Source organism: Muscardinus avellanarius (assembly GCF_963383645.1).
Source record: "Muscardinus avellanarius genome assembly, chromosome: 7".
Classification (NCBI taxonomy): Eukaryota; Metazoa; Chordata; class Mammalia; order Rodentia; family Gliridae; genus Muscardinus; species Muscardinus avellanarius.
This window is the reverse complement of record NC_137793.1, coordinates 33,682,575-33,826,753: the sequence shown is the minus strand read 5'-3', so window position 1 is coordinate 33,826,753 and position 144,179 is coordinate 33,682,575.

Genomic DNA, 144,179 nt, shown 5'->3' with positions numbered 1-144,179 from the left:
AACTTTGGATCAGATAAGGTCACAGAGCGATGTTAAATGTCCTGAAACTTATAATTGTACTATGGCCATCTAAGCAATTATTCTTGTTTTTAGGAAACACACATTGAAATACTGAAAAGTAAATGGTTATGATAGCTGGAATTATTCTCATCTGTTACAGAAAAGCATAAGTAATATTTATAGAAGTGTGTGCATATTGTACACATGTGTTTGCGAATGTATGTGTGAGAGAGGCTGAAGCTTTTCTGTAAGTTTGAATTGTGTCTCTAGTCCACCTTTGCAGGCTGCCCCAAATGGGGACTCAAGTTTTGATTATACTGGAAGAGATATAGTTTATGTTGTAAAATAAACAACCCTCTCTGTGCTGCGCTGGTCACTTGCTCTCATCAGAATAGCTGTGGCCTCCTCCTGGTTCTTACACACTCTGCCCCTCCCGCCCTCTATTTGTCCACCTTTATTCTTGGAGTGTTGAGGCTATATGCTCAATGTAGGTTATTAAATATTAACCGATGTCTTTGTTTACTTTTCTTCACTCCTCTAAACTACTCAGGAATAAAGAGCCTGCTGCAAGCTCTCTTTATTTCTAAAAGAAAAATGAGAAGTTATACTCTGGGGGACAATCAGAAACAGGCTCTGTGCCCACAAAGGAGTATTAAGATGGGAGACAGTGTGAAGGATCGAGGCTTTGAGACTTTCGGTGAAGGAAAAGGGAATGGCCTAATTCTGGAGGTCATTTTTGTCAGGAAGGAAAGGAGATGGAATTACACATTTCTGAAGGTTGTAGAGTCGGGTAAGCAAGCAAGAAAGAAGGTACCGGAAGGAGCATTGTTCAACCTTGCTAAGAGAAGCAATGCCTAGCTGAAGATTAAAAAAAAATAAGCAAAACAGGACAAGAATAGCGTGCCACAAGAGTAGCTGCACTAGCTGTGGTGATAGTAAATGACAACAATAACGACAGCTAACATGTGCAGACCTTAGGGTGTGCTAGCTGTGCGCCCTTTAGTCATTTAGTTCTGACGGCTCTGTGACCTATTCATTTCCCAGATGAGGAAACTGAGACAGTGAATGATGAACCGACTTGCCAGTCACACGGGTAATCAGTGTCGGTGATTAATACTTGACACATGGTTCACTCTGGCTCCATAGCCCAATCTCTTAACCACTACTTTCCCAGGGACAGGAGATATGCTGGGAGTGGCTGTCACAAACCAAGGACGAAACCCTTTCTTCTCCTTCAGATAAGCCTTGGGCACTTGTACGGCCCAACGGAGGAAGATAGGAATCTGTAATGTGTGACAGTGAATTTCTCGCCATCATGTGATGGCAACACAAAGTCAGGTTCTACTTTATTTAGAAGAATAGATGCACCATTGTTTTACCTCTCAAAAGCCACTGAGAAATTCAGGCCTGTTGTAAATATCTCTTTACTCAAAATCAACCATTTCTTATATTATAGAATGTCCTCTTTTCTCTGTTTATCAGACATCCCACACACACTTCTCTCTCCTCCTTCTCCTCCTCCTCTTTCTCCTTTTCCTTCTTCTTTTTTGGCAGTACTGGGAATTGAACCCAGTGCCTCTCAAGCCCAAACCCCACTTATTGAATGTGGAGAGAATCCTAGAAGAGGACCTCAACAGAGGAGAAAAAGCCAAGTGTTGGAAAGAACCACAAATACATGCATAAATATTAATGTGAAGAGTCTTGATTTGGGGGAACTGGAAGAAAAACTTTAGCAGTCCATATTTCTCTGAGATACTAAAGGAAAAAATGGGAACAGTGATATCTATTGTTAAAATTATCTTAAAGTAAAAAAAAAATGAACAAGCAATAATACAACCACTAACTGTAGAATTTCCAAGAGTTATATATAGATACAGAATAAAATTTGACTAATAAAGAATTAGATATGACCAATGCATTCTGTTTGCATGCATGGAAATATCACACTGAATCTCATTAATATGTGTTATTTTTTAAAAAATTAAAATGTTTTAAAATATATTTTATTGGTACATTTTAATCATACATCATAATGAACTTCAGAGTAACAGAGATATACATGCACATAGCAATTAAAATATTTTTGAGAGCTAAAAAACAAGTGAAATTTTGTATAACCTTAAATCGAGGAAGAATATTTTAAACATTATATCAAATGAAAAACACAACAAAAAAAATTTTTAAAAAACTGCATCTGTATTATTGTCAAGACATCTGTATAGCAAAAGATTATAAACAAATGTAAAAAAATGAAACTAAAAAATGTTCATAATATATAATGGACAAAGAATATCTTTAATGTAAAAGGAACTCTTAACATTAACAAGAAATAGCTTGGCACTGCTAAAGAAAATTGGGAAAAAGACATAAATAGGAAAGTAACAAAAAAATTTTAAATATGTATGAGCAAGCTATAGATACATGAAAAACTTTTCAGCATATCTGACAGCAAGGAGAGTTACACATAAAGCAGTAAGATAACATTTCTAAATTTGTCAAATTGGCATAATGTTTTAATGTGATGTGATCCAGGGTTAGTGACAGTGCAATAGGATAGGCTCCCAGCAAAAATGTCAAATGGTATATATTTCCTGAGAGAAAATTCGGAAATATGAATCAAGAACCTTAACATTTTTGTGCCATCTGAACTAGACATGTAAAAATTAAATGTTAATATATGAATTGCACCTCCATTCTCTATGGCAGGAAAATATGAGAAACAGCTGAGGTGCAAAAGAATGTGAGAATTCATACATTTAAAAATGAAACACCGTAGATTATCAGACTACAAAGTTTTAAAAATAATTTTGAAGAGTTTGTTTTATGATATAGAAAAATGTGTGTGCATAGTGTAGAATGTAAAGGACATTGTGAAGGTATTGAATAAGGTATAGTCATCCCAACTAGAAGAGGACAGTGTATGGAATAGGAATGAACAAAATTTGAGGGGAGAAAGATGGTAGAGAGAGCATACTAGGCTGAACAAACAGCTCAGCACAGTGATGTGACAATGTGAAGGGCCTATTCAGAGAACTGTAGGAAGACCACTGCAGCCCAAACACAGTGATGAAAGAGAAGGCATTTGGGGCTTTGTTCTGCAGGCAGTGGGAATTCCATCAAAGATGGCCAGCTAAGCACACTTTAATCTCTCCTCCCTCCTGAGAGTCCATAAAGAGCACAAAGCAACCTTAATGGTAAACTGGAGGGAGCTGATCACTGAACAGAAAATTGTAACAGATTTCTAGGAAGCTTGAAAGCAAATGGAAGAGTATTTGTTTAATATTAGAAGAGAAGAGAGAAATCTGCCATCCTGAATAAACCTGAGCAGAGAGTCGGTGGAGGTTTCAGGCTCAAAGGCTGCATGACTGTGGTATGTGAGAAGGAAGAGGAGTGACTTTTTTTTCTATATTATGTGTATGTGTTGCTTAAGAGGAGCAGAAAAATCGAGCACGGGTATTGGTGCACATATTTAGGCATGTGGAGGTCCTCAGTGCCCGACAACATCAGAGTGCGGCCAGTTGGCAAGCCTAAGCTTTGCCCATTTATCCACAAGATTCAGACAACCTTCCCTTATTCAAGAGGCAGCACAAATCTCAGAAAAGCCTGAAAAACAAAAGAAAACAACAAAAACAGGTCAAACCAGTGGCAGAGAAAACAAAAATGTAGGTAACATGCAAAAATTTAGATTTTTTATAAGATTGGTATAGAATAAGATAAATTTTTACTCATCCATAAAGAACAACATGATTATGTCATTTATAGGGAAATGGATGGAGCTGAAGAACCTTATGCTAAGAAAGATTAGTCAGTCACAAAAAATAAGAAATCGGATGGTATCCTTAATATTCTGAAGCTAGGGAGGAAATGGGTCATAGGAGAAATCCTAGAAGAAGAAGGAGATACTATATATGAGCAAATAAGGCAATCTAACAGGGCGATGGGAGGAAAGAAGAGGGAAACTTCCTAATGTACATGATGCACATTAACAAACATATCAAAGTCAATCACTAAGCCAAACATGAGAAGGAAGGAAGGAGAAGGAATGGGGTGGGAATTGGGTAAGGGATAATTGGGTGATGTGTACATGTATGTCTCTACCATCTTGTACTCCATTAAGATGTATGACTACAAGCATCAGTAAAAAAATTTAAAAAAAAGAATCAGCCATGGTGGCACACGCTTGTAATCCCAGCATTGGGGAGGCTGAGACAGGAAGATCATGGTTTGCAGACAGCCTCAACCACTTAGTGAGGCCTTTGGCAACTCAATGAGACCCTGTTTCAAATTTTAAAAAGACTAGGGCCAGGCGTGGTGGCACACATTTGTAATCCCCGCGCTTGGGAGGCAGAGACAGGAGGATCACGCAGGTTCGAAGCCAGCAGTGCTGGCTTACCAGACCCTGTTTCAAAATATAAAAAAATAGGTCTGGGAGTGTAGCCCGGAGGTAGATGGGCTTCCAGGAACCCCAGTACCACCAAAAAAAAAAAAAATTAAAAAGACTAAAAATAGGGCTGGGGGTGTAGCTTGGAGGTACAAGGCTAGGTTCCCTCCCCAGTACCACAAAATAAATAAATAAATAAATTAATTAATTAAATGGATAACCACTACTAGAAAAAAGGGAACGAATAAAAATAGATAATATTTATTGGTTAGAATGAACAATTTCCAAAATGAAAAATCTATAGAAAATAGTGATGATTAAGTGAAAGATATTTCTCAACATGCACGTGAAGAAAATTTTTGAAAGAAGCAAAACTATAGAGAAATCTAGCATCATGAGAAATAAATCATGTCTCCAATATTCAACCTTTAGAAAGTCCAAAAGCAAGAAACAAACAAACAAACAAACAACAACAACAACAAATATATATATAAATATATATATTTATATATAATATAATATATAATATAATATATATAATATATATTATATATTATATATTATATTAATGTAATATAATATATAATATAAATATATATATATAAATATATATATATATATATATAATGAAGGGAATTATCAAGCAAGAAATATAAGAAAATATTACAAAATCAAAATATTTACTTTGGAGGGTTCCATTAAATAATGTCATAAAGCAATGAGTATCAGATTAGTATCAGTACCTAAAATATAGTAAGTACATAATTAATATCTGTTAAGAGGGGAGCAAAAATAGGTACCAAAAATAATGGAGTAATACCTTCAAAATCTGACATAAAAATCTATAAATTTTTTTTTTTTTTTGGTGGTACTGGAGGTAGAACTCAGAGGCTTTCTACCTACGGGCTATACTCCCAGACCTTTTTTATATTTTATTTGGAAACAGGGTCTCACTAAGTTGCTGAGAGCCTCACTAAGTAGCTGAGGCTGGCTTCGAACCTGTGCAGTCCTCCTGTCTCAGCCTCCCAAGGGCGGGGATTACAAGCATGTGCCACCACGCCCGACATAAAATCTCTAATTTTATATCTAGCCCAACTATCAATGAAGTTTGTGTTTAATGAGTTTATTTTCAGAAATGCAAGAACTCAAATTTTGTTTTCCATTTTTTAATAAAGAAAAGACATGAGAGTTATTTACTCCATGTAAATACGCCTTTGAGATGAAATAATGGCACTAACCCAGAAGACCAAAAAAAAAGAGATTGGTTGTAATATTTTATTATATGTTCTGTGTGTGTGTGTGTGTGTGTGTGTGTGTGTGTGTGTGTGTGTGTGTGTGTGTGGTACTGGGGGTCCTGGAAGCCCTTCTACCTCCGAGCTACACTCCCAGACCTATTTTTATACTTTTTTATTTGGAAACAGGGTCTCTTAAGCCAGCGAGGCTGGCTTTGAACCTGCGCGATCCTCCTGTCTCTGCCTCCAGAGCATGGGAATTACAAGCGTGCGCCAACATGCCCGGCTCAATAACAATTTTAAGCAAGAATTATGATACTAACAGCATAAAGAATGAAATGTTTGAAGCAAAAATGAAATAACTTAGCCTAAATTGCAGAAAGCATTATTAAGAACGTTATACTGCCTCTCTGGTCTAACTGGCAGATGTTTCTCAGATGTTATAATGGACAGAAGAACCATTATCAATAGTCATCACAAAATTCTATGACAATTCTTGGTTAATTCATTTATATATAAACTTATTATACTAATTAATTATATTAATTACAGATGCTATCATATTTCCCTTCTGATACAGAAATATATTTCTGTTTTAAAAACAGGTACAGTTATACTAGTATGTACTCGTTGAAAACCAGCCCTGAATGAGTATAAGCAGTAAAAGAAAGTGAAGTTTGTAAAAGAACATTTTCAAAAAGAATGAAATCAAGTCACATAGTTGAAAACCAAGAAAGAAGCTGAAAGACATTTGGGAAACAATAAACTTGCTCCTCTCAATTAGGAAACAGAAATGAAAATAAGTCATGTTCCAAAAGTGAATCAAGCTACAAAGGTATATTTTAAATGAATAGACTCTATTTCATTTTATGCCAGGAACAGGCTATTTGAGGAGCACAAGAACGATGCTATCAGATCACAGAAAAAATAATGTAATTGAAGCATACTGCCAATTTAAAAGTGAGACAACGGTATAAGTAGTGCTTATCTCTTAGACTGAATCTTTGCCTATAGCATTTGTCTCAGTGAATCATAATGGTTACAAAGGAGAATATGAACTTTATCCTCCATAAGCAGACTCACTGAGGTGCACACAGAGTACTAAGGTGCAGTAAGAAAAGAGATAATGACCTCCCAAAATGCATGTGTAAGGGGAAGTGTTTCCAGGCTAAGTAAGCATCACCGCATGTGTGTCTTCCACTCCTGGAAATGGACTCCTCTCACCCCTTCTCTGGAGCACAACTCCTGTGCCCCATGCCACTTCCTTTTTTTTTTTTTTTTTTTGCGGGTCTGGGGGTGGAACCCAGGGGCCCAGGGGCATTCTACCTTTGAGCTACACCCCCTGCCCTATTTTTGAATTCTTTATTTTGAAACCGGGTCTCACTGAGTTGTAGAGGGCCTATGTAGCTGAGGCTGTCCACAAACCGCAATCCTCTGGTCTCAGCGTTCCGAATGCTGGGATTATAAGTGTGAGCCACCACACCCGGCCCCATGCCACTTCTGATCCTGGGCAAAGGCTCTTTCATAATCAACCCTTTCTCTGGAAAACAGCTCCATTTGTCACAGCCTTCTTTCATTACTTATGTCCCCACTTCCTAAATAAATCTCTTATATTCCCCTCTTCGCCTTTTCCGTTTGAAATTTTTTAGGAAGCAAGGACCGAGGAAGATAGACCATTGCCCAATAACCAAAAACGATTACTACTCTATAATATTAATTTCTAGAGAAATCACCACCCAATAACTATACCAGATCTGAGGCATGAAAAGTTCAAAGTAAGCCTATAATATTGTGTTGTTGTTGTTTTTTTTCCTTTCAGAAACTAGAGAAATGCTTAAAAGCTGATGTGGAAGCTGGGCATAGTGGTGCACACTTGTAATTCCAGTACTTGGGAAGCTGAGACAGGAAGATTGCAGGTTCACAGCCAGCCTCAGCTACTTAGTGAGGCCCTCCAGAACTTAGTGAGACCCCGCTTTAAAATAAAAAATAAAATAGGGCTTAGGCTATAGCTTGGAGATAGAATGATAAAATGCCTTGGGTTCAATCCTCATTAACACACACAGGCACGCACGCACGCAATGTGGAGATTTTAAAAAGACACAATAACTTGCTTGCAAGAACTCTCAGTGGACAAAAAAAAATTGAGTAATAGATTATGATTCCCTGAATAAAAAATATCCTTTTGTTATTTTACCATGCATCAGAATGCTCACATGAAAAGGAATGGAAACTCTGGATCAGTTTAGTCAGTGGCAACTGTATATCAGGTCATTTCTTAAGAAAGTTGGGGGCTGGAGAGAAAGATGATGGCAGCGTTTGGGGATAGGGAGAAAATGAGAGAAGAGAGGGAGTCTAGACAGCAATGATGGAAGCAGTGTAGATGAGCTATTCACTGTGCTCTGCTGTCCCAAGGTCCCTCCTGTGTGTATAAATCCCTAAAGAGACGGCAGAAAGCCAGGTGTGGTGGCACACGCTTGTAAACCCAGCACTCGGGAGGCTGAGACAGGAGGATCGCAGTTCCAAGACAGCCTCATCTACTTAGTGAGGCCCTTTGCAACTTAGTGAGACCCTATTTCAAAACTAAAGAATAAAAAAATAGGGTTGGGGTGTCGCTCGGAGGTAGAATGTCCCTGGGTTCCATCCCCAGTACCGAAAGAAAAAAAAAAAAAAAATGATGGCAGAAGCAGCAAAGTCAAGCCATTGTGCATGCTCTCCTGTCCGAAGGCCCTTTCCATGCACACAGAACCCTTGAGAGACGCTTGAGAAAAGGCCACGCTGAGCAAGAAGTTTGCCTTTTAACCTGCGGAAACTGAAGAAAGAAAAAAAGCAGATTGTTTTTATTTTTTATTCCATATGGTGCCAGTCTAGGACTAGTCAAAACTGTTTAAAGACTGTTAGAAATAAACTCCACCTGTCACAATTTTAAGGCACTTAACAGCACAAATGAACAAGATAGATCCGGGTTAAAAATATCTTCAAGTGAATTTTGTCACTTGCAGAAAAAAATGGATGAAACTGGAAGACATGAAGTGAAATGAGCCAGACACAGAAAGACAAATACTGTGTCTTCTCTTTCATATGTAGAAGCTAAAAAAAAAAAAAAAAAAGTAAGCAGGTTCTGTAGCAACACTAGAAGGGGATACTGAAAGGGCATAGTATGGGTTCTGGTGAGTCATCTCAAATGACCACAGGAATCAGTACAGCTTTGAAAAGCATATCATCATAATGAGCCATTCTCCTCTGATGCTTCACAACCCTGGGCTGATATCATAAATGATCTCTTGTTAGATTTCTCTGGGCAGATGTGATTCCAGAGCCCTCATCAGATATGCCAACAACTTACACTCTGAAAATGTCAGAAACTCCACTGGCTCCTCTGTTAGAAATTATCTCATTCTGTGTGGGTAGCTTGGCTTAAAGATTAGAAATCTAGTTCATTCAATGTCCCCCTGGCCTGGTGGATGTGATTGATCCCCCAGAAAGGCAGCCCAGAAATGGGGAGCAGTAGGATGAAGGCGCTGTTGGGAGAAGCAGGTGGACCCGGGTGACAGCATTACACCCTTTCCACCTCTCAGGCTTCTGAATGGGTCAGAAAATTCTGGAAGTCTTTCATCTGAAAGCCGGGGAGGGGGTTGGCTACAGAAAGCTCATTTCCATGAGCCAGGGAGTCAGGGAATTCAACATGGAATTAAATTTGCACATTGGGGCTAATGTTAGTGCACAATCCAGACAAAAGCAGTAGAAGAGAGAGTTCAGGTTCTTCTTCACTTAGTTGAACTTTATTTGTTTCAGCTATTGACATGGGCTGTGTCCCACAGTCGCCATTTTGAATCCTCCCTCTTCTTCACTCACGTACTTACTAGAAGGCTCCTAGCCGGGCGTGGTGGCATACTCTTGTTATCCCAGCATTTGGGAGGCTGAGACCGGGGATCACGGTTTGAGGACAGCCTCAGCTACTTAGTGAGCCCCTCCCCAATCAATGAGACCCTGTTTCAAAATAAAGAATAAAAAAATTGGGCAGGGGGTGTAGCTCGGAGGTCAAATGCCTCTGGGCTCCATCCCCAGATCTGCAAAAAAAAAAATGGCTCCTTTTATTTTATTATTATTATTATTAGTAGTAGTAGTAGTAGTAGTAGTAGTAGTAGTAGCAGTAGTAGTAGTATTTTTGGTGATACTGGGGATGGAACTCTTTTACCTCTGGGCTACACTCCTAGACCTATTTTGTATTTTATTTGGAAACAGGGTCTCTTAAGCCTGCAAGGCTGGCTTCGAACCTGCATGATCCTCTTGTCTCCCCCTCCCAAGCACCGGGATTACAAGCGTGTGCCACCATGCCTGGCTAGAAGGCTCCTTTTAAAAGACCCATTAGCAAAGAATGGAGGAAAAATTCTCAGGATCTTTAGAACTTATTATAATGTTGTCACTTAGAGAGGTACTAGTACCTGCAAAGTTTTGATCCAGTTACCCTCCCTATCCCCTTTTACATCTTTTTTTTTTTTGTAAATGTGCTTCCATTTTTCACCAGCCTTTTAGTTTTATAATTTCATCTCAAATACACATTTGGCACAAGTTCTGTTCTTTTAAATAGATGATATATTAAGTAATAGATTCTGAGCTTTATTGGAGACTCATTAAGATTTTAATGCTCCCATTCATATAATATTCCTGTCACAAAATTCTCTGAATCAGAGAATATCACTCTTTCTTAATGCTCTCCATCAACTAATAAAATTGCATTTTCTTCTTGAGAGAAGAATGTATATAAGGAAATGTAAATCATGTGATCTTCTCTATTAGTGTAAGAGAAAAATAAAAGACTAAGAAAAGCAATCATTAGGGTTACAGGTTAGGATGGTAGATTAAAAGCAAATATCAAATCCACTCTTTCCTTTCAGAAAACGAGATGTAATCTTTAAACATGTACATACACATACAGGCGTGTGCACGTGTGCGCGCGCACACACACACAATGGAAAAAAGTTACTAATTTTTTGATAAAAAGAAACAGATAAGTGAATGGCTTACTTATTAACCATATTTAGTGCAAAATACTCCTAAGCTTGCAGTACAAAAGGCTAGAAATACCTGATTTACACTGAAGCATCCTCAAAGGATATTATTCTACTATTTTCTGAAATGAGAGTGAAGGAGACACTGGATGGGTAAGAAAATTCAATAAAGAGAATATGGTGAAAGTTGCTGGAAAACCATTTCAATTTTAATGCCCTCCCAGTTATCACTGCATAAAGTATATGACTCTCTGAACCCAACAAGAATATGTGAGATTATTCTTTGGGTAAATTTACAAAAGGAACTCTAGACTGGGATTGCTCAGTGTAGCTGTGATCATGGGAAACTTCCCAAAACCATGGTACTGGATTATAGTGAGTGTTGGATGCCGGGAACACCAGCTCTCTCCACTGACTCTTCCCAGAACTCCAGCAGCCAAATTTCTATCCCTTAGGCTGAGGACTAGGAGACTTTTCTCGGGCATGAGAAAGAACACAAAGATACCAACATCTGGAGTTTGGCAGGGAAGGGTCTGTCTAGACGACTCCACTGTGAAATTCAATTTGAAACTTCATTCCCATGCTCAGAGCAGCCGATCCACTGTTAAGCCTTCCCTTTTTGAGCAGAAAAGATCTACATAAATCTGGGGAAAATCTCTTATCTGAAGAAATAATAGCAATCAACACTAATAAAAAGGAAAAATCCATTTGGAGGACAGAGACTCTGCAGGGAGAAGAAAACTTTATCAACTGTTACTGATACCATCTCAGACATGAAACAAGACATAATATTTATGATCAAGTATTCAGGAAAACAATAAGAAAGGAATATATTCAAAGAATAAAAGTTCAGTCTTGGAAATCATAATACTATGACAGAAATGAAAAATCCAACAGATGAATCACAAGTTTAATTTGAGGAAGTTCCATAGAAGACAGAGAAGAAAAAAAGAGAGAGAGAAAGAAAAAGCTAAGAAATTTGCAGTAGCAATGCTGGGTGTAGTGGTTGCACACTTATAATCCCAGTTATATCCCAGTTATATCCCAGGCTGAGACAGGAAGATTGTGGTTGGCTGACAACCTCAGCTGCTACTTAGTGAGGCCCTGTATAACTCAATAAAACCTGTTTCAAAATAAAGAATAAAAAATAGGGCTGGAGGTGTAGCTCAGAGGTAGAATGCCCCTGGGTTCCATCCCTGGTACTGCAAGAAAAGAAGAAAAGAAAAGAAAAGAAAAGAAAAGAAAAGAAAAGAAAAGAAAAGAAAAGAAAAGAAAAGAAAAGAAAAGGAGAGAAAGAAAGACATTTGCAGTAGCAACCAGGAAGTATAATATATCCCCCCAAAAAAACAAAAAAAAGCAAAACAGCAATAATAACAAAACAAAAAACAGCAATTCAAAGGGAAATAACTGAGAAAATAGGAGAAAAACAATTCACCAAGTAATTAAAGAAAGTTTTCCAGCATTAAAGACTCTTTTGAAAGGGTCCCCAACTGAATGTCAAACAACAGATGACAAAAATCCCACACTAAGATATGACATGGAGAACTTTCAGAACCTCACCTTCATGAAGACCCTAGAACCTTCAGGAGAAAAAAAGGCACATAAATCAAAACAATTTTTTTCTAGAATAACAAAGAAAATGTAGCAGCTTCAAAACCCTGAATGAAATTTGTTTTCCAAATGGAATTCCATGCCTAAACAAACCATGCCACGGGAGGGTCAAAGAAGGATGTTTAAAAACATTAACAAAAACAATAAAATTATGTCCTAGGTGCTCTTTTGTGCTCCACCAAAATGAGGAAGTAGACCAAGAGAGAAGTTTACAGAGGCCACAACAGAATACAAAGGTATCCCAGGCTGGAGATTTCCCACTTAAGGTATAATAGGATAAACTATGAAACAAACTGGTCTTCTAAATTCAGTGGCTTAGAGAGGGCCGAAATTTATTTCCCTCTCATGTAACACCCCTCAAATTGAACAATCCAGATTGGTGGAACATTTGTGTTTCACAAAATCATTCAGGAACTCAAGTTCCTTCTGCTTGTTACTCATCAGATTGTATTTTTCTGAATGCTCAAAGTCTGAGGGTAAATCTATGCTCTAGTTTGCCAAAATAGGATGAGCAGAAAGTCAGAGTAAGCAATTAGAGTGAAGCTTTACACACTTAACTTCCCCTCCTGTACCATCAGTGGTAACTCAGTCACGTGATCTCCCCTACAAAAAGAGACATCATGAAAGATAATCTCAACTAGACAACCAAATACCTAGCCCGAATTCTATTATGAGAAGAGTAGAGTTTGTGACATAGTTTCTGCTGTAGCAAGCAATCTATTCAAATTGGATCGTGCTAAGAATAAGAATAGCACCCACGAATATACCTCCTCTCCAAGTTGAATAGAAAGGCACAATGAAAATCAATAAAAATGCAGCCTTTTATAATGGGATCCGCAGTAATTATGATGTATGGCAGATGCTGAATGATGAAACAGTGTAGAGGTGTGCACCCAATGTGAATGCTAACAGAATAACCATGTCTTTGCTTCTTGCTTGCAAAGCGCCCTTTGGACTCCAAATTGTAATGCAAAAGAAAATACACTCTCAAATAAGAGAATTTCCTCACTCTATGAACATTTGTGCTTGCAAAAAAATAGCTCTGTAAGGATGAAAGATGTTAACAATGGTTGCTAATCAAAAGAATCAATTCTGTTCACTCTTCACCTTTTTGTTTGTCTTTTAAGTTATAAACGTTATGCATTTATATCCCATTTAAGAAAGGCAAAACTGCATTTTCTTTAAAAAAAAAAAAGGCAAGCATATATCCTCTAACTTCACAATTTCAGTCCTAGGAATCTATCCTACAGATAAATCTTATGATAATTTTATAGTTAAAAAGAAGGAAACAATTGAAGTATTCAATAATAAAAGATTGATGAGATTAAGGAGACACATATTTGCTATGGAAAACAATCCAGCCTCAAAAAATAATGAAAATTTTAGAAATAGATTAAAATAAAAGAAAATCTTATTAGTAACTAAATGAGTAGATAAAAATACAGGTTTTGGCTCTCATCATAAATTGATTTCAAAAAGATTAAATAGAACTTTGAGGAAGAAAATGATTATAAGACTGAATGTATGCTGGCATGACATTAAACTGAAGTGATACATGAATGTGTAGTTGTTTGCCTTTATTTCTGAATCAAAATCTGCTCAAAATCTCACTTTTGTTTAAAAAAAAACAGTGGCAATCATATTGACTCAGAAATCTATTATGGTAAGTCAGACAAAACATCAGATTTGCGTTAATGCTTAGCTCTTTTTATCTATTTTCTTGCAGCCAATGCTATTAATAAAGACACAGAGTCCAAAATGTGGTGTTCAGTAAGGTTGTGCTGGAATCACATCACGATGAGACAAACACCTCAGTCATGAGGATAAGTCTACACATCATGGAAATTTACTGTGAAAAAGTCGGAAGTGGTAGAAACAGCCGAACATCGGGATCCAGAGTTGGAGAAGATGTGTGATGATAAACCCGAAGGAATTCTTAAGAATTGGAGCCTCTGGGCAGAGACTTTCCTACAAGTCTCTGGACACAGGCAGGCCAGTCTTTGTCAGCAAGATGTCTACCAGGCACTGCTAGTGTCTCTATGATGTTTGCACAGGCACTCAATCTCTAGGAGTCTAGTTTCTCTTCTCTAAGATCTATAAATAACAAGAAGTAAATGGAAATGATTGTGAAAAGCTATCCTTACAAATGGAAGATGATATTATCATATTTACTACAACTGTTCAGACTGTTCAGGGCAACTGTATGGGACGGGAGCAGCATCGCACCCCTTCAGCATGTCTCAGCCTGTCTCCACACGCACACTGCACCATGAAGTCCAATTTGCAGCTGATTTCCAGCATTTCCCTACAGTGTCTTATATCCTAACACTCTGCAGCATGGTGTCCTGAGATCTTTTATAACCTCTGTCCTGTGTTGAGAGTCCTCTGGAGCTTAATCCCACAAGAATGCCATGGCTTGTCATTTAACTCTGCTGTCCTAAGCCATTAACTTCACAAGACGAATCTAGAGAATGGGTGATAGATGAGACATTCTAGGATTCTCTCACAGAAAGTCTTGGACAGTTAGAGGTAAAGGATGGTTCTTCATAATTGTCTGCGGTAGGTCCAACCATAAAATTATTCCACGATTTAGAAAATCAATAGTCCGTTGCGTCATGCTCAGCCTGCATTGTACCAATGCATGTGGGAGCCTTCAGCATTCATAATATCTATTTGTTAAATAACCACAGACTGCTTCTTTTTGTTCCTAGCAATATGTAAATAATCTTAAATAAATCCACACAACTAAGTGTGCTGTAGAGTTTTTTTTTTTAAAAAAAACTCAAGTCTAAATAACTGTTTTTTGATTAACATCTCTTGCAGATGTCTAACTTGGCAAGAAATGCCTCTGCTAGACAAGTATATAGCACCTTAGGGCATGTGGCCATATGAATTGTTATGATCTAAAAGAAGGAACATGTTGAATTGATAGAAATTAAGGTCAGTAAAATGCAAGCATTTTATAGTGCCATAAATTCAGGGGCAAAACACAGAGCTTTGTCGTTGTAGCAGAGATGGTTAATTGCTTCCCAATTCCCATTCTCCCTCTCTGCCCATTTTTATCCAGGCAGTTTGCCACTCAGCTAAAAGTCAAAATTCCCCAGTCTCCCTTGCTGTGTGTCAATGTCTTCTTTCAACTCCATCATAAAATGTAATGGAGGATGAATAAATACATATGAAAAAAAATCATTTATAAACTTCTTTGTTATACCAGCCGGGGAGGGTGGTAAATCTTACAGTTTAGTTAACAGTCTCCCAAACATGACCTTAGAAGTAAAAAGTGAGGTAAGCTGGAGATATAGTTTGTTTAACCTGAACATAAATGTACATTTTCATTTCTTATCACTAACCCCAGCCAAAAAGATGAAAATGGATGAATAAATCTAAGACCAGGTATGCAACTCTCATGAAGGCCTTCCGCTGCTACAATGTATGTATAAGGCAAAAACACCCATGCTCTTCTGAGACCAGATAGAAGGAATTAATAAAACTTCTCAGTTGACAAAGGGTCAGATTCAAAATTCAGAAAATTGTGTTTCCTCCTGCTAATTCAGATCTCAGGGCTTCTTGTAGACATTAAAGTGCTTCTGATAATCCTGGCTCCCCACATATTTGTTCAGTATCTATCCTTGGCCCCATCTTACAACTTCCCCCCCAAGACCCACAATTCTTGGTTCAGGACTCCTGTAGCTTGAAAAAGATCTAACTGACTATGAAACTGTACAAAGTGATGAATTTGGATGTCCTTAAATAAGTGATTTTTTTAATTCATAGAACTATACATTTTACTCATAAAATCTGGATCTACATATAAAGCATAAACCCCAGATTTACATATATCAAATTTTCTCTTATTTTTTATTTTCTATTTATTTATGTATTTATTCATTTATTTATTCTAGGTAATGAATCTGAAGGTATTTTATCCTAAGCTATACCTTCAGCCCTATTTAGTTTTATTTTGGAACCAGATCTTGCTAGGTTGCTGAGTGTGTCACTAAGTTGCTGAGGCTGGCCTCTATCCTGCAATCTCGTATCTCAGCCTCCCAATTGCAGGTGTATGCCACCACACCTGACTTATTTTTCTCATTTCCATAAATGATGTAACCAAAGCACTGAAAGGCTAAAGGACTTGTCAATCAAACATCATGTTCCTTCTTACTCAAGAAAAGACCAGAACCCAAGTCTCTTGCCTCCTAAAAAGTTCTCTTCTCTAATTTATAAAAGAATATTGGGTAAATCTTTTACAAAAAAATACATTGCATAAATGTCTTCAATACTTATCAGCAATGTTAGGCATGGATGTATCATGTTAGATATTGCCACACTAATGCTGTATAACAAACTACCCAAAATTCATTGACTTATAACAAGGCTTGTTTATTCTCAGAAATCTACAAGTCAGGTGGAATAACTGAGCTTCAGGCTCTGGTAACAGGGATAGGATTGGGGGCAGGAGAGTCAGCTCTTCCCCATTATTTTCCCAGGACCACTGGACTAACTGGAGAATGGTCTTCTCGTCATGATGGTAGACGCATAATACAGCAAGTAGAAACATATGATGCTTTTTAATACATTGCTGTTGGCCAAAATAAGTTACATGGTCAATTCCAACATCACTAGGATAGGAAAATATACTCTGGTCCATGTAATCAGTGGAAGGGAGCATTGAAATACTATAGCAAGCCAGACATGTTGGCACACCCTTGTAATCCCAGTACTTGGGAGGCTGAGACAGAAGAATCACAAGTTTGTGGCCAGCCTCAGCTACTTAGACCCTCCAAAACTTAGACCCTGTTTCAAAATAAAGACTAAGCCGGGCGTGGTGGCGCACGCTTGTAATCCCCGCGCTTGGGAGGCAGAGACAGGAGGATCGCGCAGGTTCGAAGCCAGCCGCGCGCTGGCTTATGAGACCCTGTTTCCAAAAAAAAAAAGTATAAAAAATAGGTCTGGGAGTGTAGCCCGGAGGTAGAAGGGCTTCCAGGAACCCCAGTACCACCAAAATAAAAAAATAAAAAAAATAAAGACTAAAAAATCGGGCTGGAGTTGTAGCTCAGAGGTAGAAGCCCCTGAGTTCAATCCCCAGTACCACAAAAGAAAAAGAAAGAATGAAAGAAAGAAAGAAAGAAAGAAAGAAAGAAAGAAAGAAAGAAAGGAAGGCTGTAGCAAAGAATGTAGATATACATATTCTTAGAAAATGACAGTGGGGTAGTATCAGGTAAAGAACTAGAATAATGTTCTTCTATAATGAATTGGAAGAAATTTAAATTTTAAAAACGTTTATTATTTTCAATCGATGACTGTCATGAATGAGGTTCACAGCAAATTGTTCCGTGCTCTTTAAAATTCTCTTGTGATTACATTTTCTAGAGAAGCCAAATATAATTCCAGCCACAAATGTCTTTTAGGAGAGAACTGGAAAAGAAGGCAAAGAATTTGATTGATGAAAATTGATTATCAGCAATGTTTTTAAAAGGAACTCATTTAAAGAAGCAGATAAATGTTTCATACTTTAAAAGATTAAATGGATGAAACTGGATACAAACCAAAGAGTTTTAGAGTGTCTCCTAAGCAGAACTACCATGAATAAAATGTGTTCATCACTAAGCAATATATGCATTTGTATGTACATGCACTTTCCAAATAATTGTTAAAAGATAAAAGACTCAAAAATCACTCTTTCATGGTACTTGTAGTCAATGCAATGTGAAAATAGCAGGGCTAGGGTGTAGACCACTTGCCTAGCACACATGATGCCTTAGGTTCAAACACTGAAAAATATATATACATATGTTATTTAATTTTTTTTAAGATATACATTTTTTTGCAGTACTGGGGATGGAACCCAGGGGCATTCTACCTCTGAACTACACCCTCAACCCTTTTTATTATTCTTTATTTTGAGACAGGGTCTCACTGAGTTGCAAAGGGCCTCACTAAGTAGCTGAAGCTGGCTGCGAACCACCATCCTTCTGTCTCAGCCTCCCAAATGCTGGGATTACAAACATGCACCACCACGCCTGGCTTAAGATACACTTTTACCAGTGTATTGTGAGGATACATCATAGTAATGTTCAACGTGATACAAGCATACATGCACACAGCACTTGGTGTGATCTCCTGCACAGCCCTTTTAGTGAGAATGGTAGTGATACCTTTATGTATGGACATAATGTTATTTGAACTGTTTTCTTTATCAGTTCTTCTTCCTCTCTTCCATTTCTCTCCCAGTTCCCTTCCACAATTCTTCTGATCTCTTTCTTCAATCATCTGAGTCCCTTTTGCTTCCTATCTTCTCTCTAGCTTCCACCTATGAAAGAAAACATACAACCTTTGACTTTCTGGTACTGGCTGGTCTCACTGAGCATAATATTCTCTGGTACCATTCACCTTCCTGCAAATGACATGATTCTGTTCTGTATGGCTGAGTGAAATCCCATCGTCTGTATGTACCACATTTTCTTTATTCATTCACCTATTGACAGACTCCTAGGTTGGTTTCATACTTTGACTATTTTGAATTGTGCTACAATAAACATGAAAAAGGTAGCATCTCACGAAAAGAGAAAGGTGACCAGGGACAGATAGAACATCAGGGGGAGGAATGAGGAGGTGACAGGGGTGGGTGAGGGAGCATTACTGGGGAATGAAACTGACCAAGCTGCTATGTGCATACACAGATACGTCTAAATGAATTTCACTATTACACATAATTACTATGCACCAACCAAAAATTTTACTTAAAAAGCCAGTACGTGAAGTTGTGCTTTATGCATATAGCTATCAAAAATACATACAAGTTTAAATTGCAATTATCTTCAATAATGTAGTTGTTGACAGATAAAGAAATGAAGAAATAGTAAAGCCCAAAATTAGGAAAATAATGTTATAAGACCTTAGTCACTTTGATAGAAATTTAATCATCTTTAAGATTGAATGGATATCTTTTTTTTTTTTGCAGTACTTGGAATGGAACCCAGGGGCATTGTGCCTCATAGATACACCTCCAGCCCTATATTTTAGTCTTTTTATTTTTGAAACAGGGTCTCACTGAGTTACAAAGGGCCTTGCTAAGTAGCTGAGGCTGTCTGTGAATCACAATCCTCCTGTTTCCTCCTCCCAAATGCTGGGATTACAAGCATACACCACCACGCCCAGCTATAATTTTCTTAAATATGTATTTTTTGTGATTTCTATTCTCATTCTAAACAAAGATTCATCTTTATACTTTATTTTGTATTTGTAATTTCCTTTATACTTTTAAATATATATATGGCTCCTTAAGAGTTTGTTCGGAGGTTCTAGCAGGGAAGCACAACTACTCATATATCCTTGATTGAAGACAAATCCTTCTCTATTCCGAGAAGGTCATCCTCTTCGACTGAGCACACAGCTTTCAGAAAGACACACATGGAGTTGTGAGGGAGGGAGGGGACACCTGCATAGCCAGCCAGAACAGCCGAATCAACCATGGCGATCAATGGGGTGACAGATGTCACAGCCAGATGCATGTGTATCTATGTTCATAGCTGCACAATTCACAATTGCCAAACTATGGAACCAGCCAAGATGTCCATCAACAGATGAACTGATCACAAAACTATGGGATATGTACACAATGGCATTTTACTCGGCCATAAAGAAAAACACAATTACGTCATTTACAGGGAAATAGATGGAACTGGAGAATATTATGCTGAGATTAGTCACTCACAAAAAACAAGAAATCAGATGCGCTCCTTAATATGTGAAAGTTAGGGAGAAAATGGGTCATAGGAGGAACTCTAGATGAAGAAGGAGATACTATAGATGAGCAAATAAGGTGACCTAACTGAAAGGATGGGAGGGGGAAAGAGGGAAATTCTCTAATGTTCATGATGTACATTAAAAATATATCAGTCAATCACTAAGCCAAACATGAGAAGGAGGGAGAGGGAGGGAAAGGGGAGGGAATTGAGGAAGGGCTAATTGGGTGATGTGTGCTGTATGTCTCCACTATCTTGGACTCCATTAAGATGTATGACTACAATGCACCAACATAAAATTTTAAAAATATGGCTTCTGAAATTGTGTAATCTTCAGGCAGTTCTTGCAATCCACTTCTCAAAGGGCTCCTTCTCCTGGCCCATATGCCCACATTCTTCTGGGAATATCGGCTCTTCTGTGTGAATGGCACAGTCCCAGGTCAACTATCTCCAGCTGCACAGAATCCTTGGTGAATTTTTGGCTGAACCACTATTTGGCAAAATTCTAACAGGGTCTCTTTAAAACCTTCAGTGAATCACAGATGGTGGTGTGATTGTGCTCCCCAAACTGTAAGCAGTGGGCTTTAGTGGAGAAATAAATGTTGGAGATGAGTTGTTGAGTCTACACCTTTTGGCATCTCCTCACAAAGCAGGACTCTGTACTATTGTAATAATACACCCACTACTGGCAATAGCATGGTCCCTCTGGGTCAGCTGGGGTAGAGGTAGATGTCTGTAGTAAAGCTTGCAGGCCACATTTGTCGCAGGCAATGGAAGGCAAGTAGAAACTTAAAAATCCATCCTTATTTCAGACTTGAGCAAGTATAAGAATAACTAGGAAGGAGGGCTTGTTTAAATGTATTACTGGGCACTACTCTGAATTTAGTTATTTATTTACTTATTTATTTATTTATTTGCTTATTTGGGGTACTGGGATAGAACCTAGCTACACCTCCAACCCTATTTTATTTTTTGTTTGAAATAGGGTCTCACTAAATTGCTAAGGCTCGCTTCAAACTTGTTATCTTCCTTAGCCTCCCAAATACTGGGATTACAGGTGTGTGCCACCACACCAAGCCTGAGCTTCTTATTCAGTGAGCTTGAAACGAACCAATCGCTGACATTTGTCCCAGGTGATTCTGATGCTACTGGTCTGAGGACCACATCTGAGAACTGCTGTGTAACCCGTTCTCCCATTTGCTGTCTCTGGCTCTTGTGGCCCATGCTACTACAGCAGCTATGCTGTGGAAAGCAGCTCTTATCTCATCTCGTAGAGGGTTTCTACATGGTCAGTTCCCTAAGTCCTTAATTCCCTTTTGCTTTTATTATTTCTCCAGTGTCAATTTGAGGACATTAAATCTGAATTTTGTATTATTTCACCATCTTAGCAAAACAAGAATCCACACCTCCTTAAACTTCCTTCTATCTCCTTAGTTTAATATTTGCCTAAAATCTCAGTGATGAGTAATCCTGGTTTTTCCAGACTCAAGTGAAATAGTGTAGAAAATACTTTGTTAACTATGCTTCCTCGGTTATGTAACAGCATCAAGCGCACCAATACTGGGAATTTGTCATCTGAAATCATGTCCAACAGTAGATTGCCTCTATTTGAGTAAATTCCCTCTGGAAAATCCATTAAAATAAAAGGTCAGTTTGATGTAGAAAGAAGTGGTAAAAGATGGTGAAAATAAAGCAGAGCAGTATAAAAAGTTTCTAAAACCAGGGATCATGATCCCAAAACTATAGTTATACAAATTCTAGACTGAGAATCTTTAACTGCTCAACATTTCCCTTATGTTGGAAAAGTCTTCAGAATACTGATTATGCAGCAGTTATTTTAATTATACATGTGCAATTTTAAAATCCATTGCCATTGATATAAATAGCACATATGATAACTCCTAATAAAATAAAATAATAGCTTAGAGCCAATGACTCATTTTCTTCTCCTCTGATTTAATTTTCCTCAAAGGGGAAAATTAAACATTTTTAAATAAAGGAAAACAAAGGGGAATAATAAAAGAAAGAAAAAATTATATATTAAGTAAATCCACTGTGAGATTAGGATCTTGTCAAAGGTAAATCATTCCTTTTTAACTAGAGAAAAATAACTTGTGCATTTCTTATCTGTAACTATCTATATTTTCTTTGCTTTCACATGGGGATTCATTGATTGCCCTGAGCATGTCTGCCAACGATGAAAATGAAATTGTAGATTTAAAGTAAAAGAAAGGAATTTGAGAAGTGATTTTAGCTAACAGAATAAATGCACTCATTTCGTATACATGTAATTTCTTGTGTTATTAATCTTCTGGGACCCTTTCTCCTTTCTTCTCCTAACCCATCACTTCAACATATTGAAGAACACAGCACACTCTGGAAAGCCCCATATGAAAGATCTGAATTCAGAAAAGCATTCTCTCTCTCTCTCTCTCTCTCTCTCTCTCTCTCTCTCTCTCTCTCTCGTGGTACTGGGGTTCCTGGAAACCCTTCTACCTCTGGGCTACACTCCCAAACCTATTTTATATATTTTATTTTTATTTGGAAACAGGGTCTCTTAAGCCAGCACGTTTGGCTTCGAACCTGCACAATCCTCCTGTCTCTGCCTCCCAAGTGCGAGGATTACAAGTGTACGCCACCATGCCCGGCCAAAGCTTTTTCTCTTTATATTAGGAAGAGCTAAGGATCATTTCACAGCTTTTGGGAGACAGCTGTCAAGACAGATACTAATACAAAGCTCAGTGCTCGAGCCTCGTTGCCTCCAAAGGAAGCGAAAGGTCCCGTGTGCATGGCCCTGTTCTCCCTGAAAAGTGGTTATGAAAGATAAATTACAGTAATTTGGACTATTTAATAACCTTGATAGCATAAAATAATTCACATACCTCTGCAGAATAGAGTGAGGTTAATGATTCAATTGCATTTTTATTATAAAGAAATCTTGTTCTGCTGGAATCGACCAGAAATTTAAGGAGTATGTTGTTTGTGCGGTGTCATTAGTGCTCATTGTGTAAGTTGGTCCTTTCCTCACTGAATAAATTATTTCATCTCAGTGGCTCAAGAAAAATAAGCATGAGATGCTAAATTGCAGATTCCTTGATGGAAATTAAGTGAAAGTTGAACCTCTCGCTAGTCGTCTTCACTGTGATAAAAGTTTCCTTTGTATATATCAGAATCGTTTTTCAAGACACTTCATTGATCAGGAAATGCCTGTGTCTATCTGAAACCCCTAATGAAAGAGTCTCAAATCCACAGTGAGCAGTTCTTTTTCTGACAGTATCAGTTTTTATTAAGTATATGGCTACAATAGGGGGGAAAATGTCAACTCTGGAGATGCAGAAAAGTTTGCAAAGCATCAGGGTACCTGAGAAAAATCACTGGTGTATGTCACTTGCCTCACAAATTTCTGTGTCCATCTTCAAATTACAGGGCCCTATGTCCTTGGAGGAATGTATTCTTTGAGGACTGATTTTAGAGTTTTTTCTAAATTCAAGTGCTCTAGTTCACTATGGAATTCAGAAACTAAATAAGCTGAACCTTCAACCTGCATAGTTGCTAAGAACAACAAACCCTCTTAAGCATAAAAAAACACCAAACAGTGCCATATCTGGAGGTAAGATGTTACCATTCTCTGAAGTATGGTGTTCTGAATGTCCGAAAACAGTTTCCTAACATAAATAACCTGATCACTGAGAAACCAACTGTTGATATATATTTTTCACCAAAGTGAAGGGGGTTAGAGTTGGCCCAGAACACTTCTCTGATCTTTTCTCTTAAACAGTAGAGAAGAAAGAAATCTTTGGATGGAAACACGAGCCTGGAGAAAAAGAATAACTACTGTGTTATACCCTCTGGGCAACATATACATGTGTTAGTGGAGGTTTTTCTGAACACGGTACCTTTATCCAAAAGGGTTTGACTGTCAGATGTAGTGTGAGAAATCAGTGGGGAAGATAATTTGTGGAAGGGAACAGAGAGGAGAGTCGAGATTTTGCCATCAAAACTATTGGGGCTATAATTCTACCAAAAATGACATTCCTGAGTTAGTTCCTTCCATTCTCTAAAAATTATGTTCCCTCTCTGTGAAATGGAGATTGACAAAATTCTAAGATCCATTTAAATTCGGACATGGTATTTTAGGACTCTTCCTCTAACAAAGGCTTACAGTGAAGATCACTGCAATCATGCATGATGTTATTTTGTTTTCTACCTTTGGTTTTAGGAGGTATAATTGAGGTAGCATTTTGGTTACCAGATCAGACTTTAAAAGTCAGACATACCTGTATTTGTTTTTTTTTTAAGTTTATTTTTTATTGGTGCACTGTATTCATACATCATAATGGGATACAAAAAACTTTTGTAGACATACATGCACACATCGCCCAGTCAGCCCCCACCCGATCCCCACCCCATTCCCTCCCCATCCCTCCTTCCCATGCTTGGCTTAGTGGTTGACATCTAGTATTATAGCAATTTATCCAAAATTAAAAATGATAATCTCACATAACAGTTTCATTTGTCTGATACCAAGCTTTTGATAACTTAAAGATAACATTTTAATATTTCTTTTTGCTTTCTTTCTTATCAGAGAATATTTTTTTCTTTTTTTTTAGGTGAAACTATCATATATTTATATATTTATTTTTCAGGAAAAAATCTATCGTAATATGTAATATGGACTTATAGAACTCCCTTTAGACAGGATCGGAGAAGAGGATCCCCACGCCACATAATTGTCAAAATGACCAATGTGGAATCCAAGCAGAGAATCTTAAAGGCAACCAAAACAAAGGGCCAAGTGACATTCAGAGGCAAACCAATTAGAATCACTCCAGACTTCCCAAACCAAGTCATGAGAGCCAGAAGGACATACCTGTATTTGAATACTAGAACTTCCCCTACGAGCTGCATGACCCAAGGAAAGTTGTCTAACAAGTGTAAGCCTTTTTAGAAAAATAGAAGAATAAAGGAAAATAAAACACTACAGACCAGGACAGGCACTTTAGTTGAAGTGGAGCCTGCAAGAGAGACTGACTCAGAGAGAGAGAGGGAGAGAGAGAAAGTCCACAAAAGCCTGGAGCCCCCTTCCTTACATACTACGGGCTTTTTATGGGGAATTAGGAGTGAGGGAGACTGAAGCTGTCATGTATTTCTCTGATTGATGGTTTAACAGCAGACCACAACAGGGATATTTTATGGGGCTGGGGGTAGGGGGACAATTAGGGACATTTTCTCACTTTGCCTGAAGTCCTTTGTTTTCAATCTCCTCCAGCCAGGCCTCACAACCAGACCTCACAGTGCCCACAAACCTCAGCTTTCCCTCCTGAAAATAAGCAGAAGGATTAATCAATCTGTTAAGTTGCTGTGAAGAATAAATGTGTGTTGATACACATAATGACCTGCAAAGTACCATGATCATGTGAATGTTCATACAAAATATACCACAACCCATTATTTTTTTTTACCAGTACATTTTGCTCATGAAATGCATTTGCTCCCCTGTGGTCCAAAGACAGAGGCCCAGTCACTTTCTCTTTCATCTCTCAGCATCATTTCATTCTTTTAGATCCTTTCAGAAGCCTGTAAAACTACACATTTACATGATTGTCAGGAATAACAATCTGTTCTAGTTCATGAACATTTTTCTCCTATTTATTTGTTAGAATTTTTGTTTTCATCGCCTTCACATTCAGATAAGATGAAAAATATTTCTGACTTTACTTATTTTGGTGAAACCAAAAAGATATTTGCTTTATCCAGCATACTCCATTTTTAAAACAATTATTATTCACCAAAATTTAATTATCCTCTGTTTTCTTTTTTTTTTTAAGGATTTTAAGTTTCTTCATGTGCTTCCCATTCTTTTAGAGAATGGTTTGAGCCATGTGTAGTGGCGCACGCTTGTAATCCCCGTGCTTGGGAGGCGGAGACAGACAGGAGGATCCCTGCAGGTTTGAAGGCAGCTCGCTGGTTTGAGAGACCCTGTTTCAAAAAAAAAAAAAAAAAAAAAGAATGGTTTGAGAAAAAAGAGAAAAAAGAGGAGAACATTTTCTATAAAAAGTTTTCTAAACAAGGAGTAGTGGGACATACCTTTAATCCTAGTACTTGGAAGGGTGAGACAGGATTACAGGTTTGAAGTCAGACTTGGCATTTTAACAAGAACCTGTTTCAAAATAAAAAAAATAAAATATGGCTGGGAGTGTTGCTCAGTGGTAGAATGACCTTGGGGTTTAATCTCCAGTAACACACAGACACACACACATGCACACACACACACACACACATGCGCGTGCGCACACACACACATGTGCACACACATAGTGTTTTGACCAAGAAAAGGTGGAGTAGAAATATGTTGATGACGGTGGGGGGGATAAAAGAATGAAAAGGCTGAGAGCAGGATGTCTGTCCAGAGCATCTGTGAGCAAGTGAGAAGAAGCTGGAAAGATAATTATGGTGAGAGAGAAGGAAAAGAGATTGCGAGACTGACTGGTTTAAAAGGGAATCAACTAAACAAAAGTTGATGACTTAAAAGGGAATGAGCTTTTAAAAGAGAAAGTCTGGTTAAGAGTAAAGAAAGGAAAGAAGAGTTTGCAGCAGTTCATGTATGTGACAAATTTAACCCATTTTGAATAGAAATGCAGAGATTTCAAAAACATCAAAGAAGGACCTAATTAAAGATTCTCGTTACCCACAAAAAAATAGAGATTATTTTTTCCTAACCTCTATTTTATTTACTTCATTTTTTTGATAAAGCACATTTACTCCCAATTTTGTAAGGCTTATTTCCTCCTATTCCATTTTTATTACTTTTATAATTATCCTTTAAGCTAAATAATTCACTGAAATACAAATATGTTCTGTTCTTGAATATTTTTCTCTTCCATCCCAAGAAATAGCTCATCCATTATTGAAGCCATCTATAAAAAGTCCAAAGTATTACACTAAGAAAATACGCTTAGTCTCTAGGTCTATCAGCATGAAATTCAACATCTTCTAGACGTCATATTCACTCAAAACAAATATAAATTCTAGAAAATACATATTTGTCCACAAAAATTTTTCCCTAGCTGTTGAGAAGCTAAGCAATAACCAAGCCAAAAAAATGAAGCAAAAAAGGGAATTTATAGAGATAACTAGCTGCTCATCAACAATTTTCACCTGGTAACATCTGCTGACTCTTGATGACCTTGAACTTGTGTTTGAATGCTTTAGTAGGAATAGTTGTTCTTTTTTAAATTGCATCTTCATTTATTTCATCTCTGTCATTCTTCTTTTATGTACATTTAACTGAGGGTTTAAAAAAATTTTATTGGTGCATTGTAGTCATACATCTTAGTAGGATAAAAGATGGTGGAGACATACATGAACACATCACCCAATTAGCCCTCACCCAGTTCCCGTCCCCCTCCCTCCTACCCAGGCTTGGCTTAGTGATTGACTTTGATATGTTTTTTTTAAGTACATCATGTGCTTTAGAGTTTCCCTCTTCTGCTCTCCCATCCTCTCAGTTAGGTCACCTTATTTGCTCCTCTATAGGATCTCCTTCTTCATCTAGAGTTCCTCCCATTACCCATTTCTTCCTAGCTTTCTCATATTAGGAAAAGCATCCAATTTCTTTTTGGTAACTGACTAATCTCACTTAGCATAATGTCCTCCAGTTCCATTCTTTTTCCTGTAAATGACATAATTGTGTTTTTCTTTATGGCTGAGTAAAATTTCATTTTGTATATATCCCATAGTTTTGTAATCCATTCATCTGTTGATGGGCATCTCGGCTGGTTCCATAGTTTGGCAATGATGAATTGTGTAGCTATGAACATAGGTACACATGCATTAGTTTGGTAGCTTGGTTTCCTTCCTTTTGGGTAGATACCCAGAAGTCGTATTCCTAGATCAAATGGTAAGTTCATTCCTATTCTTCTGAGGATCCTCCATACTGTTTTGCAAAGTGGTTGCACTAATTTGCAACCCCACCAACACCGAAGACTAACCCTAGAGCCAGGCATTGTGGTATACTCCTGTAATCCCAGTAGAAAGATGACAGGATTTGTGGCCAGCCTCAGCAGCTTAGTGAGGACCCTCAGCAACTTAGCAAGACTCTGTTTCCAAATAAAAATAAAATAAGACTGGGAGTATAGCTTGGAGATAGTGTGACTGGGCAGAAGACCTGGGAACAGGAAAGGTTCAAAAAGACCATTTGTATAAAGAACAGAAACAGATAAGGCTAATAGATAAAGGGATAACAGTACAAGTTATTGAAGGAAAACAGATGAGGGAGCAGACAAGTGGCACCAGAATAAAGATAAATAGATATTCAAATTAAAGATTAAAACTGGGACAAGACAGTGGGTCCCCAAGATCCAATTCTGACCAATCACAAAAGAGCAGATAGGGAGCACAATGAAGAATAAAAGCTAAAAGTAAATAAAGTAAAAAAGTCACCGAAAGCTAAGGTTCATTTATTATTGGAAATGAAAAGCTTTTAAAATGTATTTTAAAAAAAGAATAAAATTTCACTGCCCAGGAACTTCAACGATCAGAGATCTGAGTTCAGAGACCCCAGCCCCACCCCCATGTGTGGGAGATGTTTTTGTCTTCTATCTTTTCTTGGATTAAAATAAAATTTTATGCTCCTATACTGACCCTTCTATAGTCTGTTGACTTTTGGTTTAATAGACAAGAACCCAGTAAAAGAAAAATCTGTATCCTTTTGGGCAGTAAAAGATTAATTCAGTTACAGTAGAATGCCTTTGGGTTATAAGAAGAAAGAAAGAAAGAAAGAAAGAAAGAAAGAAAGAAAGAAAGAAAGAAAGAAAGAAAGAAAGAAAGGCTAATTCTACTTCTTACAAGATAGGAAATTGAAGAGGACCCCCTACCTGAAATTGGGATTCCAGAGATCTATATCCTTAAAGGTTGAACCATGCCAAAAAGTATACCACAGAGCACTGCCTGACTTTATGAACATACAGAACAATAATAAATACCCCCTTGATAATGAGAACAAAATGCCCATTGGAGAGGCTTATAACACAGGTGCTAAAGACAACTTTGGTCATTAACCAAAGTTTTTAAACACTCTATCTTGATAGAATAAAGAGACCTAAGTCAAGATTGAAGAAAAGGCAGGACTATGGAAAGAAGATGTGTTCCTTTTATTGAAATTGGAATTCCGAGACTAAATTCAGCAGCAGGTTAGTTACTGTTTATATTTGCATGTGGAGAAAACCAAAAGACATATTCAGGAAATGTGCATTTTCTGAGGCCCCCAAAATAATTTCATGAATAGCCTCACAAGGGCACAGATTGCAGTTTCTTACTCAAGGCCAAATAGAAACAGGGCTCATTGAAGGAGCAGCTCATTCAGTTCAGAGAGAAAAGGGGGGAAAATTCATCCTTCCATACTTGCTCCACAGAGTGTGTGGAACCTGAGCATCATAGGGCCTCCATCTCTCTCCAATTTCTAATGTTCCTAAATCTGATTTAGACAGCATGTCTGGAAAATCTGCTCTGAAAGAAGCACTAAGATAGGAAAAAGCAACACAGAAATTAATGAGATACCCTAAGCCCAGGAGTTGTCTTGGAGGAACAAGAACTTAAACCGATGTGTTGCTATATAACAGAAAAGAATGCTGTGTAAGCAAAGTTGAGAATGGCAAAGTATGGGGGTAAAACAGAAGTCAGAGTAATTAACGTTGATGGGAAGAAACTGTAGTTGCTTCTGAACCAAATCAGAAGAAGGAGGCCTAAGAAAAGAAGTGGAAGTTTGTTTGGTAAAATATAAAAGAATTCTATCCCAGGCAAGATAAAGAGTATAAATAAAGGCCCAAAGACCTGCCAGGCCTTTCATGTGTTCATGTAAGGATAAGATGTATTACAGGGCAAATAAATCACGAGCCAAATAAGAGCAAGAAGAGTTTTTCAAGCAAGAAGCAGCTGGGCCACAGGTCACAGGCTCGTCTGGTCAAGTTTTCCTCCACAGCAAAGGGTAAGATTAGTCACAGCTGATTCATATACTAGAAAATGCCTGAGGATTGCTAGATACATCTGCCGGAGAAAACTACATTATCTGTTAAAATTAAAAAATATATGGAGTGGTACTTGGGATTGATTGTAACAGTGGGGCGCTGAGAAAATCACTTGCTAATAACGCCAACATAAGTAGAGAGAGCACAAATGCTGCCATCCTTATTATGGAAAGATTCATAGATGTATATATGGATAAGTATTCATAAATGTATAAAATAAGTTCTTTAAATCCTAAGAATCCGTGAGAGGCCATAAAATAGAAGACATGACCCCTGCTTTTAATTTTCTTACAATCTAGTTGAGGAACTAAGAGATGCATTAATTCACTCACCCAGCCAATATTTTTGATCATTTGCTGTGTACACACTATCAATCTAGATGCTGAAGACATAGGTGAGAAGAGGAGGAAAAGACCAAGGGTCCCATGCACATACATCCTACTATGATCACCAAATACTTAAAACAGTCCTGAGGAGATTGGGCTGCCACAATTAAACAGATACAGTGAAAGTGAGATTCCAAATATGATGTGCATCAAAATAATCTGGAGGGCTTCAAACACACACACACACACACACACACACACATACACAGCCCTAGACCCCCATCATTAACACCCTGTGCTTACTTTGTCTTTTTTTTGGGGGGGGGTACTGAGGATGGAACCCAGGGGCATTCTACCTCCAAGCGACACCCCCAGTCCTATTTTTTTTAATTCTTTATTTTGAAACAGGGTCACTAAGTAGATGAGGCTGGCTTCGAACTTGCGCAATCCTCCTGTCTCAGCCTCCCAAGTGCTGGGATTGCAAGCGTGTGCCACCACACCCTGCTCACCCTGTGCTTTTTAAGAAGTTCCATGGGGAACCTTGATAGGCAGGCAGGTCGAAGAAGCAATAGCTTAGATCAGTGCTTCTCAAAGAATCTATGGTGAAGGTCCATATATTTGTTCATGTTATTTTGTTTTTGTTTTTTGCTTTTAGATTTCTAATCAATGGTCGACTGATACTTTTATAAAATACAATAAATAATCTGAAAAATGAAATATTATTTGGATATCTCAAGTTAAATTCTTAAAAAAAACTGTAATAATTTACCCTAAATTCATATGAAATTCTTACACTAAGTATGGTTTTGGAGCTCATAAAGGGATTCCAATGATGTCTGTAACCCAGAACAGCATGAAGAAGGAGGAAGAAGAGAGAGGAATTACTTTAAGAAAAATAGCACTCGCAAAGACACTGAGAAAACCCAATATTTCTCAGAGCAGCTGCTATTAAATATACAATAACTGGTATGTGTGGTGTAATCTTAGGAAATGCAGAAATTAAGTAAATCCATCTTCACTTTTATGAGAATAGTCATCTAAATCAGCCAAACTACTGAAATAACTCATGTGGTGCAGAGCAATTTAGATATAAGCACAAAATATCACAAATAAAAATGCATGCCTGCACACACACATGTGCACACATGCATATAAGTATGCACACCTTTCATATTATATAAAGAGAAAACAACTTCTATATATGTGTGTACCTGTGCATTGGGCACTTATGTATCTTTCCCGGTGCATTGTATATGGGACAGTTATTATACAATCACACCAATATCCTACCCTATTCTGCAATATTCTATTTAGATAGTAAAAAGTGGCATGTAGGAACAGTAATTTAGAGTTGACTTTTATTAAACATTGATTGATTGATTTCAGCTTAGTGATGTATGTCTTTCCTAAAGGGCTATTCACCTCACAAATGCCTAAGTCATTTGTAGTTATATAAACATTTCAAAGGCATATGCAATGAAGCGACACATCGATGAAGTATCTCACTGCTCATTCAGGAAGCATTTTGAATATCATTCTGTTTAGAGTAGGAACTTAAAAATCAATCCAACTGCAGAAAGTCCTGCTAAGTTATTGAGAGGAGAAAGTAGGGGCTCACTTCTCACCTTTCCCTGTCATGAGCTCTCTTTATTCATCCTAGAAGACCATTGATCACTTGCAACTGTCATCTTCCTTTAGATCAGTTGGTAGTCCCCCCCAAAAAAGTACTTAGTTGTAAGTTTAAAAACTTCTACTAAGCAATTTTAAGCCATATAGAAAATACTCCAAATGGAGACATTTGGGTAAATAAAATTAGTTTAACTTCATTAGAATGTGAAATGCTTTCTGCAAAATTTTTGTATAGTTAGATTTCCATTTACTCACGTCTGTGTTGAATGGTAAAATTTCTTCAATGTCAATATAAAAAGGAATTGTGTTTAGATATTCTTATTCTAAAATATAGATGACATCTTCAATATTTTCCTATTGATTGTATAAAGATGTTCATTCCAGAATTTTCCAGTGTCTTTTGTTATCTGTAAATAATTTATAACACAGTATCCAGAATCTAATATTCTTATAATCACAACACAAAACAGTGATAGCTGGTCTTAAAAATCCACTGTGGTGTATTTGTTACCAATAAGCAAGAAGTTTGAGGTATATATTTCTCATAGAAATAAATGTAGTTTGAAAAAGTAAAAATGGGTCAACATGTTGGTAAGACATGGGTTCAAATTAATGTGATTATTTCTTGTAGCTAGGAACAAAGAGACAAAAGCATAACAAATTCAGGCAGTATTCTATACAGATAGTATATAGAATATATACTATCTATAGTATATAGCTCTATGTCTAAGATGTGTCTAAGATATAGTATATAGCTCTATGTCTAAGATTCCATTCTGAACCAGGTAAAGATAATTTGATTTCAGCAGTATGCAACGTCACATAAACCCATATTCTTTACCACCTGCCTGTTTCCTTCTGTGAGAAAAACATTAGAAAAATAATTATCTGAAAGATTATTTTAAAAAGTGTTCCTTTCAGCAAGTCTCCAACTGAGATAAAATGGTCTTACCTGCCTTTTATGTTATGAATCAGTGACTTTTATATGTATTTTCTCATACTGAGCTTTTGTATGTGGAAGTTAAGGAAGCTTTCTGCCTTCATTATAATACTGTTTTGTCCTTCTCCTATATTGCTTCATTACTTTAAGAAGACTGAGTTTACGTTTGTACTCATAGCATTATAAGTGTCTCATGGGTGGAGATTCATTCCTAAAAGCAATATAAATATTCATTCACTTGATAATGGAAGAACTGGTTGTGAATTACATTACCAGAACCATTCTTGATATGCCTGTCCATTAAAATGAAACAGGGTGGTTGAGAAACTCCCATTAAATCATAAAAGAAATTTCTGTAAAGCTACCAGTTTGAAAAAGAGACTTTTTATTGTGTCATTTAGCATGCCTTAACATTAAGTCCATTCTCCTAAATCTTGAATAAATAACCCGTTAAAAAATCATTGTAGATGGGTTTCAACTAGAAAGAGTAGCCATTAAGTAACGCCAAAAAGCAATTGAATGCATAAAGGATTTAAAGTAAAAATTTTAAAAACACTGAACAAAATGTTTTATATATTCTTCTGTCAAATAAGCAGAAAGAAAAATATATTCTCTAACACTTCCATACATCATGTCACAAATTATGTTTTATTACAGATAAAAATAAGTATCAATAGACGTATCATTCAAATTCAGTGCAAATATATCTTTACCTGGTTCAGAATGGAATCTTAGACATGGAGCTTTTTTTACCCTGAATTCTACAGAAACTGACAATAGAAATTCCAAACTCCTACCTAAAACTACTACCTTGTTTAGTAGTCAACAACTTGGTTGGAAGGGGTCTTTGAAACTGAGCTTGCAAAGTACTATGCATAAGATCTAGAATTCATGACTTATCCACGTCAAAGGAAAGGGAATGATAATGGAGAATGAGGGATTGGAGGATTGTAAAAGACATGGGGCCTTGTACCTGGAGTGAGAAGAATAGTGGTGATATGAAAGGAGTCTGGAAGCAAAGAAGAAAAGAGAAGCAGTCAGGGTATCCATACACTTACATTTTTGGTTCCAAACAAACTACAGAGGAAACTGGTCCAGCTAATGTAGGCACTTACAATAATTTAATACCTTATAAAATTCAATTGCTACTGATTATTGTGGAGAGGAAGTCCTCTGGGGTCCATTGGAAGAACTGTCTTGAATTTAAATAATATTTCTCCACTTAAAAATAGTAAACTTTGAGCAAGTGACTCAGTTTCTCTCAGACTCTTTGGCCTTATTTTTAAATTAGATGGTAAATATCAGCCCCTAGAATGGGACGTGGTACTTAATAAGCACTTAGTAAATGAATGTGTGATGGAATGAGTGCTTACTTTGCATAGGTTACATACAACTGAAATAAGACACGGTGTGTTGAATGTCTGGTAACTAGTGGAGATACAAGGAAGATAACTGTTCTTACCTTTCCACACCTCTCCCCATAACCACAACCCTCCTGTTCTTTACAGGATCAAAACAAAAGAAGGCAATTGTTTAAAGCAAATGTCTTTCCTATCACCGAGGGAACCGGCAGCTGAGGAAGATGAGGAGAGGTCCCTTCCCTTTCCTCTCTAAGCCCCAGACCTTCCTCAGAGTCTAGCTCAGACCTACCTCTGGCCAGCCTTGACCAGGAGACTGGATTCGGGCTTGAGCTACAACCAGGCACACTCAGACATGTGCAGGGAGCAGTGATGAAGCCAGACCTCGCTGGCGGAACCTGGATATAGAATGGCCAACTTCTAGCTCCAGCCTGCCCTTCTTCACCCTTTCTCCAAGGCAACATTTCACAGGACCTTCCAGCCCCAAAAGACACTTACACAGCTGACTCATATCTCCCCAGGATGCTTAACTTCATAGGAATATCTGGCCTTGAGTGGCACTGGAGGCAGACAGATTCTTCTGGGAATGAACACCGACATTCCGGCACAATTCCTGAAGCCCCTGATACTCCCTGGGTCAGTAAATACAGTGAAACGTGAATTTAAATGTATCATTATAGAGTATACTGATACCGCCAGCATTGTCCTTTTTACTGCAGCAGAACTAAGCACACCGGGAATAAAGAATATTTTAGTGCATTGTTAACTCATATTCTTCTTGACAACAGGAGGCATAAGCTCAGATTATATAAACTGTTATGCCTTTCTATTAAAGACCCTGTCGCCTAAAGATGATACACACCAAAAATTGACAAAAGGAACATTTTTTTTTTCATGGAAATTGATAGCAAAATGTATTCTGACTGATCTGTCTACCCTTATTCTTTTTGTCTTCTATAAAAGTTAGGTTTTCATGCTAGTGTCCTCCCTTTGAGTCAGGACTCAAAAAGAAAATAGGCATTGAAGATTCTTTGTGTCTTTGTTAAACCCGTGAGCAGTATTTGCTATCATCTTGGTCACAGTGCATTCTAAGCATCTGAGCATACATCAAAATAATACAAATAGAATAAATGCTTCTTTGCTGGAAAGGGGAGAGAACAAGGTCTGTGGAGAGAAAAGTAGCCCTCTCGATCTTTGAAACAACTCAACAACCAGTTAATGGCTGTAGAAAATGAAAAATGTTGTATCTTCTTAAATTCTAATCCTCCTTTTCCTGTACTTTTTGTCAAACTGCTTTCTTCTTCCATTGCATCTGTAAGTGGTTCACTGTACCTGATCATAGGAGAAAAATCTTGACCCAGAAAGTGTTTTTAGTGTAGACTTGCTGAATGCTGAGACATGGAGTATGTATAGTATTCCTTATGCTTGCTTTTCAAAGCAGCATTATAGCCAACAAAGATCCTCTTTATGTGGCCTTGGAAAATTTATTTTAACTCTGTCACTGAATTCTCCTTCTGTAAAGTAAAATTTAAAATAAATAGTGGTGGATAGGATGAAATGTAATAATATCTATCTGGGCCTATATGTTTCTACACAGTAATTTCTGAACAAGTTTTCATCAGTTTGGGGCCTGAACTAAAAGCAACCCATGGAAATTAATATATGACTGATTTAGACAGGGAAGGAATTTGAGAAAGAGATACAGAGACATTCCTGAGTTCTAAAGAGATGCTTGTCTGACCTTTCCCCTGAAAAAGATTAGAGTAAAAATTCAGGATTTTTCTCATTGCTTTTCCAAGGAGACTCTCCTGAGGAGAATAGGCACATATATAAGAACTCATATTCATTTTTGAGGAGAGCCCATTAGCCATCATATTCACAGGTACAATCTGAAAGATCTGATCATAGCTTAGAGGAAGGGATACTTACTTCCTCACAGTTTTCTGGTCCAGTCCACGTGAAGCCAAGGACTCTGGATTTCAGGGCATGGCAGTGGTAAGTAGAGAAGAGGAGAGCACATGTGCTGTGCTCCTCACATCATGGAGGCCAGAAGCAAGAGGTTGATCAGACAGGTAAGGAACCATATGTAATCCCCTTCTCCAGCCATACTCTACCAGAATTTGCCCTCTCTGGCTTTCTTTATTTGTTGTAAATAAGTGATAATGTGTTCTTCTTCAGAAGCTTCACATTGTATCTTCTTAAATTCTAGTCCTCCTTTCTAATCCTCTAATAATCCTGTCAGGATGATTCTAACACAGATTTTTAAAACTTTACAAGCAGTAAATTATCTAGAAGAGTATCTGACATATATACTTAGTAAATGTTGCTTTCTTTCAAGTTGATCTTTAAAAATATTTCAATCACAGAAACTCATCTTGGGATGTAGTTCGTTTCCAAGACAGGATTTTAGTGTTATATTTATAGGTGAGTCTCAAATTTAAAAAAATCTAATAGTCGTATAGCCATGTCTGAAACAAGATAAGATAGGATGAACTGTTCATATTACAAATTGACTTTTCATTTCATGATAGAAACTTGGCATGAGTGAAGGTCATTCTTAGAAGTTAATAAAATTTCATCTATTATTTAAAATATCTAACACTGCCGGGCGTGGTGGCGTATGCTTGTAATCCCAGCATTCGGAAGGCTGAGACCCAGAGAATCATGGTTCGCGGACAGCCTCAGCTACTTAGTGAGGCCCTCTGCAACTTAGTAAGACCCGGTTTCAAAATTTAAAAAAAGAATAAAAATTAGGGCAGGGGGTGTAGCTTGGAGGTCGAATGCTCCTGGGTTCCATCCCCAGACCCACACGCATAAATTTATTTATATAAAAATATAAATAAATAAAATAAAATATCTAACATTAAAATATTTCCTTCTAATATCCAAATTTATAATATGTTTGGAGATTATAAGCCACAGAAGCTCCAAGAAAATTAGAAATTATAAAGACTATTGAGTATTATACTGGTAATGATGGTGGTAGCAATAACTAAGTACTAGAAATAATAATTAGAGCTAAAACAATAATTAACATTATATTAAGCACCTAATAAATGCCAGACACTGTACTAATTTGCATGTTTTATAATTTTTATACTCATAACAAGCTGTGTTCTGATACATGTCCTCATTCTGCAAGCAAGGGAAATAAGTTTTAATAAGGCTTTCTGGGACCATTTTCTGTTGATATACCAAAATACCTAAGCCTGAGTGACTTCTAAAGGAGAGAAATTAACTTAGCCCACAGTTCTGCAGGCTGGTAAGTCCAAGATATGGTTTCCAGATCTGGTGAAGGCCCTATTATATGGCAGAGGCGGAAGGGAAAATGGGCATGTTCAAGAGAAGTAAAACAGAGCTGAACATTGTGACACATGTGTAATCCCAGCACTCAGAAGGCTGAAACAGGAGGATCTCAAGTTTGAGATCAGCCTGGGCAACTTAACAAGATGCTGCTTCAAAATAAAAAATAAAAAGTTTTGGGGATGTAGCTCAGTGGAACAGCATCCCAGGGTTCAGTCTCCAGTGATATGAAAAGAAAAAAAGAGGCAAAACATGAGGTCAACCTTGTTTCTAAAAACCACTCTCACATTAACTAACCCAGTCTCACAAGAGTGAGAACTCACTCACCACCTCAAGTATTAGCCCAGTACCACAAAAGAAGGCATTAATCCATTGATGGGCCCTGCCCCATGAACCAAACACCTCCCACTAAGCTCCACCTTTCAGAACTGTCACATGAAGGAATCAAGGCTCCACTATGTGAACTTTGGGGTGATACAAACAGAGGCCAAGTCATCTGTACAAGATGATACAGACAATAAGCAGCAAAGACATTAACACAGCCCTCTCCAAGACACAGACCATAAACATAAGCACTATGCAGCACCCTAAGGGATCATCTAGATGGAAATTTTAATCTTGGAGCAAAAAAGACTCTAAATTGATCTACAGTGGGCGTAGGACTTTGGCTTCCAACGTTACCCAGATATCATCTTTGAAACTAAACAGCCATAGAAAGACTTCTAATTACTGTAAGTTACCAAAAAAAGAAAGGCATGACTCACAGTAAGAGATGGATTGCTTATGATATGTCTGAGATTTAAAAAAATTTCTCAGGAAAATGAATTAGTTATACAGGTGCATGCATGTGCTAGACACATACACCTTCATATATTGTATACACAGGCACACACACACACACACACACACACACACAAACACACACACTTAACATTTGTGTACCAAGAAATTACTTTTTATGCTCATAAACAAAAGCAGGGTTAGCATATCTCAGAATTTTCTTGAGTTTTGTCTTTCTTTTTATAAATTTTAAGCACTTGGTCTAGAAATACCTGCCCTCAACCCTGGTATTTGTCACCTGGGTGAATAAGCTCAGTCTGTAAGTGGAAATTTCTGATTTCAACAGTCCAGCTCATTTGATGCTGCAGGGCATGGGGAGATAAAACACAAAGGCATTCTACCTCTGAGCTACACCCAGCCCTATTTTATTTTATTTGTTTTCATTTTGAAAGAGGGTCTCAGTAAATTTGCTGAGTAAGTTGCAATCTCAGTAAGTTGTGATCCTTCTCTCTCACTTTCCCAAGTACAAGGATTATAGGTGTGCATCAACACACACCCCCATTTGTGATTTTAAATGATGAAATATGCAGGTTCTTCTGTTTTTGTTGGCTACACATGGGGCCAGCCTGAAACAGTAAATAAGAGTTTGCTAGAAACTAATTCCTCTCAGGGTAGAGCCCCTCTGAGAAAATGACTTATCAGATAGTTTTGAAAATTACAGATAAATAAAAATAAATCATTTAAAGCATTATATTCAAATAAAGTAGTTTGTGTAAATGTTAGATGATAAAAGTAAATAGAAAGAAAAAGCAAGATGGTGAAAATGTTGGGAGATAAATTAGCCTACCTGAATATGAGATAGCAGACACATAATTAGAAAAAACCTAAGAGCCATTTGATTAGAGTTACATTTAAGCTGATACTTTGAAGTAGAGACTTCAAAATTGACAAAATATAAATGTTAATGAAGGAATAGTTAAGACTTACAATCCAGCACATGCTATGAAAGCAATGTGAACCCTATGTAGGTAGAGATGCATGGTTAAGAGAATCTTGCTGGTAAATGGGAGAAGGTTTCTGCTCAAAACTTGCCCGTCTCCAAATTTGTGCTCAGTCCTCTGGCCAAAGTTGGTAAATGTTTATTTGCTATCCCAGCACTGCCACATATAAATATCTCTGACGTCTGAAAAACAAAGGCCAACAGGAGAGAACCACTCATGTTCATCGCTGATACGTAGCTAATATCTGAAAGATTAGCTCAGTCCTATGATTAAAATTCCAGGAGAGCAGAGAAGCTTCTCCCACAGTAAATTTTTCTGAGACTGGTTATAAGAGGCTTACCTACAAATCACGAAAAGCCTAATGTGGCTAGACCCTTATATACTTTCCTTCTGATGCTCACTACAGCCCCAGGAGGCAGGTGCTATGATCCATCATCACAGAGAAGAAGCTGAAACCAAGTTAATTGCCCAAGGTTCCACCAGAATGGAAGTGCTGGTATTTGACGCCAACATTCTTCATTCCGTTCAGGCCCTTTTAGAACCTTGTAATTTTAAATGTGGCAAAAATGTTCATCTAAGTAATAAATAGCACCCAGAGGCTCTAGTTATTCTCAAAGAGTCTCTTTTCAGAACAGAAAACCCCAGGCACCTTAAGAAAGAAAACATTACAAAATAACCTCCAGGGCTCAGTGCTTATTTAAATAGCAAGATGCTTCAGTTAAAAAAAGTAGCTAATGCTGCCAAGAAGAGTTGGATTTTCTCTAAAGCTTCAAGGTGAAGACAAAATAAAGCTCTCAACAGCATTACAGATAATGAAAATCATCACTGATTCCGCCTCCACTGTCTCTTGCTAATACTTTTGTCATGCAGATTGCCTTAATTTGATTTCAGGATTTTTCTTTCTGTTGTTGCCAAGAACTATAAACACAATGAGATATAATAAAGTGGTGTTCTGGCTCTTTTATTGCCATTATTATTCTCTTTGGGTTTTAGAAATTAGATTTGACTTGGCTGGCTCCGAGCAGAACTCTCCATCTTTTCTCCTAAGGTGTGCCAGTCAGAAACCCCATGTTGAGCCACCTCTTCATCCGCTTCGCAAAGCCGCCTGGGAGGAAGAGCCAGAGCTGGCAGAGAAACACCTGTAAAAGTCATTAAAATCTCTCCGAAAAATGATGTTTCTCTGGGATTGAGCCATATTTATTAGGTGACAAACACACCCTTCTGGACATTCAACTTATTGGTAAAGTCTGCTCTGTTGCTCAAGTCTCCCCACAGCCTGTACTAGTTACCACCCTACACATGAACATCTTTTTTTATTTTGAACAGACAATGTCATATAAATCCTATTCCTAAGGAAAAGATAATGTTAGGTGCCTGTAAAGCAATAAGGCTTTATACCCTAAAAGATTAATAACCTCCTTTTGAGTCACACACCCTAATTTAAATTTGAGCCCTGTCCTAAATTAGCTAAATATTATCAGACTAGCTACTTATTCTCTACTGAATTCTCACCTATCAAATGAAGCTTGTAATACCTCAGGGAACTTCAGAGTGTAAAATGAGATAATGTCTCTAAAGTACTTAGTACAATGCTTGGCATTTAGTGTAAATTGAGAATAAACGTATGCTCATGTCTGTATAAAAATTCGGAACCATCGGCAAAGTGAAAAGGAATGCCTTTGCCAAAACTAAAGACACTGTGACCAGGTAACGTGGAGAAATATAGGTTTAACAAAGTGAAAAAAAATTCTTTACTTAAGAGTTCCTAAAACTTTTACTAAACAATATGCACCAGAAACTTGCTAGAGGGAGCTGTAATTAAAGAGGGAGAGAGCTTCACCAATGCCAACCAGTCAGCTAGAAAGAGATCAGAATGTTAAATCAGCATTCAGATAAACTGTCATAAAGAGCCAGATGGTCTATGCCCATAATCCCAGTAATAGAGAGGCTGAGACAAAGGGATAATAGGTTTGGGGCCAGCTCAGCAACCTAATAAGACCCTCAGCAACTTAGTGAGACCCCTGTTTCAAAATGGAAAATAAAAAGGGTTGGGAGTTAGCTCAGAGATAGAATGCCCCTGGCCCAATCCCCAGTAGCAAAGAGAAAGAAAAAGGAAAAGAAAGAAAGTAAAATAAAACCTGTCATAGAGTTTTAAGGGAAACAAGCCAATTTCCACTTCACTTTAGAGGGAAAAAAAAAACATTCAAAACAATAGAAGAGACTCACAGAAAGAACACAGCAGAATTATAGAAAAGGTCCTCTAGAGAAAATAGCCTAATTTGTGGAGAATACAATAGCCAGAGACAGGTTAACGTTTGACCTGAAAAGGTATAAGAGTCATGGAAATCTGTGACCGGACTGAAGAACTCGTTCAAAGCAGCCTATTCCTCCAAAGTAAATGTGCCTGTGTTTCTTGCTGGAACCAACTCCCAAATATCCCACTTGTCAAACATTGTCTCAAGGATCTCCTGCACATCCTCAGCAGTTTTAGTGCTAAGTGTTATCTCAAGGACTTTCTACAGTTCTGCAGTTTACTGAGTTAGCCACTACCTTGAGGACTCCCTGCACGTTTACCTGTTAGACATCTCCTCTAACCTCCCTGGAAGTTTACTAGTTAACCATTACCTCCCAGACTCTCTGCAAGTATTCAGCAGTGTCTAAGCCTCAACCTCCCTCCTTCAGAATGACAGTAAAAGCTGTGGTCCAGTGTCCAGCAGGGCCTTCAGCTAAGAATGAGGCCCCCTGGCCTGCCCCTCTCAATCTGCTCTGTGCCTGCATCGTTCTTTTCCCCTCAGGTGTGCTGCCGCAGGATGTTACTGACAAGTGGAGCCCAAATATGCCTGCTTGGAAGGAGGATGGAACATAAAACATATTACAGAAACTCTATATAACCTACAAGAATAAGGTATTATTGATCAAGCTCATGGCATTCTTAAATCCATGTTATTAAAACAAAACAAAGGGAAAATACCAGGAAGCAGACATTCCACTATCTATAAACACTAGCTATATAACCTTATTTTTTTTTCAATATATGAGAGGATACACCCACAGCCACACAAAGACATTGACAAACAAAGGAACCCATTAAGCCTGTTCCCCTGGTTTGATGGAAAGATGTTATGAGGGGACCATGGAAGGGTCCTGTACCCCTATTAGCCTGGGGATGAGTTATGGATGTGTTTTGGACAGAAACAACCTTGTTGGCTGCTGATACAGTGCATTAAACTCTACCATGACCAAGGACATGATTCCAACAATGCAACAAATGAAACTGGAGGAGCCCAACCCCCAGGAGTCACCCACATTTATATCCCCTACAGCAGTGATGCTGCAGAGACCAACTCGGCCCCTGGAGCTGCCCCAAACACAGAGATCCTCAGACTCACTTGGGGAATGATTAAGAAGCTGACTCATAGGACTGAGAAGGTGATGCTATGACTGGCCAAGTCCATAGTCCTGAAACATTATTCTTAGCAATGCTGGCAGTTATTTCTTACTTGGTAGGCTCTGGGGTAAAAGTTGAGGTGTACTGGACATTTGTAATGTAATGACCCCCTTATGAAGACATGTTACATGGCATGACCCCGCATTCCCTATATTTAACAATGGAACCACCTGGGCAGGAGGGGTAGAAATGCCAAAAGAAATTTCAACTGATGACCCATAATTATCCAAAAATTTGTCTCTAATTTTTTTGTCTTTTTGGGCCACCCTCATAGCTTTTATTACGGTTTCCAACATTATTTTAACAACAGCAGCTAGTGCCACAGCAGCTATCGTTCAGTCCACTTAAACTGCAACATATGTAAACAATGCCCTAAAAAATGTTACCATGGGAGCCAGGGCCCGGGTCGCAGGACTCTGGGCCCCGGGCCAGACCACGCATAGCACGCCAGACCCCTGGAGAAACTGGGCCTAGTAAGACCCTGGGTCCTGGACAGGGATCGGGCGGGGCACGCCGGACCCCAGAACAGCCGGGGCATGGGTCGCTGGACTCTGGGCCCCAGGTGGGGTAGTACGGAGCACGCTGGACCCATGGGATAACCGGGCCAGGTCGGGGCCTGGGTCGCTGGACTCTGGGCCCCAGGTGGGGTAGTATGGAGCACGCTGGACCCATGGGATAACCGGGCCAGGTCACAGTGCTACTGAGTGTCTGACCCCACTTCCTCCTCAAACCACACACCCTGTCTTCTCTTATTGAGAAAAAAAAAAAGGAAAAGAAAAAGAAAAAAGAAAAATATCGGAGAGGGGTTAAGAACTTGTCCGTGGTGGATGCCAGGATACTGGAGATGCAGACAAAACTTATCCAAATGCACTGGAACTTATGGAAAAATTCCCCATGAAGGAGGACTGCTGTTTCTCTATATTGTTAAGAATCTTGGACATCACCTGTAAGGAGACCAAGGAGAAAGGCGGTATTGAAAGCGGTCTCCGCAATGGCAGTGGAGACTTGTATTCAGGAGAAGCAGAAATCAGAGCCTACCAACCTTTTTTTTTTTTTTTTTTTTTTTTTTTGGAGAAATTACACCAAAGGTTGAACGCTACCATCGCGCATGCTTAGGAAGACTGGATGACATTCAGAGTGGAAAAAGAGCTTAGGAAAGATTTGAAATGGTGGAGGCAGTGGCAATGGCAGTGGCCAGTACTCAGGGGAGGCAGAGATCTGATGCATTACACCAGGAACCTTTGAAATAATAACCCCAGAGGCAGAATGTTACCACCATGCACACTTAAGAATGTGGGACAATTGGTTGGGTGAAGAGAGTGCTCGGATTGGAGCCTGCCGAGGGGTGAGGCCAGCGACGGACACAGCAAAGCTGGGATTGGAGCCTGCCGTGAGGCAAGGCCGGTGCTGGGGCCTTTGAGGCCAGGATCGGAGCCTGCCAAAAGGTTAGGCTGGTGCCGGGGCCAGCAAGGCCGGGATTGGAGCCTGCCATGAGGCAAGGCCAGTGCTGGAGCTTCGAGGCAGTGACCGGAGCCTGCCAAGGGGTTAGGCCGGTGCCAGGGCCAATGGCCAACATCGGAGCCTGCCGTGAGGCAAGGCCACTACTGGGGCCTCCGAGGCCGAGATTGGAGTCTGCTGAGGGTTTAGGCCGATGCTGGGGCCAGTGAGGCTGGGATCGGAGCCTGCCGTGAGGCAAGGCCGGTGCTGGGGCCTTCAAGGCCGGGATCGGAGCCTGCCAAGGGGTTAGGCCGGTGCCAGGGCCAGCAAGGCCGGGATCGGAGCTCACCATGAGGAAAGGCCAGTGCTGGGGCCTCCGAGGCCTGGATTGGAGCCTGCTGAGGGGTTAGGCCGGTGCTGGGGCCAATGGCCAGCATCGGAGCCTGCTGTGAGGCAAGACTGGTGCTGGGGCCTCCGAGGCCAGGATAAGAGCCTGCAGAGGGGTTAGGCTGGTGCTGGGGCCAATGGCCAGCATCGGAGCCTGCCGTGAGGCAAGGCCTCTACTGGGGCCTCCGAGGATGGGATCGGAGCCTGCCAAGGGGTTAAGCCGATGCCGGAGCTTGCGGCCAGCATCGGAGCCTGCCGTGAGGCAAGGCCGGTGCTGGGGCCTCCGAGGCCAGGATCAGAGCCTGTCGAGGGGTTAGGCCAAGGGGTTAGGCTGGTGCCAGGGCTAATGGCCGGCATCGGAGCCTGCTGTGAGGCAAGGCCAGTGCTGGGGCCTCTGAGGCCGGGATCGGAGCCTGCCATGGGGTTAGGCCAGTGCCAGGGCCAGCAAGGCTGGGAACGGAGCCTGCCATGAGGCAAGGCCACTACTGGGGCCTCCGAGGCCAGGATCGGAGCCAGCTGAGGGGTTAGGCTGGTGTCAGGGCCAGCAAGACCAGAATTGGGGCCTCCCATGAGGCAAGGCCGCTGCTTGAGGCAGCGAGGTCTGGATCAGTCCACTGGGTAGCCAGGCCACTACTGGGGCCATCAAGAGTGGGATTGGTACTTGCAACGCGGCATGCACAGAGAAATATTGCATAAAATAAAATCAGATGCTTCCCCTAATCAGCAAAAACTAAGAGGAAAGGGGCAACAGGAAGAGGTTGAGCTATAGAAAGGGCCCTATAGTGAAGCAACTAAGGTGACCAATCAGAGGGTATGGAATAGGGGAGGATGGAGCCTCTTTAAAACGCAGGAGGTACATAAACAAATGTATCAAAGTTAATCACCAAACAAGCATGGGATCGAGGGAGGGGGAGGGAATGGGATGGGGACTGGATGAGGGCTAATTGGATGATGTGTGCTTGTATATCCTCTCAAGTCTTGTATTCCAATGTGATGTATGATTACAATGCACCAATTAAAAATAAATAAATAAAATAAAATAAAATGTTACCATGGCACTTAATACTCAACATATTATCAATCAAAAAATGTACTCCAGATTACAACTTTTGAAAAGGGCCATACTTGGTTGGACAACCACGTTGAAGCAATAACTGGAGGTTTTCACACATTTTTGTGATTCCTCATCCATGTAACAGTGTGAGACATACTTGAGAAAACATTAAAAAAATCATTAATGGCTAATCATGACAACATACAATGGCTTAACCCTAAGTTTTGGCTTCAACCCACTTGGGGGACTTTAACTGCCATGTCTGTGTTACTAGCAATTGTTTTGTGTTTGCTTTGTGCAGTTAAAAGATACATCTCTTAAACCTTAAACCAGCATCATCTGCATAAGTTTTGGCTGGTAGAACAACTTAAGGAAAAAGAAAAGAGGAGATGTGGAGAATGACTGCCAGAGACAAGTTAACATTTGCCTTGCAAAGGGCTAAGGGTCAGGGAAAGCTATGACCAGTGTGTTGAACTCACTGAAAGCATCCTGCTCCTCCAAGGCAAATGTACCTGTGTTTCTTCTCAGCACCAGCTCTCAAATATCCCACTTGTCACACATTGCCTCAAGCATCTTCTGCACATCCTCTGAGATTTTAGTACTGTTATGTCAAGGGCTTTCTGCAGTTGTTCTACAGTTTACCCAGATAGCCATTGCCTAAAGGACTCTATGTTTAAAGTTAGACATCACACCTTGGTCTCCCTATATGTTCACTAGTTAAACATTAGCTCCTAGACTTTCTGCACATAGGCAGCAGCATCCAAACCTCAACCTCCCACTGCAGGATGACGACAGAAGCTGACGACCAGTGTCTAGCAGGGCCTTCAGCTAAGAGTGAGGTCCCCTGGCTGCCCCTCTCAATCTGCTCTGCATCTGTTTCGTTCTTTTTCTCTCAGGTGCATCGGATGTTGCCGACATAAATTGAAATTGTCACCTGGCCTGGAGACTCCCCCAAACCTTTTGAAAACAGCTGATACAGGGATGTGGGATAGAGAAACCAAGATTGAAAGGGCTGTGAGTTTCTGAGGGATGTTCCAAATCGAAACCATCACAAACAAGTGTCTTTTTAAACACCACACTGTTAGACATAGAGTTGACGTAACACTTAGACTGAAATGCTCCATTTAGAGAAAAAATCATAAGCCCCTAGCAGCTAGCTAATAGTTAAAACAGCCAGCTAATAGTTAAAAAGAAAAAGTATATTTTACTGCAGCTTACAGCTTAGGAATGTAAGATATGCGATAAGCCCACCCCATCTTATCTATACTGTCTGGGCCAGAGCGCCTTGACCCGGGAGCTTACTGACTGCACCTGGTATTTTATCTAACACTTGACTACAGAATGTACTTTTCAAATGATTCTGTAATTTTCTGTAAACGCATGCAATTCAGCCCAAAACCCCCTAACTAATGGTCTTTTCCCTATAAATACCCTCAGTTTCAGTGGCTCGGGGCCGAACTCCTATACGAGTCGGCCCCAGTGCACTGGCTCCTTAATAAACCTTTATCTTTTGCTCATTGCATCAAGGACGTAGTCTCTCGTGGTACTTGACGTTGCTTATCCCGAGGTTGATTGAGGGTTTCCCCTCGGCGGGGGTCTTACAAGACCACACTGGTAAATACCACACCGTTAGACGTAGTTATATTGGATGTAAACTGGGAACACTTCACTGAAAACATGTGAAGATAAGGTCAACATTTACTCTAAAAACTCGAAATCATGGAACAGGATTTTGCTACTCAAAGTGTGCTCTATGGACCCAAAGTACTGATATTAGTCAAAAGCTTGCGAGACTTGTTTGGGTGATTGAACATACTTCGTAGTATGAAAAGTATTGAGTTAGGACTATATTGAAGGAGATACTGAAAACTTTGTAGAATCTAACCATAAGAAAAAAAACTAAAAATAGAATCAAATCCATTTACATAGAATTTTTAAATATTCTCTCTTTAATTATTTCTTGCATCAAAGAAGAAATACAGGTGAGTGTGGTGATACACACCTGTGTCCAGTACTTAGGAGGCTTAGACACAAGGACTGCAATTCCGAGATCAGCCTCAACAACTTAGCAAGACTTGGCAACCTAGGAGACCCTGTTTCAAAACAAAAACAAACAAAATTTTATAAAGAGTGAGGATGTAGCCCATTCAGAGATAGAATGGCTCTGGATTCTGACAGGTTATGACCCTCCCCACAGGGGCGGGACCTGGAGGGACCTTAGAAAAGGAGGAGACTCTGCTGGGCAATATTTCCAGGCAGGCAATGTGGTGAGAGGGGCGGCGTTCCTATGCATAGCCCCACCCACAAGACATAACTTTAAAAGGAAGGGCATTTTCTCTCCAGCAGCAGAGTGGCTCGGAGGTCTCCAGGAGCGCTCTAGCCCCTATCCCTGAGAGAAGACCACGTTAAAATTCTTTTCCAGTACCCGGTCTCTCTCGCCTTTTTCTGCGCCAAAACCTAACAGATTAAATCCCCAGTACTACAAAAAAAAAAAAAAAAGAGGAAGAAGAGAAATATAGGTTTAAAATATATATTGAGTAAGTACCATGTTGTTACCATGTAGCACATCTGAAATATAGCTAAAAGGTTCAAAGGAAAATCCAACCTGTTTAAAACCTTCAGAAATAAATTATGAAAGATTTCAAAGTTAAGTATTTTCTTCATTTGTCGAAAAATTTTAACAGATGGTCAGATTTTGTTTGGTTATCAACTATAACCTTAGGGATATGATAAATTCCAAGACCAATTAAATTTGGGTTTCTGCACGCCCACCAGGTGACACTGGAACCATGAAGAGCTGCTTTCTCTGAGTAATGTTGAATAAAAAAAGTTTTAAAACTATCCTGTGGAGACACACAAAAAAATGTCTATATCAGACTAAACTTGGCATTGGATAAAACAACAAACAATAATAAAAATATGAAATTAAAGTGGAAATAACTCAGAGTGTGTGAATATCACTGAAAGTGGAATATCTTCCCATCTAAAATGAAGAGCGTTGGATTAGATTGTTTATAATGTATCCAAATATGTTGTTGTTATTAAAAAATAACATGTTAAAACATTGAGCACAAAGGAAAAAAAATAAACATATTGATTACAGGAAGTAGTTTCATAGCTTAAAGATTCTCAAGGCAGCTGGGCCTGGTGGCGAACGCTTGTAATCCCTGCGCTTGGGAGGCAAAGACAGGAAGATCGCGTAGGTTCAAAGCCAGCCTCACTGGCTTAAGAGACCCTGTTTCCAAATAAAAAATACTTAAAAAAAATAGGTCTTGGAGTGTAGCCCAGAGGTAGAAGGGTTCTATCCCCCAGGACCACCAAAAAAAAAAAAAAAAAAAAGATTTCCAAGGCAATTAAGCTCCAACCCTTCCACAGGGACTGGACAATCGTCTTCCCTAGTGACTATGTGTTAAAGGGATGGAAAGGGATGGCTTTCATGCCCATGAGAAAAATATTCCTGGTCTATGAAACTGGCACCACGCTTTTCTAAATAGTTTACACTTCAAAGTAACCTTAGGAAGAAGTTACAAAGTTGCTAAAAGAGGTGCTCTAGGAAAAGAGGAGTTAGAGGCCCAGACTCAGGAGAAATCGGTCTGAAGATTTACTCAATCTGAGGGGAACATTAAGGCCATCTCAGTAAAAGGTAAGAAAGTCATAGCTGGAGCAAACACAAACAGCCCTACAATACACACAAGGTGTATAAAGAATTAGCAAATTTAATGCATCACATAAACTATTGCAAAGACCGATTACAAAACAAACCTTTTCAAGTACTCTCAACCCAATAATAGAAATTTATTATTTTCTAGACCACAGTGCAAGTCTCAAAATATATCACACAAATAGTGGGACATAGAATACATTCTCTGGTCACATGTGGCTAACCTAGATATCAAAATCACAACTAGAAAATAACAAACACTTAAAATTTAAAAGCACACTTCTAGGCTGGGTATCGTGATGCACACCTATAATTACAGGACTTGGAAGATCAAAACAGGGGAGTCACAGTTTCAAACCAGTTTCAGTAACTTAGCGAGAGTCTGTTTCAAAATAAAAAATATAAAGGGCCAGGAATGTAGCTCAGAGGTAGAGCACCCCTGAGTTAAATACCTTCATACCACACACACACACACACACACACACACACACACACACACTATATATATATATATATATATATATATATATATATATATATATATTCATTCTTCTAAAAAGTTCACAAATTACAAGTCATAAAAGAAAGTAAACAACATTTTAAATTGCTCAACACAGTGGCACACACCTATTTCGGTACTTGGGAGGCTGAGACAGAAGGATCAAAGGCTAGAGGCCAAACTTAGTAAGAACCTCAGCAACTTAGTGAGACCCTACTTCAAAATAAAAAATAAAAAGGGCTGGGGGCTCGAAGGTCAAATGCAAGGAGGAAGCGGAGGAGGAGGAAGAGGAGGAGAAGGAGATGAAGAGAGGAGGAGGAAGAGGAGGAGGAGGACTGTTTGAATGACAATAAATTTTAAACTATAAAGCAGAATTCAACAATATTTATAATATTTACAGGGAAATACATCCTTAAATGTTTACATTATCAAAGAAAAGAAAGTTTCTTCAGTACAAAGTTAAAAATACTCACCTTATCTCACTTGCAGTTTTACCCACATTGTAAAACTATTGCTTTCTAACAGTTCACTGTGCCAAGTGCTACTGCACTGTTACTAATTCCTACTGGCTTGAGAGCAAGGGGAAACCATGATCACATGGGCAGTTTTGCACCAGCAGCACCTGCTACAAACGACACTGGATTTAGTCCGCAGTAACTGGCTTCCTTCCTTCCTGGTTTTTTTGGCTCCACTAATGCACTACATACAAACTAGGAAGGAAGCAGAGTGAGATGTTAAAAGCTCTGCAGTAACAAAGAGGGGGAGGGCGGTGGGGGACTTCTCTTTAAAGATGTTGCTCTGCCCCATTAGCTGTCTTTCTTGAGCTTGATTTCTGTCTGCAGGTATAACACATTGTCAGATGCCACCTCAGGAAGGGCTGTATCTTTTCCCTTCGGAGAGAAGGGCTGTGGCACAGGGTCACTTGGATCACCATTTCTCAGATGTACTCCAGCCAGCGACTTCTTCCAAGATTCTAACAAGGACAGCATGTGAAGCATGCCTGCTCAGCATCCTCACAGATCTCCCCACCTGCAGCTTGCAATTTTTCCAGCCTCCAGAACAACCTATAGCTTGGCCTTCATTAAATGACTTCCTCAAATTCTTGTGCTGACGATCCACTGCCATTCTTTATGTGGGGAAGACGGGGTGCGAGGGAAGACTGGGGATTGAACGCAGGGGCATTCTACCTCAGAGCTACAACCCCCGTCCTTTTTTTTTTTTTTTTCTTCAAACAGGGTCTCACAAGATTGCTAAGAGTCTGATTCAGTAACCTCCCAAGCACTGGAATTAAGCTGGGCATGGTGGCCGCACGCTTGTAATCCCAGCATTCGGGAGGCTCAACGTGGAGGATCACGGGTCGCGAACAGCCTCAGCTACTTAGTGAGGCTCTTTGCAACTCAGTGAGACCCTGTTTCAAAATAAAGACTAAAAAATAGGGCTGGGGGTGTTGCTCGGAGGTAGAATGCCCCTAGGTTCTATCCCCAATACCAAAAGAAAAGAAAAGAAAAGAAAAGAAAAGAAAAGAAAAGAAAAGAAAAGAACTGGAATTACAGGTTTGCGCCACCACACCAGGCCCATGGCATTCTTAAGCATCTTTTCGTATCTCTCCAAGATCTTCTGAGTAATGTCCATTATACTGCATCACACTCTAGATTTTGCCACTTTTACTTCTTGGCAAGAAATGGAAGGAGAAAGAACAGACATCACATATAAGCCATATGTGCCTGGCCACTCCATTTGCTAGCTTTCCCCATTAGCAAGTTCATAACAGGTGGAAAATATTCTTTTCATATCCACAGTACTATTGTAAAAAAATTCCCAAATTAAAACATGTACATCTAATCTAAGCACACCATTTTCACCAATTATAATGATTTGCTTGACCTTCTATCTTCAAAAGTTCACTGGTCCTAAAAAAAAAAAAAAGAAAAAAAAAAGAGAATAGCAGATTTGATTCCTTGCAATTCCTTTATTATTTAGTGAAAATTGTTTTCTTTTCATTCACAAAATATATTAAGAACTAAGTGAATATTTCTTTATGTTAAATATATAATGCTGTATAGAAATTGCAACTTTTCCAATGGATTTTGAGTAGAAGAACTCAGATTAAATGTAACGGCGAAAGAATATAATGAAAACAGTTTTGAATGGTTCTTTCCAAAGCACACGTTTCCTTTTCCTTTATCAACAGTAGAACTTATGTTCATATACAAGCTCTCTGACATCTGTTTCCCCTAATAACAATTATTAGGTCAGAATCCATTAGTTGAGCGGAAAAAGCCAGGTGAGGCCATTGAAAAAGTAATTACAGAAACAAGGATGGTAGAAGAATTGACTGGTAGAGAAAGTCCTTAGTAAAAGAAGAAGCAACTTAGAATAAATTTACCCCTTTCAAATGCCATTGTTTAATCAGTAGGAAATAATACCAGAAGATTTTAAACTTTCAACTCAACAGCCGATGCAAAAGTAAACAAGAAGGAATCACACTCTTGGAAACCAGCTCAGAGAAAGCTCTTGTAACTTTGGAATCGTGGAGTGGACATAAGAGAATAGGATCATCTCATAGACTATATATGTTCTGAAAAAATACAAGTCTTTCTGAAACGTTTTTTCCCTAGAAGCCTCAATAAATATTTTAATGTCCAAAATATTTTAAATATTTTATTTTTGAAGAGGCCTTGTATTCGTTTTTGAGGCCTGTAACAAGTTATCACAAGTTTAGTGGCTTAAAACATCACACACATATTATCTCAGAGTTTCTGAGGACAGGAGTGAGGGCATGGTTGGGCTGGGGCTCCCGCTCAGGGTCTTCTCACAAGTTGTGGTCAAGGTATCGGCTGGGATGCTTCTCGTCTGCAACTTACAGTCTCCTTCTGAGCTTATTCAGGTCATGGGTGGAACTCAGTCTTTATAGCTATAGGACTTAGGCCTTCAGCTTCCTGAGGACACCCATCCCGAGACAGTTCATAACATTGCTGTTTGCTTCTCCAAGGCCAGCAGGAAAGCCTCTCTCTGTTAAAGAGAATAACTGACTAAGTCAGGCCTATCTACAAAATCCCTTTGATTTCTATGCAGCATAATATAACTCCAGAAGGGACATCACATCATATGCATACTTCCCACCCACACTCAAAGGAGAAGATCAAACAAGGACACGGGTCATCAAAGGTCATGTTAAGCCTACTGCAGGCCACTTCCAACAAATTTGTTTATTTATTTATTTATTTATTGCGGGTCTGGAGATGGAACCCGGGGGCATTCAACCTTCAAGCTACATCCCCTGCCCTATTTTTTATTCCTTATTTTGAAACAGGGTCTCACTAAGTTGAAGAGGGCCTCACTAAGTAGCTGAGGCTGGTCTCAGCCTCCCAAATGCTGGGATTATAAACATACACCACCATGTGCGGCTCAAATTTATGATTAACTCCCACTCTTTTTCTTAAGTACAATATTTCTACATACTATAGAATTTTTCTTCTCCATTCACCCATCCAAACAAGATATTAATCTATCACACACACAAAAATTGCAAGTCCTTAGTCCATGGCCCCTACTTTCTCTAGTCCTCAAGTCCTTCAAAGTTCCCTGAGTTTGAACTTCCATATAATCCTCTGTTTCTTCTTTTGCTTTCTAAAACATCAGTCTCTTTGAATACATTTTCATTCTAGATAACCGTCACCCACCACATTCCAAGGTTAGTCCAGTCTTCATGTGTTCATGAAGAGTGGGAAATGCTGGATAAGGATAGAGAGATGCATATTAACTCTTTATAAAAACCGTATGAGCCGGGCGTGGTGGCACACGCTTGTAATCCCCACGCTTGGGAGGCAGAGACAGGAGGATCGCGCAGGTTCGAAGTCAGACCCTGTTTCCAAATAAAATTAAAAAAAAAATAGGTCTGAGAGTGAAGCCCAGAAGTAGAAGGATTCCATCCCCAGTACCACCAGAAATGAATAAATAAATAAATAATAAGACAGTTTTGGGGCCTCATTACACAGGATTCTATAACTCCAGGACACCAGGATTAGTATTCCTTGTATTGCTTCACAGTCCAGTGACAACAGGACTTCATGTTACTTTAGATATTTCTATAAAACATTGATATAACTATTTCTAAGTAACAAAGGTGGAAGTTCAAGGCTCAATCTATTTGAAGTTATTTTTCAGGTAATAGTCTTTGTTTATTGTGGTACTAGGGATTGAATCCAGAAGATTCTGCCTCTGAGCTATACCCCCAGCTCTATTTTTTTTATTTTGAAACAAGGTTTTACTAGGTTGATGAGAGTCTCACTTCTTGCTGAGGCTGTCCTCAAACCTGTGATTCTCTTGTCTCAGCATCCCAAGTATTGGGATGATAGGAGTATGCCACCATACCAGGCTATAATTGTGCTTTTAAAGTAAGTGCTAGGTTTCATTTCTTTGGAGCATACTAACTGTCTTAATATAACTATGCTGTATACCTTAAGGAATCATCTTTCTTACTTCTGAACATATTCATGTATAACAACATGTAAACACATGAGAGGATTGTAAAACCCTGAGTTTAAAACAGAAATTACTTCTGGAAATAAAGGGAGGGAGGAAATGGGGTTAGGAGAAAGCATACAGAGGGATATCATTGCCTTTGTAATGTTTTATTTATTAGGCTTCTTTGTGAATATGTAGATATTCTGAATATTATTGAACTAAGGATCCTACAGAAGATCTCATGAAAACAACTGGTGATAATTTTTATGCTTAAAAACTAGACTTGAAAAATAATCCTAAAGTCATACCACAAATTAAAAAAAAAAACTACACATTCGAAATTCTCTAAAACTTTCTAAAAATAATCTACATCTTTGGAACTATAACCTAGCCCCTTCCTCCTATTTCCCTACCCAATATGAAGAAATCGCACCCCAGGCAGGTAGGATCCAAGAACACAGCACTCATTGGTGCTCCCATGCCCAGTCAAGGAGGAGCAGAAAAGCCATATTTCTCATCCTGCTGCACAGTTGCATGCCACATCACTCAGCTCCCAGCAAGGACCTCCAAAGGTTTAGAGACTCCTTTCTTCTTCCCAGCCCCCCACTCATGAGGCAGATGCTATGGGGACAGTCACAATATGATGTCAGTTAGGCGTCCTCCTCTCTTCCTGGTGAAGACCACAGCTGTATGAAAAACAGCTAGGCATGCCCTTGAGGATGCCAGATTGTCTTATGTAACTCACTGGCCTGGCCATTGCCACTTTTGTTCTAATTTGATATATACACTGGGCAGAGATTCCAGTGTTCAGATGCAGAAGGAGGCAGAAGCCCCTCACAGATGTGCTTAGGCAGCTGTCCTACAAGGCATCTCTATGCAAAGATCACATGTGCCCAGTCAGCCATCACTGGCCTACAAGACCTAGGCCCCCTACTTCAGCCTGAGGCAGCTGAATAAAAGAATGTCTTAGTCCCTTTCCCCTCCTCTCATACCTTGCTTTCTTTTCTTTTCAAATGGATCAGATTAAACCTGTAACTTCTCATCTGTAATTGTTTGGATTTAGACTGTCCCTCAGCCTCGTAGAAACAAGTAGCAATGTTGAAAGCAAGGCTTGGTTGCTAAGGCAGAGCCACTGGAGTGTGGTGTTATTATAGGGTTCCTCCTCCCTCTGCCCTTGCTCTCTGCTCCTGGCCCCCAAAATGTGAAAGTGGAGCCTAGTGCTTTCCCTTTTCCTACTTTCCCCCGTTATGTCCTGAGCCCACAGACCCAGCCTGACATGGACTGAAATCTCAAAAAACCTGAGCAAATAAATATTTCTTCCTCTGTGTTGTATGGTCAGTTATTTTAGATTACATCAGTAAGAATAGTGTCTGAAACAGAAACTGGTATTAGAAGAGTAGCTTTTGCTAAGACTGGCCATATGTTGTGAGTTGTTGGAACTGGTTTGTGAGAGAAAATTGGAAGAGCCAAAATGTGGCTAGAAGGGCAGACAGTACAGTCTTTGCTCAGTAGATTTCAGAGGGCAAAGGTAACTCCATAGAAAAATGGAATAGAGGCCAAACATGCTACATTCTGACAAAGAATTTATCAGCATTTTTCCCATGTCCTAAAACTGCATGAGGCCAAATATATATATATATATATATATATATATATATATATATATATATATTGCATTGTAGTCATATATCACAATGGAATACAAGACTTGTGAGAATATACAAGCACACAGCATCCAATTAGCCCTTATCCAATCCCCATCCCATTCCCTCCCTCTCCCTCGATTCCATGCTGGATTGGTGATTAACTTTGATACATTTGTTTACATACATCATGAGTTTTAAAGAGATTCCATCCTCCCCCATCCTATCCCCTCTGATTGGTCACCTTAATTGCTCCTCTATATGGCCCTTTCTTCAACTAGATCTCCTCCTATTACCAGTTTCTTCCTACTTTGCATATTAGGGAAAGCATCTGGTTTTGTATTTTCTGTGATATCTCTCTGTGTATGTCACATTGCAAGTTCTGATCCCACTTTTGATGGCCCCGGCACTGGCCTGGCCACCCGGCAGTCTCTGATCCCGGCCTCACTGGCTCAAGCACCGGCCATGCCTCATGGCAGGCCCTGATCCTGGCCTTGCTGGCCCCATCACCAGCCTCACCCCTCAGCAGGCTCCAATCCCAGCCTCAGAGGCCCAGGCACCAGCCTTGCCTCATGGCAGACTCCGATCCTGGCCTTGCTGGCCCTGGCACCAGCCTAAACCTTTGGCAGACGAGGCCAAATTTAAAGATGATGGACTGATTAAGCTGGCAGAGAAATTTCAAAGCAGCAAAGTACCCAAACTGCCTTACAGATATTGATGTCTGCATTCAGTGAATTGTACACCAAACTTCAGGGGTAGAAAGTATACCCGTATTGGGAATGGCTTAGGAAGATCTGAGAAAGCTATGATTATTAATATATTCTAAAAATTGGGTGAGGGGCAAATCTGTGAAAGGACTTGGTTTCTGCCTAGAACCAGGCAGTTATTTCAATGTAAATTAACCTAGCAAAAGGTAATTAGCAAGTCAATAAGAGAGGGGAGCTAGGGTTTCCTCTTTCTAAAGACAGATCTACATAATAATCTAGCTAGGACAGGAGAAGGGGTCATCTTCATGAAAGGAGACACTTTACCACACCTTCCTGGGGGAGGAACCTTACAGGGACATTTACTACAGAATTACATAAACAAGATGGAGATCATGGGTATAAAAAGCTGGGTCCATGTGTTGTCCCTTTGGTGAATTCACTCGAATCGCCCCCACCCCCTGTGCCATTTCTGAATGGCGTGGGGCTTTAACTGTCTTCTGTATGTCTATCTTTTTAATAAACTTCTTTAAATCTTCAGCAAGAGTCCGGGCTAATGTCCGGGCTCAGAACAAGAACCTGCGATTTTTCTGTGTTTTTCTGTTTTGGGGTTTTTTTTGTGTGTTTTGAGGGAAATTGTGTCTGGAACCCTAACAGGGGTCCTCAGGGACAGTTTCCCCAAAACCATATCATCTCACACCGTAACAAAAAGTAAAGCTGAGAGACTTTATTGATTTTCAGTTTGGCCAGAAAGACATGTATAAAATTGGAGCCCAGAGAGATGATGTTGTGGAAGAAGGTAAAATGGATGAAAGGATGGAGGATGTGGTGACTAGGATGGAGATAGGTAGCCCAGATGGGGTGAGCTCAGTGGAGGCTTAGATGGAGGTAGACCCAGGACTGTAATGGATAAAGTCTGAGCAGCAGTGATCAAAGAGGATGTGACTACCCTTCCTGCTGGCAGTTGATCTAGCACTTACACAATGATGGCCTTGCCAGAAAAAAAGGAGGTTATAGAGTTTTTTCCCCAGATTTCAAAGGAAGATCTGGGAAGCCAGACAACATGAGGCAGGGTTGGAATATCTGTAAGCAGACCCAAATAGAGTGAAGCCAAAGTTGCAAGGGAAACCCCTGAGATTAAAAAGTGCCAGAAACATGGAACAACTGCAAGGAAAGACTATAGACTGGTCGCCACATAGACAAGCTAGAAAATTTAGTATTCCCCCCATTGCAATCAACCAGGCCACAGGCGCAGGGCTTCCAAGGCCCCTTGGAGATCACATCTCACCACCACATGTCCTGGATGCTGGAAGTGGATCTACAGGATCAAGTGCCTGTCCTGCTGGATTGTGATACTGTTTTGGTCTCATTACCTCTTTCTTTGGCCCTATTTCTCCCATTTAGAATGCAAATGTTTACTCTGTCCCATTGTGCATTGGATATATGTAGCTTGCTTTTATTTTGTTTTATTTTCTTTACAAGGACTCACAGCCAAGGGTTTACCTTGAGTCTCAGAGAAGACTTTGGACTTTGGGACTTCTGAGTAATGGAACAATTTAAGATTATGGACCTCTTGGAGATGGACTAAATGTATTTTTCATTGTGAGGTGGCCATGGGATCTAGAAAGCCAGAAGCAGAGTATAATGGTTTGAATTTAGAACATTCCCCTAGCCCTCAAGGAAACAAGGTAACAATGTAAGAAGTGGGACTTGATTGTTAAGGAGGGGTCTGGGGCATGGTCTTGGGCGTTATATGGTTCCTCCTCCCACTACTGTTATGGTTTAAATGGTGGGAAGGCTCTTTTTCTTATTCAACTAAAGTTTGTTGAATAGAAAAATTAAAATTAATAGGCAGCTCAGTGCAGCTTTAACAAGTCTTTATTACAGAGTCAGTAGGAAATAGAGAAGGAAAAAGCAACATGCCCAAAAATGGAGCTTTGGCCCCTTTTGGGGACCCCAACCTTTATATAGATTTTGTATTGGTATCCTTCTTATCAGCATTACCAAGGCAATGAGATAATAACTTCTTAGCCAGGTGGTGCCTCTTTGTCTCTGGACAAGGGTCAAGAATCTACCTAGGCTTTGCCTCTACTGTATTAGGCAGTATTAGTTGCTCCCAACTAGGGGTACTTCAAAGCAGCATACAGAGTTAACCTTTCCTACACCCAGGCCAGGTCACAGAGGAGAGGGGGTAAACAGAGGCACTGATTGCCTCTATATGGTTTTAGGGCTAAAGGCTTCAATTGACTCTGATGCTTTTAATATAGGTTAATCATTAGAATGAAGGGCAAAGACAAAAGGGAACTCTGCATTGTAAGAGCTGCTGCCCCCTCCCTGCCTGATTGCCTGCACAGCACCCAGGCCCAGACTACTTTTTGCATTTTCGAAATTAATACCAAAGCAATTTTCCAATACTGGCACACTGCTCTCTCTGTCTGCTTCTGGCCTCCACAAGGTGAAAGTGGAACCCAGTGCTCTCCCTTCTCTGCATCCCACCATCATCTCTGAGCCTGTAAATCTGGCCTAACATCAACTGAACTCTACAAAAAACTGTGAGCAAATAAACATTCCTTCCGCTACATTGTATGGTCAGTTATTTGAGTTACCATGGTAAAAATGACATCCAGAGCACCACCCTTGGCCAGATGCACAACATATGCTCTGTTTGTACATCTGTCGTACAGGAATACAAAGAATACCTGAGGCTCCTCTTGCCTTTGCCTCTTCTCATTAAGAGTTCAGACATTCCAAACTAGAAAAGGCAAGCAAGTAGACCAGATTCTACCAACCCCCACCCAGTACCTGGAAACTAAAGCAAGAGTATAACGTCGGGGTAAATACGCCAAAATTCCCAACCCCAGGTCCAGAGCCATAGCTCAGAATTATTTTCTCCCAGAGGAAGAGGCAGACTACAAACCAGAAAGCTCTGAAGTTCTCCTCAAAGGAACTGATTATTTAAAACAGAATGTGAGTAAATTCAAGCCTAAGGCTGCTCTCAAAAACAATGGAGGTTTTGATAGACAGCAATTAAGAGCACGTGGGCAGCTTACTTAATAAACTAATACATAGGTCAGTGTATTGACCAGAAAAAGGAAAAGCTAAGAGTCCTCCTGGGCTGAGAGCAAACCTCAAGCAATATCCTTGCAAAGGATCCTGAATTTAAATAGATCATGCTACATAGCAATTCATACTCCAGAGCATTTTTAAAACAATAAATCAATCAACCAGTAATTAATGGATCTTAACAACAGGCTAGTGGTTAGGGAAAGAGAATCAAAAAGAGCCCTGCCACAGGGCCTGGTGGTGCACTCTTGTGATCCCAGCATTCGGAAGGTTGAAACAGGAGATTCCTGGACAGCCTCAGCTACTTAATGAGGCTCTTTGCAACTCAATGAGACCTTGTTTCAAAATAAAAGAATAAAAAGAGCCTGGGGTTGGTGACGCACACTTGTAATCACAGTAGTTGGGAGGCTGAGACAGGGAGATCATGCAGGTTCAAAGCCAGCCTCAGCTACTGAGTGAGGCTCTCAGTAACTTAGTGAGACCCTGTTTCCAAATAAAACACAAAACAGGTCTGGAAGTATAGCCCAAAGGTAGAAAGACCCTGGGTTCCACTCCCAGTACAACAACAACACTATATATATATATATATATATATATATATATATATATATATATATATATATGAATAAAAAATAGGGCAGGAGGTATAGCTCAGAGGCAAATGCCCCTGAGTTCCACTCCCAGAACCACAAAAAAAGAGCCCTTCCAAGACCCCAGTGAGAATTCCCAAGGCTCCACCTTCTGCCAACATCTGAGAATTTCCCTCTGCAGTAGGAAAATATTAAAAAATAATTCAACCAGTCTCTAAATAACAAACAAGCAAACAGCAGGTAACAACCATTTTAGAAGAATGAGGAGGTCAGTACCCAGAATTGCTGCAATATATTATCTAAAAAGTTCAACAGCAAAAAAAAAAAAAAAAAAAAAAAAGAGAGAGACTTTTGGGGAGAAAAGTCCTGAAAATTTTGATCCATATATAGGGTAAAATAACAAGATGTAAAGGAATCTGAGAAAATTAATGACAGATTTAATTGACAAAGATTTCAATGTAGTCATTATAAGATAGGTTCAAAGAATTTAAAAAATTGCAATTTATAAAGGTAAAAGAAGGTAAAAAAGGCAGTAACTTGTCATATAGAGAATATAAAAGTAGAAATAATCATAAAAAATAACGATGGAAATCTTGGAAATTAAAGTACAATGACTAAAATAAAAATTCACTAAAGAGACTTAACTACAAGTGTGAATTGACAGGAGAAAGAATTAGCAAATTTGGAGGTTATTGCATAAAGATTATGCAATACAAAGAATAGAGAGAAAAGAAGATAAAGAAAGTAAACCGAGCCGTAGAGAAATGTGGTATGTCATTAAGCTCATCAACATATATAAAATCAATTATCAGAAAGAGAGAAAAGAGAGAAAACAGAAGAAAAATATTTGAAAAATTAATGTCAGGAAATGTCCTATATGTGATGAAAAATGATAATATACATATCAGAGAAGCTAAGTGAAATCCAGGGAAAATAAAAACAGATCAGCAGAGAAGCAATATATAGCAAAAATGCAGAAAGACAAAGACAAGCATAAAATTCTCGAAGCAGGAAAAGGAAAATGACCATCATTTATAGACCCCCCCCCCAGTAAAACTGAACGACGATTTCTCATCAGAAGCAATGGATGCCAGGAGTTGGTAAGAGTAACATATTCAGAAAATTATCAAGAAAAATTACAAATCCAGTAAAATCCTATTTCAAAAATAAAGCAAAATAAAAATATACCAAATAAACATTGAGATAATGTGTGTTGTTGGCAGACTTACGTTACAGGGAATACCTAAGGGAGTTTTTTTACAAGGAAAGCAAGTAACTTCAGAGAGTAATTCAGACACACAGGAGAGAACAAAAAGCACTAGCAAATGGAATTAAATAATTCTTAGAGTATAAATGCATGCTTCTTTTTTCTTAAGTGATTTTTAAGAGCAACTGTATGAAGTAATAAGTATATTATTATATTGTTGGAGCTAACACATTTAGAAATTCAATATATGAGCCAATAGCAAATATAAAAAAAAAAAAAAGCTGGGAGCAATTGTATTGGACTAAGAAAATGGCACCCGGTGGTTACCTGAATTCACAAGAACAAATGAAGAGAACCAGAACTGATTTAAAAAAAAAAAAAATGGTCAAGCCGGGCGTGGTGGCGCACGTTTGTAATCCCAGCATTCGAGAGACTGAGACTGGAGGATAGCAGTTCTCAGACAGTCTCATCTACTCAGTGAGGCCCTTCATAACTTAGTGAAACCCTGTTTCTAAATAAAGAATAAAAAATGGGCAGGGGGTGTAGCTCGAAGGCCAAATGTCCTGGGTTCCATCCCTAGACCCCCCCAAAAAAAAATGGTCAGTAAAACAAATGCATAAATATATATTTGCTTTCCTATCTTCTCTTAGCTTCTTTGAAAGACATAAAAATATAAAATAATAATTATAACAATGTATTTAGGGTTTGTAACACATATATGTAATATGTATAAGAATAACAGTACAAAAAGAAAGAAAGAAAATAGATATATAGAATTAGCATTTCTATATTTTACTGGAATTAAGTTAATGTAAATCTGAAGTAGATTCTTTTCTATTAAGATATATGTGTTAAGCCTGACAGAAACAAATAAGGAGAAAAATCAATAAAGAATTGTGAAAAATCATTAAATAAATTGAAATGTTACATTAGAAAATATTCATTTTGTGCAAAAGAAAGCAATTAAGGAATAACAAATAAACAAAAAAGATGTAAAACATTAAAAAAACAAAAAGCCCAAATTGCAAATATGGACCAACTATATCATTAATATTATTGATGTTCATAGATTAAACAAAACAATATAAAGATAGAGATTACAACCAAATAATAAGTAAAAGCCACCGGGCGTGGTGGCGCACACTTGTAATCCCTGCTCTTAAGAGGCTGAGACAGGAGGATTGCGCAGGTTCGAAGCCAGCCTCTGCTGGCTTAAGAGACACTGTTTCCAAATAAAATATAAAATAGGTCTGGGAGTATAGCCCAGAGGTAGAAGGCCCCTGGGTCTCATCCCCAGTACCACTAAATAAATAAATAAATAAATAAATAAATAAATAAATAAGATCCAAGCCATTTGCAATGGGGCATGCCTATAATCCCAGGATTTGGGAGATTGAAACGGGAGAATCTCAGGTTTGAAGGCAGCATGTGTCAACTTAGCAAAACATTTTTTCAAAATATAAATAAATAATAATAAATAAATAAATAAATAAACAAACTAATAGGTTTAGGGTGTAGCTAAGAGGTAGAATGTCCCTAGCTTCAAGTCCCAGTACCTCCTCCCACCACCACCAACAACAACAACAACAACAACAAAAAATGAAAGAACTACATGCTGTACCAAATAGACTTTGGTTTCAAATTTACAAATACATTAAAAAGAAGGAAAAAGGTATATAATAAAAATAAAAATTATTTAAAAAACTAGAGTGGCTATACTATTATGGATAAATAGACTTTAAAACAGATTTTAAATAGACTTTAAAATAGTTGCCATATATAAAAAGAATTTATAATAATAAAATAGTAAATCCATAAGAAAGATACAGTAATTATAAACAGACAGGCACTTAGTAAATGAAGAGTAAAATACACAAAGTAAAAACTTCCGAGCCAGGCGTGGCAGTGCACACTTTTAATCTCAGCATTTGGGAGGCTGAGACAGGAAGGTAGTGGTTTTCAGACCGTCTCAGCTAGTGAGACCCTTTGCAACTCAGTGAGACCCTGTTTCAAAATAAAGAATAAAAAAGCTGAAGATACAGCTTGGAGGTAGAATGCCCCTGGGCCCTGGGTTCCATCTCGAATTCTGCAATAAATAAATAAATAAATAAATAAATAAATAAATAAATCTTCCATAAATAAAGGAAAGGGAAGTAATTATGATTAAAGAATTCAATACCTCACTTTGAAGAGTGGATATAAACACTATTAAAAAATGAAAAGTGGATCCGGGCATGGTGGCTCACGCTTGTAATCTCAGTATTTGGGAGGCTAAGACAGGAGAATCACAGTTTGAGGACAGCTTCAGCTACTACTTAGTGAGGTCCTCTGCAACTCACTGAAACCCTGTTTCAAAATAAAGAATAAAAAATAGGGCTGGGGGTATAGTTCGGAGGTAGATTGCCCCTGGGTTCCATCCTCGATACCACACACACACACAAAAAAAAAGAAAGGAAAAAAAATTGGCACCAAGTCTTCAATATCACTCTAAACAAATTGTACTTAATATTCACCTATCAGACACTTCACCAAGAATAACAAAACATACATTATTTTCAAGTGCATCTGAATCAATCTTTAGGATCGGTCATATGCTAAGCCACCAAATAAACCAAATAAACCTTAATCTTAATAATAGTCTGTACTTTGAGATTAATAAAAATGAAGACCAAGAATATAAAAATTTATAGGGTGCATCTATAAAACAGTGCTTGCAGGGAAACTTATAGCTTTAAATACCTATTTTTAAAATCTCACATCAATAGCAAAACCTTCCCCATTAAGACACTAAGGGGAAAAGAAAAATTAAATCTAAAGCAAGCATAAGGTAAAAAGCAATAAAGATATACAGAGATAAAAATGTCATAATAAAAAATATTAGATAAAATGAGTAAGCCAGGCATGGTGGTGCACACTTGTAATCCCAGCATCCGGAAGGCTGAGACAGGAGGATCACAGTTTTCGGATAGCCTCAGCTACTTAGTGAGGCCCTCTGCAATATGGTGAGACCCTGTTTCCAAATAAGATATAAAATTGGGCTGGCAGTATAACTTGGAGGTAGAATGCCTGTGGGTTCAAAAAAAAAAAAAGCCAAGTGTGGTGTTACACACTTGTTAATCCAAGCATTTGGGAGACTAAGACAGGAGGATCGTGGTTCGTGGACAGCCTCAGCTACTTAGTGAGGACCTCTGCAACTCAGTGAGATCCTGATTCAAAGTAAAGAATAAAAAATATGGCTGGGGTATAGCCATAAGGTAGAATTCCCCTGGGTTCCACCCCCAATACTGCAAAAAAAAAATTAATAAAACCTTAAGTTAGGTCCTTGAAGATATCAACAAAATTGGCATATTTTAGCTAAACTGACCAAGAAAAGGAAAAGACTCAAATTATTAAAATCAGGAATTAAAGAAGTGATATTACTTATAGAAATAAAATCTCTCATAAAGAAATACTATAAAAATATATGCCAGTATATTAGATCATTTAGGTAAAACAAATTTCTGGAAATAAAAATTATCAAATCTGACTCAAGAAGAAATAAACAATCTAAACAGATCTATAACAAGAGACTAAATTAATTATCAACAATCCCCAGTACTGCAAAAAAAAAAATACTATCTTTCAAGAAAAACCCAAGCCCAGGCAGGTGACTTTACTGCTGACACCTGCCAAATATTTCATAAGAATTAGTACAATTATTTAGAAAATAAAAAAGAAACACTTCCCAGCTTACTCCATGATTTTTTTTTTTTTTTTTTTTGGTGGTCCTGGGGTTCCTGGAAGCCCTTCTACCTCTGGGCTACACTCCCAGACCTAATTTTTATATTTTTATTTGGAAACAGGGTCTCTTAAGCCAGCGCAGCTGGCTTCGAACCTGCGTGATCCTCCTATCTCCGCCTCCCAAGCGCGGGAATTACAAGCGTGTGCCACCACGCCCGGCTTAATCTATGATTTTCTAATAACCCAAATAAAACAAAGGCATCAAGAGTAAAGAAAAATATAGATCAATATCTCTGAAGAATACTGGTCCAAAACTTCTTGGCAAAATTCCAAAACCAAATCCAGCAACATATAAAAAGTTAAAATGATATGACAATGTTGGATTCATCCCTGCTAATATACTTAATGATGAGGACTGAACGTTTTCCCATTAATATCAGTAGTAAAAGTGCTATTCCATTTTTGTTATTTCTGTTCTACATTGTACTAGAGGTTCTACTCAGTGAAATTTGGCTAGAAAATGAAATTAAGTCGGGTGTGGTGGTGCACGCTTGTAATTCCAGTATTTGAGAGACTGAGGCAGGAGGATCTGGGTTTGTGGCCAGCCTCAGCTACTTAGTGAGGCCCTCTGCAACTTGGTGAGGCCCAGTTTCAAAATAAAGAATAAAAAATAGAGCTGAGGGTGTGGCTCAGAGGTAGAATGCCCCTGGGTTTCATCCCCAGTTCCACCAAAAAAGAAAAAAAAAAGGAAAATAAAACTAAAGATATCCTTGGAAAGGAAAAAGAAAACCTCTTTTAACATATGACACAATCTTTTATATATAAAAAATGAAATATAAGAAATTCAAGAATTATTACAACTAATTAACAAGTTCACTGAAGTTGTACAATAGAAGATCAATATACAAAAGTTCATTTTTCTTTTATACAATATTATTTACTATTCAGAAAAATTAAAAATAATTCTACTACAATACTATCAGAAAGTATAAAATATATAGGAATTCATTTTAATACATTTTAAAAGGAAGTATAAAACATATACCCTGTAAAGTACAAACCATTGTAGAAAGAAATGAAAAATCTAAATAAATAGGAAGACAATCCATATTCATGAATCAGAAATATTGTCAAGATGGCTATAATTTCCCACATAATCTATACATTCAGTACAATCCTGATGAAAATTTTCCAATTTCATTCATAGTAAATATGGATATCATAAGATATTAAATAACAGAAACAAGCAAAAAGTCTATGGTTCTTAGAGAGTCCTTGGCAATGTAGCAAGACCCTGTCTCAAAATAAAAAATAAAGAATGGCTGGGGGTGTAGCTCAGAGGTGGAGTGCCCTGGGTTCAAATGAATGTCCTACAAACAACCAATGATCAAAGAGATTTAAGAAAATAAGTTAACCAAAATTAAACAGCTTTATTTAATGTAAGATTTTTCAGCCACTTTAATAAACTCATGAAACCAGGCATGGTGGCACATATCTGTAATTTCATCAACTTCTGAGGCTGAGGGAGGAGGATTACAGGCTTGAGGCTAGCCTGGGCAATAGTGAGACCTGTCTCAAAGTATAAGGGGCTGAGGATGTAGCTCAGCCATAGAGGGCCTCTGGGTTAAATCCCCAGTACCAGTAAAGAAATAAGCTAATGAGCACTGTGACTCCGAATTTTCCAAGCTTATTAAGCTGCAAAATTATTTTTTGTACATCGTGTGCTTTAAAGAGTTTCCTTCTTACTTAAACATAGCAAAGTCAACCACTAAGCCAAGCATGGGAAGGAGGGATGGGGAGGGAATGGGGTAGGGATTGGGTAGGGGCTAACTGGGTGATGTGTGCATGTATGTATACACAAGTTTTTACCTCATTATGATGTGTGAATACAATGCACCAATAAAAATTTTTTTAACTTTTTTTGGATCATGTATTAACTCCTCAAGGGCCATAGTGTTCTTCCCTACATACATTTTGAGAAATGCTGTCCTAATTCATTCTGATGACTTATATACTCCTGTTTCCTAGCTAATATCAGAGGGTAATCAGTTAGCTAGATAGTTAAAAAATGAAGTATCTGCATAAGCACACATACTTTAGTTTTTTATTAAATCAAAAACCTATTGAGGTCTGGGCCCCTGGCCCCGACCCTGGGCGAGTGGGCAGACACTGGCGGGGCACCCTTCGGCGACCCCCTCTCCACCATGAAGGACCCTGTGGTCCGGGCCCCTGGCCCCGACCCTGGGCGGGTGGGCAGGCACAGGCGGGGCACCCTTAGGCGACCCCCTCCCCACCCGGAAGGACCCTGTGGTCTGGGCCCCTGGCCCCGACCCTGGGCGGGTGGGCAGGCATTGGTGGGGCACCCCTAGGCGAACCCCTTTCCACCCAGAAGGACCCTGTAAAAAAGGAAAAAGAAAAAAGAAAAATATCGAAGAGGGGTCAAGGAGGTGGCAGATGCCAGGATACTGGAGATGCAGACAAAACTTGTCCAAATGAACTGAAATTACTGGAAAAATTCCCCACTAAGGAGGACTGCTTCTTCTCTACATTATTAAGAATCTTGGACATCACCTGTAAGGAGAGAGACTATAGCGGAGACCAAGGAGAAAGGCGGTGCTGAAAGCAGTCTCCGCGTTGGCAGTGGAGACTTGTATTCAGGAGAAGCAGAAATTGGAGCCTACCAACCTTTTTTTTTTTTTGGAGAAATTACACCAAAGGTTGAATGCTACCATCGCGCATGCTTAGGAAGACTGGACAGCATTCAGAGTGGAAAAAGAGCTTGGGAAAGATTTGAAATGATGGAGGCAGTGGCAATGGCAGTGGCCAGTACTCAGGGGAGGCAGAGATCTGATGCATTACACCTGGAACCTTTGAAGTAATGACCCCAGAGGCAGAATGCTACCACCACGCACCCTCGAGAATGTGGGACAAATGGTTGGGCAAAGAGGGTGTTCGGATTAGAGCCTGCTGAGGGGTGAGGCCAGCAACGGACACAGCAAAGCTGGGATTGGAGCCTGTCATGAGGCAAGGCCGGTGCTGGTGCCTCCGAGGCCGGGATTGGAGCCTGCCGAGGGGTCAGGCCAGTGCCGGGGCCAACAGGGCCGGGATCGGAGACTGCCGTGAGGCAAGGCTGGTGCTGGGGCCTCCAAGGCCACATTCAGAGCCTGCTGTGAGGCAAGGCCACTACTGGGGCCTCCGAGGCCGGGATCGGAGCCTGCAGAGGGGTTAGGCCGATGCTGGGGCCAGCGAGGCCAGGATCAGAGCCTGCTGCAAGGCAAGGCCAGTGCTGGGGCCTCCGAGGCTGGGATCAGAGCCTGCCGAGGGGTCAGGCCAGTGCCGGGGCCAGTGGCCGGCATCGGAGCCTTCCGTGAGGCAAGGCCAGTGCTGGGGCCTCCGAGGCCAGGATTGGAGTCTGCCAAGTGGTTAGGCTGGTGTCGGGACCAGCGGCCAGCATCAGAGTCTTCCGTGAGGCAAGGCCACTATTGAGGCTACCGAGGCCGGGACCGGAGCCTGCCAAGGGGTTAGGCCGGTGCTGGGGCCAGCGAGGCCGGGATCGGAGCCTGCCATGAGGCAAGGCCAGTGCTGGGGCCTCCGAGGCTGGGATCAGAGCCTGCCGAGGGGTTAGGATGGTGCCGGGGCTACTGGCCAGCATTGGAGCCTTCCATGAGGCAAGGCCGCTATTGAGGCCTCTGAGGCTGGGATCGGAGCCTGCCAAGGGGTTAGGCCGATGCTGGGGCCAGCAAGGCCGGCATCGGAGCCTGCCGTGAGGCAAGGCCGCTACTGGGGCCTCCAAGGCCGGGATCAGAGCCTGCTGAGAGGTTAGGCCAGTTCCGGGGCCAGTGGCCAGCATCGGAGCCTTCCGTGAGGCAAGGCCGCTATTGAGGCCTCTGAGGCTGGGATCGGAGCCTGCCAAAAGGGTTAGGCCAGTGCCTGGGCCAATGGCCGGCATCGGAGCCTTCCGTGAGGCAAGGTCGCTATTGAGGCCTCCAAGGCCAGAATCGGAGCCTGCCGAGGGGTTAGGCCTGTGCTGGGGCCAGTGAGGCCGGGATCAGAGCCTGCCACGAGGCAAGGCCGGTGCTGGGGCCTCCAAGGCTGGGATCAGAGCCTGCTGAGGGGTTAGGCTGGTGCCGGGGCCACTGGCCAGCATCGTAGCCTTCCATGAGGCAAGGCTGCTATTGAGGCCTCTGAGGCCAGGATCGGAGCATGTGGAGGGGTTAGGCAGGTGCTGGGGCCAGCGAGGCCAGCATCGGAGCCTGCCACGAGGCAAGGCCAGTGCTGGGGCCTCCGAGGCTGGGATCAGAGCCCGCTGAGGGGTTAGGCAGGTGTCAGGGCCACTGGCCAGCATCTGAGTCTCCCGTGAGGCAAGGCCACTATTGAGGCCTCTGAGACCGGGATTGGAGCCTGCCGAGAGGTTAGGCCAGTGCCGGGGCCAGCAGCCAGCATCAGAGCCGTCCGTGAAGCAAGGCTGCTATTGAGGCCTTCAAGGCCTGGATTGGAGCCTACCGAGGGGTTAGACTGATGCTGGGGCCAGCGAGGCTGGGATCGGAGCCTGCCATGAGCAAGGCCGGTGCTGGGGCCTCCGAGGCCAGGATCAGAGCCTGCCGAGGATCAGGCCGGTGCCAGGGCCAGCGAGACCAAAATCGGGGCTTCCCACGAGGCAAGGCCCCTGCTTGAGCTAGCGAGGTCTGGATCAGTCCACCAAGTAGCCAGGCCACAATTGGAGCCGTCAAAAGTGGGATCAGTATTTGCAACAGGGCATGCACAGAGAAATATCGCATAAAATTAAAACCAGATGCTTCCCCTAATCAGCAATAACTAGGAGGAAAGGGGCAACAGGAAGTTTTCGAGCTATAGAAAGGGCCCTATAGTGAAGCAACTAAGGTGACCAATCAGAGGGTATGGAATAAGGGAGGATGGAGCCTCTTTAAAAAGCAGGAGGTACATAAACATATGTATCAAAGTTAATCAACAAACAAGCATGGGATCGAGGGAGGGGGAGGGAATGGGATGGGGGCTGGATGAGGGCTAATTGGATGATGTGTGCTTGTATATCCTCTCAAGTCTTATATTCCAATGTGATGTATGATTACAATGCACCAATAAAAATAAATATAAAATAACCTATTGAGTGTATTTTTTTATGTTACCTCTCAGGATGACAAAAGACTTTAAAGTTCATATTTGAAACACATACACAGTCCTTTCTAATAATGATGAAAGAAAAGGCTTTCGTCAGCTTGGAAAGGACTTGTGCAGCTATTAGTAAATAATGAATGGCTTCTCTTATTAGCCCTAGGTTCAGAGCAGTTCCAAATTGCCTAACAGCTCTCAAGGAAGTAATTAATACAACAAAACAAGACTGCATCAATGTAATCAGCAAGATCTGGAGCACGGGATCTCCACAGGTCAAAGAACCGGAGTTACTCAATGAATAAAGAGCAAGGACATTAAAGAAACATGAGAACATCTATATACAAAGAAACAGAACATTTAGATTAAGGAAGACTTTAAAAATATTTTTTTAAAAATTGGCCAGATTAAATGATAGATACTCAACTGGGTAAAAATATTAATTTTCCATACACTTTTCTTGGCACATTCAAGTCTCACATCGTAACACAGTTCATAGGGATAGTGCCATATATGTACTCAACACTTGGTGGACTTTGTCCTGCCCCCTCCCGGTTCCTCCTTCCCCAGGCAGTTACTGAGATTGACACTGGTATTCTCACATATGTATATACATCTATGGAAGTGTCCCCTTGGTTAACTCGCCCTCTCCTCTTCCAGCCTCCCCTGGACACCTTCCTTGCTTCACTGGAGTTTCTCCTCCATAACTGGAACCTGGAATATGGAAAGTTTCCAGGGTGTCTGGAAAATTCTGTTTCTTCACTTTCCTGATATCTTACCTTTTAATAATTCATAGTGCTATTATAATTCTTTGTTATGTACTATATTTCATGTGTTGTTATTCTGCTATAATTAATTTCATCAATCAGTTTTTTTTTTTTTTTTTTTGGTGGTGGTACTGGGGTTCCTGGAAGCCCTTCTACCTCCGGACTACACTCCCAGACCTATTTTATATTTTTGAAACAGGATCTTTTACGCCAGCGCGGCTGGCTTCGAACCTGCGCGATCCTCCTGTCTCTGCCTCCCAAGCGCGGGGATTACAAGCGTGCGCCACCACGCCCGGCATTATGAATCAGTTTTGTTTCACAAATTTAAATGTTTTTATTAGAAGTATGCATCAAAGAATATTTTCCCCTTTCCATTTCTGAAAAAAAGAAAATTGGCCATAGGAAAGGTGGAGGCAACCTCAGCATTCTTTCTCCTAATAATCGACACCTTCCCAACGTTCACATTAAGACTCATAACATTTCCAAATTCACCAGAAGATGTGTCACTACCTTCTTGGTGACACTGATTTCTTTTTGTCTTTCGCAGATAAATTATGCATTTAGTGTGCAACATTTTTTTAATCTTTCTAAATAGTTTTTTTACTGAAGTCATCCAAATTTATTACAAAGTTATTCATTTTTTCAATGCAATAAGACATTCATAATATGCTCTTCATGAAGTATGCAATTCAATTTTAACCAAAGCAATAATTAAATTGAATTTCTGACACTGTGAATAATTAAGTACAGGAATATGGAAGGACAAGTGATTCAAAAGTTGGCTGGAATAGGCAGGCATGGTGGTGTACGCTTGTAATCCCCCACTTGGGAGGCTAAGACAGGAGGCTCACACAGGTTTGAAGCTAGCCTCTGCAACTTAGTGAGACCCTGTTCCCAAATAAAATATAAAATAGGTCTTGGTGTATAGCCCAGATGTAGAAAGTCCCCCGGGTTCCACCCCCAGTACCACTAAAAAATAAAAGGTTGGCTGGAATGACTTAAAATATTATAAACATTGAAATATATATTGCAAGTATTCAAAAATACTAACTTTTAATGCTGTGGTTAGTCTGCATTGTCAACCTGAATGGATCATGAAAGATTATGTGACATTGGGTGTGCTGATGAGACAGTTGGTATACAATGTCAGACTGAAGGGGAAGTCCTGTCCTGAATGTAGGCAGTACAGTTCTGATAGGTGCAGGACCTGGACAAAAGAAGGTGAAAGCCGTGTGAATGCACGCTGGTTCTTCCCGAAGAAAGCACATTTGTTCTCCTCTAAAAATCAGCCTTCGGCTCTTAGAACTGGACTTCCACCATCATTTCTCTGGAAAGTTTCCTGGCCTTTCAATCTTGGACTTAGACTGAATTAGTAGTTGCTCTAATTCTGAGACACCAGCTCTTGGACTGGTCAACTAGCTGCTGATTTCTCCAACTCTCCTTGTATAGTTAAAAACATGGGACTACACTGCTTTGGCCTATAAGCTGATTTGATAAATCCCCTTTTAACACATATGTGTTTTCAGTGCTATTTCTCTAGTGAACCCTGACCAATACAATACAAATATGACTTAATCTAAATGTTAATATACACACTTAGAAATTCCTAAAATTAAGTACAGCTGAATATAGAACTTGGAGTCTATAGGGAGAGAAGAAAAATAAAGTATACCAAATTTGAAATACAGAATTATCTATCTTCTTGCTAAATCATAGATATATGTGATTGATTGACAGTGTGATTATATATTCACCATTCAAATATAACCTAATTTCTCCATTTCCCATCAGTCTTCAGGAAAAATTCTAGAAGTATTTGGTCATGGGAAACTTTTCAATAGCCAATGAAACTCTTTAGAAGTGAGAAATTAAACTGAGAATAAACCACTAAGCATAAGCTAACTATAGAACTTAAACTTCCAAGCATCTGCAATTAAAAAAAAAAAAAGGACAGACAGGAACAGGGACAGGGAGAGGGAAGAGAGAGGAAAACCTGGAGCATAGACCTCTGTGCTCATCAGGGCGTCTAATCTAGGGACTCTCTCCAGGGATAGCAGCACTATGATGCCTGGGTGCTCGCTCCCACACTAATCCAGGTAACTACAGTCTGGTGGAAAATACTTTATATAAGTCAAGATGTTAGCATACATCTTGAGATTAAAAAACTGGGGTCACACTCTGAGAAGGTAAATTTGGAAGGAGTAATATTTGCTAATTAGCTTGGGAAAGTGCAGGGTAGTTGGTAAAACTAGGAGCTCACAAAGGCAAACTTGCCCTCCTTCTCCTCGTCATGAGGTAGCCTTCATAATAACACTATTTGGCAGGAATAACTGTAATTATGAACTTTTAAAAAAATGTTTTCTACTCTTAAAAGAATACTTAGGAGTCCTGTGGCTCAGAGAGTTTAAGGTGTGTGTGTGTGTGTGTGTGTGTGTGTGTGTGTGTGTGTGTATATATATATATATATATATATATATATATATATATATATATATATTCTGAATATATGTGTGTGTGTATATATATATTCTGAATATATATGTGTGTGTGTATATATATATTCTGAATATATATGTGTGTGTGTATATATATATTCAGATTTCAACAGCTAATTGAAGCATGTATGGGAAAGAAAATGCATGTATACCAACATCTGCTTTGCCTTCCAGAAGACCATTGCTCCCACTGAGAACAATTGAAAAAAAATAACTAGACAAAATACAGCTGGACACAGGGGTGCATTCCTGTAATCCCAGTATTCAAGCAGCTGAGACAGGAGGATTACAGTGAAATTGAATTCTGGTTCCTGCCCCAATTTTTGGCAAATCAAGTAATTGGGACAAGCCTCTGGGAAGAAGGAAAAAGAAATGTATTGATTTGCTAGCAGAAGCCAGTAAACTTAAGAGTTCAAAATCAAACCCCGGATTCTCCCCAACACAGGAATCAAGTTCCTTTTAAGAGTGTGTTCTTCAGGGTCAAGGTGGGCTTGTCAGAAGAGACACAATTCATCTTAAAGTCATCCTTGAGTTGGTTCTTCCTCAGACTCACAGGAGCCAGGTGTCCAGTCTTCACTCCTTTGGTCAGTAAAGCGATAAGAGTCGGTTCGTTGTTAACAAGGGGAGAAGGAGAGGGACAGGAGGGAAAATGTCAGCTTGGAAACAGGCCACCTATTAGCTGCCAGGGTTGGAAGCAGTTTGCCATTACCAGTTTGAGGCCTACCTCAGCAGTTTAGTGAGACCCTCTGCAACTTAGCGAGATACTGTTTTAAGTTAAAAAATAAAAAGGGCCGCAGGTGTAGCTTGGAGGTAGAAAGTCCCTTGGTTCAATCTCCAGCACGAAAACAAAAACAAACAAACAAAACAAACAAAAATAAACCTGGACAAAACACAAAAGCATACTCTATTTTAAAGAATTGGAGAAATAATGAATCAGCCAGGACAAGAGGGTTTAGACTACAGAAAGATGAGAAACTAATTAATACAAATACAATATTCTCCATGCTGCTTTTCTTCTCAGCACATTTGCCAATTCTCAGAAAAAAAAAAAGCATCAGGCTTAGAAAACAAGCATAGGTTGGCAGAGAAGTCATTAGAATTTTAAGCACATTTGCGGGATACCGATGCAGGTTTTGAGGTTTGGACTGCTAATGCATCCAGGATATGAGGAAACACTATTCATGGAATAACGAATGCACAGAACAGTACAGGCAATACTAAACCCAGTTAGCCCCTCAAGCCATTTGCTGATCAGCAGAACCAACAGCAGCTGCAACCTACTGGGAGGTTTTGCAACCTCTGAGTATTAGAGATATAAAAATTGGAAGTCTGGGCTTATTGATGAGAAACCCTGGGAAACACCCTCAGGCTTTTGGTTGAAATCTTAAAGAGTATCATTCTTAGAGTCAGTGTAGAACTAGGAAGACCGACACAAAGATTGCAGGAGAAATTCAAGTCAGCTCAGGTTCTCTGCAAGCCAGATGATGGGAGAATCTTCTCAGAGATGAAAACCTCATGGAAAGCCTATATAGCAAGAAGCAGGACCACCCTAAAAATAGATAATAAACTGGATATACAGTTGACCTAACATGGGAGTTTTCTACCATTAACTTTTAATTGGGGTACTAGGGATTGAACCCTGGGGCATTCTACCTCCTCACTATACCCCCAGACTTTTAGTTTTATCATTATTTTTTGACTTTTGAAAAAGGGTCTCACTAAGTTACCAAAGCTGACCTCAGACCTGTGATCCTCCTGTCTCAGCCTCCCAAGTGCTGAGATTACAGTCCTGTGCTACCCTGCCTAGTTTACCACTATCATTTTAAAACTTGTGATTATTAATGTAGTCAAGAAAATAACTGACAAGACACAGTTTCAAATGAAAATTGCAGAACAGAAAACATGAATAAAATTTAAAGTTCAACTTAACAGGTTTAATAGTAGACAGAATTCAACTCAGAACAGATGTTGTGATCTGAGAGATAGGTCAGGAAAAAATATCAAAAGTCAAACACAGAATAAAAAATATAAAGAGCCATATATAAATGACATATAGACAGCCAGGCGTGTTGGCACACGCTTGTAATCCCGGCTTTTGGGAGGCTGAGACAGGAGGATTGCGGTTCTTGTACCATCTCAGCCACTTAGTGAGACCCTCTACAACTTAGTGAGACCTGGCTTCAAAATAAAGAATAAAAAATTGGGCTGGAGGCGTAGCTTGGAGGTAGAAAATCCTTGGGTTCCATCCCCCATACTGAAAAAAAAGACATATAGAATATGATACAAACTTTTAACATATATGAAATTGGAGCTCACATAGGAGGAAAAGGAAGGAGAAAGCAAAAATAATATGTAGATAGATGCTGCCTGTGATGTCCAGTTACAGACTGAAAAGGAATATGACGTCATGGAACAGCAAAAGGAACGCACTTAGCCACGTCATATTAAAACTGATGCCCACCAAAAGTAGAATCGATATAAAATCAAACCACAGACTAAGAGGAACAGTTCCTTCAACACAAATGATGGGATCCATAGGATTCTGTAAAATAAACGCAACAACAAAATCCTTCAACCGTCTACACAAAGTAAAACTATGTTTAAAAAATGAAAGCAATAAAAGGTTTCCAGAAAGAAAATAATGAAGAAATTGCAAAGATAAGAGAACAGATGCACTAAAAGAAATACTAAGGGAAGTTCTTCAGAGAGACGAAAACTGGTCCTGATCCAAAATAGAAACATAAAAATTGTGGGAAGGGTTAGAGACCAATGGAATAAAATTCAGGATAAAAGAGAGCATTAATATTAAAAGGTTGTAGAGATAAATGGTGATAGAAGGATCTGAGGCTTCACCATTATCTAGGAACTGACAAAAAGTATTTACTTATGTCAAACTAAAGCTAAAGATTTTGTCATCTCTAGTGTAAGAAAAAGAATAAAAGTACAGCAGAAGAATAGCAACAGAGTGTATAGCAAGATATAAAATTAAAATAATGAATAATACCAATAAAAACAAAATCAAGGCGGGTGCCATGACACAGCCTGTGATCCCAGTGCTTTGGGTCTGAGACAGGTTCTAGGATAGCCTCAGCCATGAAGCAAGACTCTCAGGAATCTAGTGACTCTTTTTCAAAACAAAAAATAAAAATTGCTGGGAGTGTAACTTGGAGGTAAAATGGCCCTGGGTTCAATCCCCAGTACCAAAAAGAAAATAAAAACAAACTTGCAAGGAAGAATCAAATAGAAATAAAATTACTAGAGAGTAGACATATACACAAATATAACCAGTAGTTACATGAATTGTAATTGATTTAGATTGTTCTGAACAAAAGACAACTATTTGCATTTAAATACATGTTGCTTAAAAAGCAAGAAGGCTGAAAGTAAATGAGGGGGAAATATTTGTGACACAAACACTAGCTTAAATTTTCTTAAAAAAAAGCTTTTTTTAAAATTTTTTAAAATGTTTTTCTTAATTTTTTAAAACACATTTCTAAAAATATCATTTCTAGAGTTAAAAGGAGACACTATGTAATGACAATAGGGTCAAAACACCAGGAAGCTATATATAATTCTAATTTTTTTTTTTTTTTTTTTGCAGGTCTGGGGATGAAACCTAGAGGCATTCGACCTCTGAGCTACAGCCCCTCCCCAATTTTTTATTCTTTATTTTGAAACAGGGTCTCACTGAGTCGCTGAGGGCCTCACTAAGTAGCTGAGGCTGTCGGCAAACTGCAATCCTCGGGTCTCAGCCTCCCGAATGCTGGGATTACAAGCGTGCGCCACCATGCTCAGTGCTAAAGTTTGAAACATGTAAAGCAAATGGTGCCATAGTCAAATTTGATAGAACCAAAAGCTGAATTGGATAAAAACAGAGCTTGCCCCTTTCACAAGGTGATAGGAGAAAACAAACATCAGCAAAGATAAAGTCTTTCTGAAAAAGAAGATTAACGAATTTAGCCTAATGGACATATTGAAGCACTACACTGGCGTGACAGAATACACATTTTCCCATGTTGTTTGGAACACTTACCGTTGCTAAGGATATGCTGGGCCACAAAAAAGTCACATCAAATTTAAGTCATTGACATAACAAAGACAATGCTTTGTGACAACTGTGCAGTGAAACTAAAATTATAAGTAAAATAGGTCAAATCATTTTTGCAAGGTACAGCTAATGCTCTGCTTTAAAATATATATATAGCATCATCTACATAAAGCGAAAAAGCCTAAAAATCAATGATTTAAGTAATCATCTGAAAAAGCTTGAAAAGAAATGTAAATTGCTCTCAAAGAACTTAAAGGAAAGGAAATAATAATAAAATCAGATAGGAACATATTAGGAAACAAATGTATGAAAGAAGCTCACCGAGTGCTGTGTGCTGTATGTCCTTAGCAATTTGAACTTCATTTCCATATGAGATTACAACACACTAATAAAAGTATGTTTAAAAAAGTAAAGAAAAAGCCGGGCATGGGGGCACACACTTGTAATCCCTGTGCTTGGGAGGTGGAGACACGAGGATCACTCAGTTTCGAAGCCAGCCTTGCTGGCTTAAGAGACTCTGTTTCCAAATAAAAATATAAAATAGGTCTGGGAGTGTAGCCTGGAGGTAGAAGGGTTCCATCCCCAGTACCACCAAAAAAAAAAAAAAAAAACTAAAGAAAATATACAAATAAATATCAACAAAAATTTTGTTTTGAAAAAAATACTATAAATTACTAATAAGACTGGTATAAAAGAGCAAGAGAAAACATAATTTACCCATATCAGGAATAGTCATTACATATCCTAAAAGCATTTAACAGGATTATAAGATAATTTAGACAACTTTATCCACAAAATCTAAAAATGTACACAAAATGAATAATTGCTTATAAATATTAAGATTTCTAAACCCTACTCAAAAAGATATAGAAACTCCAAATAGTTCTATGTTAAAGAGATTGAATCTACAAAGAGAAAATGTTCTACAATTAAACTTTCATTAATAGAAGTCAATGGCTTTACTGATAAATTGTGTGTGTGTGTGTGTGTGTGTGTGTGTGTGTGTGTGTGTGTGTGGCACAGGGAAGTGGAACCCAGGGGCTTTCTACCTCCAGGCTATACTCCCAGACCTATTTTATATTTTTTATTTGGAAACAGGGTCTTACCAAGTTCCTGAGAGCCTCACTAGGTAGCTGAGGCTGGCTTCGAACCTGTGTGATCCTCCTGACTCAGCCTCCCAAGTGCAGAGACTACAAGCATGTGCCACCACACCCATCACTGATGAAATTTTTTTTTAATTAAAAATAATATAGTTAGTCTTACAAAAACTCCATGGAGAACAGAAGATAAGCAATTATCTTGTGACTTACTGTAGTAATAAGTTTATACAAAGACTTGGTAAGGGCACTCTAAGAAAAGATAATTACATGTCATCAGTCTTGAGAATATAGATATAAAAATTAAAGCAAAAAATATCACACTGAGCAGCAAATAAAAAGTAGTATATCACACCTAAGCAGGAGTTATTTGAGAAAGGCAACATTGGTTTATCACGAATACTAATTAACCATTTATTTCTTATAAAAAACTAAGGAAATCATGGGCTCCACTTAGCACCTATGTTGGGCCAGGAAGATGAATGGTTGAGCAAAAATGTGAGATAAATTCATTATAAAAACTGTTCTAAGTAGCATTTTCTTGTGTGGTACTGGGAGTGGAACCCAGGGCTATACTCTCAGAATTATTTTATACTTTATTTGAAAACAGGGTCTCACTAAGTTGCTGAAAGCCTCACTAAGTAGCCGAGGCTGGCTTCAAACCTGTGCGATCCTCCTGCCTCAGCCTCCCAAGCGCTGGGATTATACAATGCACTTAAACATATCAAAGTCAACCATTATTAAGCCAAGCATGGGAAGGAGAGATGGGTAGGGAATGGGGTGGTAATTGGGTAGGGGCTAAATGGGTGATGTGTACATGTATGTCCACACAAGTCTTTTACCTCATTATGATGTATGAATACAATACAACAATAAAAAAATTTAAAAACTCTTCTAGATCCAAAAACCTTGGTAACGTATTTTCAAGTTACTCCACTGTACCTCTAATTTAAAACTCAAGTATCTAGGCATAAATTAACAACACAACTATAAAAAGTTGGCTTCAAAAACTATAAAATATTACTGAATGAAATTAATGAAAACCTAAATAAACAAAAGACTATGTATGGCCATGTATTAAAAACTTTAAAATATATATTAAATATGTCATATTATATGTCATCCGTTCCAGGAGGCAATTGTGTAATCATTGATAAGATAATTTCAAGACTTAAGTAAAAAGGCAACAATAGCCAGCCAATCTTTGCAAAGAAAATACCCTGTATTAGGCACTTTTTATTTTGCCTGGAAATATATTTACATCTCTCTCTTTCTTTCTTTCTTTCTTTCTTTCTTTCTTTCTTTCTTTCTTTCTTCCTTTCTCTCTATCTCTATCTCTATCACACACACACACACACACACACACACACACACACACACACACGCACGCAAATGGAGAGTTTAATTCCTTGCCATGTGGCTTTGACATAGGAAGTAGCCATAACTAAGATCTCAATGAATTGACGGAATTAAGCCAAATGTCCTAATCTATGAATCTACTTATTCAGAATCTGCTCTCAATTTAAGAAATATATTTAGTACAAGCAGACAGATAAATATAGAACCTTTCAGATTGCATAAAACAATCATGATCTTTCCAGATGATGTAAATTTGCTTGAATGTTAGTGCTGCACTTGAAGGCTGCTTGACTTGGGGAAGTAACTTAATCTTTCAGGGTTTCAACTTCCTCAACAGTAAAGTGAGATTTATTATTTCATCCCTACTGTGAGGGGGGAAAAAAGACAAACAAAAGATATTCAACATTACTCTTTTCTCCCATTTCAACAGAATGACCTTACAGCATTTGTTAAAAATTGCAAATTAAATATCATCTCATTACCCATATTGCTAGGAAGTTTAATTTCCAAGTGAGATGAAAAAGTAAAAATATCCCAGATTAATTTCTCTTTGTTATAATTCTGCTAAGTAGTTTTTAATTTTTTTAAGAAGAGGTACCTTAAAATTTTATCTGTTTAGCTTTCAGTGTTTTATAATTTTCATTACAGTGGTCTTGGAGCTCCTTGGTTACATTTATTCCTAAGTGTTTTGAGGTGGGGTTATTTGGGTTTGGTTATGGTTTATTTTTGTTTTTGAGGCTATTGTGAATGGAGGTACTTTCTGGATCTCTTCTTCAGTGGATTCGTGGTTGGTATATAGAACAGCTATTGACTTTTGTAAGTCAGTTTGTAACCAGTGGCTATGGAAAACTTGATTGGAAGTTATTTTTCTTCAGGGCTTGAAATGCACCACTGCAAGCCGTCCTGAACTTTGGGGTTTCTGTTGAGAAATTTGATGCTATTCTGACTGGTTTTCCTTAAATGAGATCTGGCATCTCTCTCTTGTAGCTTTTAAAATTCTTTCTTCTTTTTCAGAATATCTTCTTTACTGAAATGTTCTTTCAATACATGAGGCCTTGGGTTTAACCCCCTGTACCTCAAAAAAAGGGGTAAAGCACAAAATGTTCTTTCATATCCTATATTTTTATTAATAGTCTATGACTCCAATCTTCTTTTCACTTCATTAGTCCTTTAAAGATCAAGGTTTTGAATTCTTTGGGATTTTTATACACTTCAATATCTGTGGATTCAGTTTTTAAGGAATTAAAAACTTTTGAAGGCATTTTGCTGACTTATTTATGTTTTCAGAAGTTCTGCATTTGCACATCTGTTATGATGAATTTTTCTTCTTCTATTACATGTGGGTCTTTTAGTAGTTGCTATCTTTTTACAGTCTCCCCTGAGCTGGGGCCATAACTTAGCATCAAAACATCTACTTGGTATACTCAAGGTTCTAAATTCAAACACCAGTACCACGGTGAGAGAAGAGAGTTAACTGCTAGTAATAGTGTTACTTAATATCAAACTACCTATCAGCCTATATTTTAAAACTTGTCACTAATAATCTCTGTGATTCTATTAACCAATTAAAAAATGGGTTAAATATAATATAGAATAAGATGAAAATGCAAGCATTCATGCTCGTGTACTTAATCCTAAATTGTGTTAGAAGAATAGGGAAAAAAGAAAAGAGATAACAAAATGGGGAAAAGGAAGAGAATCAGAAGATAAAATAAGGAAGAAAAAAAGGAGAGAGGATAAAAGAAGGTAATACGATTAGAAAGAAAAGAAACAGGCATTATGTATTAAAAATACATAAAATTGAAGCCCGGCATGGTGGCACATGCTTGTAATCCCAGTACTTGGGAACCTGAGACAGGAGGATCTGGCTTGGCAGCCAGCCTCAGCTATTTAGTGAGGCCCTCTACAACTAAGTGAGACCCCGTCCCAAAATAAAAAATAACAAATAGTGCTGGGGGTATAGCTTGGAGGTAGAATGTCCCTGGGTTCAATCTCCAGCACTACAAAAAAAACAAAAAAAACAAAAAAAAAACCATAAAATTGAATAGAACTCTGAAAAAACAATAATGTGGGAAAACACTGTATAAAAAAGCTAACACAGCAACAATCATTAAAAGATTCAGTTTTCATCTTGCTGAGGTTTTTTAAATAAAGATGCTTCTTCCTGAGTTTCAATTTTAACATCCCCTGCTATGAAAATGTTTGTAGAATGCAGTTATCATGCTATCTGATCCTTCTCAGCTCTGACTCACACCTGCCAAGCTTGTTATGGGAGTCTCTATGCTGAGCCTCACCCTCTTCGTGCCTTCCAGATCGTACTGAGGGAGCACTGTCCATTTCAGAGCAGAATTCATCCCCAGTGTGGCTGTACTTTTGTTTTCAAGGATGGGAATGAGAACTGGCAGGAGCTGTGGGCCAGCTCTCTACTCAAGGAGACTGGATAAATCCAAATGGTGCGACACTCTCCATTCTGAGAGCCTCAGTCTGTGTGCTGGTAGGAGATACATGGGAAGTGCCTTCGTCTAGATCCCTAGACATTTCTGGGCATGACTGAGCCAGGCCCGCAGTCGGATGGTGCAGGTAGCAGCTCTCACCCAGCCCTGACCCAACCCGTTTCCATTCCCTGTCAACCTTGCTTCTACCACAGGGTTCAGATTACCCATTTCAGGTGAAAGTGCCTTTCACTCTGCTCTGCTCTGCAGACTCATACACCAGCAGCTGTGACTCCTGTCGCCAGCAAAAGCTTCCCCTAAGTCCCTGCTACAGTCTCACTCTGTGCCCAAATGGATTCATGGCTTGCGTGCTCACCAACCCAGAAAAAAGCAAAGCTTAAGTGTCCACCTGATCCTGCATACACAAAAAGAAAGCAAACCAAGACCAAGACAAAAGAAACCTTTTCAAATACTAGACAGAAAAGGGAAACTGTAGGGCATTTCTAATACCCTAATGAGAAAGTCCAAAGTGTCTTTCCTTTCTTTCATACTATTATTGGTACATTATAGTCTCATAACATAATGCAGCTCACAGTGACAGCGGCACACACAGCACTTCCCTCCCCTCTCCCAGTTCCCCCATAGAGACTGGCACTGGTATTCTCACATATGTGCATAATGTCAATGTCAATGGAAGGGATCTCTTCATTAAATCTGCTCCACTGGAGTTTTTCCTTCATTATCTAAAGTCTCTCTTGTATCCTGATTAATCCCTAGCTCTCACATATAAGAAAAAAACATCCGACTCTTCACTTTCTGTGACTGGATAGTGATACGTCCCCACTAAATCCACTTGTAAGTTCCAGGGTCTTACTGTAACCAGCTCACTTAGCACAATCTGAATGGTTTTCTTATTCAGATTGTGAATATACTGGACAGTGAGGTCTGCATTACCTGTCTTTCCTTTTCTTTTCTCTTATTTTCTTCCTTCCTTCCTTTTTTACTTTATTTTATTTTTATTGGGTGTGGATTATAATTTTATATCATATTGGGTATAGAGTGTTAGAAAAATACATGTCCTCCTGACTAGTTATTTGAACCCAGGGGCATTCTACTTCTGAGCTACACCCCCAGTTCTTTTTATTTTTTATTTTGAAACAGGGGCTTACTAAGTTGCTGAAGATCTCACTATGTTGTTGACGCTGACCTTGAACCTGGGATCCTCCTGTCTCAGCCTCTCAAGTACGGAAATGACAAGCCTTCTTTTCTTAGTTTTTTTTTTTTTTTAACTTGGTGCATTGGAATTTTACATCATATTGGGGTACAGAGTGTCAGAAAAATACATGTGCACAACTCTTGGAACCCTCTCCACCAGGTCTCCTTCTCCTTTACCCTCCCCCCTTGTATACCTTTGAGATGGAATTGGTAACTTTGCAAACACTCATAATGTTGTTTCAACTATTGCATTCTCCTAATTTCCCTACCCTAACCCCCTCAGTGATTCCCCTGGAGTCTCTTCTCATTTATCTGATGTTGCCCTTTTTCTGAATATCTCACTAGCTTCATACATAAGAGAAAACATACATCTATTCTTTTATGAGACTGGCTATACTCAGTAAAAATATTCTTGAGTGTCATCCATTTTTCTGCTAATGATATGATTTTATTCTTCTTTATGACAGAATAAAATTCCATTGTATGCATATACCAAATTTTTATGAACTCTTTGTTCATTGACAGACACCTAGGATTACCCATAATTTGGCTATTGCAAATTGTGCTGCTCTGAACATGGATATTCAAGTACCAAGTTTTACTACAAAGAGATAGTAATAAAAACAGCATAGTATTGGCACAAAAATCATACACATAGACCAATGGAATCGAATTGATGACTCAGAAATAAAGCCCCATATCTATAAACAGTTAACAGTTGATCTTTGGTAAAGACAGCAAAGTCATATACTGGAGAAAGAATAGCCTTTTCCATAAGTGGTGTTCAGAAAACCGGCTATCCATATGTAGAAAAATGTAAATAAAGTCTGATCTCTCAATCTGCATAAAAGTCAACTCAAAATTGTTCAAGAATCTTGAAATTAGCCCAGAAATTTTGAAACTTCTAGAAGAGGGTATAGGACTAACACTCCAACATATAGGCACAGGTAGAAACTTTCTCAATAATACCTTGAAAGCTCAGGAAATTAAAATAAGAATTAATTAATGGATGACATTAAATTAAAAATCTTTTGCACAGAAAAGGAAACAATAAAGAATCTACAGATAGAGCCTACAAAATGGGAAACGATCTTCACCACCTACCCATCTGACAAGGGTCTAATATATAGACTATATGAAGAGCTTATTTATAAAGCTTAATTCATATATACATATACATATATCCCAATCAAAATATGGGCAACCGATCTGAATTGATTCATTTCAAAGGAAGAAGTACAAATGATCAACAAATGTATGAAAAAATGTTCAATATCTTTAACAATCAGGGAAATTGAAACCAAAACTACAATGAGATTTAATTTCACTCCACGTAGGATGGCAACCATCAAGAACACAAATAATAATAAATGCTGATGAGGATGTGGAGAAACCAGAACACTATTACACTGTTTGTGAGACTGCAAACTAGTACAACCACTTTGGAGATCAGTGGTTCCACTTTGAGGAACCACTTTGGTGGTTCCTCAGAAGATTGAGAATAGAACGACCATATGTCCCAGCAATAGCACTCTTGGGCATCTTCCCAAAGAAAATGATATCAGAATATTGTAATAATAGTGGCATATTCATGTTCATAGTTGCCTTTCTTAATGCTGTGGGGAAAGTTTCTTTCGGATTCCTGGAGGGGAGCATCCCTTCCTCCTGAGTTAGCACTGGTCCAGTGCTCCTGCTGTCTATTTCGTTTATTAATTCTCTTTCTACTCTAAAACCCAATATATCTGTTTTTCCCTCATTGCTAGCTTTCTGAGTTGCCACACAGTGCATTCCCACAAACTTCCTACTCATCAGACCACCGCAGAACTGACATTTGATTCCATCTGGGAAAGCATCATTATATGGTCTCTACACCACCATTTTGTAACCTCTCCTTAGTGTGGATTTTTCTAAAGGGTAAAAAAAAATAAAATGAGAAGATTATGAAAGCAGTCCTTGATACTAATGTATATAATGCTTATTATATAGGATGTATGCAAACAAAGAGTATTCATTAAACAATATTATTCAGATTTGTCTCAGAATGAGTCATGTGATTAAAACAATAGAACAGATGTCATCAGGAGCTTATATAACTGATTGCGAAATCCAATTAGCTAATGATTCTACTTTCCTTCTTCCCACCAAATATAAATATTCTCTCACATTTATTTGAAGATATCCAAGCCCGGAGATCACTGAGACTCAAGACCAGACTTGCAGGAATTTGTTGGATCACACTATATAAAATCACATAGCATGGTGATGTCAGATGCAAAGATGTCCCAAATACCAACCTGTACAGCCATACTGTGTTACCAGCTTATCTGTAGTTCCACCAGCAAATTCCAGAAAATAAAGCATGCTAAATCAATACAGATTATTGATTTTTTTCAATGCCGTGATTTATAAATACCAAACTTTATCTGATCTTGGCTCCATCATAAGATGAAGACTGCAACACTTTTATATTTTAGTAGCTCTTAACACATCAGCACAACCTTTTGTTAGATGTGTTCGGGATTTTTTTTTTTTTCTGGTACATTGGCAAATTGAGGCAAAAATTTTTAAACATCCTTCAAAATCATCACTCATTGCACTCCAGCCTGTTCCCGAACTTAGAGAAGAGAATGGCTCCAACGCTAATGAACCACAACTGTAGGGAATAATTCTCCCAGGGACATTAGCCAATGAACATTTCAGTAGTTCGTGTTAAGTATCCACAAATCCTCTGGTTACAGGGGGGGAAATAAGTTCCTGTCTTTGTTCCTATTTCCTTATAATCATTCTCTTCTTTGCCTGCACAAAGAGGCCTATTTTTTCAGCTAAGGGCCAGATTTAGAGCAGTGGCTCAGCAGACTCATGGGATCATTTTACCAGCAAAAGCATTTATAATTCATGGAAACAGTGTTTGACCTGATAGAATTCTTGGTGCCTTCATCCAGCTATAATTTCATCCTAACACTTGAAATATCAGCTTAGACTGTAGTCTCCCTGTTTAGTTTTCATTATTGTTGTTATTGCTATTTTAAATGCAGCACTGCAGTTTCTAGGCCTCAGCGCAGAGCTTCCAATTTTAAAATTGTTAGCCAGGAGTCGGAACTTTTGTTTGTTTGTTGAGTAATAAATCATTTATAAAGCTAAAATCCCTTGGAGTTAAGTAAGTTGATGCTTCTTGGAAATTCCAGGTATCTAACTGCCTAACTTTATGCAGGGCATTTCGAGAGATGTGAAAGATACACATGTGAGTATGACATAGCCCCTGCCCTCAGAAGTCTTCTATAGGACTGTTAGATCATTAAGTTCAACAAGGGTTCATCAGGCATTTACCATGAATGGGGGGCATTTCACAAGATTCACAAGATACTCAATCTTTGTTCACAATACATAAATGGAGAATTTTACAAAATTCACAAGATACTCAATCTTTGTCCACAATATGATTAGAATTTTTTTTCCAAATAGTTTCAGGATTCTGGTAAAATACTGAAAAGATAATATACATAGAAGAAATATTACAAGTGTATATAGTTGCAAATAGATATATCAGCATGTGCCTTTTTGTCTTGTTTTCTCAAAGGAAAATTTTTCTAAGTCAGACTTTATGTTATGCATTATTTTTTATTTCTAATGACAATCCTAATTTGGACAGATATATTTATATTTATATTTTATTTTTATTTTTTATTTATATAAAAAATATATAAATACACATAAATATGTTTATATTTATGTATATTATATATATATATGTTTCTTTTTTTGGTGGTGGTACTGGGGTTCCTGGAAACCTTTCTACCTCCAGGCTACACTCCCAGACCTATTTTTTATATTTTTATTTGGAAACAGGGTCTCTTAAGCCAACAAAGGCTGGCTTCGAAACTGCGTGATCCTCCTGTCTCTGCCTCCCAAGCGCGGGGATTACAAGTGTGCACCACCACGCCCAGCTTAGACAAATATTTCTTAGTAATATATACCAAAGCAGCCTACATGATTATTCTGGGGAATAGATATAGAAAAGCTTTCTCTCCCCATAAAGTTAATAAGTGCCATGATAATAGTATCATCTGGTCCAAAAGAAGATTAAATAACCTATTTGGAAAGAGCTGAATAAATTAATAAAAATATTAACATTGCTTGAAATTTAGGGGCATAAATAATTGATTTTCATTGTAACTTACAAAAATATTCTGTATTATTTATTATCTACCACTTTTTGGAGTTAATATGATTATATTTATCTGAAATGATTTCTTAATAGTTATATATATTTTTTCAAATACAATATCTAATCATCCTTAAACCAGAGAAAGAATAAAGTGATCAGTTAACCAAAGATATGGTCTCTCTGAAGCATTCTTTTGAACTGGAACTTGATGAACTTTATGTTGGTAGAATTGTCTGAAACAAAAATTTTAGAGGATTTTAAACCAACAGAGCACCAATGGAGAATGGGTTATCCAGTGAACATATATTATCTAGTGTGTGCCAGTTATTCTAGTAGACACTGGTGGAAAATGGGGAATAACATGTTGGTTTTGGCTTCCAGCACCACAGAGTAAAAGGAAAAACCAAAATATGAGCCATATTTTGCTTTGCTGTTAATCATACCACTTCATATTTTAACCAGCTGTTCCCAAAATATGGATCCTGAACCAGCATCACCAGCATCACCTGGAAGCCTGTCAAAGTGCAAATCCTTAAGGCCCACCTCAGACTTCCAGGAGTAGGTCTAGTGATCTGTGTTAACAGGTATTCTAAATGATGGGATAGAATACCCACTGACATTCGAGAACCATGATCTAGGCTTACCTAGGCCAACTCGAGTGCCTTCTTTGCCTCCTCCTCACAGACACCAGTACTTCCACAACAACAAAAGTTTGTCTTCCATCTCATTGCATGTGTTGGGGGGACACAGGGGAAGATGCTACTGGGGATTAAACCCAGGGACATTCTACCTCCAAGCTATATCCCCAGACCTATTTTTTTTAAAAACAAGTTCTCTCTAAGTTGCTGAGGGTCTTGCTAAATTGCTAAGGTTGGCCTCAAACCTGTGATCCTCCTGGGATTACAGGCATGAGCCACAGTGCCTGTCTCCTACTCATTATTTTATATAAAGAAAGAAAATAATAAATTTACTATATACATTAAGTGGGAGCCCCGAACTTGACATTTATTGTTCCCTTAAATAACAATATTCTTAGCTGGGCGCCGTGGCACATGCTTGTAATCCCAGCATTTGGGAGGCTGATACAGGAGGATTGTGGTTCACAGACAGCCTCAGCTACTTAGTGAGGCCCTTTGCAACTCAGTGAGACCCTTTCTCAAAATAAAGAATAAAAAATAGGGCCGGGCGTGGTGGCGCACACTTGTAATCCCCGCGCTTGGGAGGCTGAGACAGGAGGATCACACAGATTCGAAGCCAGCCTCAGCTACTTAGTGAGGCTTTCAGCAACTTAGTGAGACCCTGTTTCCAAATAAAAAATATATATTAAAAAAAGGTTTGGGAGTATAGCCCAGAGGTAGAAAGCCTCTGGGTTCCACCCCCAGTACCACCAAAAAAAAAAAAAAAAAATAGGGCTTGGGGTGTAGTTTGGTGGTAGAATTCCCCTGGTTTCCATCTCCAGTACCAAAAAAAAAATTCATTTCCACAGTCCACAGTCCTGGTAGTTTCTGTGGTAGCCTTGGTTTATTTTCTTCCTTTCTGTAATATTCACAAATTGCTTGATCTTGAGTTAAAATATAACACAAAGTAGTTTTTAAAAACTTCAGAGATCTCATGCATATTCTTGCTTATAATTTTAGTCTAAAAGAACTATAACCATAATGCAAAATGCTGGATTTCTGTGATTTGATATACATGTCAATATGAAGAGGAGACAGAAAGTACAGCGTTCACTAAACCTAAGACTTACCCAAATTAAGAAATATTTAGTGGTGCCATTTTTTCCTAATCATTAGCAGCAACACTGCTGATTACTCTGACCACTTTAAAGAAGAAAAATGGCCACTGATTCCAATAAATCAGAATTTGGGTTTGTTTTGAAGTGTTTTAAGGAGTTTCTGGAAGTAGATGTGCATGCCATCACCAGGTCAACCCCACATGTCCCTGTGGCATAAATACTGTCTCAAGGGAGAGAGGCGAGAGGCAAGACAGCACCTCTGCATGGGCTGATTCCTCAAGCACTGCTATGTTGATGACACAAGATAACTTATCTGATTTCTTTGAGGAAGAAGTGGGGAAATGCTAGAGATACACCGCACAGCTGACACCCCGTCGAACCTCATGGAGTCACCCAAGAGTTGAGAGGTGGGTCACCTACTTTTGCTTCTTTCAACCCTCCTGCCTCTTCGCTCATATTACCTCCAATGCTCCACCTCGGAAATTGTTAGTGTTTCCTACAAAGCCTTAGAGCGTAACTGCAGCTTGGATTCCATCACAATTTTTTACGTCAGTAGAAATCTCGCATTCAAGCCGGGCGTGATGGTGCACGCTTGTAATCCCAGCATTCGGGAGGCTGAGACCTGGAGGATCGCAGTTTGCGGACAGCCTCAGCTACTTAGTGAGGCCCTCTGCAACTCAGTGAGACCCGGTTTCAAAATAAAGAATAAAAAATAGGGCAGGGGGTGTAGCTCGGAGGTAGAATGCCCCTGGGTTCCATCCCCAGACCCGCAAAAAAAAAAAAAAAAAGAAAGAAAGAAATCTCGCATTCACTTTCCATCCTCTAGAAGTCTGTTTGAATCTCTCCTTCCTGGTGCACCCTTCTCCATGGCTCTTTACTCTTTCATTCACAGCTAATTTCTCTGTTTGTAGGGCCTCGAGTAACTCAGAGGTGCCTATGACCGTGCCCTCCTTAATTCTGATAAAAGTCTCTATCCTCATATATTCTCCCCTCATTAGCAATCTCCTCACATCTCTGCTCTAGCTCTGGTCCAGGGATTCCTATATCTTCATCTTCTGCTCTATCCTCCTGATTTTTTATTTCAGAAAGTCAAAATAATCACTTTTGCAGTATTAAAGCCTTCCCCTGAGGGTAGGTTAAAGAACTTAAGAAACTAAGAATTAAGCATCAAAGCTGGAAGACTTTTTATCAGCAGGGAAAATGCTGGTATCACTCACATATGGTTATTTTCACCATGTCACATCTAATTTTATTTTTTCTTTCCTTCTTTTGTGATGCTGGGAATTGAACATAGGGGTGTTCTACCTCTGAGCTGCACTCTAGGTCTTTTTTAAAATAGTCTTACTAGGTTGTTGAGAGACTCCTTAAGTTGCTGAGGCTCCTCTTAAATGTTCTTTTCTTACCTCCCCCACTAGTTTATTGCCTCCTTGAAAGGGGTACAGTACAGTGCCCACTGTTGTGAATCTGGAACATCAAAGGTACTCAGTACATGCTAGAAAAGAAAATGAAACATAGAGAGTATTATCTACTTGACACAATTAGGCAATTAAGTCCATAAGAGGCAAATCAATTGGAATGGGGTCTAGGAAATTGCATGGCAATTCAGAGCGTGATTAGGTAAGAGGTGACTAGCAGGCTCTCAAAACCATTCTTGGTAGTGTTTTAGTGCATAGATCAGAAAGCCACTGATGTAGGTTAAAGTTTTTCAAAATAGGAAGGTATCCTCTCTGACTTCTATTAAACTGTAGAGCATATATTATCTAATCTGTGCCACATTAAGCCTTATAGGCAAGAGAGACACCAAAATATTATGTATCAGACTAGAAAGATATCTGATCAGGCACTAAAAAGCATCTTAATTCTCTACCCTTAATTCTGAAGGCCTGAGACAATACCCAGGAAATCCCCAGTGTACCCAGTCCGATTGAAGATGAACATCTAACATGGAAGAACTCTAGAGCCTTCAGCTTATGACCAAACAGAAGCAAGACTGTGCTCTGCATTTAACGGACAACCCTCTTGTTTCCACCTACTCTGAACACTCGAGATGCTGCAAATTGGCATGAATGAGAGCTTCTGGAGTGAACCCTGCCATGTGGTGTCTCAAAGGCCATCGCTACTGTCCTGCACTCTTGTGGGCAGAATAAACAGGGAGGGGAAACGAAGCCGTCATCACAAATCTTTTGGCAACAGACATTCCATCAGCAATAGCAGACACTCCCTGCTTAAATTCTCTTAAGCAATACACTCTCTCAAACACTGATAAACATGACATCTTTGTTCTACAAAGAAGTCATGGCTTTGTTTAGCAAATATAGATCTATTAAACAGAGATCAGGTAAAGTCACAAATTTATGATGAGCAATATGGGTAATCCTGGCAGATGTGTGTATATTAGAAAACTTTAGCCTTTCCACTTCAAAAGAGGTTTTTTTGGTTTATTTCTCTTTCATTACAGTCACTAATTCATAAAATCTAACCTTTATTTTGGTTTTGATTTTGGCTACAATTAACCACAGCATATGATAAAATAACAATTTAATAATATTTCAAAATGTCTATTTGTATCATAAAAGATATAATATTAATATAAGAACACTTTGATTAGGGGTTACTGTGCTTATTTTCTATAGCCAAAAGGATTAATATAGTATTTCCCTTAGATAAATGATTTATGTTAAATCTCCCTGGAATTTCCATTTAATAATACCTAAACTTTGTCTCATAACCAGAATTTTGCATATAATGGTTTTACCTTGTGTTTTCCAGTGTTTTATTTTCATCTTTTACCAATTCACCAAAGCCTTTTAAGGCTATAAGAGAAGGAAAATATGATCTATCCCTAACCTATGTTTTTTACTAAATTATTTCCAATAGGCCATAGTTACTCATCAAAGACCCAGTGATGACATTTGAGTAACTTTTATGTGTGCAAAATAAAGAGGCACCTGAAATTGTAAATTCGAATCTAGTGCTTCTACAAACACACCATTTGTAGTATTCTGAAAATTAGTGAATTTTCTTAGCAGCTTCTGGAAATAAGCCTAATAGCCAAAGAAGAAGAAACCTTGCTCTATTTCTGTTCTGGGTAATGCTGGGTCTCTGGAATAATAAGAGACCCAGCATTCTAAATGAAACTAAATGAAACATCAAACTACTAAATGAAACATCAAACTACTAGTTGTTCCAGTTCCCAGATAACAGAGCTAGAGCCCGGCACAGCAAGAGAAAAACACTCTCCAGGAAGATGCGCTGGGTGGAACCAAGAAAACAACACAGAAGACAACTACACTCCAACCAGAGTCAGTGGGCTGAAACAGAAGCTTCTCTTGATTAGTCAGCTCTTTCTTATAAAACACAAATCGTTCTCCTCCTGGGCTTGTCACTTTCTTTTTACAAACTCCTCTAAAACTCCTCCCTCAAATCTTTTCAAAATGAATTGGTGGGACCATAATTAGTTCTGCCTTTCACTATCATTCAGACTGCTTGCAAATAATTTCTCATATTAATCTCATTTCCTTAATGGATATCCCACCAGGAATATCCCACCAGTCTAAGTTTCAGTCTTTATTGCAAAGCCCAAATTCTACTTGAATTAGCTTCTACTGTGTTTTCATAGGACATCAAATTTGTAACTGCAGTAAAACAAAGCATCCTACCATCCTGACTATATTCATATTTCTATTTATTCCTTGTTATCTCTCTCTTTCTCTTTCTCTCTCTCCAAAAAAGTTGACTTATACATTTCCTCCTAAATTAACAACCAACTAATCCTCAGCTTCTTTCCTTCAAGAAAGTTCACTTAAGCAGGAAAAGGTAAAATAGTTTAATTATTATTAAACACTATTATTTTAAAATATATTTTCATTGATGTAATTCATTTCACTAAAAGTGGGTGTAATGGTAATAATCTTTAAATAAAATAAAATAACCAGATACAGAGCATGGTATCTTGATTCTCAGTAATGCTAAAAAAAAAAGTCTAAATAAATCCTGGGGTTTTATTTAGAGTATAATTGAACATGAAGAATGATTCCCTATGAGTTGGACCTAGAGGCATGATAGCAGGAACATACAGAATTTCATTATGAAAAAGAGAGTAGTGGTTGGGGACATGGTTTCTGCTTAAGATAGATAGACTTTTGGCTGGGAAAACATCAATTAAGAGTGTGAGAGTGGAGCTGATTAAAGCTAAGAAGTAAAAAACAATTTTACTAAAGCAGAGTGTGTCTGCTAAAAGAGGAGGGCAGGCGAGCTATGCTTCTTGCAGAACAGGATCCAGTTTCCCATGCTAATCACAGGATTATCTATATAGCTACCCATCTGAATCCCTCTATCGCAGGCGTGTTTCTTTCTCTCTCTCTCTCTCTCTCTCTCTCCCTCCCTCCCCCCTCTTTCTATCACTCTCTCTCTCTGAGTTACTTGAACCTAAACTCTTTTCTTTAGTCTGAGGTAAGACTGTGAGGTTTTTTTCTAATGTTCGTTCTTTATCTTCTATTCCTGATTCCATCCTCTTCTGACATGAAGCTTCTCTACCTAGAAACATAAACCAAACCAAATTGAAAATGAATCAGAAAAATCTTAAGATTTCTCCTAAGTTTGCATCTCTAAATTAACTCACAAAGGTGCTAAATACACGGTTCAGTGTCTACTAACTTCTGAAGGTGTGTGCCATATCTGTTTTAATCAGATAATGCACCACATATTAATGGTTTATTAGTTGCTTGCTGAATTAATAAATTTTAAATATGATTTATAATTTGTAAGAAATCAAAAGGAATATAAAGCAATCATCCCAGTACACTTAAAAGATATCCATAGTTTCTATAGGTCCAAGAAATTTTTAAAAAATGTTTGTTCTGGGCAATGGTCCAAGCACAATAAGCTCTGAGTATGGTTATTAATGAGTACAAAATAGATAATGTACCGTGTCAAATATCAGAAATTGTCAGATGTGCAGCCGGGCGTGGTGGCGCACACTTGTTATCCCAGCATTTGGGAGGCTGAGACAGGAGGATCGGGGTTCATGGACAGCCTCAGCTACTTAGTGAGGCCCTCTGCAACTTAGTGAGACCCTGTCTCAAAATAAAGAATAAAAAAAATAGGGCACAGAGTATAGCTCAGAGGTCACATGTCCTTGGGTTCCATCCCCAGACCCATAAAAAAATTAAAAAATTGTCAGATGTGCCATGATAATGTAGGAAAAAAGCCAATCTTTGTACCGTTAAACATCTCTAAAATTTCCTTACCAGTCATTAGTAGTAACTTTTAGAGCTATGTTGTAGCACATTAAGGTTTTATTCTCAGGTGGTCTCTACACATTCTGTCAACAAACAATCTTGATATCACCTTCAACTGTAGAACCATCTTAACTCAGTGACATTTTTTCAGAGGGGAAAAATCCCCAAATAGCCAAAGGGAGAGAAAGCAAATACATTTTCATACTCATTTTGATGTAGTGCAAAAGACCTGAGATTTAGACCCAAATAGGTAAGATGTGGGTCAATTTCCAGTCTCTGATATTTAGCACCTATGTAGTGTTGAAAGAGAGTATTAACCTTCATGAGTCTCTGGTTTTTTTTTGGGGGGGGTTGTTTTTTTTTTTTGGGGGGGTGGTACTGGGGTTCCTGGAAGCACTTCTACCTCCGGACTACACTCCCAGACCTATTTTTACATTTTTATTTGGAAGCAGGGTCTCCTAAGCCAGCACACGCAGCTGGCTTCGAACCTGTGCGATCCTCCTGTCTCTGCCTCCCAAGCGCGGAGATTACAAGCATGTGCCACCACGCCTGGCTGTTTTTTCATTTTGAAATTTAATTTGTGGGATTGAGGATTAAATCAAAGTATGCCCAGGCCTTGCATAGTAAATGCTCAAGTGACAGTAGCTCTTTCCTATTGCCATTCTATTGATATTTTTAACTTTCAGTAAAAAGAATACTTGGTTTTTAAGGACAAAGGTATGTTCTCCCTTCCCGGGAAGCCTTCAGCACACAGGACCTTGGTGCCTCCCCAGACTGCAGGCCCTAGACACAACCCTTTCCTATGACCTGACTCCATCCACAGGGAAACCCTGAAGCAGACCAACTCCAACTTCTTCATCCCCCAGGAGCAGAGAGACAGGCTGAAAGGAATAATGAAGCACATAGGTGTGCATTCATCAAATGCACTGGGTCAGACACCAAACACGCACCCCAACTCTGAGTCAAAGGGAGCCAATATGAGGGCCAAACGCTCCCTCCCACCATCACAGCATTCCCTGGACTTTAAGTTGTGTGAGAAGGATGCCTTGAAAGACTAAGCACTAAGCACCCCTCACCCAAAGAATGTTCTATGCTGCAAAGGATTGAATAGGATATTTAGTAGTGGGAGCTGTTATTGAGTGGAAGTGGGGTTCATTGGGCAGGATAAGACATGTAAATTTATTTTATACACATCTGAGAGCTCTAACCAGTTTGAATTTCACTTCTGAGACAGAGGAACATGAACACATACCCATGCAGGTATATACACATGGCGGAGGATGACATTTTTGAATTTGTATCCTCTCTTTTGTTGGTTAAGCCTCTCATTCAACCAAAAAATAGCTACTATTGTGAGTAAAGATAGGACTCCTAAAAAATAATATTCTTTAAATTTTTCAAACCCAAACTTGAGTCAATCGGTGTGATACATTTGCGTCAACAATAAAGCTAAGATTAGCAAAAAGGAAAATAAATTTGCATTTCTTACTCACAAAATTGATAAGCTTTGTAGCCTTATAAAGTTAAGCATTACAAACATCTTGTGTTCTGCTTTATTTGGGTTATTTATCAGTGGATATGTGAATAAGAGTCTATTTTGAGACATACTATTTACAATAAGATCTTAAAATGGATAATAATTTTAGAAATATTAAACCAGTGTATTTTTCATTCATCATAAGTTCACTTCCCATGACTCCTCGCCCATTAAATGAGTAATATTCATTACTTCAGGGGGTTGTTGGTTATTTCCTAGAACAAATAAGTCATTATTCAACTTTGAAACTCAGAATTAAATTACTCCTGACCTCACAACTAGATGATGGTCTTGACAACCAAGCTTTGCTGGGAGGAATATGTTTTTCTAAATTTCCAAATCTTTGTTTTATTAAAGCAAAATGCGGATGTCAGAGCTTGTTTTATGCTCTCAACCTCTGTGCACAGAGAAGGTAGTTTCTCAGGGAAGGCTCTGACACCCAAGGAGAGGAAGGAGGTCTTTCTGTTTTCTATTTTATTTTCTTCTGACAAACTCTAGAGGAGATGACGTTAGAACAGCACTACTTGAGATAGAGCCAGATGTGGCAACACCCTGGACTAAAGATGAGAGAGGGAATGAGATGGAGGAAAGTGAGAAAGAAAGGGAGAAGAGCGCTCCTTCCTGCCTGAGGCCTCCTGCAGCCACTGGACCGGTCACAGTAGAGCAACCCTATAACCTGGCATGCTCAGGCAGAGGCGACACCCACACCCTGCCTCCACATGGTGTAGTAAGAGTCAGAAGTAAATCGGATCCTCAGGGGGAAGTTGAGATACTTGTCAGGTGGCTAAGCATTAAGAAGCAGCTTGTCTTCCAGAGATTTAGGGAAGAGGAGATGGGGTAGAAAGCAGATGGAAAGCAGACAAAAATGCACTGGGTCAGACACCAAACAGCCACACCCCAACTCTGAGTCAAAGGGAGCCAATATGAGGGCCAAACGCTCCCTCCCACCATCACAGCATTCCCTGGACTTTAAGTTGTGTGAGAAGGATGCCCTGAAAGACTAAGCTCTAAGCACCCCTCACCCAAAGAATATTCTATGCTGCAAAGGATTGAATAGGATATTTAGTAGTGGGAGCTGACTGTCATTGAGTGGAAGTGGGGTTCATTGGGCAGGATAAGACATGTAAATTTATTATATACACATCTGAGAGCTCTAACTGTAAGAGCTAGAGATTAGCAATGCTATTGATCTACTCCCCTTATTGGACTATATAGTGTCAGAATTCAAATGCTATTATCGATTTTAAGTGTGTGTGTGTGTGTGTGTGTGTGTGTGTGTGTGTGTGTGTGTTAGGGATTCAAATCCAAGTTTATAATTTATTTTGTCCAAAATGACTGAAAGCATAAATGTGCAGAAATCCTGATCAACCTAACATCTGGAGTCGCAGAGTAGCAAACAAGGTTAGATTCATTTTAATTTCACAGTACAAGAACTCCAAAAAGAAAACCTTAAGTGCCGAGCGTGGTGGTGCACGCTTGTAATCCCAGCATTCAGGAGGCTGAGACAGGAGGATCGTGGTTCACGGACATCCTCAGTTACTTAGTGAGGCCCTTCACAACTCAGATCCTGTTTCAAAAATATAAAGACTAAAAATATAGCGCTGAAGGCGTAGCTCCCTCAGGTACAATGCTCTAATGTGCCACAATGTACTAATGATTGACTGGTAAGGAAATCTTAGAGACTTTTAACAACGCAAAAATTAATTGGAAAAAAAAAAGGAGAACCCTTAAAAGAAATAAATCTTGCCTAAAGAGGTGCTCCTGAAGAATCAACTTTAGACATGCCCCTGGCAGGAGCCAGGCATGCTAAATAACACATCCTAATGGACTGCTCAAGACACAGTGAGCAGACAGTCACCAGTGTGCATAGGGTCAGGAGAGCCAACAACATCAAGTAGTGGCTATTGTTCTGGTACAGTGTCCAAAAGCAATATTAAACTCTGTAATAAATAACCTTGTCAGAACAAATTTGTTTAGCCTTTAGATTTGTGCTACTATTTTGTGTAAGTAATTTTTTGTCACCTGACTGAGCTAAGTAGATGCATGAAAATGTTTCATGATTTTAAGAAAATTCACTGCTGGGATCCAAAGTAAACTGTGAAGTGTAAATTTCTTCTCTGTTGAATAAGATGAGGCTCAGGGTAGACCAGTGATATTTAAGAAATGAGAAGAGATTTTTTTTTCAATAATACATTTTTATTTTTATTTTTATTTTTATTTATTGAACGTAAATAGTATACATTTACACTATATTTGATGCCCTCCCCCCCGCCCCCATTTTCCTTTCCCCCCTCCCACCAATGGCTGTCCAGGTTGACCATGACTAATTCATAATTTTACACATGTTCAGGTGTAGACCCTCGTTAATCAAGACCGACCTTCCTCCTCTCCTATCTTACCATCCAAACTTAGCTAGTATTTCCCCTTCAATAACTGGAGTCCCACTGGTATTCTTTGTGTTTCCTAGTTTGGGTATATTAGAGGAAACATATGTATCTTCTTCTTTTGTGCTTGGCTGATCTCACTTAACATAATGTTCTCCAGGGTTTTCCATCTCCTTGCAAATGACATAATTTTGTTCTTCTTTATGGCTGAATAGAATTCCATTGTATGTATTTCCCACAGTTTTGCTATCCATTCATCTGTTGATGGTGATCTGGGTTGGTTCCATATTTTGGCTATTACATATTGTGCTGCTATGAACATAGGTATGCATATGTTGCTATATTTCTCTGAATTCAACCCCTTTGGAAAGATACCCAGGAGTGGTATAGCTGGATCATATGGTGGATCTATTCCCACCTTTCTTAGGAATCTCCACACAGATCTCCATCGTGGTTGAAATAGTTTGCATTCCCACCAACAGTGTAAAAGAGTTCCTCTTTCCCCACATCCTCGCCAGCATTTGTTGTTGTTTGATTTCTTTATGCTTGCTACTCTGACTGGGGTTAGATGGAATCTCAGTGTAGTTTTGATTTGCATCTCCCTGATGGCCAGTGATGAAGAACATCTTTTCATGTATCTATTAGCCCTTTGTATCTCTTCTTTTGTGAAGTGTCTATTTAGTTCATTTGCCCATTTCTTGATTGGGTTGTTTGTTTTGCCAGTGTAGAGTCTTTTGAGCTCTTTGTATACTCTGGATATTAGCCCCCTATCAGAATGGTGGCTGGTAAAAATCCTTTCCCATTCTGTGGGCTTCCTCTTAAGGTTATTGATAGTTTCCTTTGATGAGAAGAAACTTTTTAGTTTGATATTATCCCACTTGTTTATTCTTGCTTTAATTTCCTGAGCTTTGGGGGTTTTGTTGAGAAAGTTACTGCCTGTGCCAATATGTTGTAGTGTTGAACCTATGCTCTCCTCTACTAACTTCACAGTCTCAGGTCTAATTTCTAAGTCTTTGATCCATCTTGAGTTGATTCCTGTGTTTGGTGAGATATAGGGGTTTAGATTCATCTTTTTACAAATGGTTAGCCAGTTCTCCCAGCACCACTTGTTGAAAAGGCTGTCTTTTCTCCAGCGTATGTGTTTGGCCTCTTTGTCAAAGATTAATTGACTAAAGATGTATGGGTTTGTTTCTGTATCTTCTATTCTAATCCACTGGTCAGTATATCTGTTTTTGTGCCAGTACCATGCTGTTTTTACTACTATTGCTCTATAGTATAGTTTGAAGTCTGGGATTGTAATGCCTCCTGCGTGTTTCTTGTTATTGAGAATTGCTTTGGCTATTCTAGGTCTTTTCTTTCTCCATATGAAGTTCATGATTGATTTTTCTAGGTCTCTGAAGAATGTCACTGGTATTTTAATGGGAATTGCATTGAACCTATAGATCAGTTTTGGCAGAATGGCCATTTTGATGATATTTATTCTGCCTATCCATGAGCACGGGAGATCTTTCCATCTTCCAAGGTCTTCTTCAATTTCTTTCTTTAATGTTTTATAGTTTTTGTTGTAGAGGTCTTTTACATCTTTGGTTAGGTTTATTCCTAGGTATTTTATTGGTTTTGAGGTTATAGTGAATGGAATTGCTGTTTTTATTTCTTTCATTGTGGATTCGTTGTTGGCATAAAGAAAAGCCACTGATTTCTTTAGGTTGATTTTGTAACCTGCGACTTTGCTGAATTTGTCAATCAGGTCCAGAAGTCTTTTGGTTGAGTTCTTTGGGTCTTCCAGATAAAGGATCATGTCATCTGCGAATAAGGATAATTTTAATACCTCTCTTCCTGTGTGAATTCCTTTGATTTCCTTCTCTTGTCTGATTGCTGCAGCAAGCGTCTCAAGGACTATATTGAAAAGGAGTGGTGATAGTGGGCATCCTTGTCTTGTTCCTGACTGTAGCGGAAATTCTTGCAGTTTTTCCCCATTCAATATAATGTTGGGTTTGGGTTTGCAGTATATTTTTTTTTTGTTTTTCTTTTTTTTTTTTTCATATTTATTTTTAATTGGTGCACTGTATTCATACATCATAGTGGGATACATACTTTTGTAGACATACATGCACACATTGCCCAGTCAGCCCCCACCCGATCCCCACCCTGTTCTCTCCCTATCCCCCCCTCCTATGCTTGGCTTAGTAGTTGACATCTAGTATTATGGCAATTTATCCAAAATTAAAAATGATAATCTCTCATAACAGTTTCATTTGTCTGATACCAAGCTTTTGATGACTTAAAGATAACATTTCAATATTTCTTTTTGCTTTCTTTCTTACCAGAGAATCTATTTTTTTCTATTTTTTAGGTGAAACTATCATATATTTATATATTTATTTTTCATAAAAAAAATCTATCCTAATATGGAATATGGACTCTAGGTACCCACATCGATCTTGAAAAAGAACAAAGCTAGAAGATATATATTTTCTGATTTCAAACCATATAAAGCTACAATAATTGAAACAGTGTAGTACTATTCTAAAGGCAGATATATAAACCATTGGAGTTAAATAAAAGCCTAGAGCTAAATTCTTCCCTATATTGTCAAGTTATTTTTGACAAGGTTTCCACGAACATTTGGTGGTGGAAATAATAATCTTTTAACTAAATATTGTTGAAACATAATAATTACATGGAAAAGAATAAAATTGGACCCTTACCTAATCCCATATACAAGTATTAACTCAAAATAGAGAAAAGACCTAAATATAAATCTTAAGACTATAAACTTTTAGGAGAAAATCTGGGTCATAAAACCTCACAACATTGAAATTGGCAGTGATTTCTTGGTTATGATTTCAATGGCACAGGCAACAGAAGAGTATACAAACTCCCTAAAAAATAAAAAACATATTGTATATCCAAAGACAATGTAAACAGAGTTAAGAGTTACTAATAGAATGGGATAAAATATTTCCAAATGCTATATCTGAAGGTATATTAATATTCCAACTAGAAATCCTAAAAATTAACAACAATAAAGGCAAACAATACCCTTTAGAGATAAGTAACAGACTAACATAAATAATGAATCTCCACAGATAACCAATCTTAGTTGTCTGTTGGATGGAAAATCTTGTTTCTCTAGTTCTGATGTGTGTTACCTATTTCTTCTTTGTAGTTAATCTCTTTGAGTATTTTCTCTAGTGCTGGTTTTGAAGACATAAATTCCTTCAGTTTCTGTTTGTCATGGAAGCTTCTTATTTCTCCATCTAATTTGATAGAAAGTTTTGCTGGGTAGGAAATTTTTGGCTGGAAGTTGTTTTCTTTCAAAATTGGGAATATGTTACTCCAAGCCCTTCTGGCTCTCATAACTTGGTTTGGGAAGTCTGGAGTGATTCTAATTCGTTTGCCTCTGAATGTCACTTGGCCCTTTGCTTTTGTTGCCTTTAAGATTCTCTGCTTGGCTTCCACATTGGTCATTTTGACAATTATGTGGCGTGGGGATCCTCTTCTCCGATCCTGTCTAAAGGGAGTTCTATAAGTTTCCTGGACCTGCGTATCGACCTCTTGCTCTATGTCTGGAAAATTTTCTGCTATTACTTCCTTGAAGAGATTGTTGATCCCTTTAGTTTCACTTTCTTTTCCCTCCTCTATTCCAATTATTCTTAGGTTAGCTCTCTTAAAATGGGCCCATATTTCTTCAATATCAGATTCCTGCTGTCGGATATTTTTTCCTAGATTAGAAACTATGCGTTCATTTTTGGAATGATCATCTTCTAAGAGCGAGATTCTGTTCTCCATGTGTTCTAATCGGTTGTTTGTGCTTTGAATTGAGGCCTTTACTTCATTAATTGCATCCTTTATCTCTTTTTGGCTCTCTCTGAGTTCTTTTCGAAGCACCTCTATTATTTCTACAGTTATTTTCCTGATTTGATCTTCTAGAAATCTCTGATTTTCTGTTTTATCGGGTTCTGATGTTGTGGGGTTGTGAGCATTCATTGCTCCAGTATTATTCCTCTTTCCCATGATTTCGGAAGTTTGTGCCTTCTTTGGGTTCTTCCCTTGGGTCACTATGACTTCACTTAAGGTGCTCTGGATCTCGAGTCAGTAGTATCTCAGACTCCACTACTCCTTTACTGGGTTGTATCACAGAGTCTCTGACCCAGAGAGTCGATAGAGGCTGCTTTAGACCGTGGGGGTTGCCAGGTTGCACGTTCTCCTATGGTGTGATATCACTGCCACCGCCCCTCTCCCACTGGGTCAAGTCCCAGTGAGTACAGTACTGGGATTTCTCTGCTGTGGCCCGCAATTTGACTCACTGTTCTTGAGTACGCAGATGTAGCTGTAGTGAATTCGCTGCTGCTGCCGCCAGTGGCAATATGGCGCCGCTGCTATGCACTCGGCTGTTGGGCTGGCGTTTTTTTTTTTCTTGATTTTGATTTCCACTCTGAATTCCTGCAGCGTGTGCTGAGCTCAGACACTGGGAGCTTTAGATGTCCTCTGCGCAGAGAAATCCCGCCTGGCTGTTCCGCAGCGGCTCCCCTCGGCTTGCTGTGGCCGTCCCGTGAATTCGCCGGCAGTATGGCGCTGCTGCCGCGTCCTCGGGTGGGAAGCCACGTCCTCGGGCGTGAGGATATCCTCTGTGGCTCTGTTCTCAGTCCGCTTTCTCTCTGGAGCCTGGTGATTTTTTTTGTTTCTCTGGTGATGTTGTTTTCTGGCTTTGAAAGGCGCTGATTTTGTGGTAATGGATATTTGTTGTTAGCGGGGCTCTTAAGCCCCGCTTTTCTCGGTCGCCATCTTCCCGGAACTGCAGTATATTGCCTTGATAATTTTTTGCAGTGTTTTTAACATACATGGGTGTTGGATTTTGTCAAATGCTTTTTCAGCATCTATTGCTATGATGATGTGGTTTTTGTTCTTGGTTCTATTTATGTGGTGAATAACATGTATTGATTTGCGTATGTTGAACCAGCCTTGTTTTTCTGGGATGAAACCGACTTGGTCATGATGTATTATTCTCTTGATATAGTTTTGAATGCGTATAGCTAGTATTTTGTTTAGAATTTTTGCATCTATGTTCATTAAGGATATTGGTCTGTAGTTTTCCTTTCTTGAGGTATCTTTATTTGGTTTGGGGATTAATGTGATACTGGCCTCATAGAAGAAATTTGGAAGAGTTCCATCTCTTTCAATTTCCCGGAACATGTTATGCAGTATTGGTATTAGTTGTTTACTGAAGGTTTTGTAGAATTCAGCTGGGAACCCATCTGGGCCTGGGCTTTTCTTTGGTGGAAGAATTTTTATTGCCATTTCTATTTCTTTGGTTGTTATTGGTTGGTTTAGACTTGCTATGTCCTCTTGGCTAAGTGTAGGAAGGTTAACTGTGCTTAGAAATCTATCAATTTCTTCCAGATTTTCAAGTCTATTGGAGTATAAATTTTTAAAGTAGTTTCTGATAATATTTTGAATTTCTTCTCTTTCTGTGGTGATATCTCCTTTTTCATTTCTAATTTTGATAATTTGAGTTTATTCTCTTTTTCTTTTGGTTAGGTTGGCCAGGGGTTTATCAATTCTATTAATCTTTTCAAAGAACCAACTTTTTGTTTTATTGATTCTCTGAATTGTTTTTTTGTTCTCTATTTCATTTATTTCTGCTCTAATTTTGATGATTTATTGCCTTCTGCTGGCTTTGGGAATAGACTGTTGCAGAATTTCTAGATCCTTGAGTTGTGTCATTAGGTTCTTTACTTGGTGGTTCTCCATCCTTTTTATGTGGGCACTCAATGCAATAAACTTTCCTCTTAGAACTGCCTTCATGGTGTCCCATAGGTTTTGGTAGGTTGTGTCTCTGTTTTCATTTGTTTCCATAAATTTCTTTATTTCTTCCCTAATTTCTGCTCTTACCCATTCGTCGTTCAATAGTGTATCATTCATTCTCCACGAATTTGAATACTTTCTTTCGAGTTTCCTGTTGTTGATTTCTACTTTTATTCCGTTGTGGTCTGAAAAGATGCAAGGAATTATATTACATTTTTTGAATTTGCTGGTATTTTCTTTGTGTCCGAGGATGTGATCAATTTTGGAGAAGGTTCCATGAGCTGCTGAGAAGAACGTGTATTCTGTAGTTCCTGGTTGAAATACTCTGAAAATGTCTATTAGGTCCATTTGGTTTATGGTTTCCTTTAGTTCTAGAGCGTCTTTACTCATCTTTTGCCTTGAAGATCGATCCAGTGGTGTGAGAGGCGTATTAAAGTGTCCCAGAATTATTGTATTTGGGTCTACTTGGGATCTTATGTCCAGAAGGATTTGTTTTACAAATGTGGTTGCACCCATATTTGGGGCATAAATATTTACTATCATTATATCTTCTTGGTATATGGTTCCTTTTAATAAAAGGAAGTGCCCTGATTTATCTCTTTTGATGTGTTTTAGTTTAAAGTCTGTTTTGTTGGATATTAGGATTGCTACCCCTGCTCTTTTTTGGTCACTGGTGGCATGGTATATCTTTTTCCATCCTTTCACCTTCAGCCTGTGAGTGTCTTTGGCTGTGAGGTGAGTTTCTTGCAGACAGCATATATTTGGATTATGTTTCCTAATCCACATTGCCAGTCTATGTCTTTTGATTGGTGAGTTAAGTCCTTTGACATTAAGAGATATTATTGAAATATGATTTTTGTTTTCTGCCATTTTGTGTTCTGTCTACTCTTGGGTGGTGTGATCTTTCTTCTTTACTTAAATGGCCCACTTATTAACTTCCTCTCTTCTCTGGTTCTGAAGTCTGCTTCTTTTTTCTTCCTTATGGTTTATTTCTTTAAGAATTTTCTCTAGTGTTGGCTTTGAATTCATGAATTTTTTGAGAGTCTGTTTATCGTGAAAGACTTTGGTTTCACCATTGATCTTGAATAGTAGTTTTGCTGGATAGATTAGTTTGGGCTGGAAGTTATTTTCTTTCAGGGTCTGAATCACGTCGTACCAGTCTCTCCTAGCATTCCTGACCTGGGTTGTATAGTCTGGGGTGATTCTTATTGTTTTGCCTCTATATGTCACCCGTCCTTTTGTTCTCACTGCTTTTAAGATTCCTTCCTTAGCCTCTATATTGGTCATTTTGGTTATTATGTGACGTGGAGTGGTCTTTTTTGGTCTTGTCTCAGTGGAGTTCTGTATGCCTCCTGGACTTGAAGATCGAAGTCTCTTTCCATATATGGAAAATTCTCTGAGATTATTTCCTTGAAGATGTTGCAGATGCCCTTGGTCTGTACCTCTATCCCTTCTTCAATGCCTATTATCCATAAATTAGGGCGCTTCATATTATCCCATAATTGCTGGATGTTTAGGTTTTGTTGCTGTAAAGATTTCTGTATATCGCTGACTGTTTTCGGTTTGGGATGTGCTGTCTTCTAATATTGATATTCTGTTTTCCATTTCATCTAATCTTCCAGAATTTCTTTCTATTGCTGTCTTCATTTCACTTATTGCCTCTTTCATTTCATTCCAGACCTCTTTCTGATTCTTTTTTAGTCTTTCTAGTTCACCTTTAAACTCCTCTATACTTGTTTTAAATCCTTTCATCATATTGAACATCAAGATTCTGAACTCCCCTTCTTGCATTTCTAGTAGGTCAGTATTCGTGATTTCTGCTGTCTCTTCATAATTCCTGGTTCTCATATTGATAGCGTTCTCTGTCCTGTTTTTCTGATTTCTACCCATCGTTCGGGAGTATTATGCTTAGTCAAATCTTAATATTGGGAGTTTAGGAGTATCAGCTAGACAGCAGAGCCTTTCCAGTGTTGAGGGTCGGTGATGTGGGAGGAGCTGGGGTGATTGGTAAAGGGGCCAGATTAGGTAGAGGATATGTTTAGGTTGAGAAAGACTTTAAGTATGATAAGGTAATATCTTGCTAGGAATGAGAGAGAGTTAACTACTAGGACTCTTGTCGTTAGTAGAGTAATTATGGATATAAGAAATACTTTGAGTATTAAGCCAGGAGGTATATTATGGGGAAAAGTTTTGGGGGAGAAAAGTATGTAGGGTTAGTGTGGGACGGTTTGTAAATAGGGGTGATGGAAGGAGCAGACAGACATATAAAAAAAAAAAGAAAAAAAAATCCACACAAGATACCAAGACTATTATGTAATCCAAGAAAAAGGGAGGAAAACCAATCAAAGGAGGAGGATGAAAATAGGGGAAGGAAAGAGGAAGAAAGAGGAAAAAAGAACAAGAATAAAATAAAAGGAACTAGCAGCTGTGTGAAATAAAAAGATAAGGCAAACTATTCAATATATAAAAAAAAAAACAAGTTAAAGTAAGAGAAGTGTGGATTAAAAGAAAAAAAAACAGCAATAACCATACCAAAACAAAAGTACTGTAAAAGCAAAATAAAACAAAACATCCACATTAAAAGTAAAACAAACAGTCCTCCTTATTTACGCATATGGGGTCAGGTCCATAAAATATGTGCGTATCTGATTGCTTTGGTAACTTTCAGAATACTATCCAATGTCTCTTAGTTTTCTTTATACTCTATTTTTATCTTCTTAGATCACTCTGGGTGTTTGGACACCTTTCTCTCCTGTAGCTGTTTTAGGTTTATGTGTCCAGATGTCTGGTTTCACTTTTATTTGATTCTGTACAATTCACAGGTTCTGCGAAATTCTAACCTGTGGTCAGCACCTCTGGACTCACCACCCTAGTCTCCAGCCTGTGCTTCCCTACAACAGTGGTGGAGAATGACCAAGGTATAATTAGAACCTCCCCCTGAGGTCCTGTGAAGATATTGTGGCCCGATGGATTTTCCTGTGTCTCTGGAAATTCCAGCTGGGTTAGCCGATGTGGTCCCAAGATGTACCCTGGGCAAATGGATGCTGATTCCTGGATGCCCACAGTTACTGCCAGAGCTCTGTCTATTCTGAGAGTGCAGGCTGGGTGTGCTGCTAGTACTGGACCCAGGTGTGAGTGGATACAGCTGTCTATTGCTGCTGGTATGCTCTTCCAAGGTGTATTGAGCTGTGTTCTCGCTTAGAACTAAACATCTGGCTACCAGGAGGGTGGGAACACCCAGTGGTGGGCCAGGGGTGCAGGATAGGTGCTCAAGGATCCAGTGCGTGGTGTCCAGCAATGGTCCCTGCCTCCCGCGGGATGTAGAAACTGGGGGTGCCCCAAGGAGGTTTCCAGGTCACACAGGGCTTTCGCAACCTGGAAGGCAGGCTCTGGCAAGGTGGCGGGGGCTAGACGCACAGGCAGTCTCCAATTTAGAGGTGGCAGTTGCAGTGGCACAGGCACTGACTGCTAGCTGGGGACCGGGGCGCAGACAAGGTGCGCCGAAGGGAGTGCTCGGTTCTGAGGCTGGGGTGTGCTGGGGGTTGGGGTGCAGCGCACGCTAGGGTCCGCACTTCCCTGGGCGCCCGCAGTTACCTGCCTTCCTTGGTTCAGGATTCCATGGGAGTCTGTCTCTATGCTGTTGTGATCCAGTCGCTGGTGACCACACAGAATTCTGACGTGGGTGCTGTTCGTTGCTTAAGATGAGAAACTAAGTCCGTTTTCAGTTCCGGATTATCTTGCCGCGGTAATATCGGGCAGGCAGATCCGCAGACAGCCGCGAAAGCGGCGCGCCGATCAGCGATCCGATTGTATCTGCAGCAGGTCCGGTGTCCGATCCTTGTTCTTCTTCTTCACGTTCAGAGTTCCCCCGAGGTACCAGGATTTGTTTTGGTTCCTGGTATGTATTTATTTTGTTGATTAAGACTCAGCTTTCTACGTATTTGAACTTTATTTGCTTCAGCTACTGAGAAGTGCTGTGTCCCTCAGTCGCCATTTTGGAAAAAAAAATGAGAAGAGATTTTTCCGGGAAGATGGCGGTGGCCAAATAGGACAGGTATTCCTCTGAGAAACCCAGACATCAGATTTTGGTTTAATATCTGATTGGGACAATATAGAGAGACATTTATAGCCATGACTTCCTAACTAAAATATAAGAAAGAAGAGACAGACCAAGATGGCGGAGATGGTGGCAGCCAGTATTCAGGAGAGATAGATAAAACCAATCCAACCCACCTTGAACTGTTGGAGAAATTTCCCCCCCAAAAAAGACTGCTCCTGCCCCACATGCTCAGGAAATCTGGAGAACATACTATGTAAGAAAAATGTTCAGGGCGCATCAGATGGAGCCCCACATAGTCGGGTAGGCCAGCGCCACGTGTCCCACGAGCCAAGGGCACTCCTGGCCGCTGCCTTCTTCTGCGCAGCGCTGGGGCTGGGTGCACTCGGAGCAGCAGAACCCGCTCTCTGTGGTGAAGCTGTGGGCCTCTGCCCTTGGTGAGGAGATAAAAACACATTGCTACTAAGTACTTGGGCTCCAACTCCTGAAAAAACATACTGTTTTCTTTTATTAAAAAATATTGAACCCGGGTGTGGTGGCGCACACTTGTAATCTCAGTGTGTGTGTGTGTGTGTGTGTGTGTGTGTGTGTGTGTGTGTGTGAAGAGATACCCAGGTAACACGCCCACATTCCCTTTCCAGGAGACTAATCAGATATTTAGGGGGGAAAAAAGCTACCAAAAAGAATGATTAAGCATAATTAAGCTCTCAGGAAGTAGACTAGTTATAGCCACTCTCCTAAAATCACAACTCCTTTTATTTAAAAAAAAGTAGCAATTACTTACTAGAAGAAAATTTAGAAATAATTTAGGATTGATCAAATGCCTTAAAACACATATTGGCACTGATATTCCCCCCACCTTTTTTTTGTGGATCTGGGGCATTCGACCTCTGAACTGTTTTTTATTCTTTATTTTGAAACCGGGTCTCACTAAGTTGCGAAGGGCCTCACTAAGTAGCTGAGGCTGTCTGCAGACTGTAACATTCCCCTTTATTATCAAAATAAATCTCAGCTAATAAAGATGTGCACACATTATGTGCTTCTTTAAATACAGATATTTTAAAATGTATATTTCTATGTCTGCTTTTTTTAGAAAAATATTTTTAAAAATAAAATAGTATATCCCTAAACCTGCCTCAACAGTGGTTTTTATCTCTCCAATACAGGGAATTCAACATATACTTTATATATTTAGCATATAAAGCAATTAGCAGAGCCTAAGAGATTTATCCTGCAGGTGGGTGGATGAGGGATGAGAAGGTCCTGCAGGGCAGAAAAGTTGTTCTCATTTCAAGAAGCAGGTGGGTGGACTTCATGATACAGAACACATAAGAATGACTCCTGCTAGTACCCACAAGCAACAGAACGACCCCAATGTTGTTCTGCATTTAAGATATAAGCATTTAGAATTCATAGAAGTTATTTTTAAAATAGAAAATGTAATACTTAAGCTAGCAAGTTAGTCTACTTAAAAAACTTCACTAGTCATTATTAGTCATTAAAGTCAAATAATGCCAATAACATACATAAAAATCATTATTCATTTGTAATAAATTAGAGAAAAAAATTTCTAACACTTTCTAAGCTAGTATAAAAGGCCATTTACCTAGCCAGGCGTGGTGGTGCACACTTAGAATCACGGCATTCAGGAGGCCGAAACCGGAGGATCGCGGTTTGCGAACAGCCTCAGCTACTTAGTGAGGACCTCCCCAACTTAGTGAGACCCTGTTTCAAAATAAAGAGTAAAAATTAGGGCAGAGGGTGTAGCTCGGAGGTCAAATGCCCCTGGGTTCCATCCCCAAACCTGCAGAAGAAAAAAAAAAGGCCATTTACCAAGTTTTAATTCAAAGTATACCAAAATCCCATGCCACTATTTACTAATTACTAACTTGACAGAAAATAGTTCATTTATTCTAATTTTTAGGTTTCTAGTAATTAATTTCTATAACACTAGACTAAATCATTACATTTTAAAAAGAAATAGAGAAAGGAAGAAGGAGAGGAAAAAAAAGAGAAAGTAGTTATTATAGTATTAGACAGTGGTAAATATTTGAAAATGTTACTTTGACCTAAACAACTTTTGTTCACATTTCTATGACAAAAAATGGCACATAGAAAAATAAAAACTATATAATATTAGAGTCTATTTTTCATGGAATGAAGAAATTAGCTGTCATGTTGTGACTGTTGTTGTTTAACTTTGAGTAGGTAAAGGAAAGAACAATCTTCCCGGCTAAAATTCTGATATCTCTCAAGAATATTGCCTCCAGAGCCGGGCGTGATGGGACACACCTGTAATCCCAGTACTTGGGAGGCTGAAACAAGAGGACTGCAGGCTTGAGGCCAGCCTCAGCAACTTAGCAAGACCCTGTTTTAAAATAAAAGGGCTTGGGGTGTGTTGGAAGCCTTCTTAGTCATCAGAAGCAGGGAGCCTGACAACTTTATTGTTTACCCTTTCCTTCCCTGATTCATCCGTGACTACCTTGTTGTTTTCCCCTGAATCATCCCACGACTGCTTCGCTGTCTCCTGTGACTAATCATTCTTACAATATTTTCATTAAAGCCCTCATAAAACACTGGTGGAAGGGGAGCAAGAGATCTCTCTCTTCCCCAGAAGCCTTGTTTTTCTAATAATAATCCTGACTTCTTGTCATGCATTCAAATGACTTCTAATCTCATCAGTCCATCAACAGCAGCATCCCTCCACCACAGGGGTGTAGCTTGGAGGGAGAACTCAAGGAGGTATTCCTGGTACCAAGGATAGATAGATAGATAGATAGATAGATAGATAGATAGATAGATGATAGATAGATAGATAGTCTTCAGAACTGGTATAACAAACATATTAACTAAACCCCATGAAAGTAATTTATTATGCCTCTTTAGTGCGATGTTTTGCCTCTGACTGAAATTTCTATTAATATTCGCAAAGTATTCCCCTTTAAAAATAGATAGCTAGTTATACTTCTTAGTTTTATGAATTGTTTTATATCCTTAAAATCTATAAATATAGTTTATAAAATAATAGCCTCAATAGTATAAAAATTTTTTGATAAGGTTTCCATTCATTGCCTAGTATATATTAGTGTAAATTAGGCTCCTATATTAATCTAAAGTAAGCTTAATAAGCTTACTTATTCCAGCTAAAATGACAGAATTATTAAACCAACATAGGACACAGAGTGAAGAACTTAACTACCATTCTATACTTTAAATAAAATTTTAGGGAAAACAAATATATTCTCATGATTCTACTATTAACAGTTAATACAAATGAACGTTGGTTATAAGATGCTCTTATAATTTCCATATTTTAAAAAGTGAGGTGAAATTTCTACAAATCAAATTACATAAACATGACCACCTGGCTCCCGGATATTGAGATAGGCATTTAATATATGTCTCACATACAAGCCAACCTTCATGATGAGCCTTAGAATTAGAAATCATTTTACTATTGTTCAAGATAAGGCAAAGGACACGAGAGGTAGATTTAGATTCGTTCCTCAAGGTCAAACAGCTGGCAATGAAGCCCTGGACCTACTTGCACTGAATACCTTCACCTCCCTAAACTATACCATTTGTTATAGTCCCTAAGCACAGACATACATATTGTGCATGACAGAAATTAATGTCAATGACATCCTAGTGAAAAAAAGCTGAAACACAGAAAGAGATGGAAGAAACTCTCCTGGGCCCTTCACATAACTGCGGAGGCCTGCAGAAGGCTGGTCCCAGTATGGAGTTAAAAATGTATCACCTAAGTGAAGTAAATTAAAGGTGGCTGTATGAATCAACTGCAGTTAGATTTGGAGAAAGGTACATTTATTATTCTGTACATCTTGGCATGTGTGATTGATGTCAATTTAAGGCTTTACAGGGTAAAAAGTGCTGACCAACAAGTGAATCACTTTATTAATGTGCTATAAAAGGATAAATGAACCTTGAAAAACTTTGTTTGCCCTAGACTCAGCACACTGGGAAGGCCAGTAAGAGTAAACACCTCCTTGGGATAAGCCATTGTACCTGCTGTGGTTTTCGCACGTGCTCTTCTTCCCTGGAGATTTCCTAGAGGTATTAATTCTCTGCATTCACAAATTCAAAACAATTGGTCTCGCTTTGACACATTCCAAACTGCTTGGCTACATGACCACATTCATTACCTTCCCACAAGCCTTCCATTAACCCCTGATCTAAAGTCTGCTCTCTTGAGAGAGGAACTCAGTAGGTATCCTTCTCAGGAGTTCTCATTTCTGGAAATGCATAGAAACTTTGCACATCTTAGGAGGAAAAAAGTCACTGTCACAATGGGATTCATAAACACACACACGGCACACACATACACACACACACCCTGTACTTTCACACTGTGCACTTGTAAAGCATCTCTTTTCATTTTAATTTTATTTTGTTGCTGCCTTGTAATCATACATCATGAAGTTCAGAGTGATACAGCATCTTTGGAACATTAAAAGTTCATTTCTATATTCTCTATATATATTTCTATATATAGAGAATATATAGAGAATATATTCTATATTTCTATATTCTCTATATAGAGAGTTTTGTAGTCTTCAAAAGTTCCTTCTCAACAGTGCAAATAACCAGCTGGACACGACGCTATACACTTGTAATCCCAGTACTTGGGAGGGTGAGACAGAAGGATGCAAGTTTGAAGGCAGCTTCAGAAACGTAGCAACACTGTTTCAAAATTTAAAAAATAAATAAGTGAAATGGACTGAGGATATAACTCTATTGTAGAACACCTCTGGTTGATTCCACAGTAATAAACACACACACACACACACACACACACACACACACACACAATGCAAATGATCAATATCATTATTAGGTAAAATAAATCTAGGAAAACCTAAGGGGGAAAAAAGAAAAGGAGTAGGAGCTCTAGATGGAATTTTTAAAAATCCATAAACTTTTCTGGGACCTAAATGCCTTCTTAGACATAAATTCAAATAAATCTTTACTTCTCTATGTTGTTCATGGCAGGTACTCTGGTCTCAGCAGTGGAAAAGCAAATTAAAACATCAAGTTAAGGAGGAAAGGGGTAAGTCAAAGGGTGGGGAGGGGAGGAAAGGCAGAGATTTCCCTCTTCATACATTCTATCAAAAGCTCCCACTAAAGGAAATCTTTAGCCTTGAATGATGTTTAAATGAAGTGTAACAAGGCATTGGACATCCAAATTCCAAATTAAAATCTTGTGGCTTAAAGCAACATTCGTGTTTTCTAGTATCTCAGAATGACCTCAAAGACATGGGAACATCTGAGTTCTTGTTTGGGGTCAGACTAAGAAAATCCCTAGAGTGGGACACAAGAAATACATTTGTTTTTATATCTCATCAGTTGTTTGATAAATCTGTTAAATAGGAAAGGCACCACATAAAGATCTGGTGATTTGAAGCAGGCATGATTGGAATTTTCTAAATTCATAATGAGCACTTGCCAACCAGAGAGGATGCTGATTAAGAGGCTGAGTTTTTGTGGCTGTTTTGGGGTTTTTCTTTTTACCCCACCAGAAGACTGAGAAAATGAGCATTAGCTGAACAGTCTGCAAGGACAAGGCAGGGGGTTCTCATAGCAACCACTGTGCAGAACTCACCAAAGGGTTGCCCTTTCAACTAACTGCACCATGAACTCCACCAAGAGGCCTGTCCATGAACCCACCTGTGCCCCTAACCAACCTTGCAAACCTCTGGCACCCTGCATACCTCTCCCCAAGCCTAGAGCTAGAGTTCCACATGTACTATAGACATAACTATGCAGGCATCTACAGATTGTGCACAGATGTAGGCAAAAGACCAGCTAGATACTGTAAGAATGGGAAGAGGTTTCAACCTTGAGTACTTCAGGGCATGGCCTTGCGAAGAATCTGTGGAAACACCAGCCAGGCCAGAATGAGCAAACATATAACAAAAGATACAAGTTTGTGATTTTAATCTGCTGAGATATGAAGATTCACACTATCCAAACATAACTTGGTCATTCTGGCTGATCAGTCTTCAGTTCTCCAAATTTTTTCCTTCTCTCTTAACAAGAGGTACTGCCAAGCACTCAAGCCTATCTTTACAGTTCTTTTTCCTTCCTCATAACTCCTATGACCAGAATCTATTGATCTATCCTCCAAAATGGTTCCAGCAATTCTATGCTCTCCTTTTTATTTCCAAAGTAAGATTCACTAAAGTTCCCATCATCTCCTATAGGCCATAAGATTAAATAATATGATGTAACATAATGTCTAGATTCTAACTCTCCAGGCCCTTTATTTTGGCAGCTATCTTATTTATACATCTTACTTTTGGCATACTTAACATGCTTTGGGAACAATGGACATTAAGTCGTTTAACTACCTACAATTAAAGATAGGAGTTAACTCAAAATTAGTGATCTGTGACTGTTTCTATCTTGGCATATCCCAGGCTTACTTATTTTCTTCACAAGAATTCATAGTACTTTAAAATATCTTCCCTTATTCTGTTTCTCAGATTTTCTAAAATCATACACAATTTAAGATTATGAGAACTTATTATCAGAGGCCTGAACTAAGGCCTTTTTATTCAGTCAACTCAACATATATTTAATAAGCACAGGACGCATACAAGAGACCGTGTCTTTTCATATTTGCATCTTAAGCAAATATCATTCTGCACAGAATGGCTAGTAAATAAATGTTAGGTACTGCTAAGCTTTGAAGACACCGATGAATTACTAGAAGGCCCTCTTTGCAAAGAAACCAAAAACTATCCAGAATATAAAGTCAAAACAAAGTAAGTACCAAACAGAAATACAAGTTTTATTATATGAGAGCTTGGAGCAAGAAAAATATGCATTTCTTACGGTGAAAATCCAGAGAAGTTTAAAAGAGAATGTTGCATTTGAGCACCACCATCAGTTTATACAGTAAGGGAGAACAGAAAACCATTGCAGAATGAAAGATCAACGAAATCAGGAGAATGAGATATGGAATTATGTGTCATAACTGAGCAACAGAAAATACGACTGAATACCAGATCTAAACACACTGAGTAGTGAGAGATTTGGCTGAAGAAGCCAGAGCATGCACAGTGTCAGACTAAATGCCAAACCAAGAGCTTGCAGGGCTCATCTTGAGCAACTAAACAGACAGTAGTATAATAAAAATAGTATGATTTTATATATTTAGGAGGATAATTTTGATGATACTATCCAAGATAGATTTGGGTTTTGTTTTTTTTTTTTTTTTTTTTTTTTGTAGTACTGAGGATTGAACCCAGGGGCATTCTACCTCTGAGCTATACTCCCAGCCATGTTCTTTATATTTTACTTTGAAACAGGGTCTCACTAAGTGGTAGAGAGCCTCACTAAGTAGCTGAGATTGGCCATGAACCTGCAATCCTCCTGTCTCAGCCTCCCAAGTCCTGGGTTTACAAGCATACACCACACCACCACGCCTGGCCAAGAGGGATGTTTGTTTGTTTGTTTGTTTGTTTGCTACTGGAGATGGAACCCAGGGGCATTTTACCTCCAAGCTACAGCCCCAGCCCTATTTTTTATTCTTTATTTTGAAACAGGATCTCACTGAGTTGCAAAGGGCCTCACTAAGTAGCTGAGGCTGTCCGCAAACCGCAATCTTCCTGTCTCAGCCTCCCGAATGCTGGGCTTACAAGCATGTGCCCCCAGGCCCAGCGGGATATTTTTTTAAAACATATCTTAGGGTTAAATTTCCCTAGTGACAATTTGTCATTGTGGTTTTTTTTTTGGGGGGGGGTTGTTTTTTTGTTTTGTTTTGTTTGGTGGTACTGGGGTTCCTGGAAGCCCTTCTACCTCTGGGCTACACTCCCAGACCTATTTTATATATTTTTATTTGGAAACAGGGTCTCTTAAACCAGCGCGGCTGGCTTCGAACCAGCGCGATCCTCTTGTCTCCACCTCCCAAGCACGGGGATTACAAGCATGCGCCACCACGCCCGGCAGTCATTGTTTATTTTTTTAAAGGTACGTGAATACAACACTATACTTTTAAATAGCCTTACAAGAGTGAGACATAAATGCATTTTTATCACACAGTTATAATTGGCATAAAGTCCTGGTTGCCTTTGAGAAAAATATATTATTGGGTTTATAATAACTAGATGATTATATTTCAATTAAACAGGCCTGAGTCGTTTGCAATGACTAAGGATCAAGAAGCCATAAAATCGCTCCAGTGGATTAAATAGTTTGGGGATGATGATTATGCTTTATCACCAGTTTTTCTGCAGCCCAATCATTCCTGTACTCAGCAACGTTCTCTCAAGGTCAGTATCATCTCTTCTGGGTTGGTGATACAAGGTGATGTATGTATCTCTTCTGGGTTGGTGATGCCATTTCTTGGCAGCCTTGGTCTCACTTTGGGCCATGATGACCCCAGCTGTTCACAAGGCTGTTTACATGCTTTCCAGCCAACCATCCTGTGGCATTGCAGGGAAGAAGCCTCTTTCTGGTTACAGGTATGCCACAGGAGGTAATTATTTATTTATTTATTTCATTTTATTTTATTTTTTGTGATACTAGGGGTAGAACCCAGGGGCTTTTCTACCTCCGGGCTATACTCCCAGACCTATTTTTTTATATTTTATTTGGAAACAGAGTCTCACTAAGTTGCTAAGAGCCTCACTACGTAGCTGAGGCTGGCTTCGAACCTGTGCGATCCTCCTGTCTCAGCCTCCCAAGCGCAGGGATTACATGTGTGCGCCACCACGCCCGGCCACAGGAGGTAATATTTTTAACTGCTTTCTAATAACAATCAACTAAGGTACCACAATTTATGAGCAAAAGCTACATTTTTTATTGAACAAGGAAAACGAATATATTATCAGGTAAAAGTAATTTCTCATAGTTTTCTAGCATACAGCACAGGAGACAATTATCGTCTATTTTATTTGCCTTACCACCCCCTTTTCAGAAGAAAAGAAAAAAAAAAAAACAGGGATTGACTCCACAAAGATACAATGAACCAAAAGCTTCAGACCCCAGCAGTCTTCTGTGCCTTTTGGCTCATCCTGAGTAGTATGTATAATGTCAAAAGAAACATATAATTTTATAAGAACTATATGATCTGGCTGAGAAAGTAGAATAACCCAATTCAAAGCCTCTCACTCAAGATGACATTTAGCAGCCAGATGCTCACCTGTAATCCCAGTAGTTGGGGAATGAGAAAAGAGAAACACGAGTTCAAGGCCAGACTCTGCAACTTAGTGAGATTCTTAGCAACATACCAAGACCTGTTTCAAAACAAAACGAAACAAAACAAAAATAAAAAACTAAAACTAAAAAAATCTGGGGGTTTAATTCAGTAAGATGTCCCTGCATTCAATCTCCAGTACCATAAAATAATTTAAGAATTAAAAGACATTTAGCTTAGCAAGTTAGAAAAGAGTAATTAATTGCTTAATCATTTGCAAAACAACTCAAAAGTAAAATGTCCCTCAGTACAATCTCCAGCACCACAAAAAAAATTAAAAATTAAAAGACATTTAGCTTAGCAGGTTAGGGAAGAGTAATTAATTGCTTAATCAGTTGCAAAAGGACAGGGACTATAATAGAATTGTTGGCAACATTCCAGGGGAAAGAAATTAATAATGGCTATTTCAATGCCTCCTACTACAAAGAAACAGTGCCATTTAATTCCACATATATTTCTTAAGATTATATCCAGTTCTATTCTCATATATTTAAACATAAGCATTCCTTAGCCTTTCCATTTTTGAATTTATGGGAATATCTTTAGAAAGTATATTTTCAAATACCTTTCAAAAGCTCATCATTGTCATAAAGATATCATCTGGTCATATATTTGTTCTAACTTTACCTATTCATATTCATATCACAGTCACACATTGGTCAGTATTTATATGAAAATAATGTACACATTTGACTAAAGTCTACACATGGAGATCTCATTCAAAAGTATAGAGAATATGAAAAAATTGCCCACCAAAAACAAAATCAAGTGTACTTACTACCTTCGAAGGCTATTGCTGAACTTCCTGATTTGTGTCTAACACAAATAACCCTGAATATAGTGCCCTGCTTGAGAAATAAACACAAAAGATCACCATTCAGTAGAGTGTAGTGGTGCCTGCCTATAATCCAGTACTTAGGAGGCTGAGACTGAAGGATCGCAGATTCAATAACAGCATATGGTAACTTAGCAAGAACCTATTTCAAAAGAAATAGAAAGGGCTGCTGTAGCTTGGAGTTCTAAAGCCCCTGGATTCGATCTCTGGTAGGAGAAAAAAATATTATTCTTTAGTAATTATTATTCTTTAAAAATTATTATTCTTTAATAATTTCTTACTGTACCTCAGAAGTCTGAAAACAACATGCCGAGATTCTCTGCTCAGCTCCCACAGAGCTGAAATCAAGATAATAGACAGGTGGATTCTCATCTCAAAGCTCTGAAAAGAAATGCATGTCCAGGCTCATTATTATTGTTATTATTGCTAACAGAGCTCAGTTCCCAGTTGTGAATTCATGGGAATATCTTTAGAAAGTATATTTTCTAAAGATATATATTATATTCTAAAGAATATATTATGTTATGTATATTATAAATAATATAATTTGCTTGCTGGATGTCAGCCAGGGGCTGTGCTTAATTTTAAGAGACTACCCACACTCCTATTCATGGTTCTCTACATCTTTGACTCAACAGAGATGTGTCAAACCCTTCTCACAATTCAGATATCCGACTTCCCTGTTTCTGACTGCTCAATTCAAATTTGAAGGGCTCATGATACTAGATCAGGCCCACCCACATAATTTCTCTTTCTTAAAGTCACTGTGCCTTATCATAACATAACTACAGGAGTAAAAAATCATTATACTCATAGATCCAGGAATAATACAAAGTATGTGTATCAGGTCATGGGGACCCCAGGGGCCTTCTTAGAATTTTGTCCATGGCAGACACAAATAGCAAAGTCATTATCAAAAGAGAAAACTATTCCTCAAAACATAAATTCGTGATAAAATGTTAACAAATAAAATTCAACAATATATAAAAATAACATTACATGCTAATCAACTAAAACTAAGAAATTTTATAACTACATATATAAGTAATAAAAGTCATTTTTGTCTCTTTTTTTTTTTTTGGTACTAGGGATTGAACCCAGGAGCATTCTTTCTATCCCTGAGCTATACCCATCTCTCTCTTTTTTTTTTTTTAATTTTACTAAGGGTCTTGCTAAGTTGCTGAGGCTGACCTCAAACCTATGATCATCCTGTCTCTCAGCCTCCCAAGTACTAGGATTCAAGTGTGTGCCACCATGCCCTGCAAAAGTTTAACCTCAGGCAATTCCTACCAAGCCTGTTTGGTTTGTTTGTTTGTTTGTTTGTTTGTTTGTTTGTTTGTTTGTTTGTGGTACTGGGGATGGAACCCACAGGCATTCTACCTCTGAGCTATACCCCAGACCTATTTATTCTCACAACAAGTTCTCACTGAGTTGCAAAGGGCCTCACTAAGTAGCTAAGGCTGGCCAAGAACCGCCTGACTCAGCCTCCCAAATGCTGGGATTACAAGCGTGCACCATCACACCCTACTTGTTTTTGTTTTTATTTGTTTCCTTGGTACTGGAGATTGGATCCAAGCGTGCACCATCACACCCTACTTGTTTTTGTTTTTATTTGTTTCCTTGGTACTGGAGATTGGATCCAGGGAAAATCCATTTCTTAAAAGCAAATGATAAATAGTAAACTCATGATATTATTCATATCTGAAAGGGGTAGGGTGTAGGAGACACAAGGGAAATGGCTAGAAGAGCTTCTACGACAGTGTTAGTTGATTATTATGCTTTCGTTACGCATTATGGTTTCTAGATTACATATGTACACCACCTATATTCTTGTGTTTCAGTTTGGACATAAACCACAGTTACCGTATCTCCTCCTGTGAGACTGCATAACTGCAACTCCAGCTGCATACTGACTGAAGCCCCAGCTGCTGCCCCGCTGGATGCAGCCCCACATTCACACCATACTTTCCACTTGCTGCCCCCGGCCAATAAGCTGGCATGGCGAGAGGGCCTGCAAGATGCAGAATTACTTTAACAAGCAGTTTGGGCTCAAGGACTCCAGTTGGCCTGGCTAAAGTTTCCTTAGAACTCTGCTCCAGGCGGAGACTCTCCCTTTTCTACCTCCTCCCTCCTCCAAGTCTTTTCCAGCAGTATCAGGCCTGCACTGCAGTCTGAAAGCTCTCTCCCCAATCTACTTTTTCTTGCCCCTCCCTTTTGTTCGTCATAGTGGTTTCCTCAATAAATCTGTTACACAATTAATCTCATTTTGACATCTGTTTCGCAGAAGTCCCAGGTCAACACATTTCATTCAAACATTAACATTAAAAAAAGTACTAGCAAAAATAGACACAAGACAAGACTATTTACATGGTAAATTGTCAACAAAAAAATAATAAAATTTCATTGATGATGATATGCCAAACACTTAGAATTTGCGATAACGTAAGTGGATTGAATGATCCATTAAAAAGTTCGATTTTCACATAAAGTCAATATCAATGCCAGCTCTATGCTATTTGCCAGTAATTGACAAAAACAAGCAAGATGGAAATAGAAAAGTATAAAAAGATGTATGTACCAGGTAAAAACTAACCTTACCAAAAATATGTATGTATATAATTACACCAATTTTAACACAAAATATATGCATATAATAACATATAAGTTTAAATATAATAAATTTGACATGTTAATATCAAATAAGATATACTTAAAAATAAATGTTTAAAAGAAACAATTATAGCCAGACATGGTGGTGCATGCTTAGAATTCCTGCGCTTGGGAGGCTGAGACAGGAGGTTTGAAGACACAGGTTCGAAGCCAGCCTCAGCTACTTTAGTGAGGCTCTCAGCAACTTAGTAAGATCCTGTTTCCAAATAAAGTATCAAGTAGGTCTGGGAATATAGCCCAGAGTTAGAAAAGCCTCTGGGTTCCACTCCCACCTGCACCAGTACCACAAAAAAAAAAAGAAAAAATTATTTCATAAAAGAAGACAGCAATTATGAGCACTTTAAATACCAATAATATAATATTCAAAATTATAAAGCAAACAATGATAAAAAGAAGAAAATGGTAAATCCAAAATCATATTAAAACACTTTATCCTAGTACTCTCAATAGATGGTGAATTAAAATAAAGAAGCAAAAGATATTAAGATTATATAAGCTTGAGGTAATAAGCGTATGGATAGAATGTTATGTGCAAAAAATAGAAATTAAAAATTTCCACACAGTTTTGAATGATAATAAAAATATTTGAGTTATAAAAAAATATAAACAATTCAAAACATGAAATCATAAAGAACACTTTCACAACTCATTTTGCAAAACCTAAATTCTAGAAAATAACTACAATCAAATTATATTGGATAAAGTTAAAAAATTAAAAAAATTATATTGGAAATTACTCAATAAATATTACAGAACTACTGGTAAAATAGAAAACTTTAAGTTCTACCAAAGATGAGGAACTACCATGGACCCTTGACTCCCCCTTCCAGAGTAATCCCAGAGAAATAAAAAATAAATGAATGCCACAACTTATAAGGAAAGTGTATAGGTCTAAAAAAATCAAAGTAAGAACACTGAGAAAACTACTCAGCAATAATAACAGGGCTTAAGAGGAGGAGCGTGATGGCCAGGAGGAAGAGATGCAGGCAGTGGAAAGACACGTGAGCCATCCTGACCTGGGCACTTTTCTTCCCACCACAATGTCTATCTGCTTCCCATAGCACAATAGAAACAGGCATCTAGTACACCAGGTGGAAATGGTTTCACAGACAAAAATTAACAAGATAAGAGAAGGTGAAAAAAATCCCTCCAAAGATAGAAGACATAACAAGCAAACTAAAAACTGAACCAATGAAATTCAAATCATTAAAAATTAACATAGTAAACCCATATATGCCATATGTTAATATAATGAAAATATCAACTTTTTTGTGTGTATGGTACTGGGGTTCCTGGAAGCCCTTTTACCTCTGGGCTACACTCCCAGACCTATTTTATACTTTTTATTTGGAAACAGGGTCTCTTAAGCCAGCACGGCTAACTTCTAACCTGTGCGATCCTCCTGTCTCCACCTCCCAAGCTGCCACCACGCCTGGCCTGAAAATATCAACTATCTTAAAAAAGCATACTTTATACTTTCAGAAAGATAATAGAGGACATTGATAGGATGAAACAGAAATCAAAATTATGAAAAACAAGTATAAAAACTTGGTATAAAAAAGTCAAATATCTGAATAAGCTCAACAGCTGATATGCTTAGGAGGAAGAATACAATATAAAAATAAATTAGAGAACAGCAAGTTTCCAGTGATTAAAGATAAAAAAAAGGGTTCATAAAATCCTAACGTAAAAAAAGAGTATGCTTATTCAACATACAGATGTTTCTATACTAATTAAAGAAAAATGTAAATCAAAGAATGTAAAAAGGAAACTTAAAAAGATAAAAGAAAAAATTAATATAAAAGAAAAGAGTTGATCGGGAAAATTTTAAGATTATCCTACAAAAAGACAAACAAAATAGAAAAACCTTTGCATAAATAAAAATAAAAGAGAAAATAAGTGTCAACTGTAGGAATACAAAGGAGGAAGTAATTAAAGAAAAATCTGGAAAGTTACAGGATATATATACATACATATATGTGTATCCTGCAACCATATATATATATATATATGTATATATATATATATATGTATATATATATACTGCATATATGTATATATCCTATATATGTCTGTATATATAACTTATACCAATAAGTTAGAAAAATAAAGAAAATCATACTTGCTAGTAATAACCAAGATACAAAAATTGACTCAAGAAAAAATATACTGGGCTAGAGGTGTAGCTCAGTGGAACAATACTTGACTAGCATATCTGAGCTCTGGGTTCCAGTCCCAACACTACAGAAGAAAGAATGAAGGGAGAGAGGGAGAGAGGGAGTTGGTACATCAAGTACTTTGACTAGTACTGAATCAAGTACTGAATCAAGTACTGAATCAAGTTGGTACATCAAGTACTTTGACTAGTACTGGTGAAAGAGAATTTTTTAAAATTTTATTATCTCCTTTCCAAAATCTAACAATAAAAGCACAAGGGCTTCACTACTGTGTGGTATATATAATCTCTACCTAATGTGAATATTTTCTATAAGAAAGAGCAAAGGAGAAAAATTTGCTAATAAGTCACTGTATGTTTGATACTAGATAAGAAAATAAGAATATAATCTTGCTTACAAAAATAGATGCCAAAAATTACAAATAAAAATGAGAACAGAATAGAACCAACAGAATAGAAAACAAATAGTGTTACCATTGCAAACATTGTCGCTTCCCTAAGGCTCCGTCCTGCAGAGCCCCAGGAAAGAACACACAAACGCCGAGTCTGTTGATGATGCTTCTTCTTTAATGCTTTCCCTTCAATGCGCACAGCAGGCAAATATATATCAGTCTCATAACCCCTCCCTCATCACTCCACCAACCCCAAGCTTCCCACAGCTAGGGCATGCACATTTCTAACCCTCTCATAGGCGGGCTGGTGGTAGCACGAGGCGCTGCATCACTGATCATCCATAGGGCGCCTGATAGGGCTCACTGCGCAGGCTCAGGGCACCGCCAGCCTCGTGAGCCTCGTTACTTGGCAACATGCCTAGGCGCCATCTTGAGCCACCGCCCTATCCCAGTCTAGCCGAGCGGGCCCCGACAAAACATAAAATAAATTAGTAATTATATTTGATGTATATGGTATAAACATTCCCAATCAAAGCCAAATATTATCAGACAGGATATGGAACAAATTATAGGCTTCTTACATGATACACGTTATATAAAACTTGAAAAGAAAAAAATACAAAAAAGACAAATGCAACATAAACCAAATGAGAGTTTATGTAGTTATATTAATATCATACAAATTAGATTTTAAAACAGCTAAATATATTATTAGAAATAGCAAAAGTTAAGAGTGACTCCTAAAAGCAATCTTCCAAGAAATATGCTTCTAAAGTTGTACATACCTCATAAATCACACTCCATATCTATATAAAGCAAAATTGATCAAACTATCAGGAGAAAAAGTTCACAGTCAAAATGAGATTTCTAATCCTAAAACGAAGAATATTTTTCTCACTAAATGATAAATCAAGAAAAAAAGTTAAAATATAGAAAACTTGGGTGCAATAAGTAAAAATGACAGAGTACGCATATATACAACTTTGTAAGCAGAAAATTCAGGGCAAACATTTTTTTCAAGCACACAGAAAACAGTATCCAAAAAAAAAAGCCATAAGCTAGGTCATAAGGCATATCTCAACAAATTTCAAAAGATTGAAATGATTCAGGACTTCCGGGAAGATGGCGACCGAGAAAAGCGGGGCTTAAGAGCCCCGCTGACAACAAATATCCATTACCACAAAATCAGCGCCTTTCAGAGCCAGAAAACAACATCACCAGAGAAACAAAAAGAATCACCAGGCTCCAGAGAGAAAGCGAACTGAGAACGGAGCCACAGAGGAGATCCTCAAGCCCGAGGACGCGGCAGACGCGGCAGCAGCGCCATACTGCCGGCGAATTCACGGGACGGCCACAGCAAGCCGAGGGGAGCCGCTGCGGAACAGCCAGGCGGGATTTCTCGGCGCAGAGGACATCTAAAGCTCCCAATGTCTGAGCTCAGCACACGCTGCGGGGATTCAGAGTGGAAATCAAAACCAAGAAAGAAAAAAAAAAAAAAAAAACGCCAGCCCAACAGCCGAGGGCGTAGCAGCGGCGCCATATTGCCACCGGCGGCAGCAGCACGGAACTCACTACAGCTAATCTGCATCTGCGTACTCAAGAACAGTGAGTCAAATTGCGGGCCACAGCGGAGAAATCCCAATACTGTACTCACTGGGACTTGACCCAGTGAGAGAGGGGCGGTGGCGGTGATATCACACCATAGGAGAACGTGCAACCTGGCACCCCCCACGGTCTAGAGCAGCCTCTATCGACTCTCTGGGTCGGAGACTCTGTGATAAAACCCAGTAAAGGAGTAGTGGGGTCTGAGATACTACTGACTCGAGATCCAGAGCACCTTAAGTGAAGTCATAGTGACCCAAGGGAGGAACCCAGAGAAGGCACAAACTTCCGAAATCATGGGAAAGAGGAATAATGCTGGAGCAATGAATGCTCACAACCCCACAACATCAGAACCCGATAAAACAGAAAATCTGAGATTTCTAGAAGATCAAATCAGGAAAATAACTGTAGAAATAATAGAGGTGCTTCGAAAAGAACTCAGAGAGAGCCAAAAAGAGATAAAGGATGCAATTAATGAAGTAAAGGCCTCAATTCAAAGCACAAACAACCGATTAGAACACATGGAGAACAGAATCTCGCTCTTAGAAGATGATCATTCCAAAAATGAACGCATAGTTTCTAATCTAGGAAAAAATATCCGACAGCAGGAATCTGACATTGAAGAAATATGGGCCCATTTTAAGAGAGCTAACCTAAGAATAATTGGAATAGAGGAGGGAAAAGAAAGTGAAACTAAAGGGATCAACAATCTCTTCAAGGAAGTAATAACAGAAAATTTTCCAAACATAGAGCAAGAGGTCGATACGCAGGTCCAGGAAACTTATAGAACTCCCTTTAGACAGGATCAGAGAAGAGGATCCCCACGCCACATAATTGTCAAAATGACCAATGTGGAAGCCAAGCAGAGAATCTTAAAGGCAACAAAAGCAAAGGGCCAAGTGACATTCAGAGGCAAACCAATTAGAATCACTCCAGACTTCCCAAACCAAGTCATGAGAGCCAGAAGGGCTTGGAGTAACATATTCCCAATTCTGAAAGAAAACAACTTCCAGCCAAAAATTTCCTACCCAGCAAAACTTTCTATCAAATTAGATGGAGAAATAAGAAGCTTCCATGACAAACAGAAACTGAAGGAATTTATGTCTTCTAAACCAGCACTAGAGAAAATACTCAAAGAGATTAACTACAAAGAAGAAATAGGTAACACACATCAGAACTAGAGAAACAAGATTTTCCATCCAACAGACAACTAAGATTGGTTATCTGTGGAGATTCATTATCTATGTTAGTCTGTTACCTATCTCTAAAGGGTATTGTTTGCCTTTATTGTTGTTAATTTTTAGGATTTCTAGTTGGAATATTAATATACCTTCAGATATAGCATTTGGAAATATTTTATCCCATTCTATTAGTAACTCTTAACTCTGTTTACATTGTCTTTGGATATACAATATGTTTTTTATTTTTTAGGGAGTTTGTATACTCTTCTGTTGCCTGTGCCATTGAAATCATAACCAAGAAATCACTGCCAATTTCAATGTTGTGAGGTTTTATGACCCAGATTTTCTCCTAAAAGTTTATAGTCTTAAGATTTATATTTAGGTCTTTTATCTATTTTGAGTTAATACTTGTATATGGGATTAGGTAAGGGTCCAATTTTATTCTTTTCCATGTAATTATTATCTTTCAACAATATTTAGTTAAAAGATTATTATTTCCACCACCAAATGTTCGTGGAAACCTTGTCAAAAATAACTTGACAATATAGGGAAGAATTTAGCTCTAGGCTTTTATTTAACTCCAATGATTTATATATCTGCCTTTAGAATAGTACTACACTGTTTCAATTATTGTAGCTTTATATGGTTTGAAATCAGAAAATATATATCTTCTAGCTTTGTTCTTTTTCAAGATCGATGTGGGTACCTAGAGTCCATATTCCATATTAGGATAGATTTTTTTTTCTGAAAAATAAATATATAAATATATGATAGTTTCACCTAAAAAATAGAAAAAAATAGATTCTCTGGTAAGAAAGAAAGCAAAAAGAAATATTGAAATGTTATCTTTAAGTCATCAAAAGCTTGGTATCAGACAAATGAAACTGTTATGAGAGATTATCATTTTTAATTTTGGATAAATTGCTATAATACTAGATGTCAACTACTAAGCCAAGCATAGGAGGGGGGGATAGGGAGAGAACGGGGTGGGGATCGGGTGGGGGCTGACTGGGCAATGTGTGCATGTATGTCTACAAAAGTATGTATCCCACTATGATGTATGAATACAGTGCACCAATTAAAAATAAATATGAAAAAAAAAAAGAAATAGGTAACACACACCAGAACCAGAGAAACAAGATTTTCCATCCAACAGACAACTAAGATTGGTTATCTGTTGAGATTCATTATTTATGTTAGTATTTTACCTATCTCTAAACTGTATTGTTTGCCTTTATTGTTGTTAATTTTTAGGATTTCTAGTTGGAATATTAATATACCTTCAGATATAGCATTTGGAAATATTTTATCCAATTCTATTAGTAACTTTTAACTCTGTTTACATTGTCTTTGGATATACAATTTTTTTTTATTTTTTAGGGAGTTTGTATACCCTTTTGTTGCCTGTGCCATTGAAAACATATCCAAGAAATCACTGCCAATTTCAATGTTGTGAGGTTTTATGACCCAGATTTTCTTCTAAAAGTTTATAGTGTTAAGATTTATATTTAGGTCTTTATCTATTTTGAGTTAATACTTGTATATGGGATTAGGTAAGGGTCCAATTTTATTCTTTTCCATGTAATTATTATTTTTCAACAATATTTAGTTAAAAGATTATTATTTCCCCCACCAAATGTTCGTGGAAACCTTGTCAAAAATAACTTGATAATATAGGGAAGAATTTAGCTCTAGGCTTGTATTTAACTCCAATGTTTTATATATCTGCCTTTAGAACAGTACTACACTGTTTCAATTATTGTAGCTTTATATGGTTTGAAATCAGAAAATATATATCTTCTAGCTTTGTTCTTTTTCAAGATCGTTTTGGGTATCTAGAATCCATATTCCATATTAGGATAGATTTTTTTTGAAAAATAAATATATAAATATATGATAGTTTCACCTAAAAAAAATAGAAAAAAAATATTCTCTGGTAAGAAAGAAAGCAAAAAGAAATATTGAAATGTTATCTTTAAGTCATCAAAAGCTTGGTATCAGACAAATGAAACTGTTATGCGAGATTATCAACTTTAATTTTGGATAAATTGCTATAATACTAGATGTCAACCACTAAGCCAAGCATGGGAAGGAGGAATGGGGAGGGAATGGGGTGGGGATCGGGTGGGGGCTGACTGGGCGATGTGTGCATGTATGTCTACCAAAGTTTGTATCCCACTATGATGTATGAATACAGTGCACCAATAAAATAAATAAAAAAAAAGAAATGATTCAGATATTTCACACATATTTTCTGACTTAGATGCAATTAAACTAGAAATTAAACAAAACAAAAAGGAAAGAAAATATACACATGTCTTGAAATAAAATAGATGACTTCTAAACGTTAGGATAAGCAGCCCAGTCATGCCAAAGATGGCGCCTTTCCGGCTTCTCTTCCGGATTGTGCTGGTTACCTCATAGCTTGCCAAAGGGGCCACGGGATGCCCAACAACCAGTCCCCTGATAACACACTCACTGGGGTATGAGCCACCCAATCAGTAAACGCCCCGTACTTTGTGCAATCTTCAGCTGTGAGCGGAAGCTCCCTCCTCCCAGCTGCCTGATATAAAAAGGAGCTGGGCTGTCTTAATAAAGCTGCTTGCTTGCTTGCTTATCTCCGACGACTGGCCTTGGGTCTTTCCTGCGCCGACCCCCCTTTATTGGTCCCGAAGACCCCCAACCCCCTTCACTAAATAACTCATAGTCAAAAATAGAAATGAGAAAATAAGATAGTATATGAGTCTAATAAAATTCTTATACATCAAAATGTAGAAATTATGAACAAAGCAGAGTTTACTTATTTATGAACAAAGCAGAGAGTTTACACATTTACATTTATTTAAAAGAAATAAAACTTGATTTAGTGTATTTCGACACAGTGCAAAAGGAACAGAAAATTGAATTCAGATAAAGTACAAGAAAGAAAAAAATATGGATAAAAACTAGTAAAACACAAAAATATAAAAAAATTCGAGAACTAAGGCCAAAAAGAGTTGTTTCTCTGAGAAGATGTAAGTACTTTTTAAACCAATATCGAAAATAAAGAGAGGAAACACAAATAAGCAATATCAGATGTCCCGAACAAATTTTTAAGGTAAAAATAGTGCCAAATTTAAACAAACAAAAAGAAGAACTCTCAAGTTATTTTATAAAGTTACCATAAAGGAAATTATACGCAAGGAAATCCTGAAGCCAATTTTACTCTTGAATATGAAAGGTTGAACTCAGAGATGAAGGAAAGATGAAATCATAATATTACAGTGATACATACATACTCCTACTTATAGCAGCACAATTCACAATAGCCAAATTATGGAACCAACCTGGGTGTCCATCAACAGATGAATGAATTACAAATGTATGGGATATACACACAATGGAATTCTACTCAGCAATAAAGAAGAACAAGATTATGTCATTTGCAGGAAAATGGATGGACCTGGAGAACATTATTTTAAGTGAGATTAGCCAGTCACAGAAAGTGAAGGGTCATATGATTTCTTTCTTGCGGAAGCTAGGGAGTAATCAGGGTACCAAAAGGACTCCAGTTAATGGAGGAGGAAGTTCAGTGAAGCCAGGGAGGTGGTCTAGGAGGAAGGGGGGAGGGAGGATCAAGGAAGGAATCACTCACATTAACATAATGTAGTACATGAAAGTACCAATCTCATGTCTTGTATGGGGAAAGGGGCAGGGGAGGGAGCAGGGAAAAGCCCACCAAGTGATGTGTGCATGCCAACATCACTATAAACTATATAATATACCAACAAATGTATTTTAAAAAGATGAAAACATGACCATACTTGACATATTTCATTGCTCTTTCAGATCCACCCTGCTTAGTGCAAGAGGAGAATAATTCATAAGGACTGCATCTAATGAACTACTTCATCTGTGTTTGCCCTGTGGTCGGTATTACTTAGATATTGGAAGAAACAATGAAATAAAGTCTAGTTTATTAATTCCTCTGGTTTACGCAAGCTCTCTCTTTCTTCTGGATCTCACAACCACTCCCAGTTCTCAATCCTTTAGGCCTGGGTACACTACGAGGGCTCCATTATTATATTACTTGTGGCTTCCTTATTTTTAACCCCACATGTCTTTAGCAACACTTTCATAAAGTTGTCTTTAAAATACCCACTTTGATTAGGTCATTTGTTTTTGCCAGAACCCAATGACAGTGTAGGGTTTATTCAAAAAATTGCAAAGTTGACCTGCTGCCCTAAAATTCTTCAACTGATTCACACACATCAGAATAAAAAAAATTATACAATAATCTCATTAGATGCAGAAAAAGCATTTGATAAAACAGTATAGCCGGTCTAATGTATATATGTTTTTTCAGCAAACTAAAAAAAAAGGGGGGGGAGGACTTTTTAGTCAGGATATCTACAAAAATATGTGTAGAAAGTCATACTCAAAATAGAGAATATTGAAGGTTTTCCTTTTGAGATTGGAAATAAGGATACACAGTATCTTTATTATTCATCATTATACCAGCAGCCCCAGAAAAAGGTGAAGAAACTAGAAGAGATGAGACTACCATTATTTACAGGAAATTAATTTGTATATGGAGAAATCCAGACACTATCTGATAAGGGACAATGAATAGTTATTAAATGTAGAAAATTTTCAAACAAAAGATCAATTTAAAAAATTAACTGCATCTATAAAAACATTGGAAAATAAAAATTTTAAATGAATCTAACAAAATAGCCACAGAAATTCAAATATTGAGAACAAACTATAAAATTTTTATGAAGAATATGATACAATTAAATAACTTTGAGGTTTATACAAAAAGTAAACAAATAGAAGAGTCCAGAATTTTAAGACATGTGATTCTATGGAAAGTTGGTTTATGATAGAGATGACACTAAAAGACATTGAGAAAATTATGGACTAGTTGATGAAAAAATGTTTAAACAATTGTTATTTTGAGGGGGGAAAAAGCTCAACGTGTTACCTTTGTTATTCCACTTATCGAAATCAATTCAAGGAAAATTAAAGACCTAAATTTTAAAATAAAACGTGTTAGAAGTCAAAGCCGAGCGTGGTGGCAACACTCCTATAACCCCAGTACTTGGGAGATTGAGACAGGAGGATTGCAGGTTTGAGGCCGATCTAAACAACTTAGCAAGACCTTGTTTCAAAATAAGAAAGGACTAGGGGTATAGCTTAGAGGTAGAATGCCCCGGGGTTCAATCCCTTGTACCAAAAGAAAAAAGTATTGGAAGTCAAGATATGCAAGCACTTTCACAACCCTGGTTGAAGGAGAGGAAACCTTTTTCAAAAAGTAAGCCCCGGTGTGGTGGTGCACGCCTATGAGCTCAGCACTTGGGAGGCTGAGGCAGGAGATGAGCTTCAGCAATATAGCAAGACTCACAGCAACCTAGCAAGGCCCTGTTTAAAAACAAAAAGTAAAAAGGGCTACAGTGAGCCCGGCGTGGTGGCGCACGCTTGTAATCCCAGTGCTTGGGAGGCTGAGACAGGAGGATCAAGGTTCACAGACAGCCTCAGCTACTTAGTGAGGCTCTTTGCAACTCAGTGAGACACTGCTTCAAAATAAAGAATAAAAAATATGACTGGGGGTGTAACTTAGAGGTAGAATGCTCCTGGGTTCCATTCTCAGTACAAAAAGGGGGGGGGGGTTATGGTGAAACTCAGAGGTAGAACACCCCTGGGTTCAATCCCCAGTACCTCTGAAAGACTGAAAGGAAACAATGGCCCATTTAAATTTGATAAAATTTAAAACTTCTGAGTGGTAGAAAGAAGTTGCTTGTGAAATTTAAGCAACACACTAGAAGGAAATGGTTTAACCAAAGTAGACATATAGTAAAGTTCCCTTAAATCAAGTAAAAACAAACCCAACATATACACAGTGGGAAATGGGTTAAATGTGATGATAAATGGATTCATAAAAATGTTGATACTAGTGGCCAAAGAAATGTAGAAGACACTTCAGCCCTCTGGTAGTGAGGGAAATGGACTTCTTGGCTGAACTAATTTCTCTGCTATATGAACTGGCTCCATGAACCCCTCCTTCTTGCCCTCTCCCCTCTTGCTCTGTCCTTCTGCACAGCTGTACAGAGTGGACATTTTCATACTAGGTACGCGGCTTGTCCGATGATTCTGAGATGTGCTCCAGGCACCTTACAATTGCAAAGACTCTTCATGGAGTCAGTGTCCTTAAGACTAGTAACCCACTGTGTCTGCCTCAGGGGCTTCGCATAGACCTGGAATAGAGGTGAGTGGATGGTAGTCAGAACCTATGCTCACTGCAAAACCTTCAGGAACCCTCATGCAAACCACTCTACCTACCAGACAGCGGTTTGGACTTCCCCGGGATTTTCAGATATAATAAAAATTGAAGAAAAATAGCCAAGCCTCAATTTCAAAAAAAAGTAACATCATAACTAAATATACATAGTAGAGAAAAACAGGAGAATAAACCTTAAATGTAATTTTTTTCCTCAGAGTTTTTTTAATCTGTAATAAAAGAAGCATGCTCTCAAAAGTAAACTGTTTTGGTAGTTAGATGTTAATTTAATATGTATGTATTTATAATTCTTATTAATACATATTTAGTACATCTACTTGATTAGGTATTTATATGATATATGCAAAATATATAATGTATACAGATGTATACACATATACATAAAAGCTGAAATTTAAAAATATACAAATGAGGGTAGGGAGGAATGGGAAGAGGTTAATCATTGGGTTCTAAGTCACAGTTAGGAACAAAAAGTTCTGGTGTGCTGTGGCACAGTAGGGTGACTATAGATTACAGTAATGTACTATACATTACAAATCTCTAGAAGAAAAGGATTTGGAAAGTTTTCACCATAGAAAAAAAAATGATGAGTGGGCCAGGCATGGTGGTACATACCTGTAATCTCAGATTTGGAAATCTGAGTCAGGAAGATTGCAGATTCAGGCCAGCTTCAGCAACTTAGTGAGCCCCTATTTCAAAATAAAAAATAAAATAGGGCTTGAATGTAGCTTGAAGGCAGAATACCCCTGGATTCAATCTCCAGTATAAAAAAGGAAGTAAAGAAGAGAAGGAAGAAAAGAAGAAAGGAAAGACAGGAAGATGGAAGGAAGGAAAGAAGGAAGAAAGGAAGGAAGGAAGGAAGAGAGGGAGGAGGGAAGGGAGGAAGGAAGGGTATTGGAGGAGATAGGTATATTTAACCGACTTGAACATAACACAATGTATATATGTATCAAAATGTCATGTGCTACCCCATTAACATATATAATTTTATTTTTTATGTATCAGTTAAAAATAAATTTAATTTTAAAACAAAATGCATCCAAATGATAATAAGATAGAAATAAGAACAAACTCATATACAACATGAATTAATGAGATGGAAGATTGAATGAATGGCTTACCCAAAACAAGTGCAAAATGGCAAAGAGATGGAAAATATGTAGAAAAATTGAATAGTGGATACACACAAATATGCCTATTGTATCATTATTGTAATAGTAAAAAATTAAAATATTTTAAATGTTCTTTTATTGTTAAATCATTTATGGTACACCATATCTACTAAATAATACACTGTGTTCATTAATCATCACATATATTATATATGTCACAGTAAAATATGGTGCAATCATACTTGTTAACTATTACATACATATAACAGTTACTTTCAGTTAAAAATAAGTTCTTTGCAGCTGGGCGTGGTGGCGCACGCTTGTAATCCCAGCATTCAGGAGGCTGAGACCTGAGGATTGAGGTTCTCAGACAGCCTCAGCTACTTAGTGAGGCCCTCCGCAATTTAGTGAAACCTGTTTCAAATTAAAGAATAAAAACTAGGGAAGGGAGTGCAGCTCAGAGGTTGATTGCCCCTGGGCTCCATCCCCAGACCTGCAATAAATAAATAAATAAATAAATAAATAAATAAATAAAGTTATTTGCTTGTGTGTGTGTGTGTGTGTGTGTGTGTGTGTGTGTGTGTGTGTTACTGGGAATTGAACTCAGTGGCATTCTGCTCTGAGCTCCACCCTCAGCCTGATTTTTTATTCTTTTTTTTTCGGTGGTACTGGGGTTTCTGGAAGCCCTTCTACCTCTGGGCTACACTCCCAGACCATATATATATATTGGAAACAGGGTCTCTTAAGCCAGTGAGGCTGACTCTGGACCAGCACAATCCTCCTGTCTCTGCCTCCCAAGCACCACCAAGCCAGGCTTTTTATTCTTTGTTTTGAAAAAGAATCTCACTAAGTTGCAGGGGGCCTCACAAGTAGCTGAGGCTAGCTGCAAACTTGCAATCCTCCTGTCTCAGCCTCCCAAGCAAGCCCAGCTGTAAACAAATAAATTATTAGGGATTTTTAACCTGTAAGTAAAAGGTTGCAGGCATTGATTCAATGGCTCTGGAATGTCAGACACAGCGTGCGCCTGATTCCTTGACCTTTCTCTTGTTGGGGAGGAATCATGGCCCCTGCAGCTCCACCAGCAAGGAGGAGGAAAGGAAAACAGGGAGGGCAACATCTGCACCCAGAAAAAAAAGCTTCTCTGAAATCCTGGCAGGTGTGTGCGGACATCTCCCTGGTCACAACTGTCTCAATTGGCTGTGCAAGAAAAAAAGGACTCTGATAAACTCAACTTGGGTTTTTTTGGGGGGAAAATGAAGGAATTTACATGTAACTTGGAAAAAATAAAAGAGCAGCCTGCAAACTATCACAGTTAGTTATACCAGAGTGAGAAAAGCATGGATCATTTTAAAATTTTTCTATGGGCTTTGTGTATGTTTTCCCTGCACTAAACATGTTTATTTCAGTAATCAGTAAAAGCAGCAAGTTGGTTTGTATTAACTATGTCATTAGCTAAGAGAAGCTGTATGTATCTTGGAAGGGTGAACAGTCAGAATAATTTCAGGACTCAATACTCTTTGTTGGAAAATCTGTTTTATTTCCTTCAGGAATTTTCCATTCATTTGCTTGCCTTGTATTCATTTATTTGTTCGTTTTATTGATTTCCAACATAAAAACTATTTCATAATCAGGCACTATGGAAAGTAATTACTTAGAGGAATATGTGTTTAAAATCACCTGTTTGTTTCCCATTTTGTTGCATGAATTCACGCGATTGCTGGTCCACTTGCTTGATCACCACTCCCCAGGCATGGGACAGCATTCTCTTCCAGAGAAAGCCAATATATTACCTGAAGCTAATACTTCTTACAACTGTCTCAAATTAACATTTAGCATCACAGAAAGTAGTCTGAATTTCCATCGTGCTCTGTTCTCACTCACTTTCTCTGTTTTCCTGCAGCTTAATGACCAAGGAAGCAGAGGCAGGTCCTAGGATGGAAGATGAAATCTAACCGATCCATTCCCTCTGGAGGCTCACCCTCTAAAATGTGTTGCTTCCTCCCGGCCACTTCCTTTTCAGGGCTGTTAGGTTGATCTTCAACTTACTGATGACTTCTTCCTCGATAAATCAGAGATGAAAAAGTGTATGAAGTAAGGCCAGAGGGAGTCTATCATGCATTTCGTGCCCCGGAGCTTCCATTTCATACCTACAGTCTCCTGCAGGTGATACAGCTCAACATAGTGAATTTTGAATGAATTTAATTTCTTCATCTGTGAGAATGCCAATTCATATTTATCTCACTAAACTGCTATGAAAAAATAAGTGAAATATTTAAATTTTAAAAATTTAGAATATTAAAGAACATGATTCAAAAAGAGAAATGTCTTCTCTTCTTCTCTCTTACTAGTGTTGAGATACAAGATAGAGGAGCCAACTCCTGCTTCTAGAATATACAGAAATTTCTACAGAATACTTGTAATTCTTTGGGGCTATGTCAAATTTTTAAAGTGTTTCCTATCTTTGGGGTCATCAGTTTTCATAATCTAAAGAACCATCAGTATCTTTTTAAAGTGCATTATTGATTCAGGAAAATTACTTCAATCTCCAAAACAAAAAAGCTATTTTTTTCTGTTGGCTAGGACCTTCCCTAAAATTTTAACTCCCAGAGTTACCAACAGTAAGGAGCAAATTGTAGGATCAAGAATATAGGTAAAGAGTAGGAATGAGATAAATGTAAAAGCAAGATTACATTGAGATTTCATCTCCGGTGTTCTTGGCAATCATCAAAAACATAAACAATAAATGCTGATGAGGACGTAAGGGAAAAGGAACACTTATACACTATTCGTGGGAGTGTAAACCAGCACAGTCACTATGGAGATCAGTGTGGAGGTTTCTCAAAGACTAGGAATGGAACCTCCATATGACCCATCCATTCCACTCCCCGGTATCTTTCCAAAAGTATTCAAGTCAGAATACTATAGCGATATATGCATACCCATGTCTATAGCAGCACAGTTCACAGTGTCTGCCAACAGATGAGTCGATAAAGGGAATGTGATACATACACATGGTGGACTTTTACTGAGCAATAAAGAAGAATAAAATTATGTAATGTGCAGGAAAATGGATTAAACTGGAGAACATCATGCTAAGTGAGAAAAAGAATCAGAAAATCAAAGATCGCAATGCTTTCTTTCATATGTAAAAACTAGAAGGAAAAAGGGAAAGAAAGGGTAACTGCTGAAAATTATGAGAGAGACCAGTAGAGTAGTGAAAAGAGACTGGGGAGGGAAGAGGGAGAGAACGGGGAGGTTCAGGGAAGGAAACAGACCAAATAATGTTACTATATATATATGCATCAAAATGAATGCACCACAATGAAACTCATTATTTTGTACAATTAAAATGACCAATGAGCCAGGCATGGTGGTACATGCCTGTAATCCTCACACTAGGGAGGCAAAGACAGGAGGATCACAAGTTCATGGCCAGCCCCAGCATTTTAATGAGGCCCCCTGCAGCTTAGTGAGGCCCTCTTTCAAAATTCAAAAAAAAAATAGGGCTGGGGGAGTAGCTTAGAGGCAGAATGCCCCTGGATTCAATCTCCAATTACACACACACACACACACACACACACACACACACACAAATGCATTGACAAAAAAAAATGTTTAAAGAATATTGGTAAGAACTAGGAGTAGAATAAAGTATTTTGTGTGTGTGGGTTTGGGGATGGAATCCAGGGCATTTGACCTCCAAGCTATACCCCCTGCCCTGTTTTTTATTCTTTATTTTGAAACAGGGTCTCACTGAGTTGCAGAGGGCCTCACTAGTAGCTGAGGCTGTCCATGAACCGCGATCCTCCGGTCTCAGCCTCCTAAATGCTGGGATTACAAGCATGCGCCACCACGCCCGGCTGAGAATAAAGTTTAATCCAAGAATTTTTCTGGTATCTATGCCTTAGGAGGAAAAGAGTGATACTTTTCTTTGAATAAAAAGTTTCTGACTATAAGCTTAAAAGGGTACACAAAGCTGCCATTTCAAGAAGGCTAAAAGCAATAAAATAAGACCTGCATATAGTTCTAGGCATATTAATAGAATCTCTTTCTGTCTTTGAAATTCTGATTGAAGCATCAATACAACTCTCATTTTACCAAATTAGAAGATCTAGTTAATTAATTGACTTTGGTAAATAGCACATTACATGAGCACTTTTTGAAAATATAAGGAATAGAAGCTTTAATTAAGTTCTCTTAAAACTGTCTTTAAACTTGTCTTAAAAATTATAATAAATGGAGAAGGAGAGAAAGTGAGTGGGGCCTAGAGGGAAAAGCACCAGGTACTAGGTGAATGTATATTTCTATCACACTAAACCTCAATCTGTTGTATGGTTACAATGCACCAGTAAAAGTACGTTTTTTTAAAAGATGCTAAAGAACAAGAAAAAAATTGTATTATTAAAGTAAAATTAATTGACCAAGATATCTTTGTTGGGAAAAAATATATATATATATATATATTAGGTGTTTCTTCTGATAGGGAATGAATGATTCTTTTGTTGGTTTTTGATTTTGTTTTGTTTTTTTTTTTTTGTTTTTTTTACTGGAAATTGAACCCAGCGCATTCTAACTCTGAGCTATACTCCCATGCCTTTTTTTTTTTTATATTTATTTTTGAAACGGGGTCTTGCTAAATTGCTGATGGTCTCGCTAAGTTCCTGAGGCTAGCCTCAAACTTATTATCCTCCTGTCTTAGTTTCCCAAGATTCGTGTTACAGATACACACCACCACTCCCAGCCTTTTTCTCTTAAGTCATATATTGGGTGGTAGTGTGTAGGGTAGAATAGCTCTGAGAGAGGGCCCCTCTACCAAGAAGAAAGATTATGTAAGCGAAGTTGGTATCTGGTCTAACCAGCCCTCTATCTCACCTTTCCTCCATCTGTGTGACCCAGTGTTTAATCTCTTCTCTTCCCAACAAAAGCTGACTTAAAATTGAGTACTGCATTAGGGCATCATTGAAATCTCAGGATAAATTTAATTTTTAGTTATTGTCTTTAAATTGTTTCCCCAATAAAGATACGAATTTCAAGTGTTGATCTTAGTCAATAGCAACGCTACCTAAGTCAACCCAACCAACATTACCTAAGTCAAGGTGAGCAAGAAGAATGTTAGCAAAAAAGAGAAGACATAAATTTTAGGTGCTACACATTATTAATATTAAACTTAACCCCAAAGTTAGTCTTTTGATATTTCACTTTCCTTTATAAAAATAGGGTAACTCAAGCCTTTTTCACAAAATTTTGTAATAAATGACCAATATGTTAGAAAATCCAGGAAATGCGGGAACTTTTGTTATTTTCCTTTTTGTACCCTTCTCATGCCAGTCATTTCTTGTTATTGTATTTCTCTCTCTAGCTAATGATCTGCTCTCTACTCATTATATTTAATAATTGAAGTATCAAGTCACATTTTTGTGTCCAAATTTCAGCTAACACTCCCACGTAAAGAAAAATAAGAGGCATAAACAGGATCCATGAATAACACACCCACATTATTCCAGCACCTCTCATGGCTCTTTTGAATAGAAATCATTAACTCGGTGCCAAGATAGCATCCTTTTGTTCTTCTCTGCTTTTTATAGATACTCTGTCAAATCTCTGAATACTTTCTTTTGTCTTAGTGAAACATAAAAGTTAAAGAATACCATTGCATAGAAAATTAACATGTTCGTAAAGCAACTGCTAACATCAGATTAGGAGGAAAGATTATACTTGAAGGCAGATGCCAGCACCCTAAATTAGACTGCTGTCAAGTTTCTAGTTATTTTATTGCTGCTTGACTCTTAATATTTGAAATTAAAACTTTTGATATGTATGGAAAATGCTAAGGTGAGAATATATTGTTTTTTTCTGTTTCTCTTCACTTTCAAAATAGAGACTGAGGAGTTTATTTTACCCAGAATTTAAAAAACAGTAAATAAAAATGAGTGCTGAGGTATATAGGAACTTTTAAAACTAAGAAAGGCAACATGCAAAAACACCGTATCCATTCCATTATTCTTTCATGATGTAGTGTGTGTGTGGGGGGGGGTTAAAATCATGATGAAAGAGGCAAATTTGCATGGTGATTGAGAGCACCTTCTGTAAGATCAGACAGGTGAGACTGAATCCATTCCCTCCTCCCAGCTGTGTATTATTGAGCAAACTATTATCTGTAGGGCTCAGATTCCTTAATCTGCAAACTGGATCCACTAACAGGCACTAACTCAAACAGCAATGCATTAGTAGGCATTTAACCTTGATTTATATGGCTTCATTTTTTTTGGAAAAAAAAGAACCTGGAATATAAGCTAAACATTTAAATATATCAAGCCAAACAAGGCAGATGTTTTGAGTTCTTAGCAACAATGAAAGGATTTTTAATACCCTTATTATCTCAAGCCTCATAAAACAGTCCTTTCTCTCTCCCCCAGCAACCTGATATCTTCCTTTAAAATTTCACAGAGAAAATAGAAGAAACTTCATCATTTTCCCACAACCAAGTTTTAAAACCTTCCTGTTTCAGCACCTATGTTTCCATTTCCTTTCCTGTTTTAACAAAAGATATGAGCATATATCTGCTCATGGCCAATCTCCCCACTCTTGCTCTTAATTAAATTCCTTCTCACCTTTTTTAAGGCCTATGAAATGCCAGTAACCCGTTTCTCCTGTTAGGATACAGCCCTAGTATCTCTCATATTAAGATCAAATAGGTAAAAAGCACTAAAGCCATGTCTTACCACCTATTTCTCAGGGACTATTCACAACAAAACCTCTCACAGACGTCTTCCTGTTTCTTCCTCACTAATTCCAGCCACTCTCGCCTGACTTTTCATCCCATCAATGGACTGAAGCTGTTAATGTAACTAGTGAGTCATGTGGCCACAGCCAAAGGGCTCTCCCTTTACTCATCCACTCTAACTTCCAGCTTCTTCAATAAATGGTGTTGGCAAAACTGGTTAACCATATGCAGAAAAATGGAAATAAACTCCTGCAGACTCTCTGTGAAATAATCTTTATCATTCTCCCCATTTCCTAGATGAGTCAATTGATGCTAAGAAAGATTTGCTCGAAAATTTGCCATTAGATTCTAGTAGGACTAGTGGAACCTAACAATTGTGAAAGCTACTGATGATAATTTCTGGGGAACCGATGTGGTAGGGAAGGAATTGGAGTTCAGGGTCAGATAATAAGTTCGGATTTAAAATCTGCTGCTACTGCTAAATATGTAGTATAAAATAAACATCTGAAACGTCAATTATTAATCTTCTTTCCATCCCTCTCTTTTTTATTGATGTATAATATAAAGATAAGAGCATTAAAAATTTACATCTTATACGGGGCGTGGTGGCGCATGCTTGTAATCCCAGTACTTGGGACACTGAGACGGGAGGATCTCAGGTTCATAGCCAGCCTCAGCTACTTAGTGAGGCCCTCTGCAACTTAGTGAGACCCTCTTTCAAAAATAAAGAAAAAAATATGGCTAGGGGTATAGCTTGAAGGTACAATACCTCTGGGTTCAATCTCCAGTACCACAAAAAAGAAAGAAGAAAGAAAGAAAGAAAGAAAGAGAGAGAGAGAGAGAGAAAGAACTAGGGCTGAAGGCCAGATATGGTGGCGCACACTCGTAATCCCCACACTTAGAAGGCTAAAACAGGAGGATTGCACAGGTTCGAAGCCAGCCTCAGCTATTTAGTGAGGCTCTCAGAAACTTAGCGAGACCCTGTTTCCAATTAAAATATAAAATAGGTCTGGGAGTATAGCCCGGAGGTAGAAAGCCTCTGGGTTCTACTCCCAGTACCACCAAAAAAAAATTATATAAATATATATACTATATATATACATATATGTATATGTATTGGTATAGGTATAGGTATAGGTATATGTATATATATGGCTGAAGGGGTAGCGCGAAGGTAAAATGCCCCTGTGTTCAACCCCCAGTTCTGGGTAAAAAAAAATTCACATCTATTTGGAAGCTACAGTCAAAACTCATGTTCAATTTTGCCATGATATTTAATTCAAATGGAATTTGAAAATGAACAAAAAATCACTTAAATATCAGCTTCCAATTGCTTACTTAAGAAAGTCAAACTTTATCTGTGTGAGCAAACAATTCTCAGTCAGGCTCAAACACATTAACCTTTTTATTTTTGTTTTGCTTTGTTTTGTTTTGTTTTGCAGTACTGAGGATTGAACCCAGGGGCATTCTACGTCTATTAAGCTAAACCCCCCAGCCAGAACCTGCGATCTTCTTGTCTCAAGATGACACATTAACCTTTGACTAAGTGCTTGTCAAAGTCTCTGGCTTACTCGAGATATTTATCTAGTGACTGCAGGAATTTCCTCATGTTTTAGAAACAGTCAAAATCTATGAAAAGAACATGGGCATTGGAGTTACACAAAACAGAACCACCATGTTCGTTTCTCTAAGTACTAGCCTATTCATTCATTCATTCATTCATTCATTCACTTATTTGGTGCCAGGGATTGAACCCCAGGAGCATTCTATCTCTGAGCTAGACTAGGACACCCCCAGCCCTATTTTACTTTTTATTTGGAAACAGGATCTCACTAACTTGCAGAGAACCTTACTAAGTAGCTAAGACCTGTGATCCTCCTCTCTCAGCCTCCCAAGTACTGGGATTACAGGGGTGCACCACCATGCATGGGTAATACTAACCATCTGCCTACAAAACGTACACACCTTTCCAACCTTCAGTTACTTCATTGTATCTTCATAGACTTATAACAAAATGGAATAAGATAAAGCATGTAAGCACCCTGTAGAATACTCAGGCAATACAAATGCTCAACAATTAAATGAGAATTATTATTTTTAGTTTAGTTTGTTGCTTTCATCTATCAGATGGAGATTATGCCTTCTGTTAGTGCGAAGGGAAATAGTTGTGGCATATTCAGAAAGGGCTATTAGTGCTACAAAAATAGACTTCTGGATTAATTAATATATGGCAGTTTTCTTATCAATCACCCACTTCACTAGGTCATTCATGTTTTGATTTCCATAAGGCAACTTTGTGCACTTCAGTTCAATGACTATTCCCTGAATATTGAATGGCCCTATACTAGGTTTTAGACTTTTTTTTTCAGTACTAGGGAATAGAACCCAGGGGCATTCTACCTCCGAGCTACAACCCCAGTCCTATATTTTATTCTTTACTTTGAAACAGGGTCTCACTGAGTTGCAGAGGGCCTCACTAAGTTGCTGAGGCTGTCTGCTAACCACAATCCTCCCATCTCAGCCTCCCAAATGCTGGGATTACAAGCGTGTGCCGCCACGCCCAGCTCAGGTTTTAGACATTTTAAATGGCTAAAACTTGCCCCTGAGCTCAAAGGGAAGATTTCTGAGCAATGGGGAAGTCAGTCTGATCACAAATTCCATAAGGACGCTGGAGGACTTGCTCACCTGATATAGAATCTGCTTATTTTTAATGCAATGTTGCAGAATTTTACTGAATCTCTGTCCAAATTCGACCTTCCTATTGATTAAGTCCAAATTTCTCCTACAATGTCAGTCTTTCATGGTCCTATTTATTCTCTACAAAGATGTTCAGAATAGTTTCAAAATGTTTTTTCTTATTTCTCTTGTATAAACTTATGCCATTTTTATAAATTCAAACTTGCCATCCATCTCTCTATGAATCCTATCACCTATTACATCCTTTATTTTCTAGCCATCTTTGCATGAGCTAAATATTAAGAAACAAAAAGGTAAGATTAAAATCAGGAAGAGGTTCGAAGAGGAAGAGAATTACAATAATCAGATACAGAAAACAAGTTCTTGGAAGAATTATCAGTGAAGACATAATTATTATGCATTAACACCCGACAGCTAGCATTGGTCCAAGGAAGCTGTCTGTATTCTCTGAACACTTCAGATAATGTAGCATTCATTTATACATTTTTGATAGCTCTTTATATAAAGTATGTAAAGTAATTTTGTAGCAATCTATTATCTGACTGAATTTGCTTTAATTGTACTTATGTTTGAAGCAATTTTTCCAAGTCCTAAAGATACT